At 44.3% G+C, this 113,822-nt stretch overlaps 1 protein-coding gene and 1 non-coding gene across 11 annotated transcripts; one reads left to right on the top strand and one right to left on the bottom strand.

Moving 5' to 3' along the window:
• Positions 1-378: 378 nt before the first annotated feature.
• Positions 379-111,367, bottom strand: SMURF1 (SMAD specific E3 ubiquitin protein ligase 1). Of its 10 annotated transcripts, none has more exons than XM_026516254.4 (19): positions 111,063-111,367; positions 32,160-32,198; positions 30,888-30,996; positions 29,085-29,218; positions 28,860-28,925; positions 27,540-27,615; positions 25,827-26,068; positions 25,034-25,118; positions 24,331-24,408; positions 23,284-23,430; positions 22,404-22,602; positions 20,095-20,198; positions 12,011-12,125; positions 10,588-10,766; positions 9,267-9,404; positions 8,371-8,491; positions 7,267-7,468; positions 5,718-5,802; positions 379-3,616 (listed from the first exon to the last, which is right to left on the bottom strand). In XM_026516254.4, exons 1-19 carry the CDS (start codon positions 111,115-111,117, stop codon positions 3,517-3,519), a joined length of 2,274 nt encoding a protein of 757 aa, XP_026372039.1. In that variant the 5' UTR covers positions 111,118-111,367; the 3' UTR covers positions 379-3,516. The 10 variants fall into 10 exon arrangements, with proteins under 10 accessions (XP_026372039.1, XP_044246113.1, XP_057171521.1 ...); XM_044390178.3 differs by having other exon boundaries at positions 5,718-5,793; XM_057315538.1 differs by lacking the exon at positions 111,063-111,367 and adding an exon at positions 94,838-94,859.
• On the top strand, positions 71,553-71,657 carry LOC113268028 (U6 spliceosomal RNA). The gene has a single exon (XR_003321004.1). It is a non-coding gene; the product is annotated as a U6 spliceosomal RNA (small nuclear RNA).
• Positions 111,368-113,822: the final 2,455 nt, after the last annotated feature.

The following is a 113,822-nucleotide window of genomic DNA, read 5'->3' as shown; positions in this document are numbered from 1 at the left end:
AGAGGTTCGGGTAGAGACAGTGGTCATTACTGCACTAGGTTGTGAATTTTTAATGCCACTGAAGTGTACGTTTACCAATGGGTCACTTGATATTATAGGTATCTTACCACAATAAAAAATACATTAAAAAGAAAGAAAAAGGCAAACCAACAAGTATGACCAGTGTGTGAAGACGCCAGTTAACAGATCAAAACTTTCTCGATCTCACAAGTTTTTGCCGGATACGGAGCACTTCCAACTGCCTGCCACATTTTTATTAGTTCTTTCTAGAATTCTAAAGTTTGTCCTTTTTCCTTAGAGGGCCCTTGCCAGTATCTCAAACCATTGCCTTTCTTTTTTATGGGATTAAAAAAAAAAAATCTCATTTCCACAGCAAAAAAATGTAAAGTCGTGAGTTTATTGCATATGTAACAAAATGAACCTGACCTCCCGGGTCCAGCCTACTGTACAATCACTGTTTGTTGTGTTTCCAGCTGGTTCCATAACCACATTAAATAGAACTAGTATTTCTTTAAATACTTTTGATTTTGACATAAAACAGAACATTAGTGTACAATTTTCACAAAATAAATCAATAAAAACAGTGGGAAGAATAACAAGGATAGCAGCAACACTTAAAAACAAGACATTACAAAATAAATTAAAAAATACATTATAAAGTGGTTGAGAAACAAAAATAAACAAATTTTAAAAATTCCTACTATGTTTCGGGAAGGCTGCCGTGCGGCCCCCACCTGGCTGCAGATGGGGCTGGGGGCGGGGTGTTTTCTCTGCGGAAGGCCATTCCTGACAGCTCGGGCCGGGGACCACCTCACCTGAATGGGGACCACGCGGGCTGAGCGAGCTTAGGGAACACTGTCCACCTGGTGGGCAGACGCCCCTCAGAAGAGATCGGTCCTTGCTGTCCCCCAAGCAGCCCCTTTGTTTTCCTACCTACAGCGCTGGCAGAGCGGTGGTTTGCTACTTCCCTGAGGGTCGGCGGATGACCGCTGGTGAGGGCAAGCCTGGAAGCTGGGCCCCTGAAGCATCTGGGCCAAGAGGTGAGGGGGAACGGGCAGGCGGCCGGGGACTACCGCGGAGGGCGACGGACGAGAGCTTGTGGGAAACGGGGTCCACGCGGACCCAAAGTGGAGCGATCGGGAGCTGTTACCAAGTGTCTGCCACACTACTCTTTGGGTGGCCCAATCCACCGGTGATAGTGAAGGTTCTAGAAGTGCAGTGCCACTGACAGGCCCATCTGGGGAGAGTAAACCAGGGCTCTGGAACGTTCTGCTCTTTCAGGCTCCACTGCAACACACAGCTGATGAGGGGACCCACGTGCAAGTGTGAGGAGAAAAGCCGAGACCCAGGCCTTACAAGACAGGAAATGCTTGCGGAGCTGACGCCGGACACACGGGGCAGCCCAGGCCGGCAGGTGCGCTTTCTAAGCTTTGTTCCCCTGTTCCTCCCAACAGCAGGAGGATCGTCTTAGAGGAGCCAGACACAACATTCCTGCTAGACCCTCATCTCCTCACTAATTCCTGCCAATCTTGGCCAACGCCACAGGGAGAATCGGTGGTTCTTACCACCTCGATCTGGAGGGGCTCTCAGCTCTCCCGGGGCGGTCTCCCCCTCACACGGTTGAGGTTCGCCTTCGAGAGGAGGCCTGTCTGGGGGAAGGTCTGCACTTGACATTTCCTCACTCTTCCAAGGAAGATTACGAGGGAGGACTAGAGAGTCAGGGGGAGCCAGCTTCTAGAACGCCCTCAGAAGGATCATGGTAAACGAGACACAAGATAAGCCCAACTGGGGCAAGGCAGAATTTCCGAAAGGCCAAGCCCACGATTTGGCCTGGACTTCCTGAATGGATGTAATGTTCCTTCTGCAGCTAGTCACACCGGGCATCCTTTCTACCCTGGAACCTCCGGAAGTAGCCAGAAGCATGCTCTCTCGCAGCTCTTGGAACCCACAGCCGGCAAGCCAGAGCCCACCAAACCAGCAGACCTCGTTCCAAAGGGGGGGTCTAGCTCCCAGGAGGTCCCGGAGCTCCTCACATAAGCCCACACTGCTTCAGGGCCGATGAGAACGGTAAGCATGCCTCCAAACCCACCACCGTCCAAAGGTGTTAGTAAGAGAGAGAGTCGTCCAAAAAGCTCCTTCCAAACCCCTCTCGGGCCCACAGCTGGACGCCAACGCCTAACTCCAAAACCAAACAGCAAAATTTCAACAGTAGCCCACTTGCCCCCAAAACAAAAACAACAAAAACCAAACAGGACAATTTGCTGCTGCTGCCCTTCACGGAAGTCGGTCTCCACTCAAGCCACCTTGTTAAAACACTGCTTGAACTTCTTTGTGCAAATTGGAAAGTGGTGTTAGAAACTCAGGGTCCAGACTTGCTTTGGCCTCGCTCAGCACGTGAAGCCGTTTGGGCACGTGAACTGAGCAGTGACTGTCAGTGTTGCCCTCTGACACTTGGAAGATGACCAGAATGAGCCAGAGTGGAACCGTGTCTCCCCCTCGACTGTCAGGTTTGCACTTAAACAGTAACTGGGTGGGTGGGGGGGGGAGAGTTAAGTCAGTGAGGTTATCCGTTCCCCCTCTCCCTTTGAGGCGCGTCGGCACCAAGCCAGCAGCTAGAACAACAGGCTTCTCGCTGTGAGTTCAGCTCTTAGCAACTTCTGCACGAGACTTAGTATCGGTGACCCGGCCGCACACAGGCGGTGCAGGGGCCCCAGCCTGTCTGGCTGCGTGCATCTGAGGCTGGTCTGGTCTGTTCTTTTATAAGCTCTGTTATGTGGTATTTTCACTGGAAAAATATCTCGAATTAGATAGATAATGTGGCAAAAGGGACTCTTGAAAGATCATTTTTCTCTATGCAAAACAAAGTTTTCAGCCAGGATACCCTGAAACATACCCCAGGCCTCCAGCAAAAGCTTCCCCCGTTCCTTTACCTTTCCAGAAGGGCAGCACGCTTTTGATGCAGGCTTCCTGCTGCGGCAGACTTCCCATAGACAATAGGGTTATTTTTCGGTTAGAAATTCATCTGCTACCCGGAGCAGGCTTCTAGGATGTGACTGGAATTTGAGCTGCTGAACTTGTAAAGGGGCCTCGGGACTGTTGTGACACAGAAGAAGTAGAGCTACCAGTTCCAAACCCTCAGTAAGCCAAGCTCAGGTCCACACCTTGTGGGTCGATCCTCCCGTAAAGACCCCAGGGCTGTGAGCCTATCACCGTAGGGGTTACAGTCAGAGCAGAATATCCTGTGTGACTGAAGCCAAATGCTAAACCTGGCTGCATTTTATTGGATGGGTGATGGAAGGGGGTGGGAGTACTGTCATAAAGGAGGAAAGTATGGGTGGGCGCCACCAACCGAAGTCCCCCCACCCCCCTCGCTCCCCCAACGAAAAGGAGGGGAGACCACGCTTTCCCTCCGGTTATCTAGGGTTCCCGGGCCTCAGCCGGCTTCGCAGGAGGCACACAGAAAGCTCGCTTTGGGTCTGGTGGTCATGAGCTACAATCTGTGGTCTGGGTGGCTCTTCACTCCACAGCAAACCCACAGGTCTCCTCCACGGCTGTCAGCAGCTTCTCATAGAGCTTCTCGTACGACTCGTAAGGTGGAATGTCAATCCGATTAAAGCTGGAACAGGACAAAAGAGCGAGAGAGTCACTGCTGGGGGTGATCCGGACCTAGGACCTGCTTCAAGGACAAGGACAGGTGGGAGCAGAGCACTCGTGGCCCCGAGCCGGCAGAGAGAGTGAGTGTGTGCGTGTGTGTGTGTGTGTGTGTTCGCACACGTGTGCATATGGATGGGCAGGACGGAGCCGAGAGAAGGGGGAAAGCACCTCATCGCCTCGCTGGGGTAAGAGCACGTTTTCCACTACCCCCCTGCCCCCCGCAGTCCTCTTCTGCTCTGAAAGCAAAGATTTTTCATTGAACACACAGCAACACAAACCCTAAGATCTTGAAAACCAAAATTAAACCAATTATTATTTCCTGGTTATATCAGGATAAAGCTCTCAGCTCGTTTGGTTGTTGTCTTTGGGAGAAATTATTTGTCAGTACAAAATCCCCCCTTTGCGGAGAGCACTGTAATCCAGACCGGCCGACGGGCCGCTCACCACTAACAGCTGACCGCATGTCTAGCTGAGGCCCGTGCCTTATCTGAGACCAAATGGGGCAGTCTGGAATATTTCTTGCAAAAACAAGTTATATCTTGAAACTAATAAAATGTCAAATCCCTGACACTAAAATGAAATGAACAGATGAAATGAGTGATGCGATGAATCAAGATTTCCCTGGGGACATTCATTTCTACTTTTGTATTAAAAAGCAAAAAAAAAAAAAAAAAGAAAAGAAAAGAAACAAAAAAACTACCCTTTAAATACTCTCTCCTAACAAAAAAATACAGAATTCTGACTGAGAGGCCATACAGTGACTTACTGAATTACAAGGATGCTTTTTCTCAAAGAATTGGGCTGACTGGTGGGATAGTCTTTGGCGGTGGGGGAGGGGGAGCTTTAGCATCAGAGAACACCTCTCACATCTGTTTTCTTCTCGACACTGAGCTGTGAAAGGACAGAGCCTTATGGGGAGGAAAGCACCTGCCAAGCACCAACACGGTGTTGTTTCTGTAACAGCCACACTGGGCAGGGCCCTGTCGCTCCCCAGGGCCTGGGGACCTTGCAAGCATTTGAAGCCACACCCCTGGGTTCCCACTCAGGAACCTTCCGTTATACCCTGACGCCTCTCGATGACCAGGACCTGGCTCTCCTGAACTAGACACGCTGGTCTTTTCCATACATGGTTTCTGAGACAAAGTGTTATGTCAGTAACTTCATTTTTAAATCATAAAGGAAGTAATCTGCTACAGATATTATTTAAGTTGAAATTTGGGGAAGAAACATTTTTCAGTATACAAGACGCATCATCATAGACTAAGTTCCAAGAAGGAAAATGGGGACCCAGGAAGTGAAGACTGGTAACTCCAGATTAGAACCTACAGTTTTGGGGCGCCTGGGTGGCCCAGTCGGTTAAACATCTGGCTCTTGGTTTGGGCTCAGGTCCTGATCTCAGGGTCATGCGATCAAGCCCAGTGTCCGACTCTGAGCTCACCACAGAGCCTGCTTGGGTTTCTCTCTCCCTCTCTCTCTGCCCCTCCCCCTGCTCTCTCTCACACACACTCTCTCTCTCTAAATAAGTCTTTAAAAATAAATAACTGTAGTTTTTGGGGCGCCTGGGTGGCTCAGTCGGTTGAGCGTCCAACTCTTGATTTCAGCTCAGGTCACGGTCTCAGGGTCATGATGCCGAGCCCCGTGTCACACTGAGCGTGCAGCCTGCTTAAGATTCTCCCTCTCCCTCTGCCCCTCCCCACCACTCGCGCATGCTCGCTCACTCGATCTCTCTAAAAAATAAGAAAAATTAAAAAAAAAACAACTAGTTTTCCTCCTGAGAGGGACGTGTGTGCTCACGCACGCACACGCAAGACCCAGTGAAGACGAGCTGCTGGAGGGCCAGCCGACAGGGATCCCATCTCACGACACCGGTTTCACAGCAGAGACTTCTGATAACCCCCCTGTGACCACTGCCGAGGGCCCCTTCCTCTGACACTGGGGCCAGTCGCCAGTGGTCCTGGGACGCTCATAAAGGAAGCGGAGTGCTCCATCCAAGAAAAGAGCTTAGACGAGTCACGCGAAGGGCGACACACCGCGGAGACAGGCTCCCCGGGGACGGGCCTTACCAGGTGTGGGCCTTCGGAAGGTTGTCCGTGTTGGCGTCAATCAGGTGGATGGTGAAGAGCCGGGGCCCTGCCGCGCCTGTAGAACCTTACGAGAAAACCTTCTAGTTAATGCACTTCAGAGGCGGGGCCCGGGCCCCACTGCCAACCACACCCTCGGCCCAACGCCCGGGCGGCCCGTCCTGCCGGAGGGTCACGGACTTTACGTGGCAGCATGAGCCGCCACCTGGCTTAACATCTGCTGACAGTGGCCATCCAGGGACCTAGATCAGACATTCTAGAAAATGCCTGGGGCAGAGCAAAGACTGATGAGAACTCTCCTCCTGTACCCTGGCCACAAACCCACTCAGGTGGGGGTATTTGGAGGGTAAAATCCTTGAACTACCAGTGATTTTTTTTTTTTAAACAAATTTTTAGCAAGCAGGCCCACTACTGGCAGAGGACAGCAGTTATAACAAAAGCAAGATACACGGTTATGGAATCTCCCCAGGCAGACGTACAACAGGGAGAGAAAAAGACACAAACACCTAGGACAAAAGCTCAAGGGGATAGAAAGAACTTCTGTCACTCAGAGAAGTCCTTGAAATACGGAGAAGTCTACAGGGAATATTCTATACGTGAAATAGATCTGCCATCACTATTAATATGCAAAATTCCATTTACTAAGATTTAATATACTATTATTCTTCAACTTTTCCCTTCCGGCTCTCAGGGTTATCAGAAATCTGGATATCAGATTCTTTTTATCACAGTCGGAGAGGACGAGAGAGGATGGGTACCCAAACTGGACAGTGGAGCCTATCAGGCAGTGCATTTGCATAGAGGACAAAACTGAGGCCCAGGGAGGACCCCTGGCATTAATGATCGACAGGGTAGCCAGAGACTCCACCTCCTGATACCCAGGCCAGGCCTCTCTCCCTCACAGGACAGCTCTGAGAGCTGCTATCAGAAGATTCAGAAACAAATCCACGGTGCACTTTAAAAACTCTGATTTCTTTCCCCAAAGCCTTGCTGCTTTTCATACCTGCTCTCCATCAACCAAGTCTGTAGGGGAAGGGGAGGCAATGGCTCCACGGGGCCCTTCCTCGCTCAGGTCTTGCCCGACTCAGCCCTGAGCAAGCACCCAGCTGGCTAGCACCCACCACGGGGGCTGCAGACTGCCCCCTCCAACCCGGGCCAAGTCCCGCCTGTTGAGCCTGTGGCCTGCAGGGATGCTGGGAAGGCGGGTTTGACGAAAGTCTGGACTTGGCTTTGCTGACATTCTCCCCTGTGTTTACAGACTTTTTCTTGGGCAAAGGATCGCACAGCCTTGAGCCCCGGGGGGCCAGGAGACAGAACAACTAGAGCCCAGCATCATCTGTGACGGAAAGAGAGGCCGTGCCCCTCTGCGACGCTGAGCATTTGTTATGAAGGAACACAGGCCACGCCATTTCCTACCGGACGTTTCCAGAAAACCACCCCACGGTGGTCCGGCTCTTCCCGCCGCGGCCTGGTGGGGGACGCGCCTGGGGGAGCCACGTGGGGCCGGGAGCCCTGCCTCCACGTCAGTCACCTTGCAAAGCCTTGAAGCCTTGGAGAGGGACCCGAGTGGAGCCGGTGACGAACTGCAGGAGCCTGGCCCTCCTCTCCTCGTCGAAGGTCTCCACGGCCTGCCAGAACCACCGCACGATGTTGCTGTCGGCCACGCAGTGTTTCAGCCGAGTGTTGGACTTCCAGTCGCTCACGTCGATTTTATCCAGGCCGCCGATGATCAGCTGTGAAGGCGTTCAGCAGCAAGTTAGCGCTCAGCGTACAGACCAGGGTCGCAACGCGCCCCCCAGGTTCCCAGGACACGAGAGGAGGGAATTGATCGCGTCTGAACAAACCGGCCCCCGACTTGGACAGGCAGGGAGATGAGCGGTGTGCCCGACGCTGCCACCGCGGGCTTTCTGACCCCCGGCCGGGGGGTCTTCTCACAACCATGTCTGCATTCGCCGTGTTGAGCCGCCTTGGCGAGGAGTCGGTACAAAAGGACCAAACGGCAAGACAGAAGGGGTGGACCGTAAAATGGGGCCACATCCCAGGGACCTCGGGGGCTGGGGCAGGCGGAGCTGGAAGGCGGGAGCGGAGGGACCGCAGCGGAGTCGTGTGCGTGCGTCTGCCCGGGGTGGGAGATGCCGCATGGGGGACAGAAAGACAGAAGGATTTCAGAGCCCTGAGCCACTTGGCATCGGAGGTGGATAAGAGATGAATGAGACGCTACGTTCAAGCATGAAGCGTGATGACCCGTGTCTGATCAGAGCTAGCACAAACACAGGAAGCGGACGTGCTGGGAGATTCTGGTTACACGCGAGATAATTTCCTCGATCTGAGGTGAATACACGGGAGGGGGTTAGAGAGTCTGAAAAACAGGATAAGCCACAAACGCCCTGCACAATGTCTAGAGAAGGCTCTGGACTGGCTGCGCCAAGCGGACAGACACCCGGCCTGGTCCTGAACAGGCTCAGACGCCCTCGACTCCCCGCTCGCTCTAGCCCTGTTACTCTGGACCCCCGAAAACCCCCGGCCTTGCTGGGCAACAGGCGAGCCTCACTCTGCAGCCACGTGCAGAACAAGAAAACACTGATCACATTCGAGACCTTGAATGTGGACTTGGCTCCGCCCGGGGAGCACATACCTCTAGTTCCTTCTGGTCAAAAGGCTTCAGTAAGTGTTGAGGAATGAGTTCATTAAACCCCTTCTGAAGCGCTAAGAACTGGGCTTCGATCCCCCTCATGAACCTCCAATTTACATACAACCTGGAAGACAAATTGACAAGTTGGAGGCAATACCAAACGGTTCACGAGAAAACGTGTCCTCCGTCTAGGTTGTGCCACCATCTGCCGAACCGAACGCCCTGCCCGCCAGGCCTCCCCGGGGGAGGGGGAACGAAAGCCCCAGCAGCTGGTAGGACCGGGTTAAAAATAAGTCAGCACAGGCCATGACACATTCTAATGCTTTGCTAAAAATAGCAGTAGGAATTAACCTGACCTGTTAGGGCAAGTGCCATCATTTAAAAGTAGATTTGAAAATAAGATACGGGGACACCGTGGGAGCCACACCCCAGGCTGGCCGCCCAAGCACACTGACACGCCCATATGCTTCCAGATTTCCAGTGTAAGCGATTCATCACTTCTTTGCCATCAGAGGTGGGAAAACAGACCACGATGGAGTAGACTTTCCTGAGACTGATCTCAAGGAAATTTCTAGGCTCTAATTCTCTCCTGCGCTCACCACCTTCGCACCCAGAATCGGGAGGCTACTTGTAATTCCTTCTGCCACTCGGGCTCTGGGGTCATTATTGTCCCTCAACAGGTCAGGTCTGGTGGCATCGGGGCTCCTCACGCAGAGCTCCCATGGCTGAACCCGACTGTTCAGTTACTGTGACTCTGGTCACACGTGCTGGCGGGGACAGGGAAGGCTCTAACAGCAAAGGAGCCTTGACAATCTAAATGTGGACCCAGCCGTGCCCAGGACGGTTCTGGGCCCCTCGATGTCCCCACGGGCGGCTACCAAGGTTCCCTGGAACATTACCGGACATATTCTTTCTTGTTCTCCTCTGTGACAGGAACGTTTCGGCCATTGGGTTTCAGTTCATGCTGAAGAATCCTCCCGAAAGCATTGTGTTCCACACAGAAAGTGTGGTCCAGCACAGGGGTGATATCGTTCTCTCTGTCAAAGTTAGGACAGAAGATGGATGTCAGACCTTTGCCGCAATATGGCAGGGAACAGAACACAAGCGGGAACGATCCAGGGGACAGACAGACGGCATTTATTGCCTGCCACCCCAGAGCTGCAGGAGGGAGAAGACGGGAGCCGTGGGCAGACACAGAGCCTGTGGCCGGGCAGGGACGCGGGTACTGGGAGGAGCGGGGGGACCCCAGCTCCACAGCCAGGTGTGCTCTTGACTCTCGGCTTCCCCCTTCACAGGAAGGTGACGGTAGCTCTATCATTCTGTGATTTTACGAGACACAGTGATCTGATTTGTCAACTGAGTCTCTGAACAGAAGAGAGGGATTCGCGAAGTCACCTGAGTCAAAGGAAAAAGCAGGCTGCAGGGAGACACAGCAAGACGACACCGTCCCCCCCGTTAAGGCAGCCACACATACAAAGTAGCATTTGGGAGAGTTCAATCTGACTCCTCCACCCACCACGCTTCTTGAAACACAGACTGAGGGAGAGATCTCCTCCGGGCTAGAGGCCCGACCCCTGGCAGACCACCCACTCCCAGCGGGACGCAAGAAGCGAGGCCGACAGAGCGCAGGACGCAACTGAGTCCAGCTCCTCGGCGCGCCCGGCCTCTGCCAGAGCCTGGTTCTCTCTCCCCCGTGCAATCAGTTCACCCCCCAGGACCCACGACACCCTCGGGTGCCGGGCAATGGGGCCGACTGCTTTCAAGAGCATTTTAGGAGAATTCTAAAATAAAGGTGACCAAGTAGAATTTTTCTTGATCCTTTTCTTGTATCAAATACTTTGATACAAGATACTTCGATAGTAATTTTATTTTTGATACTTTCCGTTCGGACATTCACCGGAGACCCCCTAGAGAGTCAAAAGCAAACCACCTGCCCATCTATGAGGCCTGGGGACTAACATCTGTGATCCTTCCTTAATCATTTGAGGAAACAGCAAATGAAATTAGACCATTGAAGTGAAACTGGCCAAACATGAACATAAGTCTACTTTTACGTTTCTGGTTGTAAAACAGCATTATCTTTACTTCTCTTCTCCAACTTCACACCCATCCCTCAAAAACGTTCACACGCACACACGCATACAGAACGACTGTATCTGGCGTACGAGTCGGTGGCTGTGCGCGAATTTGCCATTCTCCCAACAGTGAGGCTGTACTTACAGAATCCACACTAAGCTCTTATGTAATTCTGGGTCCACCGACTCCAAATCCGAGAGCTGGATGGGTTTCCCCAGTAGCTGCTTATAGAAGGGAACCGTGAAGCCCCCATTTATGTAGTGTCCGTGGAACACGGCGAGACCCATGATCCGGCCCACAAAATGGAAATAAGACAAATGGTCCTGTAGGGGGCACCAGAGAACACGAATTCATTAGAAAAAGAACCAGCAGAAGTGGATACTTTGTGCTTTCTCCAAGCTTCTTGGGAGAACTGTCCCATCCCAACTGCACACTGACTCAGTTCCTCACAGGCTGTGCTCATGGACAGAGGGAAGAAGGCTGGTTGGGTCGTCAACCCCGGAGCATGTCTTTTGTACAGATCATCTGAGCATTTGACCGGCCCTTAGTTCAAACACTTCCTCTGGATTGCTACATCATTTGTGGCGCTCAGTGTAAAAGGAAAATGCAGAACCCCTTACTCAAAAATGAAGACTTTCAACACAGCAACCGTAGAATCAAACCAAGCACAGGCCCTTCTAAGTGCAGGACGCCCAGGGAAGCCGGCCCCCCTCCTCCTTCCCACGGCGCTACCAAGAAAGAGAGCAGAGAGCAATTCCCCTCCCTCTTCTACCATCCCTCCCTGAGTCCTTGGAGAAAGCGGAAGAGAAAAAATCCAAAGAAGGAAGAAAAAACAAAAAAGGAACATAAAGGAAAATTCTCTGCACATGAAGCATTCTAAAACCAGAGCTGTTCTGGTTTTTAATGGGGAAACACGCATCTCTGCTTTCAGTCGGAATTGTAATCAGAATTCATCAAAACCTCATTTCCATTTTGGTAAAAGGCTCTGGTGCATTTGAATGCTTGTAGAGCAGAGCTGGTCCCAGACCTTGCTCAGGGGCCGTGGGCTCGGCAGCAGTGACCATGGGACACAGCCCCACGGGGAGAGTCCTCCACGCGCCTGCTGCCCAACCTTGGGCCGGTCACTCAAACACTCTGGGCTTAAGTCATCCTCTCAAGCCAGCAGCTAAGAGTGTCAGCACTGGTGGCCAAAAAAGGCCAATTATGGACAATCCCAATTTTGATTGGGAGGAGGACAGACTTCAGAGCCCACGTCTCAGAATGACACGGTCAACAAATACAGTCCTCATACATCTCGATTCCCCCAACTGGCGATAAAGGGCTTTGAGTATTCTGGGCAGCTCAGTTTCACTCCTGCTGTCTTTGAAAATAACATACCCAGTGATCCCAGGCACAAAACACACAGGAGAGAAATCACCCATCTTAATCCAGTTCCCACTGTACCTTTCAGCATCTATTTACCAGAGACTCTGAGTAAGTCTACAACGAATAAACCTAGAGACCAAACCTGAAAATCCATTTTAAGAAAATGTTCCAATTTGCTTCCTCTTCATTCGTGAATACTTACGGGGTTGATCGAAGAATCTGGATTAATCTGCAACATGTAAATGTTGTCCGTAGAATATTGGAAGAGTCCATAATACGGATTCAACATTTCATGGCACAATAAATAAAGCCACTCCCTAGGACGACAGCAAGGAAAGCCATTTTATACGTGTGAAAACGTCTGGTCTTAGGTCTTACCAAAAGGACGGATTCTCTGTCCCTAGAAGGCCACTGGCGGGATACCCTGCTCTGAGAGAAGGTGACTTGCACAGACTGGGAAGTAACAATGTGCTTCTGGTGGAATGAGAGATGGCTTTTCTGGCCCAGACCCCCACAGCTCTGAAGCCAAGGAAGACCTGCGGCAGACGAGAGTCAGGCAGTGTTCTCGACAGTTACCTTGTCCGCTTTCCTGCACCTCAGCTAGGATTCTCTCTGCTACTGTGCAAAGATCCACATCTCAGGTGATGACGTTCATGACGCAGTAATAACGGACAAAAGTGCAATAAGAAGGACTAAGATCCTACTTTTATTTTAGGAAGAGCATGCGTGCACATAGACACAGAACAGTAAAGATATCTACACAGAGCAGGGAAAGAGCTGGAGGACTTACACAGGCACACTGACAGTAGTTAACTTGAGAATTAGCATTCTGGGGCATTTTCAGTTTTCTTTTGCTTCTTTTTTTTTTTTTTAAAGATTTTATTTATTTATTTGACAGATAGAGACAGCCAGCGAGAGAGGGAACACAAGCAGGGGGAGTGGGAGAGGAAGAAGCAGGCTCATAGCGGAGGAGCCTGATGTGGGGCTCGATCCCATAGCGCCGGGATCACGCCCTGAGCCGAAGGCAGACACCCAACCGCTGTGCCACCCAGGCGCCCCTCTTTTGCTTCTTTCTAGAAAGTTTTTAAATTTCCAATTGTAACATGTTATCAACACTGAAGTGAGGAGAAGATATTTTACAGTCTGGGGAGATGGATTAAGAATGACTTTTGCCTTTCATAATCTTCTATCTTGTTGAATTCTTATCTTTTGCCATAAACATTTATTGCGCTTTTTTTTTTTTTGAGAGAGAGAGAGAGAGAGTGTGTGTGTGTGTTTGTGTGTCTGTGTGTGTGTGTGTTTGCTCACAAACAGGGAAGGGGCAGAGCTAGAGGGAGAGAGAGAATCCTAAGCAGGTTCCAGGCCCAGCGCGGAGCCGGAGCCCGACGCAGGGCTTGATCTCATGACCCTGAGATCCTGACCTGAGCCAAAATCAAGAGTCAGACGCTCAGCTGACTGAGCCACCCAGGTGCCCCAACATTTATTGCTTTTATAATTTAAAAAATAAGCTTAATACTTACTAAGATGAATTCTAAGAGTTCTAAAATCTGGATGGGATATCTAAGAATAAATTATTTTCAGAATTCCTGTATATTTCAATCATTTCATTATTTTAAAAAAGCCCCAAATCAGAACCAATCAAACAAAACAAGCACTCTCAATAGATTCTGTAGGATTCCGGGGAAAATATGGGGAAAACCGTATACAAACACCTGTGGCACTTCTTACAAAGACCCTTTTCTTTTTTCTATTCAAAACTCCTCTCAAATGGATAAATTTCACTAAGATAAACAGCCCCAAGTTCTATTCTGGAATTTCTTACTCTGTTAAATAGAAAAGGCAGCGAATGGAGAAAGATTATGAAAGGATAAACACATGTGCAAATAATCCAAGAAAATGCAGAGGATACACAAAAAAGGTTCAGACCACAACAAAATTATGTATCAAATTCCAAAGAACAGAAAGGAAGTGCCGGAAGGAACGAGACTCCAAATGTTACAAAATTCTTTACTAGAAAGGCAGAGTTCCCTATATAATCCCTATAAGACCTGGATTCATCCCCAAGTTTTAGAGTTTGGGTTTGAGAAGAGTCATTTTCAAAAGCCAAGAACCTACAACTGTCTAGACAGGAAGTGATTAAAATACAAGCAAACATTCTGACCGCGTCACGTGCGAGGTAGGGAGGCATATTGGGTATACTAAAGAAGTGGCAAGGGGAGAGCTAACTATACAGGCAAAATGGCTCTTTAACAATACAGGAAATGGTTCAGAACCAAACCCTGGGGAAGTGAGTGTAGACTGATTCTCATGGACCAGATAATGAATGCAGGCACACATACGTGGGATTTAAATCTCTCTACAGCTCTCTGAGATATGTCTGACCCCCTGTAGACGTGAGGAAGCATCTGAGGGGTGAAACGATGCAAGACCCAACTGGAGGCAGGAAGCCAGAACTCACAGCTCTTCCCACGAGAGCACCGTGTCAACCAAGGGAGCGCCACAAAGACTTCTCCTCGTGTGGAAGACGATAAAAACGGGATGCACAGAAAGAACAGAACTCCGACCACATGAAACCAAGCTATTCACATGTAATACCCGCCATGCAAAGCGACAATGGTAGGTTGAAACAGTTCCGGATACTGAATTTCTGAGACTATAAATGAAACAGCATAGAAGAGAAAATGCAAGGAGTCTGATTTGAATTGCTGGGGCAAATATGAATGTGTAAGTAGGAAAATTCTCGGCTACAAAGGGGGACAGAAAGCCTAATCCTCTTGCCCGGAGACAACTTGTGTTATCAAGGGCAAACAGAAGATAGATTTGCTAAGAGAAAGATGGTTTCTGGAATCAAGATCGAGAAGTTCAAGGAAGAATCTTGGGACAGTCTTGAAAGGAAAAATGATTCCCATGGAGAGCTGGAGCCGATGTGCGCTCACCGCTAGGCGTGCCTTTCTGCACCCTTTATCCCAGGTGGGCTCGGAGAGAGTGTGGGAGGAGGGCAGAGACAGGAAGTGGGAAAAACGTGGAGGAATGAGTCCATCCAGGGCCAAAGGGCAGATTGTGACTTCTTGCTTTTTAATTCTTTTCTTTAGGCTGCTGAAAAAAAAAAAAAAAAAATCCCAGCTCTACCCAGAAACCAATGAGACTACCTGTAATGCTTATCAGAACATAATTTTTCTTGGGGTAACTGCTGTAGGGCTGAGAATTTGCCCCAAATGGAGAGCATATGACGTTGTCCCGTCCCCTGACTTCCCAAGATACGTCCTCATGGGAGCACGGGGCCTCCTTGGTAGCCTCTACCAGAACTGGGGTTTTAGAATAATTTCTGTAATTCTTTCATTAATGTCTGTACCTCATCAGATTGAGAAGACCTTTGGATGGGGGCTTTGGAGGGGTGAAGGGGGAAGAGAACACGTTACTTTGCTCACTGTTGTATCCCTAGTGCCTAGTACACGGTAGAGTCTCGACATTTAATGGTTAACGGGCGAACACTTAATTCTTACAAGAGCCTACAAATTACAGGGGTGTCCTTGAAGAAGATTCGGTCATGTGAAGACCCCATCACAGACGATAGATAAGAATTTAATTTTCTCATTTTATATTTTGTGACCATGGAATCAATAAATGAATATGTTACGATAACATCAAAATATAAAAAAGTGCCAGAGCAGTGCTGCCGCTGTGGACAACAGCATGGAGGTCCCCCCAAGAACTTGAAATAGAAACACCGTGTAATCCAGTAATTCCACTACTGGGTATTTACCCAAAGAAAATGAAGACACTAATTCAAGCCGTCTTACGCACTCCTATGCTGACGGCAGCATTGTTCACGACAGCCAAGACATGGAAGCAGCCTCGGTGTCCACGGACAGACGAACAGCGAGAGGAGACGTGGTGTACGCACCCCAGGGAATGTGAATCATAAAGGAGGATGAGATCCGGCCATCTGTGACCACATGGATGGACCCAGAGCGTACGATGCTTAGTGAACTGAGTCAGAGAAACACAAATACCATACGATTTCACTTATACATGGAATCTACAAAATAACAACAGAACAAACGAACAAAGCAGAAACAGACCCGTGAAGACAGAGGACAGATGGCTGCCGGAGGTAAGGGGGCTGGGGGGGCACGAAATGGGTGAAGGCGGGTGGGAGGTGCGGGAATGAGGACGTCACGGGGAGGAAAGGCACAGAACGGGGTCACGGTCAGTGCAGCGCGGCAGCGCTCGCTGTGGGTGACAGGAGGTGGCCACACTGTGGTGAGCGGAGCGTAAGTGTTTACGGAACACTACGTTGTACACCTGGAACTAGTGTCACACCGCGTCGGCTACACTGCGATGAAAAAACCAACTCGGAGGTGAGCAAGTAAAACTAAACAGCTGAACTGTTCAGAGCCGCCACTGCTGTTCACGCTCAGAAAACGTGCTGACTGGGGCGCCTGGGTAGCGCAGTGGTTAAGCATCTGCCTTCGGCTCAGGGCGTGATCCCAGCGTTCTGGGATCGAGCCCCACATCAGGCTCCTCCGCTGGGAGCCTGCTTCTTCCTCTCCCACTCCCCCTGCTGTGTTCCCTCTCTCGCTGGCTGTCTCTCTCTCTGTCAAATAAATAAATTCTTTAAAAAAAAAAAAAGAAAGAAAAGAAAACGTGCTGAGGCCTGGAAGTCGAAATCTCCCAGAAGTCGGGGGAAAACAAGCCAAGACGGGAACTAAAAGGAAAAGAGGAGACCTGAAGGGTCCATCCACGAAGTCCAGCTCGGAGTAACAGGCACTTCAGCAGGAGCAAGGCAAGGAAACGGAGGAGAGGAAACTGAGAGCAGGAAAGAACCGCTGCTTCGGCAGACCCTTGTTGAGAGGGGCTCTTCTGGGAACTGGGGACTCGGTGAGAATGGGACAGCTCCCGAGTGCACGGGCCGTGGCTGTGGGCCACGCAGGCAAGGGCCAGGGGTGATGTGGGGAACTCAAGGGCAGGGAAGGACCCGGGGTGGGTGGAACGTGTGTGCAGACCCCAGACTACAGAGGGAAAAGCTATGTGACAATCCTGGGACACTCTAGGCAGAGGGGACGTGAAGGCAAAGGCCCAAGGCAGAACACAGACTGCAGCGGCCAAAGGGGAGAGGCCGTGGGCCAGGCCTGAGGGCACCTGTAGGGGGTAAGCTGGGGGCTTGGGATCAGGGGAGGACCGGCAGAGTCTCCAGAAAGCTGCAGTGGCCTATGCAGGACAGTGAGAAGCAGTGGGGGGGGGGGGGGCAGCGGCTGCCACGCAGCAGTCAGGAGCGAGGACAGGGAGCCTGAACGGGGAGCTGGGGAGGCAGAGGGGCCACCGGTGGTCTGGGCAGGGTTCTCTGGGGAGGACCGCGGATGGATGGGCTCTGGGAGGGGGTGAGGGCGGGCTGGGCACTAAGGAAGGAGAAACAAGAAGCTAGTATGAGGGGCCATCAGAGATTCAGGCATTAGGTTTTGGAGGCTTTACAAACCCCTAGAAAAGCCCAGAGCAAACAAGTGTGGTGTTGAGGGAAGTGAGGGGCGGGGTACAGGTGCAGAAACAGAACCCAGGGCGAACTCAGGTGACCCCGGGACTGAGCCGGGGGGCCGCCAGTGCTCCGGGGTGAGGATTGCCCGCATAGGGGACCGGCAGCGAGCCAGGAGGCAAACAAAGAGAGGGTGATGTCCCAGAACCAAATGGAAAAAGTGCTTCGAGAACAGGGAGTGACCAACGACGTCAGGTGCTGCTGACACACCAGGAGAGATAAAGGCCGCACAGTCGGCACAGGGTCTGGGGAGATGTAGGCCCAGGGGAGCCCTTGACACAAGGGGCTTCAGAGGCATAAAGGTTTGCTGGGGAGGGTGGTGGGGGCAGGTGTGCAGAGGAAGCGAGGGATTGGAAGCAGGGCTGGGGATGCGCACAACTCTTGCGAGGGGTTCTGCTCTAAGGAGAGCGGAGAAACAGGTCAGTGACTGAGGGAGGAGCATTTTTGAACGAATTTTTGCTTTTCCTGGAATTTCTCATTGTTTTTCCTTTTACGTTGCTCTATTTGCCTTTAGTGTCTCCTTAAAGCATAGACAGGAAGGGGATACAGTGTCCAGGGAAGGTGTGGGGGGCACACAAAAGAAGTGCGTCGTCGTGGCGCACGCGTGTGGGGATGAGACTGACCCGAGAGAAAGGAACATTCTGAGGAAATGAGAGAGACGTGGAGAACAGGAGGAGCACGAGGACCTGGCCGCGGTGTGCGAGGGGCAGGGCTGCTCTCCTACGGGAACACATCTGGGCCATTCAGGACCACACAGGGCATATGGGGCCACACGGGTCTAGATGCTGGCAGACTGGGTATTTGGTGGCAGTGAGGAAATACTCTACTTTGCTTCTGTGTCCTCAGTTAAAGTGAAGCCAAGTCAGCATCAAGAGAGCGAAGGTGGGCGGGAGCAAACGAGAGGTCTGAGGAAGCGCGTAGGCGGGATGCGAGAGAAGCATCGAGAGAAGCATAGCGCGGCTGCAGAGGCTGCTGAGGCGTCCCGGAGGCTTGGGGCCCCGAGGTGGAGAGAGGCCAGCGGCGTGGAGGGCATATTCCTCCAGCCACCCACCACTGCTCAGCAGAGGCTCGGCAGCCCCAGGATGGGACCGTGTGGAGTCGAGGTTTTGCCGGACAAGTGCAACAAATGGTAAGAGGAGCAAGGGAGTGATGATGGTGGTGGATTTCAAGTCGGCAGGAAGGACGGACGGGAAGGAGGGAGAAAAATAGAGAAACAGAGAGAAGGCGGTAGACTCTGGATGATGGGTGGTCCTGGATGGGGCTAAATAACTTCTGGAGAAGGAAGGACTAAAATCAGATTGTCATCAGACCACCGCTCAGTGACACTGGGTGCTGGAAGACAGGACAGCAATGCCTTCAAAGGTCTGAAGGAAAATTATGTTCTTTCTAGAAGTCTATAAAAGAAAGCAAACTATTAGTCAAAGTGCAAATTAACAGACATTTTCCATAAGACCTTGGAAGAGTCACCTCCCGCAGGCCCTTCCTAAGAAAGTTACTTAAGGATATACTCCAGTGACACTAGGGAGTAAACCAAGGAAGAGGAAGCTATGGGATCCACAAAACAATGCTCTCACCCAGGAAAGCAGTGAAGGCCCATGACAACGACTGTGCAGAAGGCCCAGAGAACCACCGGTCAGGACTGGACACTCTCCACGAGGGAGACACATGAAGGAAGAGGGCGGGTGGGGGATGGCAAAGATGAAGCTTAATGAGGCAATAAAGACAAAGCCTGGTTTTTTTTAAAAAAGAAGACAAACATGAAGAAATTCTTGGAAAAATTAAAATTTGTTCAAAAGGCTAAAATAAACTCGAGAATACCACTTAACGCCTCAGTGAACAATATTTACGTGGTCATCATAATACAAACGACGCATTGATTTTCAGCTCTTCAAAATAACAGGTAGACAAGCACAGGCTACAGAACAGACCGTCAGTCTCCAACCTTGACCGTGCAGAAGTACGCCAGATGCCAGGATGGAGGCGGTGAAGGGGGAAGGGCTCCTGACGGGGAAGTCAGAGTGATTTACGTCCTTTTTGCTTATGAAAAAGAGGTCAAGAGACCATGTCTCTAGTTGACAAACCAAAAATAATGGTGAGAACACATTACGTAGAGTTGCAAAGACAATGAAAGAAGATTTACAAACCGCAACAGCACCAAACCAGGAAGTGAGAGTATGACAGGAGATCCTCCCCACGGGCACTACCCAGCCTACCTGTGTCTATGACCCTACAGCCTCAAGTCAACGCATAATGTCTGAACGTGGCCAGTTTAGTGACCTAAAGTTACCTATTAGAAGAGACAGTGGAAAGAGCAAAAAAGGCAGTTGTCTCAAAGGTGTAAAGAGCTAGGATAGGAAATAGCAGTTTTTTATTCTTCTATTTTTAAGATCATTCGTAGGAATGATTTGGACCTACGTGTCACTGTGCAAAATTCCTTTGACACAAGTGCTCCGGAAGTCCTCTCCAGGGAAAAGCAAGGCTGCCTGGCTCCCAGACTGACCAGGTCCCTCGTGTTTCAGGTTCGGAGCTCCCAGATGAAGTGGGGGATGGGGAGGGGGGCTGAAAAGTTTAAACCTGTCTTTCCAAGAAGTAAATTCAGGGTGAAGGAGATGTGCGTTCCAGTGGCTGTGACACAGCCTCGCTCCCAGGAGTGCTGAAGGCCACGCGGGGGTCCTGACCAGCCCAGGACAAGCGCCCTCCGAACACCTCCCGTCCCGGCAGCGCAGAGCAGAAGCAGGGCCGGCCCAGCACCTCACCTCGCCACGCCGCCATAATCCAAGCCTTCTTCTCCCCGGAACTTCACCATCAGCCGCTTCTTCAGATCCTTCGGCCGCATCTTCATGATCTGGCGGTAAGACTCCTGCTCGGCAAGATGACAGTGTCAGAGACAAGAACAGGTGGCATTCTTACAGCTAAGAAAGCTGAACGGTTGCCGGTAATGGAGCCCAAATCGGGGTGCACATTCATTTAAATCTGAGTCTGATCCGGTTCCTATTCAGACTGTTGATTCGGTGTCCGGTGTCCCGTACGTGGCGGCTCCTGTCGCCTGATCTCCCCGGGTCTCCCTCAGAAACAACAAGGCAGCCCGTGCCGGGCAGCACCGCACCGAAAGGGGACACACACACCCGTTTTCAGCACAATTGCTAAAGGCTTAACAGCAAACATCCTCACTAGAGCCCATGTTCTCCGCACAAATTAATTTTAATGTGGCCATACTAAGAATAACTTATGTATTTTAGTTATTTTTAAGATTTTATTTATTTATTTATTTGTCAGAGAGGGTGAGCACAGGCAGGGGGAGCGGCAGGCAGAGGGAGAAGCAGGCTCCCCACTGGGCAGGGAGCCCAATGCGGGGCTCGATCCCAGGACCCTGGGATCATGACCTGAGCCGAAGGCAGACGCTTAACCAACTGAGCCACCCAGGCGCCCCAACTTATATGATTTAACCAAAATGAAGATGTCCCTAGGGAATCTGAATAGTAAAAGAATTCTGAGCCTGTTTTTATATCTGAAGTGAAGAATCACAAGATTTCCACAGAGTCAAAAAAGTAAAAAAAGGGTTTAAGTAAGACATACAGTAGCTTACCCAAAACACAGAGAACAGGTGGCCAGCCTAGCCTTCCCCCAGATTCAGTATTTTGAGTGGAACTAGCTGAATGTTTGCAGATATTTTCAATGATAAGGCACTTGAGAATCTTTTCATGCTTTAAATTTAATGTAATTCAAGCTTTAGCATCCCAAGAGGGAAAGCGGATGCTGAGTGGAAATGATCTGGCAGCAACATGTCAATAATTCAGCGCTTTTCTCTCCCCGACAACCACTTAAGACTGCTCAATGGCCATTCTGGCCAATCCGTCCATTTACCCAATACTGGCTGCACACGGGCGTCGAGCCTGGCCCTGGGCGCTTCCTCAGAGCCCCTCACCGTGCAGACCGCACTGGGCTCCCTCAGCCCCGGTCCTCACCCTCCATGCCCCTCCCCCAGCCGCTGCAGCCCAGCAGGGACCTGAGTTCAGTTCTTACCCAGTTTCCTTTGATCACTTTTTTTTTTTTTAAAGATTTTTTTTTTTATTTGACACAGAGAGAGAGACAGCCAGCGAGAGAGGGAACATAAGCAGGGGGAGTGGGAGAGGAAGAAGCAGGCTCCCAGTGTAGGAGCCTGATGTGGGGCTCGATCCCAGAACGCCGGGATCACGCCCTGAGCCGAAGGCAGACGCTTAACGACTGCGTCACCCAGGCGCCCCTCCTTTGATCACTTCTGCCAGTGACTCCACAAAGGCAGGCAAGATATGGCCCAAACATCACTGAGATTTTACCTTCCAATCATCGTCCTTGAGAAAAGGGGCCTGTCTGCAAGAGGGTCCTGCCTGTTTAGTGGCCTTGATCCCACCAGAGGGCTGTATGAAGGGCACAGCACCCTTTTCAGGAACCACCTGATCTTCCTATTTCCAGAAAACACATTACAAGTATGGTGGCCAGCTGGCCACTAAACTTCTCCGAGGAGGCAAAGCCATTGGGTGAAACTCCGTGCAAGGCAATAGAAGGAATGGCTGGTTCTGAAGAAACCGTGCAGATTGCGGGAATATATAACCTGCACAGAGCAGATAAGAGGACTGACAGTATTATTTAGTACTAGTTTCCATATAAATCTCTTTATTTTCACTTCAGAAGCTCTTGAGCTTTTAAACTCCTACCAAAGGAGAAAATAATCTGTCTCCCTACGTGGCCATTGGTCGTGAAAAAGCCCTGCAATTCACTGAGTAATAAAATCAAGACCTGAAGGGGCGCCTAGGTGGCACAGTCGGTTAAGTGTCTGCAGGTCATGGTCCCAGGGTCCTGGGATCGAGCCCCGTGTCGGGCTCCCTGCTCAGCGGGAAGCCTACTTCTCCCTTTCCCCCCTGCTCCTGCTCTCTCTCACTATCTTTGTCTCTCTCTCTCTCAAATAAATAAAATCTTAAAAAAAAACCAAAAATCAAGACCTGAAACACCAGACAGAAAGAACTCACTGTCTGTGAACAGGGTTGAACAGTCTATGCCTCACTGCTGCTCGCACTGAATTCCATACCTCGAATATTTCTTCTCTGGACACTTCGATGCGGCAATGACCAGCTTGGGGCTGCTGGAGTGAAAGTTCATGTCTGAGGACCTTCAGCTTCTGGACTAAATCTCTTTCGTATCTCTGGGCAGGAAGCTCCTCGTCTTCCACAGAGCCCTCGCTGGGCAATGGCAGCGGCTGGCTGGGCTCCTTTAGTTGGCACTGGTGACTTGAGAGGAAGAGAAGCATCAAGGTCACTCCACGTAGCGGCCAAGGGAGCTGCAAGCAATGCCCCCCACTCTGAGCAGGTGAGAGTTCGTTACACAGAACTCTAAGGCCACTCACAAAATTCCAGGAAAATCAAGGACGAGGACGAGTAGAGGGATGAAGTGGCATTTGTCTGGTTCAGGTTCTGCCACCAAGGTCAGCTATCAATGAGAAGGGCTACGTGGGCTCTTACGTTCTGGAGGACATGACAAACCTGGGACACTGAACGTGGGATCCAAGATAACTCCCAGTTCCAAGGTGTCTGGGAATGACGGGCACGAGAAAAGGCTCCGGCGAGGAGCACTGCGGACAGCGCAGCCCTTCCTGCCCCTTGCTCGAAGGGCCACGCACTCCCTCAGAGCGCCGCGTGCGGAAGCTTCGAGAATGGAGCTGTACTAAGACCGCCCTCTCAGTGAATTTTAATTAGGCTGCAAGCAAGAAAAGGTAGCAACAATACAGCTCAGAACAGCTCACAGCTTACTTGAGAGTCTGAGACATGCACCTGTCCACCAACTATTTATCCTATTTTCCTTAACGCTTATTCCCCACTAACAAACAAGGCAGTAGGTAAACTGAGAGAAATATTAGAAAACATTAAATTATAAATGTAAGAGGTCGACAAAGATTGTGTAAAAAGTCTTACTTCATGATGTGATGTAATCTTGGGTCTGTAAACTGGGTGGTTCGGTTATTATGGTCTACAAAATATATTCTCCCCGAAACTGTACTTCTGACTTCCCAACCTGGTGGCAGTGGTCCAAGTTCATCGCAATTCACACTGTTAAGGTCTCTACCAAAATGGAAGATAACAGAGAGGTTTGTCCATCTGCATGTCGAGGCATAAGACCAAAAGCTTCAGCGAGAGGAACCACAGGAGTCCCTGATCAGTGCGGCCATGGCCCAGTTCCGCTAAGAGGGACAGTCATGGTGCTACTTACGCCGAACTCCCACTGAGTCCGTTGCGAGTGGCAGCGACACCCAAGAGATAAAAACGGAGGCCTCAGAGCCTATAACCGTGACGGGGAACCTGGTCCACCCGGGGAACAGCATTTCTTACACAAAAGAGGGCCAAGTAGCAGGAAGTAGCCGATTGCTGTCGGAAAACTACCTAATTTTACAAGTTACGTTAAACGCCCCAAGGTCACAGAGGTGTCTTCACTGAAAAGCTCCCAGAAGCACAAGTTTAAAGCTCAGGGGGACATATTAACACACCTTCAGAATCGCTCAGTTCTGAGCAGGGGCACTGGGAAGCGGCGTTCTCGTGCTTTCGTGGGCTCTGTTCCCCAAGTGGTTCTGACCCTAACCTCGCGGTTACTGATTTCAATACAGTCCAGTCACGTGGGAGCACAACATCACTGACCAGGTCGCTTGTCTAATTAGCACAAAACCTGACAGTTCTTACAGTGGGTACTAAAGAGACACCTCATTCATTTGCAGGTAATATTTCCATTCTAATTATAGATACTGAATCTTAAATTTAACAGAGACTCGGAAAGTCAGCAACAGGAAGCTTGTTCTCAGATGAAACAAATTATGAATAGAAAGGAAATGAGCATTACTAAAAATGTTATTAGGTAGTAATGCTTTTCTAAACCAAAACAAATTTTGAAAAGAAAGGCAAAACAAAGAAAAAAAAAAAAAGAAACTTAACTCCATTACGGGATGGGGGAGGGGCGGGGGTCTCTCTGACCTGGGCTCAGATGTATGGCCTTGTAGAAGGAATTCGTATAGAAAAGCTTCATCTCCCCCAGGAATGGTCCCCAAGGGACTGAGGCAATAGGGACAGTAAAGTAGAAGAGAGAAAGGGTAATAGAGTCTTTATATTTCCTTGGTAACATTTTCTGACGGAAAATTTTCAGCACATAAAAAGTAGAGAGAGACCATTAATAACCCACTTTGACCATTACCAACTCATCGTCCACCTGTTTCAAACACGCCCCTACTCGCTCCTCCCTCCCCAGCCCCGATTATCTGAAGCAAACCCCAGCCATCCCATCATTTCATCCATCGATTATTTTTGGTTGAAAATGACAGCAACACACCTTGAAGGGCTCACTGGCTTTTCAAGCAAGAGCACGTTTGATTTCATATAGGGGCGAGGGTCTTTCTAGTTACGTGATCTGATTTCAAGACCCAGGCCTGCTCTCTTAAGGACCCGCTTGTGTGACAAGAGCAGTTGCCCAGGTACCAAGAGGAGTCTGAAGGGGGCAGCGGAGCTAGGGCGACTCTAACCCAGAGCCTGAGTCCAAGCCCCTGTGACTCATCCTCTCTGTGCTGCCACTCTTCTTCCAGCCCAAGGGGTGCTACCATCCAGCAGAGGGGTGGGGGCAGGGGGGTGTCCCCCAGAGCTGCTGGAGAAAGGGCTCTGACCATGCACGTTCTAGAAAACCCACCTTGGTATCCTGGGGTCGTGCCATGTGCTAACTCCGGTCTGTGTGTGCAAAAAGTAAACTTGGCCCTGCACCGTCGTTCTTTGTTCTGCACAAGAAATCAGAGGAGGGGGCTAGTTAGATTCAATTCCAAGGAGAGTTGTCAAAGAATCCTCTCAGCGCGCAGTCTAAGCTCCCTCTCGGTATTCTTTTGAATCACTGAGACGAGAGGAGAGTGGTGAGCTTCTGCCGGACCCGCTCACTTCACAAGCCCTGTGCGAATATTTGGGCGGCTGGCCCTGCTCCCTGCTCACACCTGCGGAGACGGTGCTCCCCTTCCCCGGCCACACCCCATGAGACCCGGATGTGTAGCCACCTTGGTCCCGCCCCCGGTCACCTCCGGCTGCGCTCCCGTCCGCTATTATCTGCACATCTCCATTATATTTCTCCTTCACTGGGTTCTCCTCTCCGGGGTGGTCCGATGCGCCCTTCTTTCCCTCGTACCCAGCGCAGTCCCCCCCCCCTCCACATCGCAGAGCGCTACACGTACCCTCATCCAGCCCACGCATCATCCTGCATTTTTTTGGGTCTTCATTTGCCTAAAATGTTCACACCATTGCTAAACTGGGAGAGTGGAGCAATTGCTGACAAATCCATGATTTATCACCACCTTTTTTACTTGTCTGCATCCTGACACAGCCGGCGTAGGGCACGGCTCCGCCAACGTCAGCACTCAGGGCGTGGACAGTCACTACAAAAGGCTTCAACAAGGAGCCACGGCAGCCACCACGCAGGACGGCGGGGCCTATTCTCTCACCGTAGCCTTCGGGCAGTTCTGGTGACTGGTGGCCGTGGGGTCGGTTCTGAGGCGTCTGGAGGGACCCCCGGACCTCGGGATTTCGGAGTCGCTGCGCCTGGAGTCTTTGATCTTGACTCGGGGACTCCACGAACCTGCAGTCCCCTCCCCCCGCAGCAGCACCGGTACTGTCCGTGTAAGGGGCCGGCTCCTCCATGAAGCAGCTGAGTGGCCTTCCAGGCCCCGAGTCTTCATACACGGTTCTGAAAAGGAGAGGGGCACGGCGCGCATGGGGACCCCGGCCCGAGGTGCGCACCTAAAACCCCACCGCGACGCCCCCACACCCGCTTACTGGGCTTTCCCTCAGTGGAGATGCCCCCAGCGCCTAGTTGTATGGAATTCGTTCCGTCCTATTTATACAGAAAGACAGACTTCTCCATGAGGCACAAGCAGCCAAAGGGAGCCATCTGTGGAGTGCTACCGAGGCACGTGCAGGATGCCATCCTCGGGGAGGGCTGAAGGATTAAAACACCCAACCCTGTGCTATAAGGAGCTCGTGAAATGAGACTTCATTTTTCTTGCTTTAAAATCAAATCCAAATATTCCATTTTCCTTGCTACTTTACTCTATAATAGAAGTCCTGGTTATATAAAGTACTGCAATGACTTTAAGTCCTCTCGAACATACGTCTCCACCTCCTGAACAATTCTGAAGACAATTTACCTTAAAAGGCTATTCCCCTCACAAGTATTTTTAAAGAAACATCTTACACTGAGAACTTCCAAATATACACAAATTGAGAGACTATCTCCACAGCCGCCCCCCCATCCCACCCCCGGGACTCCTCACCCAGCTACAACAATGGCCAGCCCAGCTACTCCTCCACTCTCTCCCCTCCACTGGATTATTCTGAAACCAATCCCAGAGTGTTTCCCTTTCATCCTTAAATATTTCAGCGTGTATCTTGAGAAGATAAGGACTTCTCCCATTATCACAACTAAAAAAAAGGATATTGATTTTTTTAAATATCATCGAATATCAGTGTCCAAATTTCTCCAGTGGTCTCATGAATCAGGATTTAAACAAGGTCCCCACACTGCATTTAGTAGGTGAACCTCTTAAGTCTCTTTCATTATTAATTTGTAGATTCTCTTCCTTTTTATTTTCTTCTCTTGCGACGCAGTTGTCTACAGAGCGCCCCCTTCTGGATGCTGCTTAGTGCCTTCCCTTGGGGCTGAGCAGGCCTCCATCCTCTTGATTTCCAAGAGGTGTCTTAATGTCAGATTACCTCTCTTTTGTGGTGTTTTAGAAACTATGAATGAGTACTGCCCCGCTCCATTAAGGCACTGGGGATCACAAAACTGTGATAGTGACCAATGAGTTTTTAAGGGTTTTTTTTTTAAGTGTTTTTTTTGCTCAGTGTCATGGTAAACTCAAAAAATTTTTAATATATTTAATGTGTTTCCATCCATTGTAATTATAACTCTTATTGACACTCAAACTCCCATATTTGGCCAGTGAAAATCTCTTTCAGTTGGATCCCAAGTCTTGTGGGTGCAACCCCACTAATCTTTACAGCTTCCTTTATAAACAGGGAAACCAGACCCCGCCTTTATCCCAAAGTCCTTTCCCGTGTGTCGAGCATTCAGCACGAAGGTGTGAAAGCTACTTTCAGGGAGCGCGAGAGCCCAAGGCAGCAGAGACGTGAGTGGGCACTGCCATGGGGATACATACCCTTCATTCTCTAACAGTCCTCTGCAGTCTACCACAGAGCCGCCAGTGCCTATCCTGTCTCGCGTCTGTAAACTGACTAAAACAGAAAAGAACGTCTTGCGTTAAAATCCAGTGGCATGTCATACAATTGTAATACAGTGAGCCATTGCGAATGTGTCACTTACGTACAATATTATTATACAAAGCGAGGGACGTGTATATACAGAAACGTATCTACTGCTAGGCTCTCAAGTGTGAAACATTTACTCCATTAGCTGCATGCCTCCGCATACCGCTTGGAACATTCCTGGTAAATGTGCAGAAGGGGGTGCTGTGTTTTCACCCTCCCCATAAAAATAACAGATTCACAACAGTCACTTCCTCTAAGTCACCTCATTTTTAAAGAAGATTTTTAATAAGGACTCAGAGAGCACTTTCAGTATCTGCGAAGTCTGGATGAACTTAAATATTTATCCTCTATCCCTACTGTGAATAACAAAGACATTTATAAGATTGCTTCTACTCGTTCTTCCCCTGGCACACCACTTCACGGAGAAAAAGAAATCACAAACAGAAAAGCATTAAGTGAGAACTTTCTCATTATGACAGTTTTCAGGATGCGTACCCGCTGTTCATTTATTTTGAGTCAAGTCTCTTCAAGACAATGCCTGAAAGACTTGGGGTCCTAACTCACTCTGGTATGCTGCTGAAATACCAGGTTTCCTCCGCCTCCTTGCAGTGTATACAGTCAACACTGGAATTACCCTAAAATGCTAATAAGATGGGGTGGATAATAAAACAAGCCACTTGACAGATAAATTGCTTCCAACGGGATACCTCCAGTCAACATTTGTAACTTCAGCACATTTGATTTTTTTTCCTGCTCCATACTTCAATCCTGACTCTATAAAATTCCTATCACACGGAAGTCTTCCGAAGTCATCCTTGCTTTGTACATACACGATAGGTCTTCCTGAAGAAACTAGTTCTCAGCCCTCGCATGTGTGGCCACCATTCTTACCATGTATGCTTGGAGGAGACAATGACAAATTAATCGTCCATGAATGAGGTGCTTAAAATTGTATTTGAAATGAAAACCCGAAATCTTTTTGGAGCCTTGTCATTTTAACTCAACTTGGGATGACGGGATGAAGGGAATTAGGAAAAATCATAAAAGCACACAAGATGAACGTTTTTGGTGCTGAAAAGATGGCCCCGGATGTGGCTTGTCCTTTGAAATCTGTCACTACTGTCACTGCCTGCGTGCGCTTTCTCGGTGATGAAGCGTCGAATGTTAACGTCTGTAAAAGCATCTCTTTATACAGATGAGAAAGTTCTTACCCACTATTTGGCCACGAACTGCATCAGTATCTGAGGGATTTAGTTTGCATAGATCCAAACGCTGGTCTGCAAACAAACAATTCAAAACTTAACCCAGGGAAACGTTAACTAGGGAGGAAGGCAGGAATTGCGTATTTCAGTATTCAAAAGAAAAAAAACCCCAAAAAAGATGCCTCAGAAGCCTTCCTCAGTTGTACTGAGAGGCGGGAAAGCATGTGTTCTTACAGCCAGTGTCCTTCAGTCTGCTGATGGCGTTGGACAGCAGCCGCGCACAGCCCAGGAAGCCAGCTCCTTGCTTCTTGTGAATCTTCTTGTGGTTCCACACGCTGATGGTGATTGAATCCGTCTTCCCAACATACCTGCAAACGTGCAAGGTCCTTTTTAATTGTCTTTCCGGATTAGGATAGCCCACTGAGATTTAATCTGACTGACTTGTTAGTACGAAAGAGTCCTTTTAACGGGATGGGGGCTCCCTATTCCATGTCTAACAGGCACTCAATAAATACACACCTACTCTCTTCGGTGGTCTGGGAGAAGGGCGACGGCCAGTTATAGAAGAAGCAAATGGGCAGAACTACATCATGCTGATAATCTTAGAACGGAGATTCGCTGTATTTTCATAGTTTCAAAGGACGACGACATGATTCATAAATTCCCACCAATTAGGCTTTAATGTTGAATACCAGTTTGCACCAAGGGCTGCTTAGAAACCCATAGGTCCACCGGAAGCACACTACAGAGCACCAACTCAGACATTACACCCCCACCTACTTCTCCGTGCAAATCAGCCACAGAGGGCAGCTTTCGGGACAAGGAGTGACCACCACTTTCCAAGCCACTTGGGATTCTTGAGTGTAACTGCAATGAGTCTTGGAATCCAGTTAACTAAAAATCCCACCCAAACTCAGTGCAATCTGTATCATATAAAACCAAGAATCACTCCTCGTTCCTTCGATGAAAACTTCTCAGCAGGGACGTGAAAACTTAGGTGTATATAAAACAGTGGTTTTCAACGTGCAATCCATCTGAGGAATGAACGTAAGACATTGCCTGATGGTTGCATAGCCTGGTAGACGTTCAACCATGCCAAACTATATTTTCTCTTGTAGAAAATCTACTTGTACTAAAAAGTGGGATTTCAAAAGATGGAAATATATATAACACATATTTGCATAATAAATATGCACAATAATGCATTTTTTTAAAGATTTTATTTGTAAGTAAACTCTACCCCCAATATGGGGCTCAAACTCACAACCTCGAGGTCAAGAGTCCCATGATCCACTGACTGAGCCAGTCAGATGCCCCCCAGATAATGCACTAATTAATTAATAATGTCTGCCTTCAGCTCAGATCATGATCCCAGAGTCCTGGGATTGAGTCCCCACATCAGGCTCCCTGCTCAGAGGGAGTCTGCTTCTCCCTCTACCCTTCTGCTCTGCTCATGATCTCTCTCATTCTCTCTCTCTCTCAAATAAATAAATAAAAGCTTTAAAAAAAATAATAAAGCTCTACAACCAGGTTTAGAGCTTCACTGGAAAAGACAAAAAACAAAACAGAGTAGCATACAGAGGACCTGAACTATGGCCCCCTTTTTCCTGTTAGCATGGCCAAGAGACAGTAAAGTTTGAAAACCGCAGTTATGGAAGCAAACCATGAAGGGGCGCCTGGGTGGCTCAGTCGCTTAGACTGCCGGCTCAGGTCATGATCGTAGAGTCCCAGGATCAAGTCCTGCGTCGGGCTCCCCGCTCAGTGGGGAGTCTGCTTCTCCCTCTGACCTCCCCCATCTCATGCGTTCTCTCTCTCTGTCTCAAATAAATAATCTTTTTAAAAAATCCATGAAAATGTCAAATGCAAGAAATACCTGGATTTTAAAATCAGGCAGTATGTATCCATTTGGCCATCCACTTTTGTTATCAATAAGAAACTGGTAAATCATTTTTATCTTTATTATTAAATGCTTCTCTTAAAAGCTAGATACCTACTTTCCTGGGGTTCCCCAAATGGCTTATAGAATATTCAACTCACAGATCATAGTGCTGGTTCCATTTGGGGTCCAACGTGTTTTTCACAGTGTCCGTTGAGTGGCACTGCCCAGATCCGTCCACCACAATCTTTGCAAAGGGGTCGGGGAGTCCTGGAGGAGAGGGGACAGCCACGCCTGGATGAGACTACAGATCCATCCATGGGACACCGAACATGGTGTTACAGGCTGCAGAGAGCTTCAAGATTATCTAATTTGGTGACGATCACCCCAGGGCATTTTATTGTCTATTAGGGTTAGTTTGATCAGCAAAATAAGTTATTGCTAGTGAGCTTCCTAAGAAAGGCAACCCAGTATGACATCATTCTCAGATTTTTAGAGGCTAGAAAATGATAAAAAAAAATAGGCTTAAATTCAAACTTCCATTTCTGATGATCACTAAGTGGTCTAATTAAATGAAAGAAAAGGGGTCTATAATTAATTGTATTTAAACTTTCTAAAAAATAATACCTAGAAATCTTGTTGACTGATCTTTGTCTAGTTTATGGACAAAAGCGTTCACCAAGTCTTAATCCGGTAGATTCCTCAGTGCTGGTGTATGAATCACACGGATTCAAACGATCTGAGAGGTCGCAAGGTTAGGGCTTTCAAGATACGCCTGCATGGGCGCCACTCCTCCGGAGCTTCCCGGCTACTCGAATAAAGCCCGGGAGCCTGAGTTTGAAGCGTGAATAATACCACTTACGAACCGAGCAGCACTCTTGTGAGCATCGGAAAGAGTGAGAAATTTCATGCTGCAGGCACTTGCTTCGTAGCAGGTGAGCTTTTTTAAGTTAAGCGGTCATTTCTTCCTGCAGAAAAGGATCCTCTTGCTCTTTTTTGCACTTTTGGTTTTTTTTTACACTTCCTTTCATTATGAGGCTTTCAAAATGTGATTTAATTTCTAAAATTTGACTAACAATTTGACTCGAACGCAGCTATTTTATAGAAAAAATGTCTCGTGTGTATTTGAGCTGAGAACACTTCAAAAGAAAGCAATCTATTAATGGGCGGAAAGACAGAAAACGGGGCGCGGCTGGCACAGGGAATGAGTATGAACTCCGTGCCTAGCAGCTAAGGAAGCCTCTGCGTGGTAGTCAACTTGGAAACGAAGCTGGTCAAACCATGGATCTATTCAGCAAAGGGCAGAGCTCTTCCGGGGAATATACCCAGGGTTTTTTGTTTTTTGTTTTTTGTTTTTTTTTTTTAAGTTTATGTTGCAAAAACATGTGAGGAATATTAATATTGTAAGACAGCAAAAGCGGGCGTGTACTTACTGAAGAAGTCTTTCTTTGCAAGGTTCTTGGCACATAATACTGAAAACAAACAGAAATCTAGGGTTAGCATTTATGGAGATGTTCACAGCTAGTTGCTAAGGACTGGATTGTGTTGCCCCCTCCCCCAAAGGACCCTCAATTAATATCAAAGCCCTAACCCAATGTGACGGCATCTGGAGGTGGGACCTTTAGGAGATGCTCAGATTTAGAGGAGGTCATCAGGGTGGGGCCCTCATGGTGGGATTAGCGCCCTGACAAGAAGAGACCCCACATCTTGCTCTCGCTCTGCTCTCCACGAGAGGACACAGCAAGAACGTGGCCATCTCTATGCCACAAGCGGGCCCTCGCCGAGACCCCCATCTGCCAGCGCCTTGACCTTGGACTTTTCCAGCCTCCAGAACTATACAGCAGCACAAACGACTGAGACACAGGTCTGTATTTGCAATGGAAAAAAAAACCCTAGAAATTATCTCTGCCAATGATTATTTTTCAAGTTTAGTGCGACACTAAACAAAAAAAAAACCTGACAAGGAACTAGAAAGTATCTTCTCCTCCAATTGAGAACCAAGTATAACAAATATAAGATGTTTTCATTTAAACTTTAAATGTTAAACATACAGAGATAAATTTATCAATATGCTCTTATAACCACATAGGATCACATGAATGCCAATTCGAATTAACACCCACAATATTTACTTTATAGCTACTGCTAACAGCAATAGAAGGAACTGTGCATTTTGGACATTCGGAAAATAATAGAATTTTGCAAATGCTACATAATAGAAAGCAAGAGGAGACTGACAGAAAATATGGGGCCACCATCAAGTGTCGTGAAACACAAATGAAAAAATGCATATTAAGAATTCAGCACAGGGACACCTGGGGGACGCAGCCGGTTAAGCGTCCGACTCGACTCTTGGTTTCAGCTCAGGTCATGATCTCAGGGTCATGAGATCGAGCCCCGCCATGGGCTCTGTGCTAAGAGGACAGATTTTCTGCCCCTCCCGCTCATGCTCTCTTGCTCTAAAATTATATAAATCCTTAAAAAAATTAATTTAGCACAATGTTGGCATATGGAGAGAATACAGTAAATGCTATCATCTTAATAATGAGGTGGCATCAGTTACTGCGAAGAAATTTTGTCACCAGCTCTGTTACACGATTAAAGCTACCATCACAAGGGAAAACACACCAATGTCACTTTTACAGCGCTTCACAAATTTTGCCAGTTTTTAAAAAGACAGTGTTTTATTATAAACATATTATTTATGTCTATGCAAATACGTGGTTCTGCAAACTTTTCACTCAGTATATTTTTATATAACAGCCTTATCAGATATAATGCAATTCGTCTATTTCAAGCATCTCATTCAATGGTTTTTAGTACATGCACAGGGTTGCACAACCACTGCAATCAATTCTAGAACATTTTCCTCATCCCCCAGAAGAGATTCCATACCCCTTAGCCGTTACTCCTCAACTACCCCTCACCCTACTCCTAGGCAACCACTGATCGACTTTATGTCTCTGTGGAGTTGCCTTCTGGACGGTTCAGATAAACGGAATCCTACCGTATGTGGCATTTTGTGGCTGGCTTCTTCCACTGTGCGTGTTTTTAAAGTTCACCCACGTTGTAGCATGAATCAGTACCTCATTCTTTTTCCTAACTGAGTGATACCCCATTGTACGGAGAGACCGCAATGTCTTTATCCATTCATCAGCTCAGAGACATTTGGGCTGTTTCCAATTTGGGGCTATTGTGAATAATGCCGTGCCAGCTGTGGTGTAGACCTAGATTTTATTTCTCTTGGTGGAACCTCTGAGGCATTACATCGAACATTTTGAGCAAGTGCCGGGCTGTTTTCCACAGCATCTGCACTATTTCATCGTCCCACCAGCAGCGTCTGAGGGCTCTCGGATTTCTCCACACCCTAATACTTGTTATTGTCTGTCTCTGCGGTTTTTCATCTCTGTGGTTTTAATTTGCATTTCTCTGATGACTAATGAATGACTTGGAGCATCTTTTCATGTGCTTATTAGCTATTGGTAAATCTTCTTTGGAGAAATTTCTATTTAAACTTTTTTGCCCATTTTTTTAAATTGGGTGATTTGCCTTTTTCTGTGAGAATTCGTTTTTCTAAATATAGAGGTATCTATAGATAGGATATCTTTATTAGATATAGGACTTGCATAATCTCCCATTCTATGGGATTTCCCTTTCCGGATGTTTTGTTGTTGTTGTTGAAGATTTTATTTATTTATTTGACAGAGCACAAGTAGGGGGAGCAGCAGGCAGAGGGAGAGGGAGAAGCACACTCCCCGCTGAGCAGGGAGCCGGAAGCGGGGCATGGACCCAGGACCCTGGGATCATGACCTCAGCCAAAGGCAGACGCTTAACCGACTATACCACCCAGGCACCCCGATGGTGCTCTTTGAAGGAACAAAGTTTTTAATTTTGAGAAAGTCCAAAGCATCTATTTTCTTTGGTTGCTTGTGCTTTTGGTATCATGTTTAGGAAGGCTTTGCCTAACCAATGGTGTTAGAGATTTACTCCTATATTTTCTTCTAAGGGTTTTAATACTTTTGGCTTTTTTACACTTTCAACTCTTAACTAGACATCTAGCCTATAATCTATTTTGAGTTCATTTTTGAGTGTGATGTGAAGAAGGGGTCCAAGTTCATTCCTTGGCAGGTGAGTATCCAGTTGTACCAGCACAATTTGTTGAGAAGACTCTTCTTTCCCCGCTGACTTGTCTAGACCCTTGCTGAAAATTAATTCCCTGTAAATGTGACAGCTTATTTGTGGTCCTTCAGTTCTAGTCCACTCATCTGCATGTCTCTCCTCATGCCATGACCACGCTGTCTTGATTACTGTCTTAGTCTGTTCAGGTTACTATAACAAAATACAATAATTAGGTAGCTTATAAACAACAAACATTTACTTCTCACGGTTCTGAGTCTGAGATCAAGATGCCAGCATGGTTTGGTGTGGATGCAGACTTCTTATAAATCCTCAGCAGAAGGGGCTAGGGATCTCTCTGGAATCTCTATTATAAGGTGCTAATCCCATTCATTAAGGTTCCAATCTCATGACTTAAGTACCCCCAAAGGCCCCACCTACTAATACCAACACCTTTTGGAAGGGAGGGCCACAAACATTCAGACCATACCAATTACCATAGCTTTGTAGTAAATTTAGAAATCAGGAAGCATGAGTTCTCCAACTTTGTTCTTTTTCTAAATTGTTTTAGCTATTCTGGATCTGTCAAATTGTCACGAATTTTAGGATTAGCTTGTTAATTTGGGCGGCGGGGGGGGGGGGGGGGGAAGCCAGCCTGGAATTTGATAAGGATTTCATTGAATCTGCAGGGAATGTGGAGAGTAGTGTCATCCTAACAATTTTAAATCTTCTACTCCATGAACATGGGATGCCACCCCCCATTCATTTAAGTCTTAACTTTGTTTTGTAATTGTCAGAATATAAGTTTTATACTTCTTTTATTAAACAAATTCCTAAGTATTTTAAGCATTTTTAAAAAAGACTTTTAATTTACTTGAGAGAGAGAAAAAGAGAGAGAGCATGAGGGGAGGGGAAGAGGCAGAGAGAGAGGGAGAAGCTGACTCCCTACTGAGCAGAGAGCCTGACATGGGACTGGATCCCAGGACCCTGAGATCATGACCTGAGCAGAAGACAGATGCGTAATCAACTGAGCCACCCAGGCACCCCCCCCCAAGTATTTTAATCTTTTGGGTGCTATTGCAAATGGAACTGTTCCCTTAATTACATTTTCAGATTATTCATTTCCAGTGTACAAAAATACAATTGATTTTTGTATATTCAACTTTTTGTATCTTGTAACTTTGTTGAACTCATTTATTAGCTCTAATACTTCTATTATTTTGAATTTTCTGTATAAAGATCATACCATCTGCAGATATAGTTTTACTTCTTCCTTTCCAATCTGGATGCTTTTTAAAAAATTTTCTCATGCCTAACTCCCCACTACCTCCAATACAATACTGACGAGCAGCGGTGGGCATTTATCTTGGTCCTCATCTTAGGGGGAAAGCATTCACACTTTCAACCATTGAGTATGATGTTAGCTGGGGGTTTTCAGAGATGCCCTATATTTGGCTTAGGAAGTTTCCTTCTGTTCCTAGTTTGCTGAGTGTTTTATCATGAAGTGCTGTTAGCTTTTGTCAAATATTTTTTCTGCATCTACTAAGATGACCATTTAGTGTTTGTCCTATATCCATTGGTATGATATAGTACATTGATTTTCGGATGGTAAACCAACCCTGCATTCTGAGATAAATTCTATTTGGTTATGGAGCATAATTCTTTTATGTGCTGCTGTATTTAGTTTGCTAGTAATTTGTCAAAATTTTTTTGTCTATATTCATAATGGATATTGGTCTATAGAATTTTTTTTTAATCGGGCTGATATTGACTTCATAAAATGGGTTGAGAAGTGTTCACTCTTGGTTTTTTTTTTTTAAGATTTTATTTATTTAACAGAGACAGCCAATGAGAGAGGGAACACAAGCAGGGGGAGTGGGAGAGGAAGAAACAGGCTCCCACCAGAGGAGCCTGACGTGGGGCTTGATCCCAGAACGCTGGGACCACGCCCTGAGCCAAAGGCAGACGCTTAACCGCTGTGCCACCCAAGCACCCCTTGTTCTTTTTTTTTTTAAGTGAAGAAATGGTATTCACTTTTCTTTAACATTTAGTAGAATTTGCCAGTAAGCCATCTAGGCCTGAGCTTTACCTTGTAGAAAGTGTTTTCAGTTACTAATCCAATCTTTACTTTTTATAGGTCTACCCAGATTTTTCATTTCTTCTTGAATCAGCTTTGGTAGTTTGTGTCTTTCTAGAAATTTGTCAGTTTCACTTAGGTTATCAATTTGTTGGCATACAGGTGTTTACAGTATCCTCTGATAATCCTTTTTATTTCTATATAGTCAGTAGTAATATTTTCTCTTCATTATAATTTTTATGTCCTTCCTTTCCAAGGGACGGACGGACGGATGGACACACACACAGACACACACACTTTCTCTTTAGTCTCTTTCATGGAAAGATCATAATTTATTACAGCTCCTGCTGCTGTTTTGTTTCTGTAATTACAGAAGTAATACTTACAAAAAATGAAAACCTGGAATTGTGTAAGTAGAAAATTCATGACCCTGAAATCTCGTCATTAACTCTTTGCTTAGGATTCTCCTGGCTACTTTCACATGCTTATTATTCTCATTTAACTTTAGAATCATTTTAAGCAAGTTTAAAAAAATCACTTAATAAATAAATTTGAGGGAATTTCTCTCTTTACAATACTTAGTATTCACATTCTTGAATGTAGTACATTGATTCATTTATTAAATTCTTCTTTAATGCTCTTAAGTGACATTTTAAAGTATTTCATAAAAGTTTCCCACATTTTTAATTTGGTTTACACTTAAGTGATTTTTTGTAATATTATGAACGGGAGTGTTCCTTTCACTGCATTTTCTGTTACTTGGATATAGGAAAGCTATTAATTTTCTTACATTAATTTAAAATCGGCCACCTTTTTCAACTCTCTTCAAATAGACCTGCGATGTTGTTTCCTTCGACTTCTTTTCTCTTTCCCACAGTTTGAATGCCTCAAAAGCTCTCACATCAAACTCAAATGTCCAAAACTGAAGTTGAAATCTTCCCATTCTGCGTAACAACCTGGTTCTCTCCCAGGATCCATTACTTCAGAGATCATCAGCTACACCCATCAGTTGCACAAGCCAGAAATCTATGTGTCATGCTTTTACTTCTCGGTCTCTCTCAAATGTCTCGACTCCTCACCATCTCCACCCTTGTTCAAGTCCCCAACATCAGCCATCACCTAGTAACCTTTTCAAAATTTAAACCTCCTGTCTCCTTCCACACTGGCTTCCCACTGCAAAACTCCATCCCTGTCATGCTCTAACCCCGACCAACCTCACCTCTTCAGCCTCAAACATTAGCTACCAGCTACCAGCCCTCGTTTTTCTAAGGTGCTGGTGCTGGGCTGCTTTTGACTGGAAGAATTCTGCTCACATCTCAAAAAGATGAATCTTTGTTCATATTTACAAGACTAGCAATGTTTTAATTTAAGGCTCATTCCTGTGGAATTTGATTACATCATAAAGTGGAGAAAGTCTCAATAGTGTCAGCAAAGATAACCTTGCCTCCATTTTGTGCTAAGATCCTGTAGGGCCATACTGAATCTGGCTTGGTTAAGGGAATTATGATTTCTCCTACTAGAATAATTTTGTGATCTCGTCCACTCTAGGAGATAAAATGATAAACTGTAATTTATCTCAGCCTAAAATCCCACTCTATCCAGTGACACCAATCCTGAGTGAGCTTCTGAGGATACAACAATGAACAGAAAACAAAGTCTATTTCTCTCAGCATAGACCACCGCCTGGTTCCTTTGACTCCAACTCTCAGGTACCGCCCTACTTTGGACACATCATGTCTCTTACATCCCATGATTTCCTAATCACATGCCAGAATTCTTAATGTTGGGGATAAGAAACAGCAAATTACATAAAGCTCATTCTGCATCTGAAAATACACGGAAGGGAAGTGCTAACTTGAGGTAGATTCAGTTAGTAAGACAATGTCTTTACCAGGTCCTCGACAAAGGCAGTTTCCCAAAAACGACTTGTCGTTTCCCCCACCCTCCCAGGACAAGCTGCAATGGCACAAATATAGTACTTCATTATAATAATCAACTGAAGAAAAGTTCTAATTTGTGTCATCACATCCGCGACTTTTCTCTTCTCCCAGGCTAGAGCCTCTGGCTGTCATTTTGATCCCGTTCTCTTCCTATATTTACACATGTCACCAAGTCCTATCTTTTCCTTCTTCTAAATGTCTCTTGATTTTGCCCTTTCCCCTCCTTTTGGACGCACTCTCCCATTCTTGGCTTCACTGCCTCACAGCTTAATTGAAGAGCAATGGCGCCCCCTCTCTCCTCAAGCCTCCCCAGGCCACACAACGTTCAGCCACCAGATCAATCATCTGAAACTCTATTTTCATGTTCTGAGACCCAAAAAGCTCCAACGGCTCTGTTTTACGTTTTACTGCAAATCTAAATTTCTCCCTGGGTTCTAAAGTGTGCCATCCCCTAGCATCGCCCTTATTTCCCACCATTCTTCAGAGCACAGCTTGGTTCATCACCCCCTCCTCCCACCCCTAGGCAATTGTTCTTGCTTCTCAACCCACTCGACACCCCGCTCTTTTTGCTGTGCTCCATCTTCACAGTCCAGGCCAAGCCTCCTTTCTCAGTGAGGCCTCATTCAGGCCAGTGTTTCCGGAACGTCACCCCATGATAACACTCCCACTCATGCCAAAATGAGAAGAGTGAGGCCAATATGGTGGGGGTTTTGTAAAAACGGAATGAAATCATTTCAAATGCCTGTCCTTCGTTCTAGCGTTAGGTCTTTTCTATATTTTTTCATGTCACAATATCTTTTTTTTTTAAGATTTTATTTATTTATTTGACAGAGAGAGAGGCAGCGAGAGAGGGAACACAAGCAGGGGGAGTGGGAGAGGGAGAATCAGGCTTCCTGCTGAGCAGGGAGCCCGATGCGGGGCTCGATCCCAGAATGCCAGAACCATGACCTGAGCTGAAGGCAGACGCTTAACGACTGAGCCACCCAGGCACCCCACAATATCCTGTCTTTAATGAAATGAGATAAAACAGTGATAGTCTCACCAATGACTCGGCAAATAAAAAGCTGGCGATTTTGTATTGAAAGCCACGTTTACAGAAATGTTTTGACTGATCCGAGCATCACCGCTTTAACCACCAACAACCTCTTCGCTCTTATTCTCCTATTTACTTTAAGAACCAGATGGCTGAGCAGTCCGTTACTTTTCACACAGGTGGGCTTTGTCCCCCCAGGTAAGTGAGGTTCTCTTCAGACCGGAGTTTCATGTGGAGCAGGCCCCTCGACAGCCACGCAACACAGACCCTGATGAACAAGAAACGAAAGGCCCGAAAGAGGAACAGGGATACGAATGTAGACCATTAAGGTATTTTAATAATTTAAAACATCTAAGTAAGATGTTCCTCTATTAGAAAATATCACTTGCCATGTGGGATAGCTGCCAACATACGATATGCAGGTAACGCATGTCATCAGCCGTCTACCTCACCTAACTCTTAACTCCGAAATGCAGTTTTTTAATCAATTGAGGGGAACAATCCTTTAAGCCACAAAAAAGGGAGAAAAACAGAGTCCCTGCTCAAGGCAAAGCAGAAGGTTTCCTGCTCAGTGTGTCACCAGCATGTCACTTTACAGGCCCTGAACCAGAGTCACTCATCTGTCAACTCTCATACCAGTTTAAGAAATCCTCAAACTAACTGAGGGCTTCAGAGGGGAGGGGGGTGGGGGAATGGGGTAGGCTGGTGATGGGTAGTAAGGAGGGCACGTATTGCATGGTGCACTGGGTGTTATACGCAACTAATGAATCATCGAACTTTACACCAGAAACCAGGGATGTACTGTATGGTGACTAACATAATATAATAAAAAAAATTTAAAAATGGGGCGCCTGGGTGGCTCAGTCGTTAAGCATCTGCCTTTGGCTCAGGGCGTGATCCCAGAGTCCTGGCATCGAGTCCCGCATCAGGCTCCTCCGCTGGGAGCTTGCTTCTTCCTCTCCCACTCCCCCTGCTTGTGTTCCCTCTCTCGCTGGCTGTCTCTGTCAAATAAATAAATACAATCTTTAAAAAAAAATAAAAAAAAAAAGAAATTCTCAAACTTGTATTAAGAGGAGGGGGGAAAAAAGTCACGTTTCAGTTACATCAAAATGCCCAAACCTTTAAATCCATATAGAACTGAACTCTGTGCCATTATATGCTTCATGGAATAAACGACTTTTCCCAACCCTTCTCAATAAGCTAACAGACACACACATACACATTTCCACTATTCACACACCATCAGATGAAAATTTCTTCTTTGCAGGGAAAATTGTCCAAGTGACCCAAATACATTTTCGCAGCCACCAGCCGTCCGTACTGGCTTTGGGGGCGGGGTGACTCTGGTCAACTACAATCCTTGGGTTTTCCAAGCACCTCCTTGCTTAAAATCCGAGGGTGGCAGCTTCGTCTTCTATAAATGTGTTAAATTAAGAAATAAACGACAAAATGGTGTGAATTATTTGAACTCGGAAGGGTAGCAGAGCTGGGCTCGCGCCCTGAAGAGGGAGGCAGGGCTGCCACGACAGAAACTCTGTGAGCTCCCCCAACCCCGAACTCCCCCCCCCAGCACACACACACACACCAGCCTCAGCAGAGCTCAGCTCCGGGGACTAGGGGATTGGCCTGCTCCTCTGCCTGCCACCCCGGGTCCCCCCCAGCAGCAACACTAACGGCATTCTCGTGACTTCAGAGGCTCAGCGGCTCTTCTATGTCTCTACCTCTTCCTCACGGGATGCGGCAAGTGGACAAACAGGGCAGCTGTCATTTTTTCCCCACTTTATTGGTGAAATTAAGATTCAGAAAGATTCCGTAGCCATCCCCCACTTCCAGCCCATCCCACGTTACGCTCTCACAGCAGCGTCATAGCCGTTATTAGGTTAAAATTAAATCCTCTCCTCGTATGCTGCTTCGTCTCTGTTTCTCCCTCACAAAAGTGCCCACTGGAGCAAGGAACTGTGTCTTTTATATTCGCCACTGTCTCCAGAGCTTGGTATGGTGCCTGGCACACAGAGGTTACTTTTAGAGTGTTTGCTGAATAAATAAATTGGGTTCTTCTGCTTTCCTTTTTGAGAGAGAGAGAATGTTAAGTGGGGAGGGATGGGGCGGGGGTGGGAGAAAATCTTTTTTTTTTTTCCAAAGATTTTGTTTATTTGAGACAGAGAGAGAGAGAGAGAGAGCAGGAGTGGGGGGGGGGCAGTGGGGCAGAGGGAGAAGCAGGTTCCCTGCTGAGCAGGGATTCCCAACATGGGGCTCGATCCCATGACTTGAGATCATGACCTGAGCCGAAGGCAGGCGCTTAAAGGACTGAGCCACCCAGGTGCCCCTTGTAATAACCTTTTTTTCTCCCCCTTAACTATTCACTAGAACATACACACCAAGAAGGCAGAGACTAGTCTCCTGAATGATTACATCCCTGCCATGGAGCACAGGGCCTGGCATAAGTGAAATGTTTGCTGAAATAAATGAGTCCGTGCTTGAAGCAACAGATGAAGGAAGGAGCCGGAGCCCTCGCCACGGTGCGTCTGCTGCCATCCCCGGAGCCCCACGCCTGGCAGCTTCGTGCATATACCCGGCAAGTCCTGTTCTTTGGAACAAGTTTATGCTATTTCTTAAGGTATCTCTTAGGGACATCTGATTGAAAAAAAATGTTCCCCTGCAGTTTCAAGCCAGAGGTAATATTTCAATGAAGGAGAAATTAAGTATATGTCCAAAAAAAACCAGTAATAAAAGTCTGGAGGGTATTTGGAACTTCTCATTTGAACAAAGCCCCCATTAATGAACAAAGTCATTTTTACATCTTAAGGGATGGTTTTCAGGGATCGATCAGGCCACTGAATTCCAAGAAGAGGTATAACATATTTTATTTTTAATTTTTTTTTAAGATTTTATTTATTTATTTGACAGAGATAGAGACAGCCAGCGAGAGAGGGAACACAAGCAGGGGGAGTGGGAGAGGAAGAAGCAGGCTCCTAGCGGAGGAGCCTGATGTGGGACTCGATCCCAGAACGCTGGGATCACGCCCTGAGCCTAAGGCAGACGCTTAACCACTGTGCCACCCAGGCACCCCTATTTTTAATTTTTAATCTTAAAGTGTTGCTTTTCTTGACACCCTGGATTTGCCCCTGCGGAATGGACACGAGGAAGACGCCTTCCTGTGGGAAGAATGACCAAGCCAGCCTCACGGGAAGCATTTTCCAAAGCTACTGCTGGCTTCGCTCTGAGTTTTTCCCAAGCATCACAGGCTAGACAAGTGCGTGTCATTTAAAGTCTCTTTTACCTCCAAGATCATGTTTCTGTCTTAAACCAACCAAACGGAATATTTTCCAACCAGTAGCGTGGACCTAGGGCATCAATAGTCAGGACTTACCAGGTAGAAGGGTATCTCCTTGCCTTAGAACACAGGAAAATCCAGGTTGTTATTAGAGACAGTTTTATCTCAATATTTAAGGTTCTATTCCAAAAGTAATCAGTTCCTAGATCGGGTAATTATCAATGTTGTCTCTCTAAACAGGTTTGTTTTTCCTTCAAATGTCCTCATTCAAATGCCATACGCAATGACATTTATTAACTCCAACACTTGAGCCCCCAGCGTCTACTGTCTCAGCTCCTGCAAAGCGCGTGGTGATTTAACAGCCAGGAATTAAGGAGCACTTTGCCACGTGAGCTTCCCAAACCGCCCTGGCAAGCAGACTATCTCCCAGGCAACCATCGGACCAAAACCACCCGATAAAACCTCTCCATGGAATCAAAGGGGACAGTTTGGAAGACCTGGAAACTTTGCTGTTGCTTTGTTGAAACTTTAAAAATACAATCTAAGTCCCTTTAGTATAAAGACAGCAGCTAAAATTTATTGAATGCTCACCAGGTAACCGGGCGCTGTATTAGCTATCTGACGTGCACGACTGCACTTACTCAACATGACAATTCCACGACGTAGCTACTGTCCTTATGTTCATTTTCCTGAGGAGAAAGCTAAGGCTTTAGAAGATCATATAACTTGACACCCCCGCCCCACCAAGTCAGGCTAGTCCATAAAAGCTGCTGCTTCCGAGCAGTGAACCCATTTATCCTCTTAACCAATGTTTGGTGATCACGACGGCAGGCGGAGCCCTGTCCTGACTCAGAAGATTCCATGAACCACAAAAAAAAAACCCTGTTGCTTGCCGTCAGGTTACTTCCTGAGGGTTTGACGTTTAAGAAAAGTAAATTAATTTTTAAAAAAAGGAAAGGAAAGGAAATTAAGATAAACTTTTTTTTTTTTTTTAAATAGCAATTGCTTAAAACCAACTTCTCAAGTGTGGACTATCTTCCTAAGGTTATACAGTATAAAATAAAACTCTACTTTGTCAGGAAGGAAATGAATTTTAACCCCAAAAAAGCCTGTCATTAAGTAAATTATATCTGATTGTCACCCTAGAAGGAAAGGAATGAACACTGTTAATAGGAGGTGATCCAGGGCTAATGGAGAGGAGAACCGCACAGGGTTCCAAACATCCTCACCTACCTGAGCCGTGTCCTTCTGATGAAGTCATTTTAAACAAGGTGATAACCACTGAGAGGGAGGGAAATTGAGGGACTTAGGGGGAAGAAAGCTAGAAGTAAGCAAATTAGTCTACAGCCTGATTATTGGACCAGACATAAAACAAACAGGCATGGCGGGGGGGAGTAATAATTAACAAATAATAGCAGGAGAAAGTTCTCTGAGCATTTTCTCTCCTTCAGTTACTAACCTGACAAATGAGGCTTTATTAATTTGATGCATATAAGGGTCAACAGAAAACTGTAAAGTGAGCAAGGTAACCCATTGCAGATATCCCCATGCACAGTTATAAAAAACCCATCATCTTCTAGAACAAAGTCCCTTATAATTTCTTTCCTATTTATCATTTTACAGCACCAATTTCTATAGCACTGAAGTATTTAAAGGTATTATTCTGCAGGATTTTATCATAAAATCTTTTATAATTACTTAGCTAATCATTATTCGCATCACAGGGTAAGTCAGAGCAAAATCATTATGCTTGATTTAGTCAAGAAAAAGAAGAGCTCAGGAGATTGAGCAACTTGCTCAAAGTGACCCAGCAAAGTTAGTGATGGAGACAAGAACTTGAGCCAGGCATGAATGAAAGCCACACAGTTCACTGAATTACGCTCCTTCATTAAGACTGAACAGAGTGTGAAGAAGGAAACAATCTGTTAGAACATCAAAAATTTCAAATCAATGTGGCCAACACTGGATTCATAAGATCATTTAAATAAGAAAGAAAGAAAGAAAGAAAGAAAGAAAGAAAGAAAGAAAGATCGATCAATCAGGGGCACTTGGGTGGCTCAGTCAGTTAAGTGTCTGGCTCTTGCTGTTGGCTCAGGTCATGATCTCAGAGTCGTGAGATGGAGCCCTGCATCAGGCTCCACACTGAGCGTGAAACCTGCTTAAGATTCTCTCTTCCTCTCCTTCCCGCCACCCCGCTCTCACTCTCTCTCCAAAAAAAAAAAAAAGACCCAGCAAGTCCACCCTTAGGTGGACTTTGATCAACAGAACAACAAGATTTTAATCAACAGAAATGCATACATATAGATACGCTCACCACATAGAATGGTTATAGCAGCAGTTAGCAAGAGCCAAAGGCCGAGAACCAATGAGACACCCATTAACTACAATGAATAAAGAAGTTGTAGTATTCACAAAATGGAATATTAGATAGCAGTAAGAGAAACAAACCAACTACACACAAAATTAGGAAGGAATCTCATAAATTGAGATGATATTGAATGAAAGATATAATATACATCACGTAACATATACAACATATGTTATACAATACCAGTTATACAAAACCAGACAGAACTAATATATACTGTTGAAGTCAAGTGTGATTAACCTTAACAGAGACAAGATAGGGACCAGAAGGGATCATGAGAAGGCGTCTGGGGAACTGGCCGGACTCTGCCTCCTGACGTGGGCACTGATGACACCTGTATGTTTAGTTTGTGAGAATTCAGCGAGCTATACACTTAAATATTTATACATCAATCATACAGATCAATGGAACGGAATAGAAAGTCCAAATATAGACCCACAGGTATGAGATCAACTGATCTGGATCAAAGATGCCAAGATAATTCAATAAGGGGGAAAAAAAGATAGTCTTTTCCTGCCTGGAAAATGGGATATCCAGTTAAAAGAAATGGGATATCCTCAGCGTAAAAATAAACAAGCTTCAAATCTTGTCTCACATCATACGCAAAAACAGACTTGAAATGAAGCACAGACTTAAACATCAGGTACCATTAAGAAAAGTAAAAGGCACTGTCCCCCAGTTGGGGAAAAATCTTCATCATACATATATCTGACAAAAGATTTGTATGCAGAATATATAAAGAACTCTTACAATGAAATAATCAAAAGAAAAACAGCCCAACTTAAAACCGGGCAAAGAAAACTGGGACACTTCACTGAAGAAGATATCAAATGGCCAGTAAACACAATGAAACGGGGTCAGCATCACTAATGACAGTGAAACGCACATGAAACGCACATGAAAACTACAATAAGGAGTCACTACACACCAATTAAAACAGCTAAAATTAAAAAGACTGACAATACTACGGGTTGGCGAGGACGTGGAGGCACTACTCTCATATGTCACTGGTGGAAGCAGAAATCAGAACAGCCACTTCGGAGCACTCTTTAGGAGACATTTACCCCATGGCCTAGCAATTCCACTCCCAGATTCTTATCCAGATGAAAACGTGATAGCCACAAAAGGGTGTGTGTCTGAAAGCTTTATTCATAATAGCTTAAAATGATAACCCATTATCCATCAACTAGTGAATGGATAAATGGTAGTATATTCATTAAAAAGAATGAATTACTGATACAAGCAAAATATGGATAAATCTTAGAAGCATTAAGAAACACTTAAGAGTAGGGCACCTGGGTGGCTCAGTCGGTTAAGTGTCTGCCTTCGGCTCAGGTCGTGATCCTGGGGTCCTGGGATCAAGGCCCACATGAATCCCTCTTCCTCTGCCCCTGCTCGTGCTCTCTCTCACTCACTCTCCCTCAAATAAATAAATAACGTCTTAAAAAAAAAAAACAGGAAAAGCAACACTTAAGAGTATATGCTATATGACTACATGTATATGAAACTTTAGAATAGGCAAAATTAATCGATAAAAAAAGCCAATCACTGGGTGAGTGGGTCCAGGAGCTAGGTAGGCAAACTAGCTGCAAAAGGTCATCAGGAACTTTCTGGAATGATGGAAAGGTTATAGATTGTGAGTTGCGTGGTGGTTATAAGAGTGCCATACATTTGTTATAACTCACTGAACTATACACTTAAAATGAGAGCATTTTATTATAGGTAAATTATATTTCAATAAAGCCTATTTTAAAAGTAAAAACAAGTCATAGTGCAGTACAGGAATCTACAATGACATGAGAAGATCATCAGTATATTTAATTGGGAAAAAGTCACATCTCTAATATCATCATCCATTAAAGGAAAAAAGTGCTCCATGGAGAAATGTATGCTTCTAGGACCGGGGCACATAATACATAAGGTGAGTACCTTGTAATGAAGAGGTAAGAAAATGCTCAAAAAAAAAAAAAAAAAAAAAAGTAAAGTGAAAGAATCCCACCACACTTCCAACTTGAATAAAACTGACATGTTATTAGGTTTCCAGACTGACAGACGGAACTCATGCTGCTATCTGCCCCTTCCTCCAAAACCAACAGGAAATAGTTAAGACACATACATCCATAGCTCTGCTCACAAATTAAAGGAACCTCTAAAAGATGGAGAACAAGCAAGAAAAAGAGGGAAACCTTAGCTGTAAACAGAGGACACAGCCACACGTGGGCAACCGTGACCAAGGAAGGTGGCACCAACATCGTGGCATCTCAGGCGAGGATATGACGAGCCACTGTGGCTGGCAGGTGCAGCTAGGCTCCCATCAGGCGTGCACACCGTCCAGTGGGAGCCAGCGACCCAGGGCCAGGCTCGGCCTCCAGCTGCAAGAGTGACTGCAGCACGTGGCTCTGGGACACAGGACGGTGCGTCGGCAGGGAACGGGTGACTCAAGCTCAGGGCTCATCCAGTGCACAGAGTAACAGCCCCGCCTGCAGCACATCTCCCCCTCATCCCTCATCCCTCTCGCACCTTGACCAAGAAGCGGGAAAGCCCAGCTGCAAAAATATATAACTAAGAATCACTAAACGTTTACAGGAAGTCACACTATGAAAGAGAAAATAAACTCAATAAAATTGTTTTCCTCCTAAAACAGAGAACACACATTCTTTTCAAACACACATGGAATTTAGAAAAGCAGACTGTGTTCTAAGCTACAAAGGAAACTTAAATTTCCCAAGTTGATAAACAGTCCACATTCGTTCAATAATGTAATAGAACATTCATACCAAACATGTAGCCTAAACAAATCCACACATCTGGAAAATTTACAACCTATTCTTAAATAGCCCTTGCGGTCAAAGTGGAAACGAGGACCTATTTACAATCAAATGAAAACAAAAAATACTATAAATGCATAGGCTTAACTTCATTCATTAAAAACCCAGAAAGACGGAAAATACATGAACTAAGCTTCCAACCCAAAAAAGATAAATAATGCAAAGGCAGCGAAAAGAAGGAATTAGTAAAGATAACAGTGCGCACTAATTAAAATTAAGAAAACAGGAGAGTTGCCAAAAAAACCAGAAGCCAGTTCTTTTAAATAATTAGTCTTTTTTTTTTTTAATGAACAAATCTGTTTAAAGTAAGCTCAAGAAAAAAGAACGGCAGCATACATAACCCAGGCAAAGACAAAAGGAGGAGATAAAAGCCGACGAACAGTCTTACGAATCACAACCGTACACCACAGGAGTAATTAAACCAATGGCTAAAATGAAAACTGTTCTAGGAACATATAAGTTGCCCAAATTGGGCTTCAAAACCCTGACCATTAACCCTAGTTAGCTGAAATGTCATTGAAAATCTGCCCACAAGAACAAGGCATCAAGCCCAGACGGTTTTTATGGGAGAATTCCACCAAGATTTCAAGGTACGGATAATTCCCACCTTATAAATAACAAGGGAAGCCACTCCAACCGAGTTCATGAGGCTGACATCAAAACAAGAAACTATGAGCAAAGAAAATGACAGACTGTAATAGACATCCCTAGTGCTCCCCACATCTAGTCCTCTCCCTCACAACGGAGGGAAGACCACACTTCTCCGCTCCCTCGAGTTGGCCGGGACCGTGTGACGGTGGTGTGTCTCTCTTCCAGGCCAAAGTACAGAAGAGCTGCTAAGAGATCTCCGTGCCTCCATGAGACCGCGGACCAGCAGAACCCCTATCCACCGGGATCACTGAACGACCATGTGGAAAACAGCCCCCACCAACTCACAATTAACATGAACGCAAAGTAATTCATGGCAACCTGAGGGCGGTATGGGGAGAACCCCAGGCTTGGAACTGGCGGACTAGGGGGCCTTTAGCCTGACACGTGCATTGTTCCAGAAGAAGGATATATTTACTTATATATTGCTTTTTAAAAAAATACATCTCATAGGTCCCAGAAAAAAAGAGAAAAAGGAAGAGACAATAGACACACGAGAGGGAAGAAGAAAAATGTGAAAGAGACCAGAAATTCATTCAACATCTGGAGAATAACCTCATAGTATATGTAGAAGCTTGGATTAGAAGAACTTTTGAGACTACCCTTTTAACAGCTAGGAGACCATCTAAACTATTATTGGTGCTGCCCCCCCACCCCACCCCCGCCGTTTATCTTCTTTTTAAACCAGGGGGGAAATAAACATGATAAGATCACTTTTTCAAAAAAGTTTCCAGGTTTAAAAAAAAATTAAAAAGTTTCTAGGTTTGATTTTGTAGGAAGCAATGTCCCTGGTGTGGACACACATCTAGGGGTAGCTTTAATAATTATTAACTATAAAACTAACAACAACAATTTCTGATATTTAGCGAGCTTACTCTGTGCCAAACGCTATTAATAGCACTCTACAGATTACACTTTACCTAGTATTCACAGCAGATAAGGAAACCAAGCTTAGGTGAGCTTCAGTTATTTGCCCAAGACCACAGAGCCTGTAGGAGGAAAATCTGGAATCTGTCTGACCCGGAAGGCCCAGCTCTCCACGGCACCAGACTCTGAGACAGCATGTTTTGAAAAGTAATTATGGTGACAAATTGACAGACAACACAAGGACGCCAGACTACTCCAGAGAAACCTGTATTTTTAAAAAAGCAAACAAACATGACTTAAAATAAAAAGGGAACTCTTGCTTCTAACTAGAGAATGGGGAAAAAATTGTAAAGTAGTGGTATCTCATTGAGCGTACGTTTTAAAATACACCACCCTGTTAAGACAGGATTCGCAAGCCATGAAACTCGTACTTTTAAAGTGTGAATACAATTCAGTAGGTTTTAGTATATTCCGCTGTACAACCATGACCATTTAATTTCACAACACTTTAATCATCCCCCAAAGAAGCCCTACACCCGTGAGTGGCCACTCCCCAATCCCCTTTTCCCCAGCCCCCAGCAACCACTGACCTGCTGTCTCTATGGATTTGCCTATGCTGGACATGTCACAGCAACAGAATCACACGTATGCAACATTTTATTTATTTTTTTTTTTTAAGTAGGCTCCACACCCAACGTGGGGCTCGAACTCACAACCCCAAGATCAAGAACCGCACGCTCCACCGACTGAGCCACCCAGGCGCCCCATGTGGGACGTTTTCTGACTGGTTTCTTTCATTCAGCAAAATGTTCAACATTTCATCCTGCAAGGTCCGTTCACGTTGCAGCAAGCGTCAGTCCTTTACTCCTTTCTGTGGTCAGGTAACACGCAGCCGTATGGCTACAGCGTCTTCTGCTTATCCGGTCACCAGAGGTCATCAGAGAACAGACATTTCAGTTATTACCACATTTCAGAAGTTGTTTGGGCTGCCCTAACAATGCTGCTGATGCACACTTGTCTAACAAGGTTTTATACAGACCTACGTGTTCAATTTTCTTGGGTCTATACGTAGGCAGAGCATTGCGGGGTCACAGAGTAACTCTATGTTCAACGTTTTGAGGAACCGCCAAATTGTTTTCCAAAGTGGCCGCACAATTTTATACGCCCACCAGCCGCGCATAAAGGTTCTAATTTCTCTGCCTCCTTACCACCTCTTATTAGTTGTCCCAGCACCATTTGTTGAAAAGACCCTTCTTTCATCCCATCTAATGGTCTTGACACCACCATCAAGAATCAGTCCACTATCAACGTGTAGATTTCTGGACTCTCAGTCCCATTCCATTGACCTACGTATGTCTGTACTTATCGTGGGTAACATTCCATCTTGATTACCATCACTCGGTAGAACGTTTTGAAGTTGGGAAGTATTTCCAACTCTGTCCTAGTTTTTCAAGACTGTTTTGGTTATTCTGGATCTCTTGCATTTCCATGAATTTTACAATCAGCTTGTCAAATTCTGCAAATAAAGCCTCTTGGGATTTGGCGAGATGCGGCATCTGTTGAGGAATCTGGGGAGCACTCCTGTCTTAGGTCTTCCTGTTTACAAACATGGGACTTTTTCCATTTACTTAGGTCTTCTTCAGTTCCTTTCCACAATGTCTTGTAGTTTTCAGCATACAAGTCTTGCACTTCTATTGTTGAATTTCTTGCTTAACTGTTTATGCTACTTTAAAGGGAGTGGTTTTTAAATTTCTTTTCCCGTAGATGGGTGGTTGCATAGGAAAGGTGAGGATGACAGCTAAGGGGTAATAAGGTTTCTTTTCAGGGGTGGTGAGAATGTTCTACAATGGACTGTTGTGATGGTTGCACAACTCTGTGAATATACTTAAAACCGCTGAATGGTAAATGGGTGGATTTTATAGTCTGTGGACTGTATCTCAATAAAGAGAGAGAGAGAACAAACCCTATCAGGTACATGAACAGACTCTTAGCATGTTGTACTTTTCCATTTATATCAAAAGGAAAGACGTTCCACTTCCCCAGGCCAGTGTCAAAGACATTGTTAACACACTGGCGGTTTGCTTGGAAACATTAACTCCTATTAAATCGGTCTCAAACAAAGCTTGGCATGACTGCCATAATCTTAAACTAGGGGAAGGGGGAAAAGAAAACTTCCACTGTTCGCTTTCTACAGTTGATCAGGTACATTTTAGAGAGACAAGTAAGTAACCTGCCCATTAAGCAAACGACCTAATGACGGCAGTGATGATTTCAAAATTGTTGGAATAGCCTCTCAATTAAAATCCCTGCTTCCTCTGTTGATTCAAACCCAATTATTCATAAAGCATTATCAGAATCCTTTTTGATAATGCCTGAAGAGTCTCCGCCACCTACAAACTGCTTTCTTTGGAGTTCAAAACACAAAATACAGCTTCTCTTGATCTACTTTGCCAACTTTCTTACCCAACTATGGTTCGTTTAACTGTTTGTAGACAGCAGAGCAATTTTCTACCTCCGGGTCTTTCTTCACGTCACATGCTGTCCTCTATGACATCGAACCAATGCTTCCTGAGTTAGAATGTGGGCTTAACTACAGTGCATGCACACAGTCGGTGCTCAATCAGCACTTGCCGGGGCGCCTGGGTGGCTCAGTCGGTGAAGCGTCTGCCTTTGGCTCAGGTCATGATCCCAGGGTCCTGAGATCGAGCCCTGCATCGGGCTCCCTGCTCAGCGGGGAACCTGCTTCTTCCTCTCCTGCTCCCCCTGCTTGTGCTTGCTCTCTCTCTCTCTGTCAAATAGATAAATAAAATCTTAAAAAAAAACAACAACTACACAGTACTTGTTGAAGACCCCACTTCCTATTCTATGCTAGACTCCACCCGAAGCATTTCACCTATGTTATCTCCTAAAATCCTTCCACAAACCCTATGACGAAACGAAGGGTCCGAAGGGCTACTTGCCCAAGGCTACACACACTGAACCCCTGTCCGGTGACTGAAATTCTATTCTTTCTCGGGTTATAGCTGAAATGCAATCCCTTCCCTGATAACTGACAGTGATTTGTCCTTTCTCTGAACTTCTGAAGTACTTCCTGCGTTTGACACATAAATCCACACTACCTTGAATTGTATTTTGGAAGGAGACTTTATTTTTAGAGCAGTTTTACGTTCACAGCAAAACTGAGTGGAAAGTACAGAGATTTCCCATATCCTCCCTGCCCCCACACACCACGCACCCTCCCCCCACTATCCAGTCCCCCGCCAGATCGCTGTACCGGTTACGACTGATGAACGTACACGGACACATCACTATCAGCCGAAGTCCACACTGTACATCAGGCTTCATTCTTAGTGTTCTCCATGCTGTGGGTTTCGACAAACGTACAATGACATGTATCCACCATCGTCGTAGCACACAGAATAGTTTCACTGTCCTAAAATTCCTGTGTGTTGCCTATTCATTCCTCCCTCCCTGCTAACTCCTGGCCACCACTGATCTTTTTTCCTACAGTTTCACCTTTTTCAGAATGTCATATAGTTGGAATCATACAGTATGTAGCTTTTTCAGATCGACCTCTTTCATTCACAGGCATATACGGTTCCTCCCTGTCTTTTCATGATTTGATAGCTCATTTCTTTTTAGTAGCGAATAACATCCCATTGTCTGGATGCATCACAGTCACTTCCAAGTTTTAGCAATTAGGAACAGGGCTGCTACAGACATGTGTGGCAAGTTTTTGTGTGGACGTAAGTTCTCAACTTCTTTGGTTAAATATCAAGGAGCAGGAGGACTGGATCATATGATAAGAGTGTTTGGTGCTATAAGAAACTGCTAAGCAATCTTCCAGAGTGGACGTACCATTTTACACTCCCACCAGCAATGAATGAAAGTTCCTATTGCTCCACAACCTCGTCTGCCCTGTTTTCAGTGTTTTGGATTGTGGCCATTTTAACAGGTGTGTGATGGTATTTCACTGCTGTTTTAATTGGCATTCCCTGGTGACAAATGGTGTGAAGCATCTTTTCATATGCCTATCTGCCATCTGTGTATCTTCAGTGAGATGTTTGTTCAGGTCTTCTGCCCATTTTTTAATTGGCTTGCCTTCTTATTGTTGAGTTTTAAGAATTCTCTGTATATTGTGGATTAACAGTCCTTTAATATAGCTTCTGAAAATATTTTCTGTCTGTGGCCCCTGCATTATTTTTTATTTTTCACATTTTTATGTCTTACAAAATAGGGCTTATTTTTTTTACTTTTTTTTGTAAGCAAAGATTTTTCATCTCTATGCCCCATGTGGGGCTCGAACTCACAACCCCAAAACCAAAAGTCGCATGCTCTTCTGACTGAGTCACCCAGGCACCCCGGGCTTAAATGTATCAAAGTTATTTGGAGTAGCCATATCGCTCCTCACCTTGGGAGTAATACCACCTAATATTTAAAGTAGCTTTAATGAAAATTCTTATCTGCCACATAAAAGACCACGGGTAGCCTTTCTGTTTAGTGGAAAGCATCAATTATCAGGTGGGTGACACACGGCGCACCGGGAACTATGCAGGAGAACACAGGCTTGCATGCTAAGGGTCGCACCCTTAGGATACGGGGACTTGCAACCACCACAGCAGCCACAAATCTGTTAAATGACTAAATCTGGACGAGGCTTGTACCTGGGCTTTATTGGGTTAGCTTGGGGTTAAAGAGGCGTGGGAGCTCAGGGAGATTTGTGTCTGCTGTCGTGCATGCAAGTGCCCAGTTCCTGAGGGTGTAACCCACAGCAAACCTAGCCACCATCGGTACCAACCACCTGCAGCTTGCATGTAGCCTGAACTGGCCACCAATGGAGCCCTAAGAGTCCCCGAACTCCTACTGAACTGGTGAAAATTCTATACACAAATTCTTTGAAGTTACCCTTATTGATGCATACCAGAGTTATCAGAAGACATCAAGGGTATCACCAAGCCAATCCATAAACACAAGGAGATGGGTGGCAAGACATCGCCTGGCTGCAAATACTATGGCTTTGGAAAGGACCAAAGGTTTCATGACACTATCGATAGTTCCCACAGTATTGCTTGAAAAAGTCCCAATACTCTCCAAATTTACAATCACCACTAATTTAAACAACCTCTGTAACATTCAAACCCAATAAACAATCAATTTTACTTAAAGTTCATCTGTTAAAATGGTAGATGTCTGCATCTTATTTCATGCATTTGTCAATCTTATGAAAATTAAAATTACTAGTGGTGTCAAGCCAGTTCAATGAGAAGAGAATAGTCTTTTCAACAAATGGTGCTGGGACAACTGGATATGCACAGGAAAAAAGAATGAAGCTGGACCCCCTACCTCACACCTTATGCAAACATTAGGGGTGCCTGGGTGGCTCCCAGTTGTTAAGCATCTGCCTTCGGCTCAGGTCATGACCCCAGGGTCCTGGGATCAAGCCCCGTGTCGGGCTCCCTGCTCAGCAGGAAGCCTGCTTCTCCCTCTCCCACTCCCCCTGCTTGTGTTCCCTCTCTCACTGTGTCTCTGTCAAATAAATAAAATCTTAAAAAAAAAATTAGAAGAAACTGTAGGCATAAATCTTCATGACCTGGGACTAGGCAGTGATTTCTTACATGCAGCATCAAAAGTATAAGCAGCAAAAGGAAAAAGTATATAAATTGAACTTCAAAATTAAAAATTTTTCTGTTTCAAAAGACACTATCAAGAAAGTGAAAAGACAAACTACAGAATGGGAGAAGATATTTATAAATTACATACTTGCAAAATGTGGTAAGGGACTTGAATCCAGAATTTATATAGAACTCTTATAAATTGACAATAAAAGACAACCCAATTAAGGTATGGCCGAATGACCTGATTAGATATTTCTTCAAAGAATATATACAAATGACCAGTAAGTCCAAAAAGATGCTCAGCATCATAAGCTATCATCAGGGAGATGCAAATAAAAACCACAAGGAGATACCGCTTCATACCCACTGGGATGGCTAAAATGAAGAAGGTCGACAAATGCAAGTGTTGACAAGGATGTAGAAAAAACAACCCTCATGTACTGATGTTGGAATGAGAAATGGTGGAGTCACTTTGGAAAACAGTTTGGCAGTTCCTCAAGATGTTACGCGTGCAGTTGCCGTATGAACCGGTAACCCACTCCTAAGTATACTCAAGAGAACTGAAAACAGAACCTTGTACATAGATGTTCATAGCAGCATTATTCACAACAGCCAAAAAGTAGACACAACGCAACTGTTTACCATCGATGAATAAGTAAAATGTGGTATATCTATACGACGGAATATTATTCAGCTACAAAAATACAGATATATGATAAATGCTACAGCATAGATGTGCCTTGAACATATTACGCCAAGTGAATGAAGCCAGACACAAAGGGCTACATACTGCATGATTCCATTGATATGAACTGTCCAGAATAGGCAAGTCTATTACTATAGACTGAATGTTTGTTGTCCCCTCAAAATTCGTATGTTAAATCGTAATTCCCAATGTGATGGTATTTGGAGGTGGGGCCTTTCGGAGGTGATTAGGTCATGGGGTGGAGTCCTCCTGAATGGGATTAGGGCTTTATAAAGGGATCCCAGGGGAAACTGGGTGGCTCCCTCGGTTAAGTGGCCAACTCTTGATTTCAACTCTGGTCATGATCTCAGGGTCGCGGGATGGAGCCCCACGTCTGGCTCCATGCTCAGCGCAGAGTCTGCCAGTCCCTCTCCCTCTGTTCCTCCTCTCTCTCTCTCTCTCTCTCTTAAATACATACATAAATAAAGTGAGGACATAGCAAGAAGATGCCATCTATGAACCAGGAAGCCATTCTCACCAAGTCTGCCAACACCTTAATCTTGGACTTTCCAGCCTGTGATAAATAAGTGGTTAGTGGCTCTAGGGGCTGAGGGCAAAGTCAATAGGGCCTGATTGTCCAAGTATGTGGAGTCTGCTTTGGGGGTGATGAAAATACCCTGAAAGGACCTGGTTATGATCGTGCAACTCTGAGCATCCTAAAAACACTGAATTGTACACTCTAAAGGGTAAAATTTATGGTATGATCATTATATCCCAATTAAAATGTAAAATACAATAGTAGTTTGAAGACTAAGTTAATACTGGTTTTTCATAAGACAAACCCTTCGGCCTTAGCTTTATCTTGTTAGTGAGTTACAGGCCATTGTTTAAAATGTCATGCATGCTGTGGAGAATAATACGTGTTACATAAATTCTCTAACAGGAATAAAAAGATACTGGCCACCTACGACAAAAGGACAAGATGGAGAGTCTGTTACAAAAGAGTTTACAGTTTAACTCGAGAAACAAAACGCATCAACAAGAAAACCAAACAATAGTGCAAAGCCGCTTACTTTTGCCAACCCACATTCAATTACTCATCAAGTCATATCAATTCGTCTTTTGTAGTATCTTAAATCCATTCTTTGCGGTCCCAGCACCACTGCTCAATTGCAGGCGACTCCTGTCTCGTGTCTGGATTATTACAACAGGCTCTGGCATCTCTTTTCTCTAATTCATTTTAATCATGAAATAATTATTTGTTGGGTAAGTGAATAGAACACTCTTCATTACGTAAACTGCCCTACCCATAAACCTCTGAGCTTAATCCCACTTCCAATGTGAAGCGTACGTTTCTCCCTGACCCACACCCCTCTGCCCAAAAATAGAGAGGGAGGAAAAGTATAAACCTCCTAGCAGCTAAGCACTTAAAAACTGGATTCCAGAATCCTGTCCCTCTCACTTTCTGGTCTCATCACCCACCAACTCTTCCTCTCTGGTCACTCCTAGATTTGGCTCATGCATTCCCTCCCCACCCCCCAACTTCTTTGCTGGGGTCCCTCCCACCAGCCCCTCCTCCTCCTCTTCATCACCCAGATCTGTGCTTCTCAGCCTAGTTCAAGCCTCCCTTCCTCTATCAGCCTTCCCCTATCCTGTAGGGCCCTGTGAAGTCACAGGGTTTTTTTAGATTTAATGTCTTTATTTGAGACACAGAGAAAGAACACGAGGGGAGGGGAGGAGAAGGTGCAGAGAAGGGAGGAGCAGACTCCCCTCTAAGCAGGGGCCAATCCCAGGACCCAGAGATCATGACCTTGACCTGAACCAAAGGCAGCTGCTTAACTGACTGAGCCACCCAGGTGCCCTGAAGTCACATTTTTTATTAGTTACTTATATAAGTCTCCAAGCAGATTTTAAACTCATGGAAAGTAGGACCCACGGCAGAGGTAAATCTAAGCCTAACATCTCACTCCACAAACACTGCCATATGGAATCGAACTTCCAAATGAGCTCTACAGTCAGACTACCAGAATTCGGAGAAACAGTATTATCGCGGGAATGCTTAGGTTGTGTTTGCTTGTTTCTCTGGGGGTGACAAGCTGAATTTCAAAGGGCGGGTGGGCTTTGGGTGTCTGAAGAGAAGTCAGAAATCTGATGGGGTGGGCCGGGGGGAGGGAGGCGTATCCCAGGATCCATGTGCCAAATGCTCGCATTCGCAGGGAGGATCCAGACACTGATAACAAAGTGACTCTTGAAAGTACAACTCGTTGGGGTTTTTTGGTCTTCAAAGCCTTCCAGAATTCTAAAGTATTCGTGAAAATCACATGGGAAAGTAAACTAGCACAGATCCCCTGAACAACCTGATGCTTGCGCTGACCCGGAAGTCTACGTTTTCAGCCTGTTACTCACCTGTAATAAGATTTGGGTTAACTTTTCTGTAAACGCACCTACGTGGATCTTTTTATCACACTACTATCTTCTGCTCAGTTTAAATCTCCGAACAGATCGTGTGTGTGTGTGTGTGTGTGTGTGTGTGTGTGTGGTAGGAAAGGGCTCATTCTTCATAGTATAATATTACCACAAATGCTTAAAGGACACTGGCCTTCATAGGACGCGATTTAAAAGAAAAGAGCTTACTTCCTGAGAAGAAAAAAAAACCCACAACCACGAATTTATGAAGACTGGCAACTACAAAAAAAGATATTCATGAATATAAATTACCGTCAGTTTAGAAAGAGGTGGTGGGGGGCGCCTGGGTGGCACAGCGGTTAAGCGTCTGCCTTCAGCTCAGGGCGTGATCCCGGCGTTATGGGATCGAGCCCCACATCAGGCTCCTCCGCTGTGAGCCCGCTTCTTCCTCTCCCACTCCCCCTGCTTGTGTTCCCTCTCTTGCTGGCTGTCTCTATCTCTGTCAAATAAATAAAATCTTTAAAAAAAAAAAAAAAGGAAAGAAAGAAAGAAAGAGGTGGTGGAAGCCAGGTGGATAAAAGTTGATGCTTCTCGAGCGCGTACTACTTTTCCCAGCAGACAAACACGTGACCCCTCCGTGGCCAAGAGCACTTGGTGCGGGGTTCTGGTGTAATCTCAGATGTTTTGAGAAGGGGGCATTGAAACAAAGCTCTTACAAAATGGATCCTGCACTCGCTCATCATGATGGACCAACCATCGGGGTTAAACATGTTGCTCAGGGCTTGAGAGCACTCAGCCTGACCCCCCTTTCCTGCAGCTTAGAGCTAGCTGCTCCAGCGTGCTGTCAGGACCACCCCCCCCCCCCCCCCCGTTCCCCTCTCCCCCGTCTCGTCTTCCCACATAAATCCAAGCCTCTTACAGTCAGCTTCTCTAACCCAACATGTGGGACATGTAGGAAAGGGAAAGAGAGAATACACTGCATTTTAGGGGGAAAATTAATTAGCAACCTCTGCCTTCTGTCCTGAGATATTAAATACCCTCAAAGTTTATCCTTAAATGCACAATTTGTAACAAAAGAAAAACTAGTGAAATGTGAGTAAGCGGTTTCAGTTCCTGGTATTTCCTGGTATTTCATTTCAATTTTCCTTTCCTACCACCAACAAAAAATGTTCAATAGACCTAATATCTTGGTGGGGCGACTGGGGTGGCTCAGTCGGTTAACTGGTTGGACTCTTGATATTACCTCAGGTCTTGATCTCACAGTTTTGAGTTCGAGCCCCAACTTAATATCTTGGTATCAGAATCAGCAAGATTTGTAAGAGATGACAGGTTTTCTATATAACTTTATTTTCACTGCCCAAGGTTACAATGCAAATTTTAAAATGTGCACACACACACACACACACACACACACACACACACAAAATAAAAATAGCTAAATCAAACGCTGCACACACAAAAGTCTGCCAGGGTTTAACCCTATGAAGAAATTACGAAGGTCTTAAAGTAAGAGCTTTGCTGTAGACCAGGGATTGGCTAACGATGGCTCCTGGGCCAAATTTTGTAAATGGGCCTCCTGCCTGTTTTTGTAAATAAAGTTTACATGGAACACAGCCACGCTCGTCTGTTCACTCAGTGTCTGTGGCTACAATGGCAGAACTGAAGAGTTGTGACAAAGACCATATGGCCCACAAAGCATAAAATATTTACTCTCTGGGCCTTTCGGAAGAAGCTTGCTGGCCCCCGCTCCAAATCTATAATAGTACTGACTGTATAGACATAATAACCTCAGTGGACAAGCTTCTTGGGGATCCACGAAGAATAACATATCCCCAAAATACCTACCCTAGCTTTTGACTGCTTACTCACTTATTTATATGGACGCTAAATACAAGCACAATTTGAAATTTATGCAGTGCATTCCCACCAAACTTGAACCAGATGTAAGAAATATGCATTCCACAAGAACACCATGAAGCATTCCTCTCAAACGGCCGTGTTGTCGTCTACTGAAACACATTTGCAGGCTACAAGTAGAAAATGATAGAAAACTTCCATGTGTCTCTCAGAGTCTGGGTGTTCACAGCACGCAGCTCAGCCTTGGCTCAGAAAAATCTCTATGTCACTGGCGGAGGGGAGAGTGGAAACTGCCTTTCGGAGGCCTTCACGTACCAAAGCACCAGACCCTTCGGGCTCTGAGAACTGGGATGGTTCCCAATTCACTCCACCTACAAACACGAACTGTGTGAATATGGGAAGCCCTTCTCCAGAACCATCCAAAAAAAAAAAAAGAACCCATCTCTGAAAGAAGACTGAGGAAAATACCTCTTAAGCCAGTCATCTGGAGCACTGGAGACACAAAGGGCTTTCCCTACGTGCTCACTTTCCTACAGATACGAGGGCTTACGAAGGCCAGCAGTACACATGGAGAAGCGATTGTAAGTGCTCTTCTTTACAAGTCCAGTTCTGGACAGCTACAAAGATGACCAAAGAGTCTCAAAGTCATCACCTCCCTCAGATGTAAGTGTTCCCTGCCCAGGTCCTCCTGCCGGCTGAACCCTAGTTAAGGCCTCTATTCTTTGGAGCGTCCCTCGGCCTCTACCGCAATGTGTGTTAAACTTCTATCCTTTGCAGGGGTGCCTGGGTGGCTCAGTTGTTGGGCGTCTGCCTTCAGCTCAGGGCGTGATCCCGGTGTTCTGGGATCGAGCCCCGCATCAGGTTCCTCCGCTGGGAGCCTGCTTCTTCCTCTCCCACTCCCCCTGCTTGTCTTCCCTCTCTCGCTGGCCGTCTCTGTCAAATAAATAAATAAAATCTTAAAAAAAAAATTCTATCCTTTGCAGCCCAAGACTTGTTATGTGGGTCACTCTGGGCTCTATCTCACCCTAATTTCTCCCACTCTGGGCAGGAAGCATAAGCTCCAGCCCTTCCAACACAGTCCTCTTTGCCTGACCCCCTCCACCCTTCACCGGGATGTACACAGATCCCAGCTGGATCACTAGGGACCTGATGCCGTATATAATGTCTCTTCACTTAAAACGATCACGCCCTGGGCTCAAACTGCAGCTCAGCTATTTAGCAGACGGATAACATGGAGCAAAGTACTCAACCTCTCTGGGCCTTTCTCATCGGTACCACAGAGATGATATTTCCTATTTTTCAGGGTTTCCGTGAACATCAGAATAGGTACTCGATAAAGACAGTTGCTATCAGTATTAACTTGTCTTACTAATTACTACCAACACCACTAATTATCAAGGGCTTACTGTATATGTGGCAATATGACAGCAACTTTACTCTTTAAATTCACTAACTTCTGATGTAAGTAATATTTATCCCCAATTTACAAATATGAAAACAGACCCAGAGAGGTTAACTGGCTTAAGATAACAATACTTGTATTGCATGGTGGGGTCAGGACCCAATCCCAGGCATGCAAGTACAGTTGGTCCTCATTAGTCATGAGTTCTGTATTTGTGAATTTGCCTACTTGGTAAAATTTACTGGAGTGCCTGGCTGGTTCAGTCAGTACAGTATGTGACTCTCTATCTTAAGGTCCTAAGTTCAACCCCCACATTGGGTATAACGTTTACTTTTTTAAAAATTTACTTGTGGGGTGCCTGGGTGGCTCAGTTCGTTGGGCATCCGACTCTTGATTTTTGGCTCAGGTCACGATCTCCTGGTCGTTGAGATCAAGCCCCAAGTCAGACTGTGCTAAATGAGGAGTCTGCTTGAGATTCTCTCTCTCCTTCTCCCCCTGCTTGCTCACGCTCTCTCATTAATTAATTAATTAATTAAACCCCAAAATCAACACTCCTGGCACTTTCCCAGTCATTCACAGCCACGCGCAGAGTAAAAAGAACTCGAGTATCCCAATGTACACACTCCTGGCTGTGGCTGAACGAGGCGACATTTTGCCCCCTTCTTTCAACTTTCATGCTACAAATGAGTATGCTTTTTGCAGTCTCTTTAGTGACTCCTTTCCACATTTTTGTGCTTTTTGTTGGTGATTTTGCTATTTAAAATAGCCCCTAGTGTTGAAGTGCTGCCTAGTGTTCCCTGGCAATGATGTGCCTTGCAGAAAAAATACATGTAATTAGACCAGCTTCGTCCAGGCCTGACTTACAGCACTGCTGGCCACAAGTTAAATGCTAATGAATCAGCGTTATTATCCATTATTATTAATACATACTAGATACAGTGTCTTTAAACAGGAGCGCACATGAAACATGCTATTGCTCAGCTGACGACAACATGACCGGAAGTTCACAGGAACCAAATTCTGTATTCCTTAGGAGCAAAGGGTCAGGGGTCACTAACTCAGGGTTCCTGGAGACTTCCAAGAACACAGCTACCATGAATAACGGGAAACGACGGGATAGGCCTCGTTCCACTGGCAGGGCCAGTGGTATTATCCACACCTCAGATACTATCCGCATACCCTCCCCAGACGGTTTCACTCCCACGGCCACTCGCACACCGCCCATCAGACACACTGGTGGGAGGCTGGGGTGGGCACCGGTGGAGGAAAGAACAAGAGGAGAATGAAGAAAAGGTAGAGCAAACATGGCGTCCCAATAATCTGCTCAAAAAAGGTGAGGAGGGAATGCAAGCTACACACCAAAACCATAAGCTTGTTACGCTCTGCTCCTTCCTACTTCCAAAATTATAAGCTTTGGGGATCTTGGAAATCTCTATGCTCAGAAAACATTTCCAAAAGTGAATTACGAATTAATCAAATTTAAAGCTCCTTCAGTCTTGGCCTCCTCAATAACTGTCAAATTTCCTCTCCTCTCCTTGCAAAGCCAATCTCCTCTCTGTCTTCGGCTCTAGCTACAGCAATTAGGAGAGAAGGTGGACAGTACTACCACGACAGAGAGGTACTGTGTTTCGAAAACAAAGATTGCCCTGGAATTTACTCCCCCCACATTCAATAAAATACAACAAAGCAAACACCCTATCATGACATTAAATTATCACCAAATTGCCAGAGCCCTGCAAAAAAGGCACCCAAATTTTGAGGAGTTTTTGCAATTTCATTCCTAAAATTCTCATGCAAAAATCATTTCATGCCGAGCTGAAGAGTTTGATTTCTTTTCCCCTCATGTAAAGAGCTGCTCTTGAAGACATTTTCTTCATTATTTGTGTGCACGCACACTCAGTTAATTGAAACAGTGAAGGAATAATAATTAAATTACAATAAGTAAAAAAACAAAAAAACCCAAAAAATTCATAAATAACCGCTTTATAAGAACAATGAATAGCTTTATGGATCATAAAGAGAATATCTCCCACTAATGGAGAATGTTATAACTGAACAAGTTAGTTGAGGGCAATACTTGTATCAATTTTTAAATAACGCCATAACTAATTTTTAAAATACAGCTCTGACTAAATCCGTGTCACGTTAACATAAGCAGCTGCACAGGAAACTAACAGGTGAATTTGAAGAATACAAAGGGGAATTCAATTCAATTCAAATACCATCTGTTCTGCTGGGAGTTTCTGTAACACAGATGAGCTCATGTTTGATTGGTAAGCGGGAATGACATCAGCACAGCATGGAAGTCTCGCTGATTCATTTGTTGAGTTTCCAAAGCAAAGAAGTGGAGGGAATGGAATTATGTGAGATCCTGGGCAAGAAAAAACCAGCCCATTACCTAACTTGGCCTTCGCAAGAAGCTGTATTTGAAGCAAGCTGCAAAAGGGAGCCCGCACCCAGGCCTCGCTCCCTGGACAGGTGCAGTCACGGCCGCGCCAAGGTCTCTCTCGGCTGGGTTGTGGCTCTGGCTTCCGTCACAGCCCCCTGTAATGGCAACCCCACTGGCTTAGAACTCAACACACACCATCCATGCACCAATGCAAGCATTGCTAGGATTTCCACTTTGCTGTCCTTGTATACTTTTAATAGCCATTTCAGCAATGTCCAGCCACACTGAGATGTGCGCCTACGTGGTCCAGGTAATCACCTGAGGTACCAATTATTGCTTCTGCTAGTAGCTACCAAGCTGTGTAGATTTTGAGAGATCTGCCCCAACCTTATTTGCTCCCGTAAGATACTACTTTAAGTGCGTGATTTGCAGAATGCAAGACTTTCCAAGAACATAAATATTTCATTATAGTAGAAAGAACTGCAAATATTTCTCAAGTGCCTACCTTCTAGGCACAGGCAATGGGCCAGGTACTTAATAAAGTTACACTTCAGGACCTAAAAGGAACAGGTTTTCTTAAAGATCTCAACTTAGAGAAGTGAACATCTCTTCATTAGTTTGCTTGAGCTGCCAGAATGAAGTACCAGGTGCTGGCGGGCTTAAACCACAGAAGATTTGTCTCACATTTCTGGAGACTCGAAATCCGAGATCGAGGTGCAGGCAGGGTTGGTTCGTTCTGAGGGCTGTGAAGGAGAATCCGCGGCTCCCCTCTCTCCTAGCTTCTGGTGGTTTGCTGGCACTCGCTGGTGTTCTTGGAGGACTGACGATGCATCTCGTAACCTCCACCTTCATGTAAACATGGCATCCTCCCTTTCTGCTCGTCTGCATCCAAATTTCCCCATTTGATAAGGATACCTGTCACAATGGGGTTAGGGGTCCACCCTACTCCAGTATGACCTCATCTCAACTAACTGTGTCTGCAATGACCCTATTTCTACATGGGAAACCACATTCTGAGGTACAGGGGGGCTGAGGACTTTCACATATGAATACGGGAGGGTCAAAATGCAATCCATAACAACCTCTGATTCACAAAGTTGATCTAAAAACTGCCAGGATTTCCAGCCCCTGGTAACGGCAGATGAGGTCGGTCAGTCTGCCGGAAACCATAAAAGCTAATAGCTAACACGGTAGTGAGGAGGCACTGAACCCAGCTTCCGGTCAGTACTTGCCCTAGAGAGAACGAGGAAGTCCTGCTGCCTTTTGCCCTCCAGTCATCTGCTAAGAGGTGTCCTTTTAGGACTTTGGGGGATGAGGGCTGGGATCTGTTAACTGCCAAGGACGGGGTCCTGATGAAGGGTACCTCCGTTTGGGCTAGCCCTCGAAAGGCAGCAGGCTGGGAGTAGGACTTCAGAGAGTGCCCAGCTTCCTCTGAGCTTGGGGACCAAGAAAATCTCAAGCCTTTGATTCTGGACTACTAGTGACAACTTTCAAATACACACGTCCGGCACACCTGAACAACGGGGTAGACCGCTGGCCACGCTCCAGGGGGCCACCAGTGGCACACAGGTCAGAGACAAATAACACTGCAAAGGTTATGAACACATACCCTAAACCCAAGGAGGTCAATGCCTGCTAAAACACACACATCAACATTCAGCACGGGATATGAACAACATGCAGAGCCTCCTAACAGAACATTCATAATGTTTGGGATATAATCCAGAATTAGTGTACTAGGGACAAGGAAAACTGCCACTCACCTGGGGGAAAGACAGATACACCATGCAAACACTGTAAGAAGGCTGGCGTGGCTCTATTAACATTCGACAAAGTGGACTTCAAAACAAAGAAAACCAGAGGGGATAAAGAGGGACATTCCATAATGACAACAAGGTTAATTTGCCAAGAAGATGTAACAATGTACATGAATCTTACAACAGAGCTTCAAAAACACACAGGAGCAAAAACTGACAGAATTGCAAAGAAAAATAGAAAAATCCAAAATTACAGCTGGAGACTTCAGCACTTCTCCCAGTAATCGACAGAACTGGTAGACAGAGAGGACCGAGTGCCATCAACTAACCACATCAGCTGACATTTTCCCAGCACTCCACACAAGCACAGCAGTTGACACATTCTTTTCAACACACATGGAACCTTCATGAAAAAATCTGAACAAATGTAAAAATTGAAATTGTATAATTATGTTCTCTGATCATAAGGGAACTCAACTACAAAGCAATACAAAAAGATAACAGGAAAATCTCCAAACACGTGGAGAGTAAACACCACACTTGTAAATCATTCATGGGTGAAAGGGAACATCTTAAGGGAGATTAAAGAACATTTAGAACTGAAAGAAAAATTTTAAATTAACATATCAAAATCGGTGGAATTCAGCTAAAGCAGTACTTAGAAGGAAATTTAGAAATTTTTTTCTCTATTTTTCTAATGTAAAGGACACAGTGGGGTCATATTTGGAAACTGAAATTTAGTCACTTTCTGGGACTTGATACCCCATACTGTAAAAGTGGGCACAGGACCCACGACTAGGTAAACACATTAAGATTAAGAAATCGATACCCACTAACTCTAATTTAAGCAGCACTTCTACAATTTGTCAAAAATCACTAACAAACCTAAGCCACTAAGAAAAACTGTAACAGAAGGTTTAAAGTATCTTCTGTTCTGTGCCTCAATGTCCAAAGAGTGTCTTAACCAATCTGGCTTAAAATTTTCAACTCAAGCTATGTGATAGGCTGTTTCCAATCAGACTAAATAAAAAAGAATAAAATAGGAAAAACTGGCACGGGAATCTGAAAAAACACATGTCCATTAGCTAGTTTCTTGTGATTAAATACACAAAAAACAAATTTGCACCTTTTAAAATAAATAACCAGAGGTCACGATAGTTATCCATAAAATGCCACATATACAAATTTTTATTAGAAAAGACGCACATGAAAAATCCAACTTTATACCTTAAGAAATTGGAAAAAGAGCAAAATAAACAGTTACAGAGAGAAACTCCATGTTAAGGAGAGTAAGAGAGGATGGGGCAACAATGAGAGAGAGATCCTGGCTGGGAAATTTTCGAGAAGTGATGAGAAACATCAACCCATAAATTCAGAAAGCCCAAGCAGAATAAATAAAAGGAACACACATGGGGGTATATAACGGTGACACTGCAGGAAACGAAAGACAAAAAGAAAAATCTTACACGTGGCCACAAAAAAGGAACGATTACTCATTTCCGAGTACTGACAATGGACTTTTCAAAAGCAATGGGGGAAGTCAGAAAACAACAGATCATCTTCGAGAAAATAACTGCGAACCTAGAACTCTCTACCCAGCAAAAAGTACCTTTTAAGAACCAAGATGAAGTAAAGGTCTCTTTGGACAAAACCTGAGTTAGCCCCCGGGACACTTTTCATCGTTACCATCCTCAGACGCCTCTGTCTAAAACAGACATAAATCAAAACACAAAAAAGTTTCCAACCAGTGAAATTTTATAAAGTCATTATACAATAAAGCTAAATTTACTACAAGAATAAAGAAAAGAAATGTACCCTCTTCCCCTTCTATTCAGGAGTTCAAGCTGATCTTCAAGTCTGAACTGTAACAGATAATTATGTTATTTTTGGTAAGGTACAGAAACTGAGGTGGGGACGGGGAAACTATACTCTATTAGTCCCAAATGAACATCTTATGGTCATTACAAAAAGCAGCTGCATTAGACGGACCCCTGTTTATAAACACGCGCGCCAAAACTAGATAATAAGCAAACACGGTGTGCCGGGTGGTCTCACAACATAGAGGGAACAGTTCCTAAAAATCTGATAGGACATGACCCGGCCTATAATACAGAAGAGTCCACTTTCTTGTTTTCACCACTAATTGATGTCTATTTCTGTCCTGTGTTACCACACATCAGCCCCCTCGTCACACAGATGCTCTGCCGGGAGCTTTACTGGACAAGGGACAGCCCCAGAAAACAACACAGTGAGCCTAGAAAGTGCACGGAACACTAAGCTCTGTGGCTGAGTAAAACTGGACAGATTTATATTTGTACCATACCCGGTCCAGAGAAACTGCAGAGTTTAGCCGCATAATACATGGTTTTCCATCCAGCCACGTATTAGGGATTTTCAGCCCTTTGCATGTCTTCCCAGCGCATTGAATTATGGGGTCCTTTGAGCAGGTACTCTACCTCATTCACTTAGAGTAACATTTAAGAACTGCTTTGGCCGGGCCCTGCGCCATGGGAGACCTTTAGCAGCAGCAAAGACAAGGACATGCAGAATACAAATAAGGTTGTGCAGACCCTGCCATAGGAAGATGAGAAAGAGGGACTAGCCCCTGCCAGGCAGGAGGCACTGGGGGACGTCACTCTGCGTGGACGAGGGACGTGGACAAGGACATGCTGGAGAGGACATGCTGGAGAGGCACATGCATTCAGGGCCAGGGGTGTGCTTCTAAGGGATGTCTGGTTTAGCAGGAAGAGAAAGAGCTAGGGCCAGACTAGAAAAGTCTCACCTGCAGTTGCTCAGGAATTTGGACTTTACCCTGTAGGCAACGAGAAGTCAAACAGGATCAGGTTGGCTTTTTTAGGAAGCTATAAACTCTGGCACTGGAGTAGAAAATGAGAAGGAACGGGAAGAGGCAAGAAGACTGATCTGGAGGCTGTTGAAATAGTCCAAGGAGGGCTTCGCCTGATTTCCGCCCCGAGGCAGCAAGCTCAGTGCCTTACGTATAGCAAGAGAATAATGCTGGACTGACCTGACAGAAAAACACCTAAATTTCTTACAAAGTGCTTTCCTGCTTTCTAAGACAACTCCTTCCTCAAGATTTGGGGCCGGGGAGGGGAGGTGATGGGGGGGCGGGGTTGCCACAACACCATTTACCCTCTGCTAAAACTACCAACACCTTTCACACCATTCTAAAACACAGCTAAGATCCTGAAGAACCCGGGTTCTCACAGATTCGCTTTGTCTTCATGTTCTCACGTTTTCACTGATCTCAAAACACTGGTGGAAAGAGTTTTGAAAAAACCTGCAAAGCCAATACGCTGACCACAGGATGCCACATATACATTTTTAATAATGAAACCAAGCAAGGGCTTCAATATATAGATCGTGCCAGTTCAGTGTTTCTCCAAATAACCTAGTTTCGGATGTGCACTGACTTACCCACCAAGATATAAATGTTCAATGAATACTCCCAATACCTGAGACCTGTTCCAGAAGTTGAATGCGATGAATAGTCAAGACTTGGTAGACTACTTAAAATAAGATGGCATCTACCCAATGCATTCCCTTTCAAAATTCTAGCTGGGTTTTGGGGGTTTTTTGGGAGTTGGGGTTTTGGGGTTTTTTTTTGTTGGTGGCGGTGGTAGTTTTTTTGCCTAAATTGACAAGCTGATCCTAAAATTTGTATGGAAATTCAATGGACTCAGAAGCCAAAACAATCTTGAGAGAAAAAGAATAAAGATGGAGATTCACACTTACCAATTTCAAAACTCACAACCAAGCTATGGTAATCAAGATGATGTGGGACTGGCGTAAGGCTGGACATACATAGGTAAATGAAAGAGAATTGGAAGTCCACAAATAAGCCCTTACATTTATGTCACCTGGTTGGGAACAAGGAGTGCACAATAAGTTAATGAGAGAATAGTCTTTTCAACAAATGGTGCTGGGACAACCAAATATCCACAGGCAAAAGAACAAACTTGCAGCCTTACCTCAAACCGTACATAATAATTAATTCAAAACAGACCTTGCAAAGTTAACGCAAGAGTTAAAATTATAGAACTCTTACGGAAAGAATATATAAGCGTTGAGTCTTTATGATCTTGGGTTTGGTAACAGTTACCTACATATGATGCCGAAAGCATAAGTGACAAAAAAGAATATATAAATTGTACTTGATCAAAATTTAGAAGTTTTGTGTTTCAGAGGACACTATCAAGTAAAAAGACAATCCATAGAATACTTCAAAACTATTGGAAAATATCTGATAAGGGACTTGTATAAAGAATATATTTTTTTAAAAAGTCCTACAATCCCTTTTCTGTACAGGGATACAAGACATAGATATCTTTATATCTATTTATAGATAAAGAGAATTTTTTTTAAAAAGATAAAGGGGATTAAGCGGTATGAACTTCAAGTTATAAAATAAATAAGTCACAGAGATGAAAAGCACAGGAGAGAGGGGATCGGGTCAATAATATTCTAATAATGCTGTTTGGTGACAGATGGTAACTACAATTATCATGGTGAGCAATGAGTAATGTACAGAATTGCTGGATTATTGTACACCGGAAACTAACGTAACATTGTATACTTCAATAAAAATGTTTTTAAAACTCCTAAAAATCAGTAATAAAAAGGCAATCAATTTAAAAATGGGCAAAGGATTTGAAGAGATTTTTCTCAAAAGAAAACATACAAATGGGAAATACGTGAAAAGATCCTCGACATCATTAGTCATCAGAGAAACTCAGATCAAAACCACAGTTGGATACTACTTCTCACCCATTAGGATGATTAAAATAAGTATGACAATATCAAGTACTGGTGAGGATGTGGAGAAACCAGAACACTTAGGCTTTTCTGGTAGGACTGTAAAATGTTCAGCCACTTCAGAAAACAGTTTGGCAGTTTATCAAAATGTTGAACACAGAGTAGCATAGGACCCAGCAATTCCCCACTTAGGTATATTCCCAAGAGACCTGAAAACACAGGTCTACATAAAAACTGGTACATGAATTTTTATCATCGGCATTATTTACAACAGCCCCAAAGTGAAACAATTCGAATGTCCATCAACTGATGAATGAACAAAATATGGTAGACCCATACGATGGAATATTATTCAGCGATGAAAAGGAATGGAGTGCTAATACATACTACAACACAGATGAAATATTGAAAATATTATGCTAAGTGAAAGAAAAACCCACATATTGTACGATTCCATTGTTATGAAATCTCCAGAATAGATGATGTCCATATAGACAGAATATAAATTAGTGATGACAGGGGCTCGGGATGGGGGTTCGGGAAACGACTGCTAATGGGTACAGGGTTTCTTTTTAGAGTAATGAAAATGTTTGAGCTCACTTCAGCAACACATACACTAAAATCGGAATGATACTGGGGCACCTGGGTGGCTCAATCAGTCAAGCATCCAAGTCTTGATTTTGGCTCAGCTCATGATCTCAGGGTCGTGAGATCAAGCCCCAAGTGGGGCTCGTGCTGGGCGTGGAGCCTGCTTAAGATTCTCTCTCTCCCTCTCCCTCACCACGTACCTGAACTCCCTCTAAAAATAAATAAATAAAATGGGAATGATACAGACAAGATTAGCATGGGCCCTGCACAAGGAGGACACGCACACTTGTGAAATGTTCCGTATTTTTCCCCGCCATTTGCAACAACATGGAAGGACCTGGAGAGTATAATGCTGTGTGAAGTAAATTAGTCAGAGAAAGACAAATACCGTGTGATTTCACTCATATGTGGAATCTGAGAAACAAACGAGCAAAGTCGGGAAAAAAAGACAAACCAAGAAACAGACTCTTTACTATAAAGAACTGATGGTTATCAGAGGTGGGGGGGTGGTGAGACAGGTGACATAAGGGGTGGGGATTAAGGAATGCGCCTGTCATGACGAGCACTGGGAGATTAAAATAAAAACTTAAGAAAAAGTTGTTCTAAAAGAAGACAGTAGGGGCGCCTGGGTGGCACAGCGGTTAAGCGTCTGCCTTCGGCTCAGGGCGTGATCCCGGCGTTATGGGATCGAGCCCCACATCAGGCTCCTCCACTATGAGCCTGCTTCTTCCTCTCCCACTCCCCCTGCTTGTGTTCCCTCTCTCGCTGGCTGTTCCTATCTCTGTCGAATAAATAAATAAAATCTTAAAAAAAAAATAAAATAAAATAAAAAATAAAATAAAAAAATAAAAGAAGATAGTGGTGATGGCTGCACAACACTGAATATACTGAAAGCCACTGAACTGTATACTTTTAAAGAGTTAATTTTATGGTGTATGAATTAGATCTTAATAAAGCTGTTACACACGTATTTATTCTTGAGACTATACCTCCCTGTTGTTTATCAATTTGACTGGCACCTGTTAATAGAGGCAAAAAATAACCCGTGTACTCAATCAGCTTAAAAATTATTTAGAAAAATACTGAACCAAAACATTGTCACAAAGGTGGGTTGAATAGCATAGAGATAACATTCCATGAAGATTTTAATCCTTATTTAATGCCAAGGTGTTATACTCTTCCTAAATATATACAATAAGATGGATTTGATCTTAAAACTGTCAGGTTAATCTCTTCACTGTGATCCACAGACTCTGTTTTTATGAAGTCTAGAGCTATTCAAGGATGTGGGCTAACTCACACTAAAGGGGGAAAAGCACATGGTGAAAACGAGAGCTGTAACAATTAAACCAGAATGGTTTCCGAGGGACTGAAGGAAACAATGCTTGAAACTGAGAGTCTCTGCCTTGTATTTTAAACAACTGGTCTAGGATCATTAGTAATAACTGAAGCTTATAAATACTTGTGAAAATTAATAAAGGGAAACCCAGCCAAAGCAGACTCAGGATGCCAGGAGGGGAGGCTGGAAGGTGGAGACATACCACTCAATGTCAATTACGGACTCCGAACAGAAGAATCCTTAACAGGAAAGAATCCTCAATTATACGCCCTGATACTGAAAGGTACATTGCATCCCCTACAAGAAATGAATAATCCCGGCAACTCAGCCAATGAGAAACCACCATCACTCTGAACTCTTGCTTTTCTCCATTGGACTTTTGTCCAAAACACCCCCTTCTCAACTTCCTCATCCTTCTCCATAAAATAACATTCTTGTCCTTTGTTGGACTTGCCTGTGGTTTTATCATCGCTTGCTTGCCCTGCACTGCAATTCTGTTATTACCAAACAAAACTATTTTTGAGGGTAAAACAAATGACTTTTATTTTTAAGGTTAACATACTCAAATGTTCACTTAAAAACACTGACGTTAACAACAGGCCAGATGGCAGAATATCTATGAATTTAGCGCTGGAAAGATGTTGTACTTTATCTAGTAAGAAAGGAAGAGAGCAACAAGCACCTCCATTTAAAAATGCAGTTGCTGGGGCGCCTGGGTGGCTCAGTCGTTAAGCGTCTGCCTTCGGCTCAGGGCGTGATCCTGGCGTTGTGGGATCGAGTCCCACATCAGGCTCCTCCGCTGGGAGCCTGCTTCTTCCTCTCCCACTCCCCTGCTGTGTTCCCTCTCTCGCTGGCTGTCTCTCTGTCACATAAATAAAATCTTTAAAAAAAAATGCAGTTGCAAGTTCTGAGCCAAACATTATAGAAATATATATCCAGCCTTCCCAGGTGATGCGTGAAAAGAAGCACATTTATTTGAATGAGGTTTGTATCTTTGTTAGAATGACAATTATTAGCTCCCAGTAACAGTTGATAAGTTACTATGAGACACATTGTATCAATGATCAAACTGAGACTGAGCTTGTGGACAAGGAAGACCACAGGATGTGGAGCAGAGAAGAAATGTAGATAGACTCCTAAAGCAACAAGAATATTCAGAGTCAAAGAGAGACACATCATAACACTCATCGAATCTTAAACCCAAATTCAGGAAACCAAGTCCAGAGATAAATCTGGCAGGCAAAAGAACTCTTCACTTAGTAAAGTGACTTTTTAGACTTTTTAAAAAATAATTAGACGAAGAGGTATCCAATTTTTAACCATGTGCAAGTTTTCCAGCCATTTATTTTCATTTTAGAACTCAGTTCAATCTTCTGAAAAGATACCTATGAACACGATTCTTTTTTTTTTTTTTTTAAGATTTATTTACTTATTTGAGAGCAGAGCATGAGCCTGAGCAGGGGGAGGGGCACAGGGAGAGAGAAAGAATCCTCAAGCAGACTCCCCACTAAGCATGGAGCCCAACGTGGGCCTTGATCCCTGGACCCTAAGATCATGATCTGAGCCGAAATCAAGAGTCAGCTGCCTAAACTGACTGAGCCAGCCAGGCGCCCCTATGAACCTGATTCTTGATAAGGAGCAATGCTATTATTATGTCCTTAAAGAAACTGGCGGTGGGGGTGGGGAGGGAAGTCGTGGTAAGCATGTTCCAGCAATGCTAACATGCTGTTTCCACGAATTTAAAAGCTGAGATACTGTGTTCCTGGCTCATATTTGAGTAGAGGTTTAAACATACAAATGAGGGGCACCTGGGTGGCACAGCGGTTAAGCGTCTGCCTTCGGCTCAGGGCGTGATCCCGGCGTTATGGGATCGAGCCCCACATCAGGCTCCTCCGCTGGGAGCCTGCTTCTTCCTCTCCCACTCCCCCTGCTTGTGTTCCCTCTCTCGCTGGCTGTCTCTATCTCTGTCAAATGAATAAATAAAATCTTAAAAAAAAAATTGCATAAAAAATAAATAAACATACAAATGAATACACTACAGGAGACATGCACAATTAAATCTCAAACTGAAATACAATAGATTTATTTATTGTATGATGTGCCATCAATTTTTGTAATACAAGTGGGAATTCCACATCTAAAGATCCAAACGTTTTAATCTCACATTAAAGGGGGAAAATAATATATACAAAAATATACAGTAACTTCGTTTTTCTTAGTTTGCATTCCCATGTCTAGACAAGCTTAAGGACTATTTTAATATGATACTGGGGAGGGTGGAGGGGAATAAAAGTACATATCTTCTGGTGTGTATTTGAAATAAAAAGATAGAATCCTAAGTTAGCTCCTTTAGGAGCATATTAGGATTATGAATTTTGATTCCATTTAAATCTACACTCTGCACAAAATACAGGCAGAATATGATTTTCTATAAACAGGAGCTTGACATTTTTAGATCTTATTCTAAAATCGCACTAACATTTTAACAGAATCATCTCAATATTTTTCTACTCTTTGTACATAGTACTAACATCCCATACATCTGTCTCTTAGGAGTTTTGAGGGAGAATTTACCTACTACAGTCATATCAATATTACAACAAAGGCACCCTAGATGGTGGCAGGGGGTGGGGTGGGTAAATTCCTGGACTCACTGGTGAAAGAAACCAAGGTATAGGGAAAAACAGATCTGGCGGAAATTCAGTAATGGAGGAGACTATGTGTTGCTGGACCAGCAGATGTGACCCATATAAACAAAAGTGGGTAGGGGGCAGTAATGGAAAATCAGAACCACAGATGCCAGCTACCTTCTAACAGAATCTAGGCAAACCTGGAAGTTCTCACAGCAGAGTCACACTGTTCTGCAAAATTAAGTAAACACTGAGAAGCGTATTTGTATTATCTGGAGTTACCGAAGGAACTAAAGATAGAAACTCAGGGGCGTGAAGAAAGGCCAGAAAAGGTACTGTCAATTTTTCAACCGAATCTCTTCTGTACCATTTTAGTATTTTATTTGTTACCATATGCAGGTATTCAATTTTTAAGAATAAAAATTTTAATTAAGGATAAAATGACATTGTTAGTGCTCCTTATGTATACAGTAGATCTGTTTCTAATTTGGAAAACAAATTAGAAAATGTTAGTATGACCCCATGACAATGGAATACAATGACAATAAAATGATAGTAATAAATGTTGATACAGGCATAGAACAAAATCTGTAGGCTCCCATTTCTAACTCATATACCAAGTTACCTTATGGGTTAAAGGGGCAAGAGCATGGGGGAGGGGAACAACAAGCAGACAGCTTTCACTTTCTACAGCAAATGTTACATAACTTCAAAATTGAATATATATGACTTTTGTCAGGGATCCTAAAGGTGAAGAATTAAACTAAAACATGTATGTCTGGAAAAGTAACTGAGAAATAAAATCAGTGTAAAAGATTAATAGCAGTATTTCTGAAAGAGAGTGTAGGCAGGTTATTTTTTTCCTTCCTATTTTCTTGGGTTTTGCCCCAAACGTTGTACAAACAAGATGTATTCCTTTATAACAGAGAACTTGTATTTTTAACAAATGATTTTTAAGAATATATTCAGATGAAAATCTTCTAATAGAGACATGTTGACCGACCACTTCCTTAAAGGTATCCAGCTTTATGAAATATCAAAATACAGTATTTCATCATTCTAAGTCCTGCATCTTAACCACTCTGAAATCAAGATGCATCTTACAACCAGCCAGTGACAGGTGGGATTTAGTTGTCATTGCCTGTACGTGTGTGGAGATCAAAAGTACCAGCATTAAAACTTAGACAACAAAAGGTAAACACAGAATGATCATATGACCCAGCAATTCCACTCCTACGTATACACCCGAAGGAACTGAAAGTGGGGGCTCAAGTACATATTTGTGCATCCACGTTCATCGTAGCATTATTCACAACAGCCAGAAGGTAGAAAGAGCCCAGGTGTCAGATAAACAGATTATAGTATATCCGTGCAATGAAGTCACAGCATAGAACGTCATAACGTAGAAAGAAACTGACACACACCACAACATGAACGAACCTTGAAAACACTATGCTAAGTCGAAAGATGCCAGACACAAAAAGATACTGTATGATTCCACTTTTATGAAATATCTAAACCAGGCAAATTCATTCAAAAAGTAGATGAGAGGCTACCAGGAGGTTGGGGAAGGGGGAAATGAGTAGTTATTACTTAATGGTTACAGAACATCTGTTTGGGGTGATTTTAAAAAAGTTTTAGAGATAACATAGTGGTGACAGTTATAACAGTATTACGAATGGAATTAATGCCACTGAACTGTATACTTAAAAACGGTTAAAATGGTAAATTGTTATATATGTATTTTATAATTTTTTAAAAATTAATAATGTAATATATCAAAAACCACTGAATTTTACACTTAAGTGGGTGAATTGCATGATATGTAAATTGTATCTCAATACAGTGGTTTTTAAAAACTTACAGAGCTAAGAATGGCCCACTCTTCTAAAAAAGGTGCTCTGTCAACATTATTTATGACACGGTATATGGAAATACATACATATTTTTGATTCCATGTCAAACAGCTGATTCATGAGAGATGGACACAATGTGAAGATATTTTTGGATTTCTTTCATCTGTTTTGCTTATACTTTTTAATTATAATGCCCAAGAATACTACATAATAAAAAGCTATACTTAAGTAAGTTACCCTTGCAAGAGTATAAATAAAAATGACAGATAGTAAGAAAACTCTGGCAGGGCGCCTGGGTGGCTCAGTTGGTTAAGCGTCCAACTCTTGATTTCCATTCAGGTCTTGATCTCAGGGTTGTGAGTTCAAGCCCTGTGTTGGGCTCCATGTTGAGCCTACTTTAAAAATAAAATTAAAGCAGCGCCTGGGTGGCACAGCGGTTGAGCGTCTGCCTTCGGCTCAGGGCGTGATCCCGGCGTTCTGGGATCGAGCCCCACATCAGGCTCCTCCGCTATGAGCCTGCTTCTTCCTCCCCCACTCCCCCTGCTTGTGTTCCCTCTCTCGCTGGCTGTCTCTATCTCTGTCGAATAAATAAATTAAAAAATCTTTAAAAAAATAAAAAATAAAAAAAATTAAATTAAAAAAAAAAGAAAGCTCTGTCATTGTTTAATTCACAGCATTTTGTCTCGCCTAGGGGCGCCCATAATGGCGCGTCTCACAATCAATGTGCATACGCCACTCACAGCACCATATACACACCCGCCCGTGCGCGTACACACGTGGCCACTTTCCCTAAGCGTCCTGTGAGATCAAACATACATTTTCATTCCAATACAATCATTTCTGAAAATTAATTTTAAAAAACAGCAGGAAGAATATTTAAAATGAATGCCATTTTGCCCATTCAATGTGTTTGCCACTGCAAGTACCAAAAGAAATGCACTGGCCTCATGCGGACGTATGACAAAGCAGAAATCTAATACAGATATAATGTCTATTACTCATTTGGATCCATGACTCAGAGTATTTTAAATATACATATGGAAACCAGAATCTTTTCATAACTAGACTACAAACGAGAAACTCAGGCCAAGACGTGACAAACACAAATCTTAAAAAGCTTCACAGATTTAAATCTTCCATTTAAAACACAAACTATTTTATCAATGCTTTGATGTAATCCTGAAAATGCAGCAACCACGGGGTTTCAAATCCCAGTAACGTTTTCTGGTTTTGATGATGGCAATCGCTTGTCCAGTTAATGGTAAATATACACTGCATGCCACGTACAAGTTCCGAGGATATTCATCTCTTAATGGAGGGGATTATCAGGATTTCTTATTACATCAAAAAAAAAAAAAAAAGAAAGAAAGAAATTTGCAGTGGATACCTCTAGACGCAACTTTTCAACTGGAAGAGAAGTATTCCAAACCTTTCCATTTTTATAGTAACTTCATCGGTTTGCTCACTATAGAAGTAACATATGCTCAACAGAGAAATCAGTAAGGAACCGAAGCGCCCATAATCTTAGCACCTCATATAATCTCCTCTACTGTTCTCCTATGGAGCCTTTCTGGGTATGTCAGAGAGCGAGCCGTGAAGCGGCTGAGGGCCCGGTTCCAGAGCCTCACTCGCGGCTTCATGTCCTGCCCCTTCTACTTCCTGGCGGAGTGACCAGGGGCAACAGTAGTTCTATGCCTGTCTGTCCAGCAGGAATAATAGTAGCTCCTCCATCCAATTTTTAAGTATAATGATCCAACCCATACAGTTTTGCTACCTGCCTTTTTCATTTAATAAAATGTGTGAACAGTTTCCGTGTCATTAAACATCCCTCTATAAAATGTTTAAGGGCCACAAGTCATTCCGTTACACGGCTGTTCCACAAGGTATTCTGATCCCTACAGCCAGGCATTTAAACCACCTCCAATCTTTTTGCTATTCCAACAGGGCACTTACACGAAAAGACCAGGAATGGCTGGAAGGCAGATGTTCTAAGGCTCGGTGACAGCGACAGGACAAACACCCAGACCGGGCCATTAGCCTAGGAGACGACTGATGTGCCCCCTGGCCACCCAAGCTACCTTAGTTTTTGTCTTTTCTCTCAAGTTTGGTGCCCAGCCTTCTAGCCATTCCACAAGTTCCCAACAACCTTCCATAAATTCTCTTATGCTTACGTTAGCCGAAGTCCATTTCTGTTGCTTGTAACCAAAACATTTTACTGATATACAAGACCTCATTCTTTCCTATACTATTCCATCTCACTCACACACACACACACACACACACACACACACACAAGTACACAACCAACAAACCTTCCCAGGTCAGCTAAGTCCCCAGAAGCAGTCAATAAAGCCAGACAGCTATAATGCAAAGCACAAAAGTTCTCTGAAAAAATTTTTTATTCCAATGAAAATTCTGCTATGAGATTCTTCATGTATTTATAGGCCTGGGATGCTACAATTTCACTCATGCAAAATTACACTGAGTATATAAAGACTGGATTCTATAATCCAATCTTTCTCAGGGGGAAAAAAATCAAATTGCAAAAACTAATACTATCATTACTAATAATAATAATTACTAATCCTCGTATACCATGTTACTATATGCCAGGCACTGTTGTAAATACTTTACCTATTAGCCATTTCATCATCACAATAAATGTGTAAGTACTATTATCATCCCCACATCATATGCAAGGAAAGTGAGGCATCAGAGAGACTGAGTAACTTGCCCAAGGTCACACAGCTATCCAGGATTTGAACCCAGGCCATCCAGCTTCAAAATCTCTGTTCTCAACCACCATACATACTGCTTCTTGATTTTTGTCTCAGAACAGATTTTTAAATTGTGATCATATATTAATTACATTGTCATTATTATGATGTTGGTATCAAAATTGATATGTAAATGGCAAGAGGATATTTACCACACAGATGGGCTCCCATAAATACTTCATCTTCTACTACAGCTTCTCCCACTAAGACTATGATCCCAGTACCCAGAAGCCCGTATCATTCCCCTTCCTCCTCCAACAAATGCCATATGCCGTTCCCCTCCTAAGTCTTCACTCAAGCGATTTCCATTATTTAAAATCCCCTTCAAACCCATCACCCATCTGCCTATTTCCACCCAGTAATGCAATGGCAAGCTCAAACACCACATCCTCCACAGACCTTCCTCAAGCCCGCTAGATGGAATGACGGACTCTGCCTGTCCCCATATTCCTGGGATTCTGTTTGCCTCCCAAAGGGCATGTATTGCAATCTGCTAGTTTTCCTCCCAATTCTTCTCTTCTCAATGTTAAGATTCTAGAAAGCAGAGACTACATCTGATAAATTCCCTTCTTTTCTTCGGCATCCTCCACCGTACAGAGAAAAGTTATCACAAAAAGCAGTTGCTCCATTAATGACTACTGAGGTGAAGGGAATCAGGGTGTTGAAGTCTATGAAGACAGACTATCCCGAGGGAGCAAATCAGGAAATATCAAAGATCTAGAAAAACTTAGCCTATCATTAAACCACTCAAAATCCCCGTAAATCAAAACCTAAAAACCTATCGTTAAGAGACACTATCATTTGTGGGATTTTAACATGTGTCTCAATAGGTCCTTTTATGGTCTGAATGTGCACACTGTGGAAATGAACAAGGAAATTTTCTGGAAAACTATTTAAAATATTTGGTAAATACGGGCAACACGAGGTCACATGAACCACGAAGAAAAAGCCTAAACTCTGGCCGCCACTATAGGAAGCAGTGAGGGCAATAACTGCAGGCAAATCAGACAGGTGGCCAGCTCTCATTCCAAGAATCCCATTGCCTTCTGCAGCTCTTGTCTTCCTTCTATTGGTTTTCCTTAAGTGATTTATGGGCTAAATCAAAGCTAAGAAGCTCTTTGCATTTTTTGAGTTACCTGCTCATTGCTGCAGGGAAGATGAAATATTCCCCCTGTGTTTTTCGTATACTGGATAAGCATTAGTGGAAAATGCTAGGAAGAAATCCACATACTTATAATCATTAACCAAATAGAACTAATGAACTGTAGATTCCATGCGAAGTTTTGGGGAAAGGTACATTCCTGCGTCACCAAAAGAAGTAAGACTCAAAAAAGGCAACTCGCTGCCCACACCACCTGCGGATCAAACACAGAAGGAGCTCTCCCGTGCCATCTGTAGGAAGAGAATTGAGACCCACCCTCACCACCTGACCCATTAATTCCTCTGCCACCATGAGGAGCCCTCACCAGTGGGAACACCTCAAAGAACGCATTCTTTTCAGAAAACTAAAGCCTCACCTTTATTTTTTTTTTAAGATTTTATTTTTAAGTAATCTCTCCACCCAACATGGGGCTCAAACTGACAACCCCCGAAATCTAGAGTCACATGCTCTACTGACTGAGCCAGCCAGGTACCCCTCGCTTTTAAAAATATAAAACCTACATTGAGATCTTTCTAATGGGGCTTGGTTGATTCCTTATAACCCACACTCACTAAGAGTTCCTGGAAATCCCTTGCACCTAACGCAACAACAGGAAAACGACTATTCTCGGATACAGAGAAATCTTGGTACACACGACCTCCAACAGTCCCCACCGGAAATGATCTTTCTGTTCCATTTGCAGGGCTGCCTGTGCCAAACAGCATACAGTTATAGGAAGCAAGCAATATTAAGCTGGTCCCAGCCTTCCCAAAGCCTATTCCAAAGTGGCACCAAATAGTATTCCCAGAGAAAAGAGGTTACCCTTAACGAAATCTCACTCGCTCTTTTGAGCATTAGTAACAACACCGGGGTAGTGAGACATTTGATTGTCCCCCTCAACAGCAAACTTATTTGCACTTACCTACACCTGTCCCAGAAAACATGTGACAAATATACCAAAAGTGTGACAAGGAGGAAAAGTGAGGTCGTTAATCGAATTTGCCTGAGAACACTTTCAAAAGTCAGTCTTCTTTAAAAAAAAAAAAAAATCATTCATAACAGACATCTCCAAACTCAAAAGTTTTAAGACTATCCCTTTAAAGTATGTGAAAGGCACTAACAGAACAGAGCTAATCAAACGGCAGTGAAACTCACACACTGGTAGCAGCTTAAAACACACTTGGCCGTTGTTGCTGTGCTAGTCTCGACAACCGGTCCGTACCAGGCATCCCCTGATACGCCCTTGCACCCAAGCCTTTCAATTTTTAAAAGATTGATAGAATCTCTCATCTTGAAAAGAATCATTCCTTTAATAAAGTATAACAACACCCAAAAGAGAAACATATCTTTTTAGAGATGTGCACGTCTGGAAGTACGCGTGCACATCATGTGACAACATACGTCGAATGAAGGTCCTTATGTTTTATGCCTACATAGCTACATATGCCTCAGTCACGGGCCCTTCTGTTTACCTCAACCCCAGACTTTAGCCTCTCTCTGTATGACTTACCCACATGGTGACACAGCTAACATCCCAGAGGTTACGTTTTAGAATTTGTTAGAACTATACCCAAGAAGATGGCTTAAACATCAGTCAGAAGTTTCATATCCAGTGACCATATCATCCAAACCAGGGAACATTTTAGACCAAAAAAAAAAAAAAAAGAAGGATACTATTATTGATTATGCCAGGACAACGGAATTATTTAAAACAGAACTGTTCCAAGCAGAAACAAAAAATATGGTCACTCGAGACTATGCCCACCAGATGAAACTTTTTTTCCACTTCCAAGAGACATTTCTACTGTTCTATAGATGCCGAAACGTGCAATAAGTCACCTCCTTTTAGGCATGTTATTTGATCATGGCAGAACAATAGGAACCAGGTGGAAAAGGAAGGTAAGATACGGCTAAGACGTGAAATACGCTGCCCAATAAACTAATGCAGAACCGGACAACATTCCTGCTCATCCAAGATTTGAAAAGGACACAGCAGCATTGTCCATTAGATGCACATCACTTCGCAGAGCCATTTTTTCAACTCAGTCACTAAAGACACAACTGAAAGCCTAAAGTAATATGCACAGCTTGTCAAGAGAGAGTTAGTAAGAACCATGGATGGAATTCAGAATCTACAAGATTAACAAATTTGTGATGGAAGAAATTAATTTCTCCTAATTGATATTAAGAAGTTAATTTCACTTAATTTTAAAAAGTTGAAATCAGTCTGTACTTTTGGAAATAAGATATTAAGAGAATATGATGATTTCTTATATGCAATTATTTACCCATCTTCTCTCCTCTTCCCCACTCTGCTAAGCTCTACCCTGTGATACTGGGGCTAGGGCTTCCAGACCCCAAGCTGGCTGGCTCCCTGTTCACATCTGCCAATGGTAAGTTCTAGAGAGAGGGCGAGAGATGAGGAAGAAAAAGGGGGCTTCTTGCCTGTTTCCCTATTTCTGTCAGCATCATTCCAGCAGCAGCTGAATTTCCATGTAGACATTTATCCACAGATGGGCTTACAGATGTGTAAAATGACACACAATCAAGGATATTCACTGCAGCATCACGTGTAAAAGTACAAGACTACAGACACCCTGCATGTCCATCAAAGAGGGCCAGGTGATTTAACATAAATAAGGCAATAATGGAGGAATATAGTAACCAAAATAAGGGACAGAAGACATATTGAAAACAAATACTGAAATGGCAGAACTCCTTTTTTTTTCTGCTAGTGGTAATAATTAGCATTTTCTTTTCTTCACTATGGACCCAAGAATAGCGCCTAAGCTGCATCTGGTTAGAGACTCGTTAGTATAAATGCTTATGTAACACAAATTTAAAAGCTCCAGGGATACTGGTAGAAGTCTTTATCAACAAAAACATAAATTTATATGTTAAACTCTTCAATTAAAGGGTAGAGAGGAACAAAATGGATAACAAAACGTGATCCAATTAAATGCTGTCTACAAAAGATTCGTTTTAGATTCAAATACATAAATAGTTGAAAACGAACAGACAGAAAAAGATACTCCACACTAACAGTAACCAAAGACAACAGCTGGAGTGGCTAAATTAACATTAGACAAAATAGACTTTAAGACAAAAATTGTTACAAGGGACAAAGACAGACCTTATATAATGATAAAAGAGTCAATTCATGAGGAAGATATAACAATTATAAATATATATGCACCTAACAATGGAGCCCCAAATATATAAAGGAAAAACTGACAGAATTGAAGGGAGAAATAGAAAGTTCCACAATAATAGTTGGAGACATCATGACCCCACTTTCAAGAATGGATAGAACAATTAGCCAGAAGATTAACAAGGAAACAGAAGACTTAACACTATAAACCAACTAGACCTAACAGACACAGTACATTCACAACAGCAGAAAACACATTCTTCCCAAGTACATGTGAAACGTTCTCCAGTATTTAACCATACATTAGGCCATAAAAAAGTCTTAACAAGTTTTAAGAGACTGCAATAATTCAAAGTATCTCTTCCAACCACAGTGGAATGAAATTGGAAATCAATAACAGAAGGAAATCCAGAATTCACAAATATGTTGAAGTTAAACAACGTACTTTTAAAAACAAGTGGGTCAATGGGGTGCCTGGCGGTTCATTCGGTTAAGAATCCAATTTTGGCTCAGATCAGGATCCTGGGATCATGAGATCGAGCCCCAAATGGGGGGGCTTGAGATTCTCTCTCTCTCTCTCTCTGTCCCTCCCCCATCCCACACTCACACATGCTCTCTTAAAAACAAACAAAAAAAAACCTTAGTGGGTCAAGAAAAAATTACAAAAAATACTTTGAGATAAGTGAAAATAAAAATACCACGTATCAAAACATATGAGATGCAGCAAAAGCAGTGCAAAGAGGGAAACTGATAGCTGTAAATGCCTACATTGAAAGAGGAGGATCTCAAATTAATAACCTAACTGTCCATCTAAAGGGACTAGAAAAAGAAGAGCAAACTAAACCCAAAGCAGGCAGAATGAAACAATAAAGATCAGAGTAGAGATAAGTGAAGTAGAAAACAAACAAAATCCTCAAAACCAAAAGTTGGTTCTTTGAAGAGATCAAAAAAGCTACAAACATTTAGCCAGACTGACCAACGGAAAAGACTGTTCATATCACTAAAATAAGAAATTAAAGTGCGGTCATTCCTACTGATCTTCAGAAATGAAAGGATAAGAGAATGCTATGAACCACTGTACACCAGCAAATTAGGTAACCTAGATGAAATGCAGAATCTTAAAAACACGGAAACCACCGAAAAGGACTAGAAAAGCAGCAGCAAATCTGAATAAACCTAGAACATGTAAAGATTCTGGAATCAAAACACATCCCAAAAAGAAAAGTCCCAGGACCAGATGGCCTCCCTGGGAAGTTCCATAAAAGTTAACCCAAGCCTTCATAAATTCTTTCAAAAATAGAAGAGGAGGGACTACTTCCTAACTCATTCTGTGAGGCCTATATCACCCTTACATCAGTCAGACAAAGATATACAGATCAATATCTCTTAGGAATATAAATGCAAATAATCCTCAATGAAATACCAGCAAATTGAAACAACAGCATATTAAAAGGATTCTATACCAGGACCAAGTGGGTTTTATATCCCAGAAATGCAAGGGTGGCTCAACAAATAAAAAAAGTTCATTTAATGTAATATATTAAGAGAATTTTTAAAACTGCAATATCATTTGAATTAATGCAGAAAAAGCATTTGACAAATTCCAATATTGGTTCATGATAACCAAAAAAGAAAAACCACTCAACAAACTAGGAACAGAAGGGAACTCCCTCAACAGGATAAAGGGCATCTGTGAAAAACCCACAGCTAACATCATACTTAGTGGTGAAAGACTGAATGGTTCCCCCTAATAACAGGACTAAGATTAGAATGTCTGCTCTTGCCAGATAAAAAGCATCCACACTGGAAATGAAAACACACACATACAAGTGACATAATCTTATCTACAGAAAACCCTAAAGAATCCATACAAAAACTATGAAAGCTAATAAATGAGTTTTGCCAAATTGCAGAACACAAGATCAGCATACTAAAATCCATTGTATGTCTATACGCTAGCAATGAACAATCTAAAAATAAAGTTACGGAGATAATTCCATTTTACCTTATCAAAAAGAACAAAATACTTGCCAATAAATTTAACCAAAGTACAAGACTTATACACTGAAAAGTATAATACATTGTTACAGAAAATTATAAGAGACCTAAATAAATATATATCCCTGTTCATGGACTGTAATATTCAATAACATTAAGATGGCAACAATCCCCAAATTGATCTACAGACCCAAAGCAATCCCTATTAAAACCCCAAGTGCCTTTTTATAGAAATGGACAAGCTCATCCTAAAATTCATACCGAATTGCAAGGAACACTGAATAGTCAAAACAATGTTGAAAAGGAACAAAGTTAGAAGACTCTCCTATTTCAACTTACTAAGAAGCAATAGTTATCAATATAGTGTGGAAATGGCATTAAAAGAGACATTCTAGGGGCGCCTGGGTGGCACAGCGGTTAAGCGTCTGCCTTCGGCTCAGGGCGTGATCCCGGCGTTATGGGATCGAGCCCACATCAGGCTTCTCCAATGGGAGCCTGCTTCTTCCTCTCCCACTCCCCCTGCTTGTGTTCCCTCTCTCACTGGCTGTCTCTATCTCTGTCGAATAAATAAATACAATCTTTAAAAAAAAAGAGAGAGAGAGACATTCTAGATCAACAGAATACAACTGAGAGTCCAGAAATACAGCAATAAATTTATGGTCAAATGATTTTGACAAGATGCCAAGTCCAATCAATAGGGGTTTTCAACAAATAGTCCTTTCAACAAATGGCACTGGAACAACTAGATAACCACTTGCAAAAGGATACATTTGGACCCCTATCTCACAACGTATGCAAAAAATTAATTCAAAAGGAATGAAGGACCTATATGTAAGAGCAAAAACTGTAAAACTCTTGAGGAAACATAGGGGTAAATTTTTCATTACTTTGGATTAGGCAGTGGTTTCTTAAATATGACACCAAAAGCACCAACAACGAAATTAAAAAAAAAAAAAAAGATAAATGACTATTAAAATTTTAAAAATTTGTGCATCAAAGGACACTATAGGAGAGTGAAAAGACAACCTATAGATTGGAAGAAGATATTTGGAAATCATATACTTAATAAGGGTCTAGTACCCAAAATATATTTTAAAAGCTCTTATAACTCAAAAGAAAAAGACAAACAACCCAACTGGTAGACATTTCTCTAAGGAAGATACAAAAATGACCAATAAGCACATGAAAAGATCCTCAACATCTTTAGTCATTAGGGAAATACAAATCAAAACCACAAGATAATACCTCATACCCATTAGGACATCTATACCAGTAGCTCTAAAGAAGGATGGAAGGATGGATGGAAGGATGGATGGATGGATGGATGGATGGGAGGGAGGACGGAAGGAAGAAAGGAAGGAAGAAAGAAAAGGAAAAGGAAAAGAAAAGGAAAAAAAATTAGCATTGGCTAGGATGTGGAGAAACTGGAACCCTCATACACTGCTAGTGGGAGGGTAAAATGGTGTAGCCACTGTGGGAAACAGTTTAGCAGTTCCTTAATATTTAAACATAAAATTCCATAAGACCTAGCGTTTCTACTCTCATGTATATATCCAAGAGCACTGAAAACATGTTCACATAAAAATTTGCACATAGCAGCATTATTCATAATAGCCAAAAAGTGGGAACAACCCAAGTGTCCATCAACTGATGGATAAATGTGGTGCATCCATACAATGGAATATTATTCAGCCATAAAAAGGAGTGAAGTAGTGATACATGCTACAACATGAGTGAACCTTGAAAACATTATGCCAAGCAAAAGCAGCCAGACAAAAAGGGCCACTTATTGTAGGACAGCATTTTTAGAAAATGCCCAGAATTGGCAAATTCATTGAAATGGAAAGCAGATTAGTGGTTGCCAGGGCTAGGGTTGGGGAAAGGAGAGTGATGGCTGAGTGAGTATTGGATTCTTTCTGGCATGATGAAAACGTTATGGAATTCTATGATAGTGACCATGGTTACACAGCACTGGGAATATACTAAAGCCACTGAATTATACATAGCAACTTTTACCTCAATTTATTTAAGATTTTATTTATTTATTGGGGCACCTGGGTGGCACAGCGGTTAAGCGTCTGCCTTCGGCTCAGAGCGTGATCCCGGCGTTACGGGATCGAGCCCCACATCAGGCTCTTCTGCTATGAGCCTGCTTCTTCCTCTCCCACTCCCCCTGCTTGTGTTCCCTCTCTCGCTGGCTGTCTCTATCTCTGTCAAATAAATAAATAAAATCTTCAAAAAAAAAAAAGATTTTATTTATTTAAGAGAGAGAAAGAGCCAGAGAGAGAGCACAAGCAGGGGGAGCAGCAGAGGGAGAGGGAGAAATAGGCTCCCTGCTGAGCAGGGATCCCTATGTGGGGCTCGATCCCAGGACCCCGGGATCATGACCTGAGCCAAAGGCAGACACTTAACCAACGGAGCCACCCAGGCACTATGACTTTTACCTCGACTTAAAAAAGAAGAAGAAGAGGGGCGCCTGGGTGGCACAGCAGTTAAGCGTCTGCCTTCGGCTCAGGGCGTGATCCCAGCGTTGTGGGATCGAGCCCCACATCAGGCTCCTCCGCTATGAGCCTGCTTCTTCCTCTCCCACTCCCCCTGCTTGTGTTCCCTCTCTCGCTGGCTGTCTCTCTCTGTCGAATAAATAAATAAAATCTTTAAAAAAAAAAAGAAGAAGAAGAAGAAGAAGAAGAAGGGGGTACCTGGGTGGCTCAGTCCGTTAAGCACCCAACTCTTGATTTCAGCTCAGGTCATGATCGCAGCATCATGAGATTGAGCCCCACGTCCGGCTCCTTGCTCAGCACAGAGTCTGCTTGACAGTCTCTCTCTCCCTCGCCCTCTGACCCTCCACCTCCCATCCCCACCACCCCCCCGCTCATGCGCACATGCTCTCTCTAAATAAAAATCTTAAAAAAAAAAAAGGCAATTCTCTATATACTGATATATATGGAAGCATTCCAACATATATTATTGGGTAAAAAAAGCAAGGTACAGAACGGAGTCTATGCTCCCCCTCAAAAAGGGGGGTAAGGAAAAAGAAGAATATATAAGCATTTTTATCTAACACATCTTTGCAAAAATAAACAAGAAAGTGTTACCACTGGACTGTCTTTGGGGAAGAGAATTTCAAGGCTAGGGGCAGGTGTGAAAAGACTTCCTTTTTAAAATAACCCATCTTACACAACTTACATGTTGCACCAGGTACAGATACTTCCCCCCACCCCCACCCTACCACCCCTCACGCCAAAAAAACCAAATTGACCTTTCTAAAAGAGGAAATACTGAAATAAAGGGGTGATTATATAATGAAAATATGCTCATGGGAAGATTGCTGATCCATGCTGGGGGAGAAACACTGGCCGGGAATGAGATTCTCCATGTTGGTCTAACCATGAAGGTACTGGAATACTGTTTTAGAATACAAACACACCATTCGCAAATATAAGGGCACATGAATACTGTGATGTTTCCACAGCAGAAACTGGAAGGTTGTCTGAGTATGTTGCCCAGCACGCAGTGCTCAGGCTCCCTGGCTCCCCCTCCTCCCCCTTGAGATCTAGCTCTCTAGTCACCGGCCTGTGGGCACTGACAGGTAAGGGCGTTCGTATTGAAAGGATGTGAAAACACGTACTCCAGGAAAGAGAGGGAGATGGTGTAACGCACCCATGATTGTCATCAACGCCCCACTTTCAACTTTCTCTGGACTCTGAAGATCTTCCAACTGTATCGCTCTCCCTAAAAATTAACTGCATTGCTTTAACTCACGGCTTCTAAGTCTCCAGGTACATTGACAGGTGTCGGACAAAACAGAGTCCTATCATTACCCATTGCTACCTACCACCTACAATACAACCCAAACAAAGTGCTTATTTAAGCCCTACTTCCTTGGAGTGGTGACCGTTTTCCATTTTTGTCGGGTTACTATCAAATCTTGTCCCCTTAGCCTTCAATTCATTACAGAAGCTGCTAGTGATTCTGGCTACAATGGCAGAACCACCACCCCACCCCCCCCCCACCCCAAGCAGCTGGGAGTGACAGCCAGTCCCTTCCTGCCCCATCTTCTTTATTTAGAGAGCAGGGGAAAAAAAAAAAAAAAGCCACCACCAAACCTGGAAGCCCCACATAGCAGCTGCTTTTGCGGTCTGTGACTTAATTTAAGGAAGTATTCTATGAAACCTCTGCAAAGAATCTAAATTTAGATCGAAGTCTTTCACCACCAATACCAGCCTCTCCAGCTACGGAACCCACACGCGCAGCAGCACAGTGAGGGGGAAAGCAGCAAATTTAAAATACATGTGAATGTGTCATCATGGAGGGAAGTGAAGCTGGCATCATTCAGGCCAAAGAAATTTTCTTCTGGTACCACCAACATGTGAATTCTCAAAAAAGGAGTAGTGACCACAAAAACTTTTAGGGTAAGAAACAGATATAAGGGAGACAGGTTTTCTTTAAAAGATTTCTCCTAAGAGAGCAAGGAACTGCTCTATATACCAGAATGTCTGTAATGACATAAAACCAGCATTGAAGTATTAAGATCAACATATTGTCTAAAAAGAGTTCTCTAACGCCGAGTCAGACAGGAAGGAAAAACCATCAGCTTCGTGCTACTATTTCCCCAACACCTCACTCTTCCCAAATGTGTCAATTGAGACCTTGAACTCTAAGAGGCACAGCAAAAGCACTAGGGTAACTTGAGGTTAACGGCAATTAACAGGAAGACAGTGCTCTTTTGTCTGCACTTTTTTCCACCTTGAAGAGTAAAGTCTGATCCATTTAAAAGCTGATCTTCCGGGACGCCTGGGTGGCTCAGTAGGTTAAGCACCTGTCTTGGCCTCGGGTCATAATGCCGGGGTCCTGGGATCGAGCTCCGCATCAGGCTCCCTGTTCGGGGGAGAGTCTGCTTCTCCCTCTCCTTCCGCCTCTCCCCCAGCTTGTTCGCTCACTCTCTCTCAGTCTCTCTCTGACAAATAAACAAAATCTTTAAAAAATAAATAAATAAAAGCTAATCTTTCCAAAGTTCCATTCCCCAAATAAAATTAAGTTATATATAATTTTCAAATTAACATTCAACAGGGGCGCCTGGGTGGCTCAGTCAGTTAAGTGTCTGACTCTTTTGATTTCCGATCAGGAAATCTCAGGGTCCTGGGATTGAGCCCCGTGTCGGGCCCCACTCTTAGTTGGGAGTCCCCTTGAGGATTCGCTCTCTCCTTCTCCCTCTGCTGCTTTCTCTGTCTCTCTCTCTCAAAACTAAAAGAAAAATTAACATTGAACAGCCTATCCTACTTCGTACTCCCGAAAGATTCTATTTTGCAATATCCATTGACAGATTTCGGCAGATAGCTGTGTAAAAGATAAAAACGAGAGTGAAATTTCTCTGTTCTTTCAGGCTTGCATCCTCCTCTTCTCCCCACCCCCAATCAGCTGGGAAACATTCCCAGATTCTTCTCAAGCTTAGTTTGGAAGTAAAGCTCAGCCTTGATAAACACGTACCCCAGGAAATGCTTTGGATCACAGACCACTTAGAAGACTTGGTCTGTCCTCCCCCAAGAGACCTCTTTTCAAACTCCGTTTGAGAGGCGGGCAGGCAGTTTAATGTTTTCACGAAAACCTCCTGGAACATTGCTGAGAGATAAAATCACTGCCGTCTGGCAACTGTACAGTCGTGGAGGGAAGCACCACACCCAAGAACAAGCTCCTCAGACTTCAGGGGAAACTATTGTTCCAGGGGGCTCCCCACAGCACTCACTCCCTGTGGAAATCGGGGAGCCGGGAAGGGAGCAGCCTCCCCTGACTGAGCACGTTTCCCACGAGGGCACCTCGGTAGCTGCCTGCCGCTGTCAGGACACAAAGAAACAGCCACAACGACTCGTTTTTTTAGTGTTTTTGAAATGTTAATGTCCTTATTATTAGCCCTGCACTACCTAAAAGATGGACTCAGTCACACCGATATCAACTGTATTTCTTTTTACATAATCATAATTTCACATCATTTCCCTTGAGTCTTTTGGACAATCGCTGGTGTTATAGTTGGGTACTGTTCAAAATGTCTCCAAGGCCCCACAATTATCTATACTAGCAAATTCTCTCCTAAACTTGGTTCGTGAGTTCACATGGCTTCGCGGCACTATTAAATGGAATATAAAATTCTTCCACAGAGAGTGGGTGGTGAGGAGGCCTGGGGACCAATCCCAATAGAAAAATATCACAGGGGTACCTGAAGAATGTTCAAAATTTTACAAACCGATGGTTGCCAGAGGGAAGGCGATGAGGGTGGGGAAAATGGGTGAAGAGGAGTGGGAGGTATAGGAACGAGTAAGTCATGGGGCTAAAAGTACAGTCTAGGGAATAGAGTCGATGGTATTGTGATAGCGCTGTCTGGTGCCAGGTGGTAACTACACTTGTGGGAAGCTGAGCGTAATGGATAGAGTTGCCGAATCACTATGTTGTACACCTGAAACTAATGTAATATTGTGTGTCAACTCTACTTCATTAAAAAAAGAAGAAAAAAAAGTTCAAACCTTTAGAAGTCACCAAAATTTTAGAGTTGACCCTTGAACAACAGGGAGCTTGGGGGTAGGGGCACTTAACCCTCCATCCCTGTGCAGTTGAATATCTGTGTATAGGGCGCCTGGGTGGCTCAGTCGTTAAGCGTCTGCCTTCAGCTCAGGGCGTGATCCCAGCGTTCTGGGATCGAGCCCCGCATCAGGCTCCTCCGCTGGGAGCCTGCTTCTTCCTCTCCCACTCCCCCTGCTTGTGTTCCATCTCTCGCTGGCTGTCTCTATGTCAAATAAATAAATAAATAAAATCTTAAAAAAAAAAAAAAAAGAAAATCTGTGTATAACTTCGGACTCCCACCAAAACATAACTACTAACAGCCTACTATTGACTGGAAGTCTTACTGATAACATAAACAGTCAACTAACATATATTTTATAATGTTATATGTATTACATACTATATTCTTACAATAAAGCTAGAGAAAAATTCAGAAAATCATAAGAGAAAATACATTTACAGTACTGCGTTTATATATATAAAAAAAAAATCTATGTGTAAGTGGACCCATGCAGTCCAAACCCATGTTGTTCAAGGGTCAACTGTATTTATCTTCTTAGTGGAACTGTAATCACAGAGTAATGTTTCAGTGATATACACGTGATGTATAGTAAGACACAGTTTATTCTGATTTTTAGTAAATAATCAATAGGAATGTAGGCCAAGTCAGAAATAGCAATAAAAAATAAATATTAAATTGGTAAGAGGAGGTGGAAATTTGAGAACATTCACTTTCCTTTTTATATTGTCACTTATCTTTGTCACAATAATGCTAGTGCCGTCTTCCCCCTCCAGAAACCACCTTTGAAGCGGAAAGGTTGATTGAAAAAGAGAGCTCCTAACTGAATGATGTCTAATGACGGTTTTAATTTGGAGATTAAAAAAAGAAAAGAACTAGATTCAGAAACAATGTTTACACCAACTTATAAAGTAAGAAGAAAGGTAACTTCCAAAGCAGTTCACTTTAATCACTTGCCAGATACTGAGGGAAGCCTCTGGCAAGGTAGACCCTATCAAATGCTGGGAAACAGCTGGGTGCCGAATTACTTCATTTATTCCTTGTAACAAGCACCTTGCGAGGTAGGTATTGTCTGAGGCTTAAAGTTGAAATGCATGATTTGCCCAAAGTTGAAATGCATGATTTGCCCAAAGACACAGGTGCGTGGTGGAACTGACTCCACAGTCTCCAAAATGGGGACAAGAATACCACCTACTCTGTAAGTTTATTGAGAGGATAACGCATGAAACGTGCCTAGCATAGTGCCTGCCTGGTGAGTAATAAAAGCCTCGAGAATTGACAAATACCTTCATTATTATTGCCTACAGGGACCCCCAATCCTGAGCAGCAAAGCTGGACAGGAAAACCAAGGTCAGGTGTATCCTAAAACACAGTCAACCAACCATTAGCGTTCACCTTAGAACGCTACAGTATGGGGTTTGTATACCCGACCTAGTTTCCATAAAAAGAGCCAAAGGGCAGAAGGGGCACTCCAAAGAGTAACATCCCAACACTAAAGCTTAAAGCTCGCATTTGGCAGACTCTCATTCTAGAATCTCTTTGGAGAGACTCCAGACTGGCTGTGAAGGTTGTACAGCCCCAGCATCCGTGATCCAGGGCAGAGCTAAGGGAGGGGAAGGGGGACTGGACCTTCCACGGGACCTGCCTCCCCAGCTCGAATGATTTCCTCCTATGCACTTTACGTTTGCCTTACTTTGCCCACAAAAAGATTTTTTTTTTTAAGATTTTATTTATTTATTTGACAGAGAGAAATAGCCAGCGAGAGAGGGAACACAAGCAGGGGGAGTGGGAGAGGAAGAAGCAGGCTCCCAGCACAGGAGCCCGATGCGGGCCTCAATCCCAGGACCCCGGGATCACACCCTGAGCCGAAGGCAGACGCCCAACGACTGAGCCACCCAGGCGCCCCTGCCCACAAAAAGATTTTAAACAGTACCTGACTGTGAATGGAAGCAGTCTCAGTGTCCAGAAAGCGGGGGGGGGGGGGGGGGGGGGGAGGATCACTACACAAACACCAACTTATCATACTTATCATACTGGAAGAGCCATAGTTGGGCTCCAATTAGAACTTCTAAGAAGGGGGCGCCTGGGTGGCTCAGTCGTTAAGCGTCTGCCTTCGGCTCAGGGAGTGATCCTGGCGTTCTGGGATTGAGCCCCACATCAGGCTCCTCCGCTGGGAGCCTGCTTCTTCCTCTCCCACTCCCTCTGCTTGTGTTCCCTCTCTCGCTGGCTGTCTCTGTCAAATAAATAAATAAAATCTTAAAAAAAAAAAAAAAAGAACTTCTAAGAAGGTCTTAAGGAAGCATGTTGCAATAAACCAGCAAGATGTTAAAGTGGGTACATCGGAGGAAGGGCTAAGGCCGCCTTCCCGCTGCATTTTATCAGGATGTCCAACGTCATTTAGTATTTACATCACTTAACTTGCTTTATAGACACTTCTTATCCCTTCTAATTGGAAGGGTTTTTCTAGGGCCAAATAGGGAATCTGATGTTAACTTTGTAATAATGCACAGACTGGATAAATAACAAGTATTTTCCTTCATCTGGTCTCTATCCCCTTCCTGATGTCCAGTATGTTACTTGCCAGGCAACCCAGCACTTAGTAGTTTTTCAATAAATGTTTGTTAAAAGAAACTTTGTAGACATTTAGTCTAAACTTGGCCCCAACAAAGGATTCCTTGTAAAGCCCCTAGAGAGATGATCATCCAGCATTTGCATAAACAGAGTCACACACAACACTTACTACTCTGTGAGGCGGCCGAATTTAATCCCTCATTAGACAGTTCTTTCTCACTGTTACCAAGTTCCCCTCCCATAGCAGCCAAGCACCGGACGCATCACAACTGACCCCCTCTAAGCACTTACCCTGCGTACCCTTTTTCTAGAACTTTCCACAGCTAGAAAGTGGCAAAACTAGAACCGGAACACAGGCCTCCAGCGTGGCTGGCTCTTAGCCACTACACTACTCCATTTACTGGATCTTGTGCTGCCCCTCTGGGCACAAAAGAGCCCCTTCCTACAGGGCAGGCCTCTAAAATCAGAATTGTCTGATCAAATCTCTCTACTGCCACCCAGACCCCTCGGCCTGTCACTGAAGCCTGGGTCCTCTGTTCCCTCTGTCTGCCCACACTCTTGCCCCATCCCGTCTTTGCACGTGCTATTACCCTCTCCCCATGCAGATCTTTCCAGAGCCACTTCAAATTCGGCCTCCCCAGCAGCCAGACCTCTGTAGCCCACAAGGAGCTCTCTTTTCAACCTGGCACCTTTAAAAAAAAAAATTTTTTTTAAATGCTCAACTGTTTCTAGTGACTGTCTCACTCCCTACTGTACTGTGAAGTTCCCGGTAGATACTATTTTTGTAACATTCCTCTCATCCTTAACACTCTTAAGCATTGTGCTCAATCCTGAATAATGCAGCGTATTGGCTTTGGTGCTTATGGCCCCTTTAGAAATAATCTGACTAGAAAATTAATATCAAATTCAAATGCAAAAATTATGAACTATAATTTAAAGAATGAAGTGTCACTAAAATAATACAGTGCTTATTTCTCCTTCATGTTTTTCTTAAACTTTTTTTTTTTAAGATTTTATTTATTTATTTGACAGAGATAGAGACAGCCAGCGAGAGAGGGAACACAAGCAGGGGGAGTGGGAGAGGAAGAAGCAGGCTCATAGCGAAGGAGCCTGATGTGGGGCTCGATCCCAGAACGCCAGGATCACACCCTGAGCTGAAGGCAGACGCTTAACGACTGAGCCACCCAGGCGCCCCTTCCTTCACATTTTTCAACAGATAGATATTCCTTTTAAAAAAATAGATATGCTACATTTGTGTAGTAACACACTGGGGGGCAACGTTTTTCTCTGATATTTCTTTAAAATGATAATTCTTTAATGAGATGCCCTTTTGTCCTTAAGCTATCAGATAATCTGAACTGGGTTTATTTGGTATTACGTTTAACAGCATTTCACAGCTGTTAAAAAGAAATACGCAACGTCAATCAGGAAATGTTGATATGATGCAGAAACAAATTAACATAACAGGTTTATTCCCTGCTATCACTACACATCCACCATAGGCTGGGTCATTGTGGGGGGGGGGGGCAGGGGCCACATAATCATTCAGGGACCCAGGCTGATAAAGGCTCCACCATACGCCACAGAGTTCCCAGTGCTCCACGGAAGAGCTGGAGGCTCTTACTGCTTCAGCCCCACCGTGGGACAAATCACTTCTCACAGCTCACTAGCCAGGACTAGTCATGTGGTCCCACCTAACCACAAGGCTTCTGAAGAGCAGAGAGGTTTCTGTTACAGAGGCAGCTGTGGGTGTATGAAAACGGAGCAATCCCTGATCTACGGTGTGTGAAAGAGCAAGATGCACAACGGTGCACATCATATGCTATCACCTGTGTTAGAGAGACGGAGAAAAGGAAGGGAACAGAGAAGCTTTGGAAGAATACACGAGAAACTAGTAATGCCACGATAATAATAGTTAACTTCTCTAGAGCCAAGCTGGTTGACAAGGGACAGGGAATAGGAGACTTATTTTTAATGAATACCCTTTGATATCATATGCATACATCATCTATTTAAAAACTCTACTGAAATATTTAGACTGTGATGTATACACTTCAAATTAATGAGCTGGGTTGTTTTTTCTTTTTTTTTTTTTTAAACAAATGCTTCCATTTTTTTTTTGGTGTGGTACTTTTTTTTTTTTTAAGATTTTATTTATTTGAGAGAGAGAGACAGCCAGCAAGAGAGGGAACACAAGCAGGGGGAGCGGGAGAGGAAGAAGCAGGCTCCTAGCGGAGGAGCCTGATGTGGGGCTCGATCCCACAACGCCGGGATCACGCCCTGAGCCCAAGGCAGACGCTTAACGACTGCGCCACCCAGGCGCCCCTGGGTTGCTTTTTCCGAATAAAGTTCCATCTATTCTAAGAAACACCAAATCTTTGACTCATACTGCCTGAAATTAAACACCTGGAGTAACACTGACATCATCGTATCCTTTTGTAAAGCCTTGCTGAGAGATCTTGACTGGCTTCTGTCTATTCTAAACATAAACAATGCTACTGTGCATGTGATAAGAAAAGTGCTCACGTTGATAAACGGTTTCCTTTTGGAAATAATTTTCCTGTTATTTCAATGTAGGTACCATTTCCTAAAGTAAAACTCCTTTTCTGAAATAAAAATGTATTTTTTTTCCTACTGCTAGGCTGAACCCTACGCAAAATACAGCAACCAAATCTGGGTTTCCAAAAAGAAAACAGCACCGCTATCTCAGAATGCATTAAAATACGGGATGCACCGAGACCGTCTCTTCCAAAATCCTAATCAACACCCTCAAATAATATTTACATACTTCATGTGCCAGATGTGCCAGGGGACAGCCTCTGGGGCTTATGACAACGTAACCCAAAGACACATCTGCTTCTCTCCTGTAGTTGTCTTAAACAAAAGTGGAATCCCGCTGACATTCAGCTGATGAAGCAAGCCATAAATAATGCAGTAAACAGGTAGGTCAAGTCTCCAAAAAGACTTCCATAATTCATTTCAACCTTAGTATCAAAAACAGGTCTAAAAAAAGAGCCAAAACAGGCTTCTACTACACCCGTCACAACACCCGAAATATCAGGCTCCAAGAGAAACAGAATGCTATCAAGGCTATGTGCTATCCTTATGGATTTTACTCTAAATTCCAACTTAGCATATTACATGGTGACTTTTTACTGCACTAAGTTGGTACTTAAATAGCCTGTGACTATCGCTCAAGTTTTACAATATACTTCCACATTTAAATTTCAGTGGAAAATCAAATACCATGCATTGCTTTCAAATATCAACATTACGCCTTCTAAACTGAATGTGTTTGGGTGTACGAAAGGTGTTTTCCTAAGCAGGCTTTCTGCCAACAACCTGGGTGCTCTGAAAGGTTCCGGGTGCTATCATTTCACCTACCTTTCACTTCAAATAGCTTTATTCAACCAATATTAATGATCTCCAAAAACATGTCTCAATCTTTTTTTCTAATTCGCTGAAGAAAAGCAAATTATCAAAGTTCCCAAGCCCACCACGGGTCTTATATAAGCCATTATTAAACCTACAGAATGAACTAGCAATTATTAAATTGCCAATACTGCAATACAGGAGACCAACACCAACGTACGTTTAGGACAAAAAAAAAAAAAAAAGAAAAGGAACTTCAGGTCACACTGCATTATGTTTAAACTGAAGACAGATGGCATTCATTTGTGGGTATGCAAACAATTTCGAGGACTTGCAAGTCAAAGGCAGCCATAATACCATGTATCATTGATTCTAAGAAATTTTTTCTGATTTTAACATCTCTGAAATCTTCAAAGGAATCACATTATAGTGTAATTACTGGTGTTTCTTTTTTAGTGGTACATAAAACACTGGTGTGACTTTCAATCAAGGTCATCTTAGATTCACTGAAATATGACAATGTTAATATTAGCTAACATATACTGAACACTTACAATGGACCAGACACTGTATGTGGATTATTTCATTTAATACCCACAAACTCTAAAGTGGCTCCAACTATTTCCCACCCTCTTTTTTTTTCTTTTTCTTTTCTTTTTTTTTTTTAGCTGAGAAAACTAAGAGATGAGATCACTCATTTAAAAGCACAGGCTGGCTTCAGCCCAGCTCCTAACCACCCCACCTGGCTGACTCCAGAGGAAAGAACTTGGAGGTCTGAGAGAGCCAAATATTCTCCTCGGAACATGGGTTCAAAGCTCAGCAAGCATCTTATAAGCCCCCCTCGCTGTTTTTTAGGAAAAGAGCAAAGAAAATACAGAGCTCCAAGTATCAAGAATGCATATTAATCCAAAGCTTTTATTATAAAGAAGGGTTGGTAATCACCTATCATTAAAAAAAATTATACACTTGTATAAAAACAATTTTTCTTTCTATTCATCCTCAATTCAAATTACAATTAACATGCATTTTTCCCCTCTCAAAAATACCCTATCATCTCTAGAGAAATGACATAAGAATTTCTAGAATCTGTACCTGAATTTTGTTTTAATCTTAGTTTTGAAATAGTCCCAAATAAAACAACACTACAAAACAATCCAGAAACGTTCTCTGTGGTACAAATCAACAAGGATGTTTGTTGGGTTAAGTTTACATATGAAGCTACCATCCTAACTCTCAGGAAAAATATGTGGCATCTTTACAAAAATACATCTTTTGCTTCACGCTACTACAAAGAAAGCATGCTTCTTTTTCATAAGTTCATTAAATGGTAGCTTTATCATCCTCACACTCAGCATGCACAAAGCTAGCATTATAAATTTTTTTTAATGGTATCGTCTAGTTACTTGTTGGTTGTCTTCCTAGCATCCATTTTTCTGTTCCCTCAAACTGTCCCAGTCCTCCATGTTGGGTGGGACTAACACCATTACCAGATTCCAAGATGGATCCTAACTGTCCAAGCAGCACATCCCATCATCCTTGCCACAGCTGTTGGTTCAGAGATGGACACATGACCCAAATCAGGCCAACCGAACAACAGGATTCAACTCCAGGACTTCCACTCCAGCAATGAGCTGTTGGGAAAGTGGAGTTTTAACATTTCTGCTGGTTACAGCTAGAAGCAAATAGCCACGGGAGCTTCTAATAGCCATCTTTTGATCATAAGAGAAAGAGATAGCCAAGAATGGCTCTGTGGTCACAGCCCTCAGAACCAAAGAGAAACTGGGTCCTTGCCACGCTATTAACTGCTTTTGGACTTTTCAGTTAACTTACTGAATAAAATGCTTCCTACTGAACCAATTTAAACTAGGGTTTCTGCTACTTACATCTGAAAGCATCCTGTTGGGTTTGTTGCTGTTGTTGTTGGTTTTGTTGTTGTTTTTACTAATAAAAAAAATCAGTATCACGAAGTATGGGATTGTAAATACAAGACAGAAGTAAAAATGTGAAATTGGCTGAAGAAAGGAAGCAGGATAAAATTCAATGAACACCCTACCCGGTCGATGATGTCACTTAACTAAGACGGGGCAGACTAGGATCAGAGCATCTTGGGGAATGACTGCAGGGTGGGGGGTGAGGAGGATAAAAATCACGAGTTATCCAGAGGCGACCACTGTTCTGTTCCTGTACAAGAGAATGGAAGGTGCTGTGAACCACGAAGACTATGTATCTCCCATTCTAAACTTTCAAAGAGTAGTCTCCAGTTTGGCTTCCTGACTTCCCTCCATGGTTGCGCACAATTAAACTTGTCATCGGCTGTCCCTAAATCATCAGACCATGAGAAGCTCCACGCACCCTGACAAAGACAACTAGCCATTCTCACCAGTGATCCTGGAGCTGAAGCTGGAGGCAGTGAACACAGAAGTGGAGGGTGAAGGAGCTGCACTAGCCAGGAGAAAGGGCAATGCTGGCGCTTTCCAGCTCCCCCTTTAGAATAAGCCAGAATGAGGACTTGCATAATTAATCTTTGAGCATCTTTGAAAGAGAGAAAGAACTGATACTGTAGCAGGAGGGTTTTGGAGGCAAGTGACATTTAAATCAAATCAGGGCACGGAGCAGCTGTCCAAGCAAGAGATGGTCACAGCTTGAACTAGGAGGGAGGCAACGGGCATGAAGAGAAGACACGCTCCTGACTAACTGTGGTGGCAGAGTCAAGAGGGCTGGAGGACCGATGAGAAGTTAGGTACGAAGAACGACAACAGGTCTCAGTTTTTGGTTTGAGCAACTGAGTAGATTTAATGAAGCGAGGAAGACTGGGGAGAGCAAGGCTTCTGGGGAGGAGGGAATCAGGAAGATTGTTTGGGACACATTAAGCCTAATGTGTCTACTAGGCATGTTTGAGAAATGCCACCTTCTCAACCTTGCACAGTCAAGGAGGAAAAAAAGGCTACGACAAGTTAAATCAATGTCCAATGAGGACGTGTGGGCCTTCTCCTACACACAACTATTGATTATTGTAAAGATATGAATTCCTTATAGTTGGATTAAGTGTGCTTCCAAGTATTTCTGTAACTGCACATGGTATGATTATCCATTTAGGACAAGAGAAACTATCCTTTCCTGTCCTGCAAAATGTGTTTTTAAAGAGTAAAACAAATTCCATGCTGTTTTTTTTTTTTTTAACCTAGAAATAAAAACACACAGAGAACAAAACAAAACACACCGCCCTCTTCGAGCTTGGTTTGATAGCTTGGCTCCAGTGAGGAAACAGGCAGGAGAACTCTGGAAAATGATGACACACAGGGAGAAGGCATTACTATCACTGCTGTGTATGAGTAGGCATTGAGCAATCCTCAAATCCATAATTTGTAGGTATTATATGTAGAAACGCAATTCAGTAAAACTTAGAATTTTTACCCCAAAGATCTAGGAGAACAAAAAGGCAATACATTACAGGTGGTTACAACTTTTCCTACTTTTACAGGCACATATTTCTTTTTCAGGCACGGCTAAAATTAATAAGCAAGCCCTTTCAAAAAGTTTACAGCAAACATACTGATTATAAATACTTAGGGAAAATACCAAGTTATTGTTAATGGCTTATGCAAGTTAGCATTTTTACCCCCACTTTGGGGATGAGGTTATTTTCTAAAATTAGGTCAGAGATAACCCCAAATGACATTCCAAATAAAGGATATAAACCAGCACTATTGCTAAGAACCAAGACCCCAGTCTTTCAAAGGACTCACTACAGAAAGCAGGCTTCAGGAAGGCCCGATTTCTGAATCTGGAGAGAATCATTTGGGCTTACTTAGTATAATGCTGGAACAATTTGGGGGGGGGTGTTTAAGTATCAGAATAAACATATTCTCTGGGAAAATAGGTTTGTTGAGATCTACAAAGTATACAGAATATTTTTTACTCTCCAGAACCCAGGAATCTTCCTGTGAAGAAATACACTAAACATGGATATATGCCTTCAGATGCAATTTAAGCCTTTTAAAATATATTTGGCACAATTATTTTGAATTTTCAGAAACCTACATTTGAAAACAATTACTATTGGCAATTAACGTACTTGTTGCTCTAAGAAATTCTTTTTTTTTTTTTTAAAGATTTTATTTATTTATTCGACAGAGACAGAGACAGCCAGCGAGAGAGGGAACGCAAGCAGGGGGAGTGGGAGAGGAAGAAGCAGGCTCATAGCGGAGGAGCCTGATGTGGGGCTCGATCCCAGAACGCCGGGATCACGCCCTGAGCCGAAGGCAGACGCTTAACTGCTGTGCCACCCAGGCGCCCCTCTAAGAAATTCTTAAGAGCTGTAGACGCTTCTTTGTTTTTAACATTTCTAATTGTTGAAAAGCAATCTATTCTCAAGGAGGAAGAGGGGGAGAGATCAAACAGTACAAAGAGGAATACAGGGAGAAGATGTCCCTCTCACCTGGATCCTCAGGCCCTGGTTCTCCTTCCCAGAGAAAATCACAATCAGTATTCTCAGAGGTATCCTTGTAGTAATGTTCCATACAAAGAGATCTATATAAATTTCCCTTATTTTTTTATTACTCAAACATTATGTACAATATTCACTCTCTTGAATCTTTTCCCCCCATTCAACAATATATCTTAGAAACTGTTCCATATCAGAATATAAGCGCTATCGGGGTGCCTGGGTGGCCCCGTTAGTTGAGCATCTGCCTTTCGCTCAAGTCATGACTCCCAAGGTCTCAGGATCGACTCCTGCATCAGGCTCTCTGCTCATGGGGAGTCTGCTCTTCTCCCTCTGCCCTGTTCATGCTCTCTCTCTCTCTAAAATAAATAAATTAAAATATATATATATATAAAGCACTATCTTATTCTGTTAAACAGCTACACATCCCTGGGGATATAACGTAATTTCTTTAGTGCTGTATTGATACACATTTAGGTTGTTTTCAGTCTTTCATAATCTCAATGTTGCCATAATTTTGCATATAAGACTTTTTTTTTTTTAAGTTTATTGGGGCGCCTGGGTGGCGTAGTCATTGAGCGCTTGTCTTCGGCTCAGGGCGTGATCCTGGCGTTCTGGGATCGAGCCCCACGTCGGGCTTCTCCGCTGGGAGCCTGCTTCTTCCTCTCCCACCCCCCTGCTTGTGTTCCCTCTCTCGCCGGCTGTCTCTCTCTCTGTCAAACGAATAAATATAATCTTAAAAAAAAAAAGTTTATTTACTTATTCATTTTTAAGTAATCTCACCACCCAATGTGGGTGGGGCTCGAACTCACAACCCCAAGATCAAAAATCTCATGCTCTTCTGACTGAGCCACCCAGGTACCGGCTACATATAAGACTTAACACAAATGTGTGAATGTATCTAGAACAAAAAAAATTCCTAGAGGCAGAACTGTTTGATCAAAGGGGATATACATTTATTATCTGATAGTACCAAACTGCCATCCTTATTGTGTGATTTTATATTTCTCAGCCAACAGTGAGAAAGAGTTTCTGCTTTTCCACACCTTTGTCATCCCTAACATATTTTCAAACTCTCTGGTCTCTGCCAATCTGCTAAATGAGAAACGGTTGCACTCCTAGTTTTAACTGGTATCTTGTTTGGTATGTAGGGCTGGCTATCTTTTTGCATGTTTGAAATCCATTTTTTCTTCTTTTCTGTGAATTGTCTATATTCTTTGCAAACAGGGTGTTGGCCTACTCCTAATTGCTTTTGAAAGCTCTTAATACGTTAAGGAAGCTAGACTTTCATTTTCACATAGATTGCAAATTGTGTCTCCTAGTTTGTCTTTGCATATTAATTTTTATCCATTTTCTTTTTCCATGGAGAAATTTCCTATCCAAATGCTTAAGTTTTTAAAATTGTTTATAATTGTTTATCAGCTGATTCTTTTAGATTTCTAAAGCTACAAAATCGTATCATTTACAAATAATAGCAAATTTGCTTTCTGATGTCTTTCTCTAATTAATAACAATTTTGACGGTGTACATCCCAGGATTGCCCCTGATTTTAATGGGAATGCTTCCAAGGATTCACAACTAAAGATGATGCTGGCTTTGGCTTCTAACGCTATTTCGCTAAGGAACTTTCTGAGTGCACAGAGAATTTTTTTTTTTTTGCTTTTTTAAAAGATTTTATTTATTTATTTGACAGAGAGAGAGAGAGACAGCCAGTGAGAGAGGGAACACAAGCTGGGGGAGTGGGAGAGGAAGAAGCAGGCTCCCAGCGGAGGAGCCTGATGTGGGGCTCGATCCCAGGACTCCGGGATCACGCCCTGAGCCGAAGGCAGATGCTTAACGACTGAGCCACCCAGGCGCCCCGAGTGCACAGAGAATTTAACAATTTGTTCTTGAGTATATTTTTCATGTTCATCAATAGGTTTTATAGATTTTCTTCAGTGTCATTTACATAATTATTTAGGAATAAGAAATAACAGGAACTTATGACTGTGTATTTACACCATGCTACTCTATAAATAATTCATAACTACTCTTCAAAATATTTAATCCACATCTAGTCCCTGTGCGACATGAAAAGGCAGGTATCTCGCATCACAGATAGGGAAACTGTGTCTCTAAAAGATTCTAATTCCACCCACCCCTTTTCCCCATTGTGGCACTTCGGTGAGCTAGAAATCAAATTCAGACCTTCTGACTCCCAACCCAGGGTTTAAGCCACAAGAAAGGACCATGGCCTTTAGAGAATTTAGCAAATGCCCAACATACAAAGAAAAAAGCAGGCTGCCGTCTCCAACCCGAAGCTTCACGATGTTCTCTTCCAGACTCCTGAAAGCAACCTCCAAGTTGGACTCAGGAGCTTAAAACATCTGAAATGCATCACCCAGCAGCCAGCACAATAGGTTCACGCTCAGTGATACACAATGTTGCCGACATTCCTCAGCCAATTAGAATTCCTTTCAGCTGCGATGGAGGTGAACACAGCTGGAATTAGGAGGGGCGCATCGCCAGACACAGTGATGGTACATTATCTACGCCTTGTTTTAAAACAATAAAAGGGTTTTTTTTCCCTTTAATCCAGAAGTATGGAAACAACATTCCACTTAGTTTAAATATCCAAATGGATTAAATTGCATCTGTTGCCACAACAGTAATTCTAACATTTTAAAAAGAAGATATGCCTGCTCCACGCGGAGAGGTGCTTTTGTTTTGTTTTTCAACAGAGCTCTTCCAGCTCATCTCTAAGTAGCATGCCTTAGGGACTGTGGTCAGCTAGGATGAGCGTGCAGTGGACGACAAGCCAATTTAAATTAGGGCCTCTCTCTCAATAAAATTCACTTACAGAACAACAAGCAAACCAGTCACTTAAGTTGTTCAGGGACAGAAATAAATAAATAAATAGCCACATATTTTTAATTCTCTATTTGTTTAAAAATACTTAACCTCTAAAATGGTTTTGAAAGTACAAAAATTTGATCCAAATAAGAATTCTAAAAGTTAGGGTTTCTCAACCAGAAAATCAGAGCATTGCCAAGACACTAAATTATTTCATCTATTTCGGAAGGTTCTTGAACTTCCCCTTTGCTCTTGGCACTCAATAAAATGCACAATTCAGCTCTTTTAACTTTTAACCAGTGCCCACAAACATGTTACAAAACAGCCAGTCTAGTTAAGTGGATCATTGAGCTGATGTTGAAATATTATGGGTCAGTCTTTCTTTTTTTTTATTCATGAGGAAAAACTTCTTCCCGAGTGACTCAGCCCCCAGAACCTCCCCTTACACCCAGCGTTCTACACTAGGACCCGACAACGTGACTGAACAGAGAAAATGAAAATTTGTAGAAGAGAAGGAACAAATCGAAGTTCAGACACCACTTTCATGGTTGCAAAAACAGGAGTTTTGACCTCAAATAGCTAGACCTGAAGGCAAAAATTCTAGTTGGATTTCACTACAACTGCTATAAAGATACAGAAAGAAAGAAAGTGTATAAAATAATTCATTGTTCAGGTCAGTTAGGTGGGTTAAGAAGCTTTAAAAAAAAATGGAGTTGAGGGAAAAAAAGGTTGTCCCTTAAGACAACCCAAATGTGATCAAATCACAAATAAAATCAGTAATACAACCTCTGTTTGACAGAATGTGATTTCTTTTAGAGTAAAACTGAAGTTTTGCAATAGTTACTTGATTTAGCCCATCCCACACCCTTAGCTAATTCAGCTCGAGGAAGTGCCTTGACTGTACCTTCAGAAGCTTGAGGCTGACCCTGAAGGAAATGTTCAGAAACTCAGGGGCAGCTGATGGCTAAAACACCAATGACTTACTCCGTCCTATCCCAGTAACGGTTGTTAAAACCAAAAGTTCTGCCTGCCTTACATAAGTCAGATTCCCTGCTGGCATAACCTGACAAAGGCAACACTTAACAGCTTTCTTAACCTTTCAAGAAACCGAACTAGTCCAAATCAATTAGGCCACCTGTTATTGATAAATTAGGGTTATTAACAGCTATTAATACAACTATTTCTCTTCAAGTTGTGTCATCTGGATGGCCAAACCCCCAAGTCTGCCTTACTTCACATGTGCTACAACTTTAAAAATAGCCTCCATTTCCACATGTTATCAAGGAAGGTCTCTTCCCCCCTCTACTTGGAATTAGAATTTTTCTCTCTTCGCAATACGCAGTCACGCTCCAGAAGCTATAAAAACACAAGGAGGTCTGAGAGTATTTCAAGGCATAAAAATGCAAAAAAAAGTTTATAGGCATTTGCCATTTCAACTAACTGGTTAACATTAGAATAAAATTTAATTTGCTTGAAGAGCACTGTGGAACCCTTAGAGCTCAAAATTCCATTCTTTTACCCAAAGTGGCCTAAATAACGTATCTGGGATTCATTTGCGTACCACATAAGAACAAAGTTTTTGCAAATCCTTCTTGAATTTAAAATAAAAATGTTTCCAAAGTGTTTGATTTGCCAGTGAACTCTAAATGTCTGCAAGATAATGCTCTTTAAGATAACTTGATTTTGCACATATTACGCCCCAAACCTACTGAAACTATTTTAAAAACTATATTCCTGTTAAAATACCACAAAGACATTCATTAAAGTTAAATTCTTTTAAGTATAAAGACTCAAATATTCTTTTTACTGCGTAGGCCAGGCTTCCGAAGCAGTTCCACATACCAACCAATAGTTTCCAAAAACAGAAAGGGTTTCACCAGGAAGGAAAAATATATGCCTAATCAATACACAAAACGAACGCTTCTCGTAAATCAAACACAAGTGCTGTGTTTTAACACAAATTTCTGAAAACCAGCATTGAGATTCAATAACAGAAAGCATGAGTACCCCCACGTAATTTGGAATAAGTAGGTAGCCAAAATGAGAAAGAGAATCAAAGAATGTTACAATAAAGTTGAAATCTCATTTTATGCGAGGAAACGGAGACCCAGCAAGGTTACATAATTTGTTCCATATCATGCAGTTTATGGTAGGTCTGACCAAAATCACGTCTCTTAATTTTAAATCAAATGCTCTACTCACCACCAAATACAACTATGGACCCCAAAGTTCTAAAGGCTCTTTCATACTCCAATGTCTTCAGATGTTGCCTTGAATTATGCCCTGTGTGATATTACTATGCCCTGTGTGATATTACTGACTGGTTGGAATGTTCCTAGATTTAAAAAAAAAAATTTTTTTTTTCAAATATCATGCGTAGTACTAAACTCTGAAACCTGTAACAAGAGTATACAACTTTTGAAAGACAGCTACCCAACACGCCAGAAGCGAAGAGATTTCAAACTCCCCGACAACCTTAAAGATGATGCCAAAACCTACTCTAACTACAACAAAATATCTGGTTCCAGCATCAATTAACATTCAAAAGATAACACATGCTGGTCACCTGCGTCTGCAATCACAGCTAAACTCCTGTTGCAGGGATGACCACACCCACAGATCATCCCAGACTCTCAATGACACCAACAGGGGTGAAGGGAAAAGGGGCTTTGGAAATAACACTCATCACCTGATCCTTCAATATCAAATGCCATCCAAAACTCTTCAAAGCATTTCTATATCTTTGGCATCTAAATTTCTGAATCCAAAATTAATTTGGGAGAATAAACCAAGCCCTCCCTTTCACAAGGGAAAGGCCCAGACCTGCCAACTAGGTTTGATTAATACATATATATACACTTGACACAAATATTGTAATTAAAACCTCTTCCTTCTGAAACCTTAATCACATTTCTACCCAAACTCATGAAATCAGTTACTTCTGCTTTTAACAAGAAAAATGAAACCAATCTGATGTCAATTACAGATTACACTGTAAATGAGAATCAAATTAAAGTTGTCAGGAATTAAAGTTTTACAAGCATTACAAAGTCAAAAACATGGCTTTCATGTAACCATAAAAATAACAATGTTATATACTGTATCTGCATAGTGAGAAGCGTTTCCTACTAGTCCTGAATAAAGGATTATGTTCCTCCAGAAGCAAAGATCCCTGGGATATATGGCGGTTACTTCACAAAACCAGGGTCTGGATTTGGGTCCAAATCATTATCGGATCACATTATCTTATCGTAACCTAATCTGACATCTTTATACGAAGAAGAAGAAGAAGAAGAAGAAGAAGAAGAAGAAGAAGAAGAAGAAGAAGAAGAAGAAGAAATATACATATATATCCCTTTTCTTGGAAAAAAAATAAATCATGCAACAACTATGTAGTTTCAAAGAAACTTTAGTTTGAAAACGATCACCCACGAATTACCGACGAATTAGGGCTACGCATCTGCCATAAAGTGCCAAAATGCTCATTGGCTCTTTGAAAGGATCTGACCGGACTCTGACTTTGGAGTCCTCACCAGCCTGGCCACTGAACAGAAAAATCCAAGGGAAAGCCCCCTGACAGGAATCAGCCTGAACTTTTTATTTCCTTTCCGTTCTCCCGCCAACGAGCAGGCAGTGTTTCTGGGGAAATACTCGAGTTCGGAAAGTCCCCCGGCAGGACCGTCTCTGCAGCCCTAAAAGCGGGCCTCAGGTATGAATTTCAACTGGGAGGCGAGGCCGCAGCACCCCAGCCCTGAGGAGCCCGCGCAGGGGCACATCTCCGGGGCCCGCCAGCGAGGGGAGCCTCCAGCAGACAGCGGGCATCCACACTCAGCCAAACCACAGCGTCGCCGGCCCGCAGCACAGCTTGGCGCTCACCCTTCAAGGTGGCACTACAGAGCCTCCTAGGAGACACGGGCACTTCATTGAAGACTCAATGAGAGTGAATCAAGGAGCCTGCGTTAGTGCAGCTGCCAAAGCCTCCAGTGGGGGGCGGGGGGACCCTCAGCCCTACTCAGGGCTCAAGGATGTTGCGGGGCTGGGGGGCGCGGTGCTGGTAAAGTGCAATGCAGAAAGAACTGAAGAAGCACAGTCAAGAGTAGATAGTGGCCTGGCCTGAGGCAGAAAGGAAGTGGACTAGACTGAAGAGGTCTGGACCAGCGGGGAAGCGAGGAGAACAGGACCGGGAGAAGCGACACGATAGGATTGAGGAATTCGAGGCTGAAGGAAAGGGTGGAGGCAGCGAGACAGAAGCAGGGGGCGGGGCTGCGAGATAAGCGAGGGCGGGACTAGGTGGAAAATGAGGGGCGGGGCTTAGGGGGAAAGTGAGGGAGCCCGGCCAAGGGAGAATAAAGGGGCGGGGCCGGGAGGGGAGAAGTCAGGGGGTAAGTTGGGAGGTGGGTAGAGAGAGGAAGGTAGAGAGTATGGGGGAGGGGGTAAGAAGCGGGGACAGGAGGGAGAAGAGCGGGGGCATGTCGGAGGAGAGACCCGGAGGCAAGAGAGGATGGGAAGGTGGTGAGAAGAGAGGGGCGGGACCGAGAGCAAGGGGCGGGGCCAGGAGGGAAAGCGAGGAGGCAGGTGAGGGGAGAGGAAAGAAAGCGAGGGGGAGGAAGGGGGCTGAGCAGCGGGGGGCGGGGCCACGGGGAGAAACGAGGGAACGAGGCAGGGAGAGGGAGGGGAGCGACCAGGACGGAGGGGGTGAAAACGGGCGGGGGGCCAGGAGGGGGGACACGACGGGGCAGGTGGGGGGAGAAGGAGGGAAGCGAGAGACCGTGGGGGGGTTGGGGGGGGTGAGAAGCGAGGGGGCGGGGCCGGGAGCAGCGAGGGGGCGGGGCCGGGAACGAGGAGCGAGGGGCACTCGCCGAGGGGGGTGACGAGGTCCTGGGACAACGGCCGGCGTGGGGGAGGGCCACTCCACCGGGACGCTCTGCGGGAAATTCCGGGGCTGCTGGGGGGGCGGTGCGGGGCGCCAGGGGCGCCGGGCCGTGGCGGGGGGGGGCGGTGGGAGGCGGGTGGGCCTCCCGCCGGCCGTACCTGTCAGACGGATCTTGATGCTGGAGCCGTTCCTGCGCGTCCCGGGGTTCGACATCTCCCGCCAACGATCGGGCAGCCGCGGATCCAGTGCCGCCGCCCCCCGGCCCGGCCCGGCCCGGCCCCGCCGCCGCCGCCTCAAGGTTACGGCTCCGGGCTGGGCGCCGGGGTCCGAGCCGGGACACAAACTCCGCGGCCCAGGCGTCCGGGCGGCGGGAGGATGGTCGAGCCAGGGGATCGGCGCTGGACCCGGCGCCCCCGACCCTCGCCCGCTCCCAGCCGAGCCCAGTCCAGAGCCGCCGCCTCCGCCTCCTCCGCCGCCGCCGCCACCACCACCTCCTCAGAGCCGGACGCCCGCCGCCCTCGCCGCTTCCGCCGCCGCCGCCGCCGCCGCCTCCCGGAGCCGCGCGCGCTCCCGCCGCCGTGCCGGCCCGGCCCTGCGCGCGCCCGCGCCGTGCGCCCCCGCGCCTGCGTGCGTGCGCGCGCCCCCGGGCACGTCGGGGCGGGGCGGGGCGAGGCGCGGGGCTACGTTGCCGGCCCAGCTTCTGGCGCGCGGGGTCTGGAACCTGTGGCCCGGGCTTCCCGCTTCCTCCCGCCGAGTGCCGGGCGCAGGAGATCCCGGTTTGGGAGCGGAGCAAGCCCCGGAGGCCCGCGGAAGGGGAAGCGAGGGTGCGGGGCCCCATTCGGGCCCGCGAACCGTCGCCCTCGGTCTTCTCCATATTCTCCAAGGGAACGGGTCTGCAGACGCGGACGGAATTGACTTTCCAGGTCTCTCTCGAGCCTCTGAGCCCCCGATAGCTATTGAAGAGAGGATTACGTGAACCCGTGGCTTGTTACTACACACCAAGCACCTTGCACAAATAGTCATGCAACACTTGGGGGGGCGGCAAATAGCTTTTAGAGAATGCAATTTCGATGGAGGGACTCCTCAAAGACACAAAGTCCCCTAGGTGTTTTCTTGTGCAACTAGTGCGCTCTGTTGACCCGTGAAAGAGTTGCCAGAATCGCTGGAAAGTGCCATATATGGACAAGGTAAACAAGATGGTAGAGGGGGATAAAGTTGAGAGGTAGATGTTTGCTATTATCCAATCTGTATACAATTCAAAACAACAAAAGGGCAGCTCTCCGGCCTTCTGCTAACACCGTACCTCCCAGACTTGCAGAGTTGAACTAAAAGCTAGCATTTCCCCTCCTCCCAGAGTTGCCGGGTAGAACTAAAAGCTCGTTAGGCTTTCTCCAGCAAACAAACTCCTCTCTTTGTTAACCTGTAATGGAGAGGAAATACTATGTTAATAAAGAGGAAAAGCTGGGCTTGTTTACCAAAGCTGTTTTTGACCAACTACCTAATTCTTTGAAAGCCTTTATTTGGTTTGTATCTTAAGGAAACCAGGCTCTGAGCCATTGCAGCCACCACCACCACCCCCAACCCCCCCACCCCCACCCCCACCCCCCCGCAGTCAGGGACCTCTCCTGGGGTCACAGTCTTCAGAATAGAGCCCTGTCCCTGGGGCATTCCCTGCCTCAGGCTGAACCCAGTGAGAGCGGAGTGTCTCCTGGGCTGGGTACAAAGCTGCCTCTTTCAGTCAAATAAAAAGACATGCCCCAGGGTGGCTCAGTCACTTGGGTGGCTGACTCTTGATTTCAGTTCAGGTCATGATCTTGGGGTTGTGAGATCAAGCCCTGCGTCCGGCTCTGCACTAGGCATGGAGCCTGCTTGAGATTCTCTCTCTGCCTCTCCTCCTCTCCCCTGTGTCTCTCCCTCTCTCAAGTAAGTAAATAAATAAATAAATATATCTTAAAAAAGAAAAAAAAAAAAAGACAGGCCCAGATCATTTCTATGGCCCTTTGCTGCTCAGACTTTCAGTAATTCTAGTGAAATACCCAAGAATACAAGCTATGTTTAAGCAACAGAGCAGTAGACCCAGAAACTAGATGCTACTCTGTAGGCGGCTGTCACTAAAAGTCCCTGGGGTCTGAATAAATCCATTTAGAGTCTCTAACCCCTGCCCCCAGTGATCCCCATTCTTTCAGTCCACCCAGTATCTCTCCCGTCTCTTCATTCCCATATTCAAGAAGTCCCTTCTCTCTCAACCAGACTAAACCTCTCTTTCTCTGCTTAGCTGAGTGCCGGCCCCTGTTCTGATCCCTAGCTGTTCCTCACCTAAAGTCCTTCCATTTCTTAACCTCATTGTTTTCTTACCTGCCTAGATGTCTGGGCCTTCCTTTTCCTAATTGTTTCCTCAACCCGTGAGCCAGGAGGTCACTTCTGGAGGTCACTGAAAGGCATTTCATTTACTCATTAACAAGAAATTGCCGCTGTCATTTAACCAGATACACCTAACGGTGTCCTTCAACACAGCCTGCACAAAGGAGGGCCTTCCTAAATGGAAGCTAATGTTGTTTCGTCGGCAAACTCCAGCCACCTACTATGCGGCTAGGGACAAGGAATACAAAATAAATAAGTCACGGATAGAGCATTTCAGAGGCTCAGTGGCCTGTGTGAAACAGACAAGGAACCACTGACAAGGACGACGTGACGGAGGTGCGGACTGAGGGCTAGAACGTAGATGACAGGCCCGTTCTGCCTGGGAGGAGAAAGGCGGAAGCTCACAGAAGAGTCACAGAAGACCTCCATCCAGGACTTAAATGCAGTGTTCAAGTTCATCCGACAAGGGCACTGTGGGCAGAGGGAAAGGCTTGTGCAGAGGCGTGAAAATGAATGTTATCCCGCACAGAATTCAGTTCAAGTGCAGTAACATCGTA

Source organism: Ursus arctos, unplaced genomic scaffold (assembly GCF_023065955.2).
Source record: "Ursus arctos isolate Adak ecotype North America unplaced genomic scaffold, UrsArc2.0 scaffold_2, whole genome shotgun sequence".
NCBI classification, from domain to species: domain Eukaryota; kingdom Metazoa; phylum Chordata; class Mammalia; order Carnivora; family Ursidae; genus Ursus; species Ursus arctos.
This window is presented reverse-complemented; position numbering and strand designations above follow the sequence as displayed.

Excerpts from the sequence above, each read along its gene's own strand:
- SMURF1 (XM_026516254.4), bottom strand. The coding sequence starts at position 111,117 with ATGTCGAACCCCGGGACGCGCAGGAACGGCTCCAGCATCAAGATCCGT. Across the intron at positions 25,119-25,826 it reads AGAACTGCCCGAAGGCTACG|AACAAAGAACGACGGTGCAG; the intron begins GTGAGAGAATAG and ends TTTCTTGTGCAG. Across the intron at positions 23,431-24,330 it reads GGCCATACATCTGAGCCCAG|AGACCTTAACAGTGTGAATT; the intron begins GTCAGAGAGACC and ends CCATTTTGGTAG.